The 127,484-nt window shown below is 41.7% G+C and overlaps 3 protein-coding genes and 1 long non-coding RNA gene across 5 annotated transcripts; 2 read left to right on the top strand and 2 right to left on the bottom strand.

Annotated features, from left to right (window-relative positions):
* Nucleotides 1-13,906: 13,906 nt before the first annotated feature.
* On the bottom strand, nt 13,907-27,405 carry LOC116907327. Its single transcript, XR_004388817.1, has 3 exons — nt 26,871-27,405; nt 22,445-22,571; nt 13,907-13,989 (listed from the first exon to the last, which is right to left on the bottom strand). It is a non-coding gene; the product is annotated as an uncharacterized LOC116907327 (long non-coding RNA).
* Bcl2a1 (BCL2 related protein A1) lies at nt 13,946-23,012 on the top strand. The gene is made up of 2 exons (XM_032910270.1): nt 13,946-14,417; nt 22,753-23,012. Exons 1-2 carry the CDS (start codon nt 13,998-14,000, stop codon nt 22,858-22,860), a joined length of 528 nt encoding a protein of 175 aa, XP_032766161.1. The 5' UTR covers nt 13,946-13,997; the 3' UTR covers nt 22,861-23,012.
* On the top strand, nt 27,235-67,569 carry Mthfs (methenyltetrahydrofolate synthetase). The gene is made up of 3 exons (XM_032910269.1): nt 27,235-27,694; nt 31,499-31,760; nt 65,872-67,569. The coding sequence occupies exons 1-3, from the start codon at nt 27,578-27,580 to the stop codon at nt 66,102-66,104; spliced, it is 612 nt and encodes a 203-aa protein (XP_032766160.1). The 5' UTR covers nt 27,235-27,577; the 3' UTR covers nt 66,105-67,569.
* Nucleotides 33,118-33,629, bottom strand: LOC116907326 (40S ribosomal protein S16-like). Of its 2 annotated transcripts, XM_032910272.1 has the most exons (2): nt 33,510-33,629; nt 33,118-33,458 (listed from the first exon to the last, which is right to left on the bottom strand). In XM_032910272.1, exons 1-2 carry the CDS (start codon nt 33,606-33,608, stop codon nt 33,168-33,170), a joined length of 390 nt encoding a protein of 129 aa, XP_032766163.1. In that variant the 5' UTR covers nt 33,609-33,629; the 3' UTR covers nt 33,118-33,167. The 2 variants fall into 2 exon arrangements, with proteins under 2 accessions (XP_032766163.1, XP_032766162.1); XM_032910271.1 differs by having other exon boundaries at nt 33,118-33,629.
* Nucleotides 67,570-127,484: the final 59,915 nt, after the last annotated feature.

Below are 127,484 nucleotides of genomic sequence, written 5' to 3'. Positions count from 1 at the left end.
CAACCAGAGCTTCCAGGGACTAAGCCACTACCTAAAGACTATACATGGACTGACCCTGGACTCTGACCTCATAGGTAGCAATGAATATCCTAGTAAGATCACCAGTGGAAGGGGAAGCCCTGGGTCCTGCTAAGACTGAACCCCCAGTGAACTAGACTGTTGGGGGGAGGGCGGCAATGGGGGGAGGGTTGGGAGGGGAACACCCATAAAGAAGGGGAGGGGGGAGGGGGATGTTTGCCCGGAAACCAGGAAAGGGAATAACATTTGAAATGTAAATAAGAAATAGTCAAGTTAATTAAAAGAAAGAAAGAAAGAAAGAAAGCGCAGGTAGATCCTGCTAAAATAATATTGGATGACTTCAATACCCTACTCTCATTTCAAAATAGGTTATCCAAACTAAAAGTCAACCAAAACATTCAGAGTTAAACTATACTATAGAGTAAATGGACTTAACAGTGTACACAGAACATTTCATCCAACAGAAATAGTATAAACATCCTTCTCAGGAGATCAACAACCTTTTCTACCACAGACCATATTTTAGATGACAAATCAAATCTTAGCAAGTATAAACTTACCAAAATAACATCTTGTATCATATGAGGCCAGTGTTAAACCTGTAGGTGGCAAGGACAACAGAAATGGCAGAAATACACAGAAATGGAACAACACATTCTTTTTTAATTAAATTTTTTATTAGATTTATTTCATTACTTACATTTCAAATGTTAATCCCCTTCCTGGTTTCCTGTCCATAAAAACCATTACCTCCCCTCCTCCTCCCCCATATGTGTATTCCCCCTATACATTCCCCTTATAGTCCCCTCCATATTCCGCTGCAGGACCAAGGGCTTCCCCTTCCCCTGGTGCCTCAATAAGGCTATTCTCTGCTACATATGCAGTTGGAGCCCTGGGTCAGTCCATAGTATAGTCTTTCAGTAGTGGTTTAGTCCCTGGAAGCTCTGGTTGGTTGGCATTGTTGTTTTTATGGGGTTGCAAGCTCCTTCAATTCTTTCAGTACTTCCTTTAATTTCCCCCAAGGGGGTACTAGTCTCAGTTCGGTGTTTAGCATTGACCTCTGTATTGGACATGGTTTGGATGTGTCTCTCAGACAAGATCTATATAAGGTCCATTTCAGCATACAATTTCTAGCTTCCTCAATCTTGTCTAGTTTTGGTGGCTGTACATATATGGGCCACATGTGGGTCAGGCTCTGAATGGCCATTCCTTGAGCCGCTGCTCTTAACTTTGCTTCCATATCCCCTCCTATGGATATTTTTTCCTCTTTTGAGAAGGAGTGGGAACATCCGAATTTTAGTCATTTTTCTTCTTAAGCTTCCTGTGGTCTGTGGATTGCATCTTGAGTAGTTCCAGCTTTTGGGCTAATATCAACTTATCAGTGAGTGCATACTAAGTGTGTTTTTCTGTGATTGAGTTACCTCACTCAGGATGATATTTTCTAGTTCATTTCATTTGCCTATGAATTTCATGAAGTCATTGTTTTTGATAGCTGAATAGTACTCCATTGTGTAGATGTACCACATTTTTTGAATCCCTTCCTCTGTTGAAGGGCATCAGGGTTCTTTCCAGCTTCTGGCTATTATAAATAAGGCTACTATGAACATAGTGGAGCATGTGTCTTTGTTGTATGTTGGGTCATCTATTGGGTATATGCCCAAGAGAGGAAGAGCTGGGTCCCCAGGTAGTTCAATGTCCAACTTTCTAAGGAACCTCCAGACTGATTTCCAGAATGGTAGTACCAGTCTGCAATCCCACCAACAATGGAGTAGTGTTCCTCTTTCTCCACATCCTTGCCAGCATCTGCTGTCACCTGAGTTTTTGATCTTAGCCATTCTGACTGGTGTGAGGTGGAATCTCAGGGTTGTTTTGATTTGCCTTTCCCTGATGACTAAGGCTGTTGAACATTTCTTTAGGTGCTTTTTGGCCATTCGATAATCCTCAGCTGACAATGTTTTATTTAGCTCTGTACCCCCTTTTTAATAGGGTTATTTCTCTCCCTGCGGTCTAACTTCTTGAGTTCTTTGTATATTTTGGATATAAGCCCTCTATCAGATGTAGGATTGGTAAAGATGTTTTCCCAATCTGTTGGTTGCTGTTTTGTCCTAGTGACAGTGTCTTTTGCTTTACAAAAGCTTTGCAGTTTTATGAGGTCCCATTTGTCGATTCTTGATCTTAGAGCATGAGCCATTGGTGTTTTGTTCAGGAAATTTTCCTCAGTGCCCATGTGTTCGAGACTCTTCCCCACTTTTTCTTCTATCAGTTTGAGTGTATCTGGTTTGATGTGGAGGTCCTTAATCCACTTGGACTTAAGCTTTGTACAGGGTGATAAGCATGGATCCATTTGCATTCTTCTACGTGTTGACCTCCAGTTGAACCAGCACCATTTGCTGAAAATGCTATCTTTTTTCCATTGGATGGTTTTGGCTCCTTTGTCAAAAATCAAGTGACCATAGGTGTGTGGGTTCATTTCTGGGTCTTCAATTCTGTTCCGCTGGTCTATCTGCCTGTCTCTGTGCCAATACCATACAGTTTTTATGACTACTGCTCTGTAATACTGCTTGAAGTCAGGGATGGTGATTCCACCAGAAGTTCTTTTACTGTTGAGTATAGTTTTCTCTATCCTGGGTTTTTCTGTTAATCCAAATGAATTTGCAAATTGCTCTTTCTATCTCTATAAAGAATAAAGTAGGAATTTTGATGGGGATTGCATTGAATCTGTAGATTGCTTTTGGCAAAATGGCCATCTTTACTATATTAATCCTGCCAATCCATGAGCATGGAAGATCTTTCCATCTTCTGAGATCTTCCTCAATTTCTTTCTTCAGAGACTTGAAGTTCTTGAAATACAGATCTTTCACTTGCTTGGTTAAAGTCACACCAAGATATTTTATATTATTTGGGATTATTGTGAAGGGTGTCATTTCCTTAATTTCTTTCTCAGCCTGTTTATCCTTTGAGAAGAGGGAGGCTACCTTGAATAAATTTTATACCCCGACACTTTGCTGAAGTTGTTTATCAGGTTAAGTAGTTCTCTGGTGGAACTGTTGGGGTCACTTAAGTATACTATCATATCATCTGCAAGTAGTGATATTTCGACTTCTTCCCTTTTAATTTGTATTCCTTTGACCTCCTTTCCCTGTCTGATTGTTCTGGCTAGGACTTCCAGTACTTTATTGAATAAGTTGGGAGAGAGTGGGTAGCCTTGTCTAGTCCCTGATTTTAGTGGGATTGCTTCAAGTTTCTCTACATGTAGTTTGATGCTAGCTACTGGTTTATTGTATATTGCTTTTACTATGTTTAGATATGGGCCTTGAATTCCTCATCTTTGCAGGACTTTTATCATGAAATGGGGAACAACACATTTTTTTAATGCCCAGTGGGGTTGTTGAAGATTTAAAAATTCTAGAGCCCAACCAAAATAAGAACACATTATATCAGAACCTTTGGGATATAACTAGGTAGTTCTATGAGGGAAAAATAGAATTTTGAGTACTGGACAAAATCAGAACTAGGTAGAGTAAATAACTTGTGTCTACCTCAATGTCTTATAAAAATGGTCTGAACTCTGAAACAATAGAATGGTAATGAAAATCAAGGCAGAAGTTAAAGAAATAAAGATAAAAGAATAATACATAGAACCAAAAATAACATTAACATTGACATAGCCCTGTGAAACTTGCCAAAAGAAAAAGACCCATACTAATAAACCAGAGATTAAAAAAAGGTTTTGATAAATTCCAATATCCCCTCATGATAAAACCCCAAAGAAACTAGGAAGAGAAGAAAAGATAGTCTCAAAACAATAATGGCAGTATACAACAAGTATTAGTATTATACTAATTGGTGAAAGTGGGAGCATTTCTTTTAAAATTTACAATATAAAAAGAATTTATATTCCCTCCATTGTTATTAAATATAGCACTCGAATTCTTAGCTAAAGTATTAAGACAAGAGAATTAAAGGGGATACAAATAGGAAGGAAAGAAGGCAGATAGCGGAATATAAAAATCACCATACAAAAAGAATGTCCTTTCTATATATCAATAGTAAACTCAGTGGAAAAAAAGTTAGAGGGAAATCCATTTGTTATAGTTTTTTTTAAATAGTTGTGAATAACCTTACCCATGGAGATAAATGACCTCTACAATGAAAATTTAAGAAATTGAAAAAAGAAATTGAGAAAGACATGAGAAAATAGAACTGCTTCTTGTTTTTTACGATAGGCAGAATATTGTGTTTATTGCTATGTCACCGAGAGCAATCTACATATTTAAAGCAATTCCCATCAAAATAACAAGGACATTCCTCACAGAACAAGAAAAGGAAATCTTAACCTCATATGGAAGCTCAATGCTCCTAACAACCTATGCAGTCCTTAGTAGAGAGAACAGTGTGGGATATGACACACTTTCCACTTCAAATTGTATTACATAGTTATTGTGATAAAAACAGCATGGTACTGTAATAACCAATTAGGCTAGAATAGATGACTCCGAAATAAAACCATTTAGTTACAGTCATCTTGTTTTTGGAAAACACTACCCAAAATATAAATTGGAGACAAAATAGTCTCCTTTACAAATAAGATTTACATTTAAAGAACCACAACCAGATTTCTAGTTCTCACCCTCAATTCAAAATGAACTAAAGACATTAAAGTCTTTGACAAGAAACTTTGTAACTGTTAGAAGGAAATCTAAGTAAAACACTTGAAGATAAAGGCACAGGCAAGCATTTTAGAAAAGGACTCTAATACAACAGGAAATAGTCCTAAAAACTGACAATGAGAGATGATGTGAAATGAAAAAATGTTCAGCACAGCAGAGGAAGAGAATGAAGAGACATCTACTAATGGGAAAACCCTCCTACTATACATAAGACCATCTAGGATATATAAGGACCTGAAAAAATGAAACCCATTAGAACAAAGCACCTAATAAGTAAATGGGACAGCAAGCTGAATGGGGCATTCTCAAATGAAGAAGTACAAATAGATGATAAGCATGTGGAAAAGTGTTCAGTATCATCAGGGAGACACAAAATCAGTTTTGAAGTTCTATTTTCTCCTTGTCAGGATGGCTGTGATCAAGAAAACAAATGAGGACAAATGCAGGAGAGGAGGCGGGGAATGGAGAACCCTATTCACTGCTGGTAGGAAAGCAAACCTGTGCAGCCACTATGGAAATTAGTATGCAGGCTCCTCAGAAATCAAATAGAAAGTCCATATCAACCTCCTATGTAACTCCTATGTATATATTTGAAGGAAACTAAGTCAACATAGCACAGAAACACCTACATGTCACATTTATTGTTACAATACTTAAAATTGACTAAACTAGACCTAGCCTAGATGTTCATCAACAATAAAATGGATAAAAAAAACATGATACATAGTCACAGTGGAATGTTATGGACCTGTAAATAAAAAGTGAAATTATGACATTTGTTAGGGAAATAGATGCAACTGGAATCAATATGTGAAATGAAATAAGGTAGAAAGTATATCCTATACTTTTTCTCATATGCAGGGTTTATATAAATCTGTTTCTCATAACACCAGTTTTCCTAGGGTCCAACCTACTAAAAGTAGTGTTGTGCAAATAGCAGTTCTAAAATACAGACTTAACCATGTTGCAATCCTATTTTAGACTTTTCAAATGTCCTTCTTATTTTGAACTTACAACCCAGCACTCAGAGCTTATAACCTGGTACTCATGGCTACTGTGATTTGGATTCTCTTCTCCTAACACATCCATATAACACAGTCCACTTTTTTTTTTTTTTTTTTTTAGCTCATCACAAAACATACTTGAAGCACACTGGTGCACCTCACAAGGCTACACTTTCTCACTGGTGACATCTTATTTATCTGTAAAAGCCAATGCTTGTGTCAGCCTTCTCAGAAAAGACCATTTTTTTTTCTTTTGTTGGTTTACACTCTGAGAGATGTGTTAATGACTCAAGACTCCAGTATTTAGGACCTGGCTGTGACAAGTATTTAGTAGAGCTTGCTGAACTATTGGCTTGGTGTATAGATATCAATTCTCTATTCTTTGCTCCTTGGTGAATGGTTAGGCCTTGACACTTGTAGAAAATTGCTCTTTGGAGACCCAATTTCACTTGCTGTCATAATTACTTCTGCTTGGTTTAGGTATGCCTTTTGCCATTTCATTCTGGGCAGTAGAAATCCCAAAGTCCTCTACCACAATGACTTAAAGGTCCTATTTAAACAGGCCTCCCCCTTGTACCTCCCCTGAGATGACATTTAAAGGAAAAGAATATTTTCCTTTTATTATGTTGAGCTAAACTTAACAGAAAATCTAATGCAGTTTTGGATACAATATTAACCTGATTATGTATTAGGATATATATGAAATGATTAACAAAATTATAGAATCCAGCAAACATTTATCATGTTCTTTATACATACCTATTGCTATTCCAGAAAAATAAGAGGTGAGATAGTATCACTCTTACTTAGAGAGCTATGAGCTTGCGGCTGAGTTCAAAAGCACAGTAGCTATAGCACAAGATTTGGCATGACACTTGCTATTTGCACACATACAGAAGTTGTTATGAGAATCATTCTTTGTCTAGCACATGCAAAGAAGTTTACTGACCAGAGTGATAGAGAAAGTTTTATCTGAGGAAATTAAACATGAAAAAAAGAGGTGGAGACACACAAATGAAGAAGGGCCATTTTCTTATTAGTCAGAGAAAATAGGAGGAATATATTTCTAGAACAAACTAAGTGCCAAGGGTAAAGCAGATGGTCCATGGAACTGTAGTGGGCTGATTCTTTTAGGTAGACTAGGAGAGGGATGAGTTGCAGCTCAAGAAGTCTTTTCAGATTTTGGGTTCCTCTTAACTGGCAATGGGAAGCCCCTGGAAGATATTTGACTATGAGTGAAAAGTGGATATGAAAGACTGATACATATGAATTCACAAAGACTGTAACAGCATGCACTGGACCTGCACAGGTTCAAAGACCCTACACAGAATAGGAGAGGAAGACTCCAAGTTTTCTTGCTTTTACTTTTTTGGCTTTTTTTATTTATTTATTTATTTATTTATTTATTTTTTGGTTTGATTGGTTTTGTTTTCATTTTAAGAGAAACAGAACATGAAGTTGGGTGGGGAGGGAGGTGGGGAGGATCTTGGAGTAGGTGGAAAAAAAAAGAAAAGAACGTTATCAACTATATTGTATAGAAAAAATAAATAATTAAACAAAAGAAGGTATATGGACAAAAAATAAAGAAAAATCTTTCTCACTAAACCTACAGGCACAAGTGTATAGGAGGATTCAATAAAGAGTTAATTAAAACATCAAATACTGTGCTGGGAGCGTTCCTGCCTGGGGCAAGTTGGAATGAGACACGAGTTGGACTCAGGTGTGGCTTTAAAGACTGATGGTCTGCAGATGGTCTATCTCTCTAACTATACTAAATGCTTGTTAATAATTTCTAAAAAGGTCCTAAAAATGTCTTGCTTTTTCTGAGGGTTAAAAGCCGACAGTTTAGGCGACTAACACCTACAGCCTAAAGGCAGGGGATTAGGTAAAGTAGCCTTTGTTCTCTCTCTCTAGGAAGTGCTCAGCTTCCAGCCTACTAGTTGAAGTCTCAGGAAGAAGAAGAGACACTTTGGCAAGTTGTTTTAGCTTTTATTTCCAAGTTGTAAAAAAGCTCTCTAAGAAAAATGGGACCAGGGCCTAAGAAAAAGGGGGATAAGATAAGGAGTGCTAAGAAAAAGGGATAAGGAGAATGTTAAGAAAAGGGGGATAAAGAGAATACAAGAAAAGGGGATAAAGAGAATGCTCTTCTCTCTTTGTCCTCAGCACTTATACATCTTTCAGAAAATATGAACACATGGTAAAAAGTTCATCATACATTTACACATAAATTCAAATCATAAATCGAATAAAAAGTTTACAACAGGGAATGTTTACATGCATGCCAGTAGGAGTAATTATCTGGCTAAACATTCATTACTTATCACTAGCTTTGCAGGTTCATGGAAAGTTAAAACCCTTAACTTTGGTGACCAAGATATGATTAAAGTTTGGTATAGATAAAAATCAGTCAATATTTTATCTTCAGTCTTAGCACTTAGAGTAAATCATTAGTTTCCTTTTATGACCTTTGATTAATGGTTTTACAACCTCTTGGAATGTGCTCTGAGTAGTAGATGTCTGCTTGCTATCTCAGAAGCAATTAACTCATGACACTAAATAAAGACTGGCAGAGTTCTTAATGCAGTTTTGGTTATCAGAGAGAATGTATAGCAGTTCCACTATAAAAGAGCTTAATAATTGCTAATATAATTTTAGGAATTCTTATAAGATCATCATTGAGGATTAAGAAATCATCTATTTGTTTATATAGCATCATTATATGACAATACATCTTGTTTTGCAGAGAGCTGCTCAAAAGGGTGGGCTAATACCTAGTGGTTGTTATATATTTTTAATAAGAGCAGGAAAAGCATATCATTGTCAGGAATCTTTCCTAAAATATATTTCTCCTGGGCCTTGCCGATGGAGCAAATCTTGGGTTATAATCCGAGGTGGCCCCATCTCAGGAGGATCACCTGCTGGTTTTTAACTTCTTCCTGAATGGATGCTGACACTGTAGCATGCATGGGCTCTCCTTAAGGATAATCTCTCCCCTGGATTCCTAGTCCCTGTTCACTTCCACCATCCTTTCCTCTTTCATCCCCTTGGACCTCTCTATCCTTAGACCAACCCCTTGCCAGGTTTTGTGGCACTTCTCTGCTTTGTCAGGTGAGTTCACAACTAGTGGGTTTCTCTAGAATCCTCTGGAGCTTTCCTCCTGAACATAAGAAGAAAATTAGGGGAACTTCTTGCATTTGGTTCATAGGATAGCCTGGAGCTTAGCCTCCTTCCTGAGAAATGCTGCTCCTACCAGGAACCTCGTCACACTGAGCCTCTAGGTTTTGTTTGTTTTTTAAGCAAAAAGAAAACAAACAAATAGGACACTGGGAGAATTGGTTTGTCTCTAGTGGATTTTTTTGACCATGGAGGCCCCACAAGACTGAAAGAAGTCATAGAGGACACATATTGTGCTCCAACTGTGTTAATATGTCAAGTTCAAAAGAAACTGAGGACAAATGGCTAACCACGGCACCTCTTAGCATACCCAAGAGCAATCTGGCCTCCAGTCTCTCTCAGCATTGCAAGTGTTTGTTACAGAGTCTATGGCTCATACCATGACTCTCAGTTCTTCTCACCTCCACTCTTACCCTTAACTACTCTGGCTCACTGGCTCCCCTCCCCACAGCTTCTCACTCCTATACCATGCCATTTCATTTCATCCATGTACCCTCTTTTTGTTCTCTTGGTTCTTTCTTTCTTTCTTTTTAAGATTTATTTATTATATATATATGAGTACACTGTTGCCATCTTCAGACACACCAGAAGAGGGCATCAGATCTCATTACTGATGGTTGTGAGACACCATGTGGTTGCTGGGAGTTGAACTCAGGACCTCTGGAAGAGCAGCCAGTGCTCTTAACCACTGAGCCATCTCTCCAGCCCTGTTCTCTTGGCTCTTGTTCCCTTTCCTTGGTCCTCTCTTGTCTTTGTTCTGTCTTCTTTTTCTCTCTTGATCTCCCTTTTCCCATGGTACAGTTCTGTCTACTGATCCTGTTTAGTGTACTACTTTCTCTCCCTGCTCTGGACTCTTCCTGATACCTCTGGCTGTACTCTCCCTTGAATTTACAATTGCAAACTTCTCAACCATATCTTGGAGTAGTCATTCACTCATTTTATCTAAGTAAAGATTATTCTTCTCAACAGACAATTTGCCTTGGTTAGGGCTTCAGAATGGGGAAGTAGCTATGCTAAAATCAGAAGAGTGAAATAGCCAAGCAGGGTGAGAGCTCTCCCTCCCACTCCCTGCACGCTATGCACCTCTGAGGAAGCAGCAGAAAGCCCAGCAAATTTTCAGGTTCCTCCTTTGGGGAAAAGAGAAGTTAACCTCAGTAGTTTCTCTTGAAAGTTACTTACGTTGTGCTGCAGCTTGCATCACTCTGGACACCCATCAGCTGGGATGGAGTTCTGTCTTGTAGTTCTTTTGTTCTCTTTTTTTCTACCACATCTATTGTTTCTTCTTGTTCAGAATACAAAAGAGCCAAACTGAGTCATTTCATTCAAATCCTAGACATTAAGGAACAGATAGCAGTTAGCTCTACTGAATCCTGTCAAATGTCAGGGTCATGAAAAATGCACATGTACACACAGACACAAAGACACACAGACATTCACACACACACACACACACACACACAATTACTATTTTAAACCTTGAGTATTGAGAAGGTGGCTTATTATAAGTATAGATAACTGAACAAAGGAGTACTTTTGCAAGTGCAATGAATTTACACAAGGATTTACACACTAATAAAACATTGACAGCAGAAAAAAATCATTATTCAGATAGCAAAAATTATTCTTGTTCTCATGGCAGTCACAAGCAGTTCCTTCAGCCTTGGCTAGGCTATCATATTTCTTCAATAGAAGCCTCTGGATAAAACCACCACAAAGGGGCTGGAGAAATGGCTCAGAGGTTAAGAGCACTGACTGCTCTTCCAGATGTCCTTAGTTCAAATCCCAGCAACCACATGGTGGCTCACAACCATCTGTAATGGTGACAGTGTACTCATATAAATAAAATTAAAAAAAAAAACACCACAAAGAAAGTCTTGGTCAGGACACAGTTGTTTTTATTCTGTATTTGTGTTGCTGAGATTGACCCCAGGCAAGCATGCTAACCAGCTGGACTACTACTATAATAAATCCCAGACCCTAGGCCAAAGGACTTTTTAAATACTGAAATACTGGCAATTCTTCTTCTGTCATCTCTACCCAATCAGCCTGCCTCACTTAATTCACAATGGACACAACTCAGAGCTTCAGAACTGTTGCATTGCTTCAGTCTAGGACCATCATAGTTTGTAGAGTGACCTCTTCTAATTATTTCATTCAGCAAATCTTTGGACTATTTATAACATGCTATAGTTTTTTCTGGACTGAAAACTATTTGTAAAATGAATGGTTTTTTGGTGTTGGTGGTAGAGATAGGTAGTATCTATCTATCTATCTAGTATACAACACAGGCTAGGTACATTGTTCTTTAGTATGCAATTATGGAGTGATATAATATATGGTTTTCAGTTTCCACATATTATTGTGGACCTGATCAGAGTATATTGGTATAGGTTCTATTTTATACAAAATTATACATATCAACTTAGACAGGAGGGGTTGGGGATTTAGCTCAGTGGTAGAGCGTTTGCCTAGCAAAGCGCAAGGCCCTGGGTTCAGTCCCCAGCTCAAAAAAAAAAAAAAAAAAAAAAAAGAAAAAAAAAACCTTAGGCAGGAATGAAGATCAATGGCCACTTGACTATAGGCATAGTGGGTGATATTTTCCATGTCTTCAGACATGCTTCCTGGTCAGCTACTTGCTTGTTATTCACATGCCCTCTGTATACTATTCTGCCCTAGACCTTTTGCACTTTATTGATATATAAACTTCCTTTTTAAAATGTTACTATGTGTGTGAGATTTTTTTTTCTCTTTCATCTAGCCTTAAAACATAATTATTTGGAAACTCTCCAAAATAAATAAATCCACAATTGTTTTAAAAATTAAAGTTAGCTCCTTTTTGGACAAATATTTCAGAAATATAAAATTGAAATAGAGTTGGACCTCATTTTGACTTAAGTGTATTTCCACTATTCAACAAAGACCAGCTATTGCCTTTCCTGGGTCTAGACTTAAGGCAAAAGGTGGTTTGATAAGGCGATATGGAAAAGGTACTCTTGACCACAGAAGGCTGTTGAAATTCTTAAGCCACATTCTTTGATTACTTTTTCAGAAATTCTGAGCATCATGGGACTGTGAGAGCGGGGAGACAGTCCTTTCATTGGGGGTGGTTTCTTAGGATGTTCAAATACCATTAGAGACCAGAAAGGAGTTCTTGTGATCTGTGAGCTAACAGAAATAGTCACAGAGGATGTTTGCATGGCAAAATATTAGAGAACTATGTGGTTCTATAACCATGAACTGTCTGTTTTGTGTGGATACTCCAAAAAGAAAATTTTGTGTTAAGTAGATGTGAGGAGATAAGCTGAGGGGAGTGCTGTGAGAGGAGGGTGATGAAGGGAAGAAACTGGCAAGCTGCAAGAGAATAACTCAGGACTGACCCTTGTGAGGAAGAAAGAAGAGCGTGGGAAGTGGGGTTGGAGGGTTCTCAGGAAGCAGGTTAATCTACCTGTTGCAGAAAGTTGTATAACCAGTTTCCTTCTGAGAACATTGGTTTGTATGGGAGTGTGGCTTCACAGTCCTGCCTTGCTGTCACTGGGTGGAAACAGACCATGGGGCCTGTGGCCTCTTGTGCAAAGTTGCTGGTAGGTGTAAGACATATCAGCTGGCTTTGAATCAATAACCCTTGTGTGTTTCCACATCTACTACAAGTTTCTATTTCCTAGCACCCGAAGCAGTCTCTCTCCCTCTCTTCTCAACTTTATAGTAACTGTTCATATATACAAGTTGTAAATGAATTTCTTTTCTGCTGTTGCTTATAAGATGTGGTTGCAAAGAATCGAAGTCATCGCATGTGTGGAAGGAGGGAAACGGAAGGAGGGAACATTTGATGTCCAAGGATATGAATTTTTTTCTATTTCTCTACCACCGGCTCTTCAGTTTGAAGCTGTCAGGCAAACACAGCTCCTCATCTCCACGCATTCAGCAGCCGCTTTCACTGATACATACTTAGGTGAGGAAACTTAAGGTTCAATTCAAAGAATGGATGTTGCCTTAACCACTGATTTCACGATCTCCACTAAGCTCTCAGAGTTGCTCATCACAGCTCAACAAAATGATATATTTTCTCTTAACTTCAAATTGCGGACTCAGGAAGTTCTGTACTCACTGGGTCGGCGGGGGTTGGTGGAGGACTGAGAAGCCAAATCATCATTCATTCATGACAGAATGAAGAGGAGTGTCATAAAGCATCTCACCAGACACAGTAACAGGAGCCGTATTTAGGTCTTTCCGTTAAGCTTCACCCCAAGCTTTTAAAGTTAGACTAGATCTAGATGGCTTCCCTTTTCAAGTTCAGGCCAAAGCCACAAAAAAAAAAAAAAAAAAAAAAAAAGGAAGAAGGAAGAAGGAAGAAGGAAGAAGGATTTGTCTACAACTGAGACAAGGCACTATGACTCTAAGGTCAGTACTCCTAATTTCTCCCATGATTTCTAACCCAGATAATGAATAATGTATGTGATATAAGAAGATGTTTTATGAGCTAGAGAGGTGACCCAGGAGTTAAGAACACTTGCTGCTGTTTCTGGGGATCTCAGGTTCCATCCCAGCACTTGCACCAGGCTGCCTATAACTCATGTTCTAAGGGATTCAATGCCCTCTTCTAGCTTCTGTGGGGGTATTCAAGCATGTGATACACATACACACACTGAGGCAAATACAAAGGAAAAAAAAAATAAATGAATACTTAGAAAGGAGTTGAGTTTAAAGCCGGATTGTTTTCTATCAGAAATTATAAATCGATGAAGGGAGCTAACTTTTTCTCCTCTCAACCTAGTATATCTACTCAAGTGTACCATTGCCAGAGTGATTTTGAAGGGTCTCTAGTTCCCAGCTACTTACAAGGATCTTGTTTCTCCACATCCTCTCATTTTTGACTTTTAAACTGAATCAGAAGAGGAAGAGGAAGTGGTGTGTTGCTCTGAAACATTTTCCTCCTTCACGGTTTGAACTTTGGCTTTCACACACAGCCCACGCACAAAAGTGACGAGAAGGGAGAACACTGTGACATGATGCAAACAGAAATTCCAGCAACCTCCAGATATGACTAGGGCTCCTCCCCTGCCAAGCCTTGTCTTTGCAGCCTTTGCCTCCTCGGCCTCTAGGTGGACAGCTTCAGTCAGCTCTGCCTGGGAAGATGACAGACTATGAGTTCATGTATATCCACTCCCTGGCTGAGAACTATCTTCAGTATGTCCTGCAGGTACCTGCCTTTGAATCGGCTCCAAGCAAAACGTCCAGAGTGCTACAGAGAGTTGCTTTCTCTGTACAAAAGGAAGTTGAAAAGAATCTGAAGCCATACTTGGATGACTTTCACGTGGAATCCATAGATACTGCCAGAATAATATTCAACCAAGTGATGGAAAAAGAATTTGAAGATGGCATCATTAACTGGGGAAGGATTGTGACTATATTTGCCTTTGGGGGTGTTCTCCTGAAAAAGCTTCCACAAGAGCAGATTGCCCTGGATGTGGATACTTACAAGCAAGTTTCCAGTTTTGTGGCGGAATTCATAATGAATAACACAGGAGAATGGATACGGCAGAATGGAGGCTGGGTATGTGCCATGAGTTTTTTTTTTTTTTTTTTAAACATTTCTCTACTGTATAATAGGAATGAAGAGTTTCCTTACTAATAAAACAAGCAAGAAAATAACAATCAGAGGACCTCAGTCTGTTTATATGCCTTATATTTAGATGCTCTTAAGTAAAATTAAACAAAATAAAAATACCCTGGATCATTTCCAGTGGCTCCTACTGAATTTTTTTTAAGATTTATATATTTATATGTATGTGAGTACACTGTAGCTGTCTTCAGACACACCAGAAGAGGTCATCAGATTCCTTTACAGATGGTTATGAGCCACCATGTGGTTGCTGGGATTTGAACTCAGGACCTCTGGAAGAGCAGTCAGTGCTCTTAACCACTGAGCCATCTCTCCAGCTCCCCTCCTTTCTTAATATTTGGAGAACATTTGTGTCTCCAGCTTTACTTCTAGCTGTGAGGTCTAGGCTTGAGAACAGCACCATTTTTTTAAAACCGTATGTTCAGAATCAGCAGTGCTGATCCCCAACTGCTTGCCTTTTGCCAAGGTTTCTCATGACGATCGAGAACTAGTACAGAAAGAGCTGGTGTTCAATATTGTCATATGTACTACATTGTGTTGTAATAGTCAACTATACAGACAGTTATATGCATTCATTACTTACACACTTTCTCCATTTGCTTATATAGAAATTATGTGCTGTTAAAGTTTTGTGATAAAAATAAACAATGTACTATATCCCTGCAAGGAACCCTTTTAAAATTATATTCAAATATTAAAAAATCCCCTTTTTAATTAGTGTTTTAAAAAGCCAGGCCTGCACAGAGAACTGTTGGAGCCTACATTTGTCAGAAGCCCTCCCTAGTTAGATTTAGATGCTTCACTTTGTGTCCCAATATGTTTAATACTGAATTGAAAATATCCTCATGTAGGGCCTCTCCAATTCAGTTCCCCAGCTTTTCTCTCTCTCAAGCAGTACCCATGGTTATCATTTTAGACACAAAGCATGTTTATTGAACACTCCGAAAGAAAATCCTCATCACCTCCCACCCCTATTTCCAGATGAGATCTTACTATGTTGCCCTGGTTGGCTTCCAGTTCCCAGAGTATAGGGATTCTATCAAGCTCAGTCTTCCACATATCCAAGGCTCCAGCAGCACACTATTATATGTGGCTACCCAGATTCCCCCACAGCCCTTTGTCACCAGGGACCAAACCTAGAGCCTAATGCAGTCTGAGCACAAGTTCTATCAGTGTACTGTATCCTTAGCTTCATGGTAGTCTTTCTGAGAAAAATTTTACAAATTGGTATCTGGGCTATACGTGGAGTGCCCATTCTGGAACTGATGAAACAAAGATAAGAGGACCAAAACTTCATGGTCATTTTTAACTACATAGTACATTAGTAGAAGGCCACCTCTGGTCACATGAAGGACTCTTTCACCCACCCACCCCAACCCATTAGTACATAGATTTATTCTATAACTGATTTTTGTCAATCCAGAGTACTTAAAACAACATTTTAAAGAATATTATATGGCCTAATGAAGTACATTAATTGTGGAGTCCCTGTATTGTGTGAACAAGATCTCTAATTCAACTCCTAGTAGCATAAATAAAAATTAAAGATGTTCTTAATGTGTTTTGTTGTATGTACATGTTGTTGAAAAGCTGGTCTCTTCCAGCTGGAGTATATTTATTTGACTTATTTCCAGACCTTTCTGTCACAAGTAATGTTTCATTGAATACATTGCATAGGTATATTTTCTCCTGTGTGTAGGTAGGTATTTTTCTAGGGTGGACATTTGTTTGTAGGGTTATTTGCTCATGTTGTATACACACTTTGAAATTACAAGAGTTTTCTGTTCCACAGTGGTTCTACAAATTATAAACCTTCCAGAAGCACGTTAAGAGTATCCAGTATTTCCTTGGTATGAGTAGACTAATATGAGGTCCTAGTAATCTATTAAAGTTTTCCACTTTGTTACACTAAAGGCATATACTTAGTTATCTTGTGTTAATTCATTTTCCACTTGGTTGTAAGTACAGCTCCTCTTCATGTTGGGCACATACTCATGTTTATCCACTAATTTTTAGTATTGTCTGTTTATATCTTTTGTCCAGTTTTCAATGACTTTATTAACTTATAGGAACTCTGGAAATTTTTATATGTGGCAGATTTTCTTTTAGTTTCTTATCTTTTAAAATCGTTTATGTCTTCATTAATTATAAGTGTTTAAAAGTTTGGTGTAATTGACTGTATTGAACACTGTTCCATTTCTGTTTTCTTGCAAGTCTGCTTGCTTAGTGCTGTCTTACTGTAAACCAGTCCTCCTTTTCAATGTTTTCAACTACTCTTTTTTCTGACTTGGCCTGATTTGGGTCTAGGTGAAACATGTCAGATATTGACTATGTTTCTTCTGGTTGGCTCTGGGAAGGACTCAGGAAATTTTCTACTGCACTGTGTAGACCTTAAGTGAAAGCAAGTGTCTACTAGCCCAGAGGCCACAAATGAGCCTGTAGCAAAGATATTTACAAGGTCTATAGGTTTACACTATGTTCTCATTGTCTAGCACAGCATGTGGAAGACACAGAATATATGTTACTCAAAAGTCAAACTCCTTCCTAACATATTGCATGAATTCTTAAAATTCAAATGAATGAAGGGTTTGGAATGGTCTCTTAGAATCTCTAGAAATGTGTTCATCATCTGGGAGACACAGAGATTAGCATATACACAGTAGGGAAATTCTACCTTAATAGAGATTTAAAAGAACATCTGTGTGTGTGTGTGTGTGTGTGTGTGTGTGTGTCTTTCTCTGTCTCTGTCTCTCTCTGTCTCTCTGTCTCTGTCTCTCTCTCTCTTTCACACACACACACACACACACACACACACACACACACACACAGCACAAAGTTCCTATTCAGGTTCTCAGATCTTTTCTTTTACAGCTGAGACCTTATGTTGTCAAGATGATAGAAGAGGTGTTTGAGGTCATCTTAAAGCAATCTCAATACTGTACTCCAGCTCACGGAAATCACTTATTCTGCCAGTGGTAAGCAGTGCTACATAGTGAGCAGTAGACAGAGACATGGGAACTGGTACCTTTCTTTTTCTCACAGTGCCATTGACAAAACTGCTCTGATGATTTAGTTTACTTGGAATGGTTCATTTTGTAGAAAAACACAGCCACGTGTTTATGCCAACGGTCAGGTGGCCCAGTAGGAAGGAGAAATGGATATTTTACAAATTTCTCCCTTTTCCTTTTCTGAAAGGGAAACCTCTAAACTGATCATAAAACATGAAACCTATGGTCTCATTACACCGGAACTATGCCTGGAAACATTACAAGAATTTCAGAGCAAGATGTGGGACAGAAGCACAGCAGAGAAAGGAAGAACAATAACTCCAATTAAAACAGGGCTGGCTTCATTTCAGGGTTCGGTGCTTACCATCCCTGTGACTGGAACAACTTATGTAACTTCTCTATACTTTGTTTCCTTGTCATTGGTAAAAATGGGCCATATTGTAGTCTATCTATGGGGTTGGCAAAGGATCCCATATGTGACTTACACACAGGATCCAGAGTAATTCCTACAGATGAGCACTCAGCACAACTTTAAGACTGTCGTTATTACTAACAAGTGCTAACATTGATACTAACACTAATACGAATACTGCCTAACTACCACTTAGCAAATCTAAGTATATTTAGACTCCAAAAGTTGTATGGTCCACTTGAGTTATCTATTAGTCAGCATAGACCTCAGGTGTACTATGGGGAAAACATGAGATTAATTATCAGTAATTGGATGGGTAATCTCACTCCTCCCATCGCTCCCCCTCCTCATTCTTCCATTGCTTCCTTTTCTTCCCTTTCCCCCTTCCTCTGTTCTTTCTTTCTATTATATATCCCCTTTAGTTTCCAACCTGTCATCTCTGCTTTTCTTCATCTTCTACATTTACTATTATTTTCTCCAGTCCCCTCTACCAGTTTGAAGTGCATGGTTGGACTTCTAATATCTGGTAGAAGATTTTATGATTTTTTTTTTTGGCTGTCATCAGCATTTGGGAGAAAAAGATAGTTCCTAAAGCCACTGGACTACATTTTAGTAGCTGGTGTCTACAGTCTCAGCTACTGAAAGGCAAAGGCTAGAGGAACATTGCTTGAGCACAGGGCAACTTCAAGGCCAAGTGCAGGTAAGATCCTATCTCAAAAACTCAGGATGTGCTTAGGATGAAACTCAGTGTCTCCCCCTTTGGAAATCATGCTTTAGTTTGATTCAACTGACTTTCCTACTTCCATATTCTGTAATGAAGTGCTTTTCTGTGTCCAGGCTTAGGGAATAAAGAGTTCTTGGTCATTACCTCCACAGGGGATTGAGGAACTATAATTTTATATACAACACTGTATCCTTTATGCTTAACGTAGGCCCTAACTGTGCAGAAAGTACCTGACACATAGCTATTGCTCTCAGGAACTGACATTGAAATTTGAGGCTTGAACTCTGAATTTTCCTACTTATTAGAGGCATACCTAAGGTAAATTACATAGGAAGTCCTCTAAGATTCACCTTTCCTATGTAATATGTATAACATAATATAGCATAATATAAAATATAGTATGAACACAATAAAATGAAGGCAATAATACCTGTAGTACAAGAACTAGAAAGTTTTCTGGTAAAAGTAGTTTGTGAATATGTAAATAGAATTATGTGAGTATGGGGAATCACATGGGAAATTCCAAGAAGTTTAAATATGTTTTCTAAAACTACTCTAAATACAAAAAGAAATCCCTTTTGGAAGAGGATACACCAATATGGTCCCTTGTAAGTAACCAGAATACTAAGAGTTGTAAGAGTTAAGCTAAGAAGTAGTATCTTCTTTTCCTTCCCTTCCTCCCCTCATATTTTTTCTCTTCTTGCATTAAATAATGGTGTGGTTAGTTTGGTGACAAAGTGAATGGGCAGAGTGAATATACAGAGGCGTACAGATGACTGATTAACCAACCATCTCGGTGAAGGTATTTCTAAAAGTATAGTCAGGACCTGTGAATGCTAAGCACATGCTCCACCATTGAGTGATAGCTCCAGATCCCCAAAAACAGCTCTTGAATGAATTATCCCCAGAGATGTGACTGTATATCTGCTTATATCTTTCAAAAATTCAGAGGTTTTAAAATTTTTTGCATTATTGGTGAACCATGGGTTAATCTGTTTTGTAAGGCTATAATATCTCACACAGTAAATTATAAGAAAAAAGAAAGTTGTTTAGGGAGTGTGCCAGCATCCAAGGGGGCCAGCAATGATGGGCTGCATCTGGTAAAAGCCTTCTTGCTGAAATACGGGAGAAGGACCCAGGAAGTAAGGTAGGGACAGAGATGGAGGGAATGAGGGAGAAAGGGTAAATAGGGGGCTGACCACACATTTCATAACAAATCTGCTTTTCAGATAATAGACTTGATCTGGCCATGGAGGGGGTAGTCCCATGACCAAAGCATCTCTTAAAGATTCCAACTCAATATTATCAAAATAGCAATTAAGACTCAATATGAGTTTTGGAAGGTAGTCAAACCATGGCAGCTTGGTATGTTATTTTAGGTTTTATGCTTTCTCAAAAACAGATTAGCCCAATTTGACAAATTATCACTACTACCAGAAACAATCAGACCTGAGCATTTCTTATTATTACACTACTAAAGTGATAATGAATCCTTGTTTGTATATTTATTTTTATATAATAGCATTGCTAAAGAAAATGGTTTTAGAAGAACCCATTTGAAAAATATTTTTACATCCATGATCATACTGAAATGTAAAATTCCTCATTTGCTGTTTCCTCATCTACTTAGTGATTCAAGCTTCAGTCAACTTTTCTTTGAACTATTAAGACCTGATTATTTTTTCTTACATTTGAATGAATAAACTGTTTTCTGATAAAGCTATTTTTCCTGGCTTGCAGTTCTTTTAATTGTATATGTATATGTATATATTTCAACCATTTTTATCTTCATTTAGATATTTCTTTTCCTTTACCTTAGACGTTGACTGCATGTAACAAGTTAGCATGTTAACTGCCCAGACAATGATTAGTTCTCCTGTTAATAAAATATTGTTTTAGAGGCTCCCACTGTACCTATCTGATATAAGATTGTGAATACTCCTGGAAGGGGAAAAAGAAATGTCTAAATACCATGAGACTGTGAGAAATACGTGAGGATATAAGGTTAGGAGAAGAGGAAACGGGGGAATGAGCAATGTCTTCTTTCTGTTGGGACACGACATCACATGTGTCACAGCTGACCCTACACATAGCACGCAGACACTTTCTTGGTCAATTATTCACATGGGAAATTCCCCTGACTGGTGATGATTCCCCTGGTTTGCTGATGATTCCACAACTATTAATTTCAAGAACTGCAGAGATTTCCAGAGTTCTTTGACTCTCAAGGAGCTGAGTATGATTCACTGTTTCTGTATTAGTCACATTAGGCATAGACATTTGGGGACCTTTTAAGTCTGAAACTTACCAGATGCAGAGCAAATGTTTGTTAGATAAACAAAAAATATCAGGGGTGGTAATGCAGAGAATATGCAAGCACAGTCTGGGAATATACTTCAGTTTTGGTAGAGTACTTGCTTATCATGTACAAGGTCCTGGGGTCTATCCCCAGCACTGCCTGAACCCAGCATGATGGGACATGTCTGTAATCCTGGGGCTAGAAGGTAGAGAAAGAAGATTCAAAAGTTCAAGGTCATTTCTGGCTACTTGGTGAGTTCTAGGCTGGCCTGAGCTACATGTGATCCTGTCTTAAAACAACAAAAATTAAAAAAAGTGTTTGTGGTCTTTCTCATGTGTGTTCTGAAATATAGGGACTGCAAAGGGGTATAATGTTTGTTTGTATCCCATACTCCATCCAGGCAAAGAATTGTTATCTTTTATTAATTTGTGGCACAATGTTTTGCTTTGGAGCCCAGGCTGGCTTGGAACTCACTGTGTGGGCAAGACTTGCTTAAAGTAATCCCCCTGTCTCTGTTTCACAAGTACCAAAACCACAGTGTGCTACCTACCACACAATGAATTCTGTTATCTTAGGTAACTTTGAGCCCCCTGAGCCTTGGTGTACTCATTAGATAAAATAGAAATTAGCATAAGGATGGAAGTAATTTCCAATCAACATAGAGTTATAGATTTTAAGTTGTAAAACTGTTGTTGTGTGTTACAATTCATTGGTGTGTGTGTGTGTGTGTGTGTGTGTGTGTGTGTGTGTGTGTGTGTGTGTGTGTGTGTGTTTGGAGGCTTGAATCATTTCTACCAGCCTGGGTTTTCCTAGTTAAAAGAAAAGGGCTAGTCTCAAAAGGAACTATAGTGGGGATAATTAACATTTTCTTAGGCTCAAGTACATTGGTTTAATTTGGATTTACTATGAGTTTTATAATTCTCAGGGCAATATAGTTTATAAGTGTAAATGCATTTTTCAGTGCTAAGTAATTGAAAGATAAAGAGAAGAAAAAGAGAAAATTCCTTTTCCTAGAGCTTATAGTCAATAAGCATCTGAAACAAAGCTACTTTGAGTGAAGAGGAGAGTATTACTCTTTGGATTTTGAATGTCTGATAGGGAAAACAGAATATAACAGCTAAAACATGATTTCATACTGTCTACATGCTGAAAGAATATTCCAATACTTATTATACATTGAATTATATATGTTCTCAAACTATTTTTACTGTTTTTCTTTTTCACGTCTGGTGGTTTGAATAAGGATGGTCCCCATGGACTCACATATTTGAATGCTTCGACTTCAGGGAGTGGCAGTATTTAAAAGGATGAAAAAGATTAGGAGGTGTGGCCTTGTTGGAGGAAGTGTGTCAGTAAGGGGTAGGCTTTGAGGTTTCAAAAGCCCAGGCCAATTCCAAAGTCTCTATCTCTCTCTCCCTCCCTCCCTCCCTCTCTCTCTCCCTATGGATCAGATCAGGATGGAGCTCTTAGCAGCTACTGCTGCAGCGCCTTCCTGTGTGCCAACAAGCAACATACCATGGTAATAATGGACTAAGCCTCTGAGACCATAATCGAACCCTTGATTAAATGCTTTCTTTGATGAGAGTTGCTTTGGTCATGGTGTCTCTTTATAGCAATAGAAGATGGACTTCTTAATACATGGCTGCAAAACAAAAGAAGTAAAATTAACATATGTAGCTGAAACTACATTTCTATCCGGCAGTGTTTCTAAAGGAGTTTAACCTTGGAGTAGAGAACAATGTTGAGATTGTAATGACTACAGATAATGAGAGTAGAGAGATTATTATCCCACCGATTTTTAAATGTTTAATTTGTTCTCATAGGAAGATGGCTTCACAAAGAAGTTTGAACCTAAATCTGGCTGGCTGACTTTTCTGCAGATGACAGGGAAGATCTGGGAAATGCTCTTTCTCCTCAAGCAACACTACTGACCAGAGAGAACCCTGGCTCCCTTGAGAATGGTGATCAGCACTTGGTGTTTCCATTTACAAACAGATAACATGGACGATGAAACTTGACTTTCCAGAGTTGCAGATATTTTGTTTCTACTTTAATGAATAAACTACTAATATTTGTTTCTGTATGTGTTTCATGATTTCAGTTTTTGAGTCTGCCAGGAATTTCAACATCATTCAATACAGGGAATAAGTATTAAAGTAAGGACTGGTGATGACCTGGAAGGGTCCTTTTTCACCTCTACCATGAGGTGTGCTCAAGATCTAAAAGGCTGTGTTCCTAGGCTAAACTTTAGGGAGACTAGAATCTGTTTCCTACCTTTTCCTTATATATATATATCCCCAGAACCCCTGGTTTTTTACAGTTTCTCATTGATGCCCTCTCCTCATCTTTACTCTTTGGCCTTTCATTTGGGGTTCATGGATAGGACAGTCAGATAGGCAGTGTTGGGATTAAAAGGAAGGCCTCAAATTATTGTCCTCTCTGACCTTCTCTTGCCTTCTTTCTCTCACCAACCTACATTTTCTTCCAAGGCAAGTGGGATTCATTTTCCCCAAGTCAAGCCATAGTCAATAGTCAGGTTATATGTGACCAGTTTGACTTTCTAATAGTCAAGAAGGAATCACAGCTTTCTGCCCCTACAAAAAGAAACTGGAGTGGTTTGAACAAAAGCAGCTAAATGGAAGAATATCAAGCCATTATTAAACTTGATCTCTCTCTCTCTCTTCTCTCTCTCTCTCTCTCTCTCTCTCTCTCTCTCAGAGAGACAGACAGACAGACAGACAGACACACACACACAGACACACAGACACAGAGAGAGAGAGAGAGAGAGAGAGAGAGAGAGAGAGAGAGAGAGAGAGAGAGAGAACTATCTTTTGTTAGACCATGTTCTGATTTTTAGATCAAGTTTGATGGCAATATAGAAATCCTTTATTTTGGTCACTTGCATTATATTTCCCTTGAGGCTATTGGTAGATCCTGTAAAGCAAGATCCCCTCTTTCCAAGGCAGGTCCACCTTTACAAGTAATTTCAGTTATGGACAGTACCTCAGAGTTAAATCCTAAGTGAGGGAATGAAGACACTGGGCAAGTCATTCTGAGGGCTAGGATTACGATATGTTATTGCCACATTCAGTTTGTATGGTGGTGGTGGTGGTCGGGTCTCCAGGCTTTGTGCATAGCAATGGCACCATATCCTAAACATGATGGTCTTCTATTTTATTGCCACCTTTAAACTGGAGAAGTGGAAGGGAATAAGTAAGAAGACCAGGTAGGAAGTTACTTAGAATCCTACTGAGGTGAGTCAGAACCAGTTAACACTTTTGAGCTCTGCTGCCCACAGTGAGCCACTTGTTCTACAACACCCCGAAACAGTGCTGCAAGATGGGGGACTAAGTATTCAGACACATGCGACTGTGGGTGGGGGAATTTCATCTTCAAACCTTGAAACTGTGTTTGTTTTAAGATACACGTCACTGTGTAGCTTAGCCTGATCCTATCAACACAGTCCTCCGGCCTCAGTCTTCTGAATGCTGAGAGCAGAGGTGTGTGCCAGCACGTTCAAGATACTTTATGTGAGGTTTATTTGTTTTGAGTCAGGGTCTTGATTTGTACTCATGTAGCTTAGAATGGCCTAGAACCTTCAAGGTTCAGACATTACCCTGTGAGACCTTTAACAACCTGCCTTCTAATGACCATGTGATCTCTTCTTTTGCTTCAGTTACCCTTCAGTATCAAGTACAGCTTCCCTGAGTATCTTAGACTTTTTATACTATGAATCTTCCTATGATTTTGATTTCTACTGGAAATAATGGTTCCAGATGATCAAAAACATGGAGGAAATAGAGATATCAGTGATCCTTTCACAGTGCCTTACAAGTTAGTATGTTAGCATTCTTTCTAAGCTCCACCCAACAGTTACCTAGCAACAGCCAGGTAGGAGACTGGCTTGCTATAAAAGGACTGTTTGGCCTCTGGAGGCTCTCTCTGACCCTCTTCTCTTCTCTTCTCTTCTCTTCTCTTCTCTTCTCTTCTCTTCTCTTCTCTTCTCTTTTCTCTTTTCTCTTCTCTTTCTCTCTTCTCTTCTCTTCTCTTCTCTTCTCTTTCTCCTCCTCTTCCTCCTCCTCCTCCCCTCCTCCTCCTCCTCCTCCTCCTCCTTCTTCTTCTCTCTCTCTCTCTCTCTCTCTCTCTCTCTCTCTCTCTCTCTCTCTCTCTCTCTCTCCTCTCTCCTCTCCTCCTCTCTCCCTGATCTCCCAACCCCCTCTCTCTGGCCTGTCTCTTTTTCCCTCCCCGCTCTCTCCATGTACTCCTGGCTAGTTTCTTCTTTCTCCTCTCCCCTCCTCCCTCTCCCTCTCCCTCTCCCTTTCCCCTCCTCTCCCTCTCCTCCCTCCCTCTTCTCTCTGTCTCTACTTCTCAACACTCCTTCTCATGCCCCCAAATAGTCTTCATTTTATACTAGACCTGTCTTGTGAGGTACCTGGGTGGATTACCTCAGCATGGGCTCACTAAGGCACACCCTTATGGCTGCACCATACCGTATTTTACAAAATATATCATTACCTGTGATAGACCATGCAGAACCCTCTGGAAGATTCATGGCCCTAGAGAGCTTTACACACTAAGATTGTGTTGGGCCCTACCTTGGTGTTTCCCTCCCCCCTCGCTGAGCCTTTTAGCCTGCTATAGCAAGAAATTATTTACACCCTTGGGAGCTGCTCTTAGCCCGATTTGGGGCTGGGATTTTCCATGGCACCCTTCCTCCCCACTGACCCTTCCTGCTTGTTGTTGTTAAGTTGTTTATGCCCGATTGGGCCGGAACTTTCACAATACAGACTTTTCCTATTTTCCTGGTTGGGGATTTTTCACCTTCCTTGTTGTTTTTCCACGGCTTTTGCCTCGGGTATATAAGGAGATCTCAGTAAAGCCTTGGTGGCACTCGCTGAAAACGGGTGACCGGTGTATGTATTTTCTTTCAATCCCGAAGACCTACGCCCGATATTCACACACTGGCGGTGCAGGCACCGACAAGATTGCATGCAGTTATAGGTACAAATATATATGCTTGAAGGAAATGTACGTATGGAACTCATATTTTTTTCAAAGATTGTGAGTGAGGAGAATACTTTCCTCCATGCCAAGCTGGACAAAGCTATCATTATTTTTGCAGCACTGGTGACGGAGCCAAGAGCCTCGTACATGCTAGGCAGGCAATTTACCCCTGGATTATGCTGTCAGGCTACTTATTTATTGTTGAAGGGATGTCTATGAGAAGGAGCCATGCACACTAGCCATGGATATCCAGGAAAGCCTGCCTTCAGAATTTAACAGTAACAATTTATCAATGCTAAGATGTACAGTTATTTTTCTGTAGTACTGATGCTAAAACCCAGGACTACATGCATGCTAGATTCTGTTTCTTCCTGCAAATTAATAGTTGAGGAATACATTGATTTATGGCAGAGATTCTCAAATATGATTATGGATAGGGATCACCTGAGGACAATGTTAAGATAGCCATTTGGACTCCTAGGTCTGAGGATGGCTCAGGATTCTCCATGTCTAATGTGCTTTCAAGGGAAACTGATTCATGGACCACATTCATGTTCAAGCATTGGTAAGTGGTTATTACATTGACACACTGACATGAATTATTAGGTCTATAGGCATAAGGATGCAATCCCGGATGTAGGTGAATTCGATGTTTGTTTTCCTGTCCATGATAAGAATTCTAGTCATCTTTGTTCTCTCTCTTCCACCTTGCTTTGTCTCTGGGCACTTAGATCTTACAGGACTGAACGACATATCCCTTTACAAGGGTGCCATAGATCCGAACTCAGCCCCTCGAGCTTGTGTACCAAACGTTTTACCGACTAAACTATCTCCCCAGCTCTGGAAAAATTAACTCTCAAAAATCAATCCTCGGCTACTGCATGGTAACATAGGGTGGTCATATAAATCTGAGTCAGCGCTCCTCAAATCTACTTACTTTATTCTCTGCTCCCCACTCAGTCCAACGTCCTGTTAGAGAAAGGCATTATCTGTCTCTGAACAGTAGATTCCAACAGCGGCAACAGCGGTTAAATACTTTTATAATAAGGAACAGGGTGACTGAGTCCTGAGTTCTCCAGAGAGGGGACATCCACCTCCAGAAAGAGCCTGCCAAGCAGGCCTGTTTGATATAACAGCGGCCCCCAAATCTATCAGGAATGAACCAACTGACTGAAAAAGAGAGAGGAAGGCACTTTGGGGGTAAAGGAGAGAATGTTTTATCCATTGACCAGAAGGAACCAAGAGTCTACCGGCATGATGTACCCTTGCTTGCTTTGCCCTTCCGAGGCCTCTCCAGTTCTGTACTCAACAACGTGATGGCGATTAGATGAATATTGAGTCTTGGAGTTGACAGCCTTCGTTAGACCCTCTGCAGAAACACTACTACCTTTTGTGGGCTGTGGGAGAGGGTAAGCGTCCTGGGGTACGTGCACAATCTCCAGCTATCAAGCACGAAAGGTCAAGGACGCTACAGCACAATGTTATCTGCTGCCACACAACCGGAGTCCGCTCAGTTGCACCTCAGCCGGTTTACAGAGGCGGGGGGCGTGATCAGGGGTTTGGCGTCCGGCCCCTGGAGCTCCGACCTTTGGACCCCGCGCGGCCGAGGGTGATAGGCGTGGCCGGGGCGGTGCTTGCGAGGAAATGGCGGCGGTCACCGTAAACAGCGCCAAGCGGGGCCTGCGGGCCGAGCTGAAGCAGCGCTTGCGAGCTCTGGGCGCCGAGGAACGGCTGCGCCAGTCTCACCTCCTCACACAGAAGGTGCGGGAAGATTGCCGGGAGTTAAACGCCAGGAAGGTTGAGCTCGCGTATCTGCGCAGGCGCACCTCGCCGGGTCGCGTGCGCGTTCTGTTGGGCGCGCGCTCCGCGGGCAGGGGCGGGCTCTGTGGATAGCTCCGGAATTTCCGAGGGAGCATGTTTCCGGGCAGGTTTAATCATTCAAACCGAGTTATTTTGTGATTGCGAGGAAAGGCCAGGAAGCCAGCTTTAGTAGATGTAGAGACTGTTGTGCCACGCCCACACTTTCCGGTTTAAATGTAAGCCATTCGCTTATGTTGAACACTAGTAAGCCATTTTTCTATTGTATTGGGTGATAGACATGACAAGATTGTTGCCCCTACGGATCGGAGGATCTAACAGAGGAAGGAAACAAATGAAAAATTGTAGGGCTGGGAGTATGGCTCAGTGATACAACTGTTCAAAAAATGCGCTATATTTTATTTGTCCAAACTTAGAACATACATTTGAATTTGGATCTGTTTTTTTGGCAAAACTGGACTCCGAGTTTTATGGGTAGATTACTGTTCACGTGATTTAACTGCATTCACTGCACAGCCACTTACACCTTGGGTTGCTGCTTCTGAGTTCGGGTTGTTTCTGGAACTCGTTGCTTTGTTTTGTCTCCTTTCTTACTTAGTTTCTTTCTCAGCTTTTCTAGAGTATATCCTCAAAGGAATTACTTTAAAGAAAGTACCTATACAATTGGCATTATTTGTAGTTGACTAGATAAAGTTAAAGAAGGTTGTAAGTCCCTATGTGGGTGCTAGAAATTGAACTCAGGTTGTCTGCTCTTAAACTGCTGAGCCATCTCTCTAGACCCAACTCTTAAATTTATTATACGCCAGAATATTTTCAACTCCAATTTGACTGACCCATTTATTTCAAGTTTTTATTTTATTTTTTCTCATTCTGTTCAATACCTATGGGTTCCAATCTAGAGACTAATGCTTTTATTTATGTATTATGTCTTGTGGCTTAACTATTGTTCTTTTGCTGTGAAGAGACACAATGACCAAAGCAATTTATAAAAGGAAGCATTTAATTTGGGCTTGCTTACAGTTTTAGAAGGCTGGTCTGTGATCATGGTGGGAAGCAGTCAGATAGACAGACAACAGACAGACAGCCGGCAGGCAGGCAGCAGGCAGCAGGCAGGGAGGGTGCTGGAGAAGTAGCGAGCACTTACATCTTATGCACAAAGGAGGTACTGAGAGACCTGGCCTGCCAGAGGCTGTGGATTTTTGGAACCTCAAAACCTACCTTGGTGGTCTCTGTGACCACATGTCATCAGCATGAGACAAGAAGGAAGCGTGGCTCACCACCGTGACTCAGTAGCTAGTGTTGGTTCAAACTTGTAGAGTCTTAACACCAGGCAGTTTTATTTTAGGCATACTTAATTAAGCACAGCACATTTTGGGGGAAAAAAATCTCCTGATTATAATTAACTCAATCCAGTGTGAACAAAGCTTAAGCCGTAATTACATCGAAACGCCATGTGTCTTCTCCCATAGAGACAGAGGCTGTAGATTAACTACATGTGACAAGGTAAGGGTCCTGGTGTGGTCTCAGTCATACAGAGTGCCAAGGTCACCAGGTTATCGACCACGTCTGCTCCCATTTGTAAAGGACACGTGACGTCTCCCATAAGGATGGCTTCTATTGGCTGGGAAACAGTGCTGGAGATGAAGGTCTAGGGAGGATGACTAGGGGGACAAACATAAGAATCTGGGGGAGCCTTGTGTGACTTGGCCATGCAGATAGTTCAGAGGCCACCAGGCTATTAACTAAGTTCGTTCCCAGCCTCCAGGCTTTATATCTCTCCCTTTGAAGAGACAACAAAACATTGGCGTGTACGAGCCTATGGTGTTCATTCTCATTCAAACCGTTACACCTTGATTACTGGCTTTCCTTTGTATCTTTCAAAAATTATTTTTAGTTAGATAACAAAAGGTCTAGATTAATCTTCTGTGTCTCTTAACTACTTTTCTTTTCTTTTCTTTTCTTTTTTTTAATCTTTCTCCCCCACAGGACCTCCTCCTAGATCGTGTTCATTTGGCCGATCACAGTTTTAACGTCCAATGAGTATTCCTTAGGTCTCTTACTGATTCCTTTCCCTAGCAGTCTGTTAGTGTTTTATAGACTAAGTTATTGTTTTCAGTTTGTCTGAGAAAACTAATTAGAATTTAAAAATCATCTCCATTCTTTGAATTAACTGTTTGGCACTAAACATTTTTTCCATTCTATTTTTTATGTTTACAAATCTTTGTATTTTGTATTTTTGCTTTTCAAAATGGTTGAGAATCATTTATTACCTATGCATATTTATGTCTTTTGTAGGTAGTGAGCCTCAACTGAGGATCTCTTATTCACCAGTGGTAGAGGAAACCCCTGGCCCTTGTCTCTGTATATGTATGAATGAAAGTGTGTTAGCTACAAGCTTTCCTGTGTTTGTGCAGATATTGTTTGGGATTCTAAGGGAAGAATGGATTCTGCCTACCTCCTGTGTCCGCATATCAGTGCTGCTTTGTCTATCAATGCTGTCATCTTCCCTCTGTTGTACAGGCGTTATTGTCTTCATCCTCCCTTTCTAACAGTGTGTAAATGGCTTGAGGAAGGAAGGCATATGTGGAGTCTCACACTGAATTTTAGCTGTGTGTCTTACTGTTTATTCAGCTTTTTTTTTCCACTCTGCTTTAAAGAGAATGAGAAAAATACTTTCTGATAGAGTAAGTGGTGTCAAAGGCCCCAGGCCTGCTCCAAATCTGGGTTTTGCCTTTCCCTTTGCTTTCCTTACACCAACAGCTCCTGATAGCTCTACAGGGTTGACTTCCTTCCATAGCCCTGGTTTGCCATGCTTTGCTCAACTTCTCTCTTTCCTTGGTATTGGATGCAACTTGGCTTTCTTCCCTTATATCTTTCTGCCAGTCATATTTGTAAGCTGCCCTTGCTTTATCCTTCTTTTCTTAGCTTGGAGGACAGGGGAGAACAGAAAAGGAATGGACACAGAAAGTGAGTAAGGGGCCGACTTCTGAGCCTGGGTAAGTGCCTAGGGCTTCATGAGCAGAACTTAGCTCCACTGCCTGATGAAGTGATTTCCACTGAATGTGGATCCTTGCACTAGGAGCTCTTGTCACTAGGAGCTCTTTGACCCCATTTTAATGAGCTCTGTGAGCACCTAATTGAATGGAATGGCACTGGTAGAGCTGAGAGACTGTTCCCAGCATGTTCTCTGTGGGAGCTTGTGGACAGATTAAGAATTCTTCCTTTGGGATACATAAGCAGTGATTGACTCAGGACCTACCACATAGTGTTGAGTTGTGTGCCCCTGCGTATGTAGCAAAGGTTCTGCAGTAAGGTTAGGTCTCAGAGGAACTTGAATGGGTAAAATCAATGGAAGAAATGTCCAATGATCCAAGCACTGGAAATTTTGTGAGATTCAATTCCAAAGAAAAAATAACCCCCAAATCCTTGGGTAAGTCCCTGAGATGCACTGTCAGGAACTAGAAACTAGAATCGCATCTGGGAATCTGAAAATAGACAGCTTTTTCCTTCCCTTTCCTCTTAAGGAATTTCCATAGGGCCAAGGATAAGCCCAGCAGAGATAAAGGAACCAAGGGTACAAATCTTGAGGCTTGAAATTAAAGCCTCAGGTATCAGGATGTAGCACCAACTCCCTGCATCTCTTTTCTTGAAGACTGCTGAGACTAAAGGGAGAAATTAGTAAGAGAAGTTACTAGTTTATGAAGAATCCAGTCTTAAAAATTAAAATTGCCATCATTTCCCACTTAGGTGATTGCCCACAGTCAGTATCAAAATTCCAAAAGAATTTCCATCTTTCTGAGCATGCAAGATGAAATTGAGACGGAAGAAATCATCAAGGACATTTTCAAACAAGGCAAAATCTGCTTCATCCCTCGGTACCAGTTTCACAGCAATCACATGGACATGGTGAGGCTAACATCACCTGAAGAAGTCGCTTTACTTCCCAAGACATCTTGGAATATTCATCAGCCTGGTGAGGGAGATGTTCGGGAGGAGGCCTTATCCACTGGTAAGGCACCTTTTCTCACATCAAAACACTTACCTTGGTGTAGCCTATCTCATCTGATCTTGGAATCGAGGCATGGGCATTCTTGGTCAGTTTGGGAGACTTGATATCTTTGCATGTTTTGATAATTTCATCAGATTTCTTTTTCTTATAAAAAAATCTTTTCTCTCCCTGCCTCTTTGTGCGTTCTGTGAGACAGGGTCTCACTGTGTAGCCAAGGCTGGTCTCAGACTCTCAAAGTCCTGCCGCCGCAGTGCTGCACTCATGGGCATGCAGCACCTCTCTGGCTTCTGTCAGCCATCTTTATCTGTATTTTGGTCAGGATTCACTCTGTAGCTGGGGAGACAGAAGTTTTATATTAATAAAAGTATATCAACTTATACTATACACCAAATATAAGTGTCAGATAAAAAGATATTCAATCTTGAGAACACTGTCGTTCAGGGGTTGGTCTGGGTCGGTCTTGCAAATGTGCATCCCCAACCTGGGTTTCTTCATCTCCATCCTCTTCTCTATCCATGCCATGCTTGTGTCAGCAGTGGCTTTTGCTCCAGGGATACTCATAACCCAAGTTGCAGTGGAATAGAGTATGATGCATCAGATTCTTTCAGTTGTGGTATGAGGCAGACACACCCCTTGTTCCCCCTCCCCCCACTGTTGTTTGCAGAAATGTCTGAGCAGGCAGGCTCACTGCTCACATCCCACTCAGTGTGCAGTTTTACCTGCATTAGCAGTTTAGAGTGTGGCAAAGTCAGTGCTCAATCCTAAGTCAAGCTTCATAACGTTCGAGCCAATGGGAGCTCAGGTTGTCTTCGATGCAGCCTGTGCTGTCTGTTCGTCTTCCTGGTTTGCCTTTGTTATCTCAGCTTAGAAAAGGGTGAGCTTGTGTAGCCAGATTGCAATTACAAGTCTCAAGCAAAATTACTCTCAAGTAAGGTATTCTCGTATTAGGTTTACAGGATATTAAACCAGCTGGTAAGTGAAACAGAGGGACTGTGGCTTTACTGGATTTATCCTTAAAGTGAGGGCTGCTTAGACAATTCGATTAGCTGGAATCTTTCCATTGAGAATGTGTAATGTGATTCAACCTTAATCAACTTGGCATACGCACAAGGGGGATATATTGATACAGAAACTGTAGATTACACAGAAGAGGCTGCTTCAGTGTCTCTGGATCAGTGTCCTTAGGAGGCAGTTGGTCTTTGTATCCATGTTGGTTTTGTGTTCACTGTGGCCCATGGCAGCTTGGACTTGGATCATCTTTAGAGCTAGAATTCCCAGCACAGAAGATCAAGTCTGGTTTCCTAACAGCCCCAATAATATTCCGGTCAGAACTCTTTTTTTTTTTTTTTTTTTTTTTAAGTCCTAGGATGTTTATTACAAAGGTAAACCCTGATCCTTGAGACTGGCTTATTGGTAGGATTTCTGGTACCGAGCACGGGTACCGGGACCACCAAACTTTTTGGATTCATAGCAACGGGGGTCAGCTACAAGCAGGGTCCGATCGTACTGGATGAGGATATCTTTGTTCTCCTTCTTAGAGGCTTCATCCACATATTTTTGGTAATAAGCCACCAGAGCTTTTGAGATGGACTGCCGGATAGCATAAATTTGGGCCACATGACCACCACCCTTCACACGGACCCGGATATCCACACCAGCAAATCTCTCCTTGCCCAGAAGCAAAACAGGCTCCAGTAACTTGTACTGAAGGGTGCGCGGCTCGATCATCTCCAGGGGACGTCCATTCACCTTGATGAGCCCATTTCCTCGTTTGCAGTGGTCCACAGCCGTGGCTGTTTTCCTGCGTCCGAAGACTTGCACGGACTGCAGCGGACCCTTGGACGGCATAGCTACAAGTATGAACACGAGCTCTTCCCTGGTCAGAACTCTTATTGCCCAAAGTGTCATCCCTGAATTAATCACTACAGGTAGACACAGAATTAGTTTACTGGCTCAAGCCTGGGTTGTATGCAGCCATTCCTGACTGGTTTGCTGTGACTGGGAAAAGGACCTATAGCTACTTCTTCAGTCTTCCTCAACCACTGAGCCGAATTGTAGGGGTGAGGCGAGAGTGACATGTGCTGTTCTAGAATGGATGTGGCCCTGTCAAAAGTTATTTCTGAGGTCCTATAAAGAGGCTCCTGAATATAACTTTTAGATGCTGTTACTGTCAGTTTTTTGGACTTCTTAAGAATTCATGTCTGTGTGCAAATACCCAAGATACAACTAGGTGACTGCCGTGATTTGCTAGTGCTTCACAGTGCTAGTGCTTTTATAGTGATTAAAGGGACGCTGTGCAGGGCAAGGCCATGGGTATACCTCTCTAGGTTGGTCAGTAAGTACTCTTAGTCAGGTTAGGATTTGCTCAGTGAGAGTAATTCACATTCAGTTGTCCTGTTTCCTTCTTTACTAGGGCTTTGTGGTTCCTGTAGAACTATAGTGGACAGTGGGCATGGGATTCATCGAGATCTTTCACAAAATCTTTATATATATGTATATATATATTTTTAATGAAAGCTTTATTATAGAGAACTTGCAAATAAAAATTACCACAGAGTCATGATATCCTTAAGAGTAGGCCAAAGACATTTTAATTGTGTCACAAATTTGAAAATGTTTTATTTTGATTTTTTTGAGGTGTGATCTCAGTACGAAGCCCACACTGGTCTTGAACTCACAATCCATATGCCTCAGCCTCCAAGGCTTATAGACCTACACAGCCATGTGACTGGTAAATATTTATTAAGCACTTAGTCCAGTAGTTCTCAATCTTCCTAATGCTGTGTGACTCTTTAATATAGTTCCTCATTCTGTGGTGACCCATAAAATTATTTTTGTCGTTACTACTTTATAACTAATTTTGCTACTGTTTTGAATTGTAGTCTAATATCTAATATTGCAGAATACCTGATATGTAACCCATGTGAAAGGGTCATTCAACCCCAAAAGGGATGGGGAAACCGCTGACTGTCTATGAGAAGTGTGATGGGGACCTGGTTCCCACAGTAGTAGAATTAACTAGCTGCTGTTCCCATAGACATGCTCTTCTGCTATCATGACACAGGTTTTCTCCTTTGAGCTGTCCTATTCAGCTCTATGTTAAACATCAAGATGTTCCACTACTGCTTGATTTCATATTCATAAACTTATTCTTTCTATATAGTTCTGTTTGTAGCTAGCACGTGCCCACAAATTATCCTTGTCTCTCTTTTCTAACCATTCAGTTATCAATGTTTCTTTACAACATATTTTGGTGCACTGTATGTGTGTGGTCTATGTATGTGTGTGCAGAGCTGTGTGTAGAAGCCAAAGGAGGGTGTTGGGTGTCCTGCTCTATTACCCTCCACCTTATTGCTTTGAACTAGGGTCTCTTACTGAGCCTGGAGCTAGGCTGGCAGTGACCAAGCCCCAATGGATCCTTTATATCCACTTTATAATGCTGGGTTACAGACACAACTGTGCCTGGCTTTTTATGGGTACTGGGGTTTGAAATAAGATCCTCATGCTTCTGCAGCAAGTATTCTTAGCCACTCAGATATTTCCCCAGCCCCTCTTTGTATAATTTTCATTGCCTGCGTCAGATCCCAGCAATCTTTTATCTCTTGTTGACTCTTCACGTTGACTGTTCCCCTAGAATGACTTTCAAACTCGTTTCCTGATCATGTTGGTTTCCCTCAGATGCTTTTTGTACACAGCTCACCCATCTGTCAGGTCTTTTCCTGGATACTATTATCATCTTGGTCTCTGACCAACAGTACTTTGCTGATCCGTTGTGGACAAAAGCTGGGACTTCGGATACCTGAAAAGTCCAGGCCACTGAATGAACCTGTCTTTCCCCTTGCTTCCTGCTCCTCCCCAGTGTGGTTCCTCTCCTTCTCCTGCAGTGCTCTGTTGGAGGACTGTGGTGAACCACAGTTGTCAATGAGATCCAGGACTGATCTCTAGTTTTATTACTTTCTAACTACGACCTCAGTCCCTGAACTCTTGTGAAATTCTCACCAAGAGGTGGAGCTCATAGCCTACCCATAGGCTACTACAGAGATTCGGTGAGGTAATGCCTGCAAGGTAGTGGGCACATAGCAGTTGCTCAGGGAAGGTACCCTTGCTGCTGTGCCTGTTGTTTAGCCAGGGTTGTGCTGTAATGCACATGGCCTTCCGTGAAAATCAGGCTTGCTGTTTGCTAGGATAGAATGTGTCATGCGTTTCTTCAGGATAGAATATTGCAGTCCAGTGTCTGAGATCACTGGCCCTCAAATTGTAATCTGGGCTCAATTCCTTACCAATTTGGCAAATGACTTAAAAGCTGAAAGGAGCTGAGAGTTGGGACTAATAAAGACATTTTGCAGTGGGGGTAAAATAGGATGGCATATAATTAAATGCCACGTGGTGTGTTGTCATAAGGAATCAGTAAAACACCACTGTCATCACTGAGTACTGAGTATTTTCCCTGGCTATGCTCAACATCCTAGTCCTTTTCTTCTGTGATTCTTAAATCCTTGGCACTCAGCATTGGTTCTGTTTTATTCTTCTTGAGAGTATATTTCTTTCTATGCTAATAGACTTAGTCTCTACAGGGGCCAAGATTTTGGTCTAAGATACAGTATCCCTGGTACCTCCTATCATGTGGCTTTCAGTATGTATAGCGAAGGAGAGAGACACTCAAGCAGTGGTTCCAAGGAATTGAATTTCCCCAAAAATTCCATGCCAAGAGATGGAAAAAGCTGAAAGCTGATGTCACTCAGGGGAGGAATTTGTCTTCCAAGGAGAGATTCACACAATTCTGACACCTTTCCAGACTACCTTGCAGGAGAAACTAGAGCAGACACAGTGATGGGCAGCAACCACACTGTGAGTGGAACTACATTTTATATACAACCCCTGCCTGATATTTAAACAACTCTTGCCTGCCACTTAAATGTAAACCTTGGGACTGGCAAGATGGTTCAGTAGGTAAAGGTTCCTCCTCACTAAGCTGAGAGCTTGATTTTGATCCCGGAACCTATATGGTAGGAGGAAACTGACTCCTGCAACTCGACTTCTGACTTCCTACATGTTTGGTAACATGTGCTTCCTTCACCAATAGCTAACAGAATAACTAACTAAACGAGTAAATAAAGGCATTCTCAAAGAGTATGTCATGGTCAGACCAGCAGAGGGTTGGTTAGGGCTGCGTTCATTGAACCTCTTTATTGATTCCTCCTTCCAATGTGGCCACATTGGATTAATCTCCTTCCTCTCTTTTGTACTATTGACCTTTTGAGGTCAGCGCATGAGCCTGGCTTGTTCTAGTTGCCAGGGTCTATGCTCTCACCCTAATAACGATGGCAGCATGTTGATTCATCCTGAAGTTTCTCAAAGTAAATCTGAATTTATTATAAGTTCAGACAGTGCCAATATAGAATAGATGATCAGTCCTTCATAGCCTGAATTTAAAAAGTTACAAAGATACATGGGAATTATTTTATAGATGTTGTTTTTTCTTATTCATATCATATGCAAGTTGCCAACATTAGCTCTGGCTTGGTCAGGGCCTTCCTGAGAGATGGTCCTGGAGTTTTTCTTCTCTCAGGGCTGATTTTGGGAAAGACATTGAGTTCTGAGAAATGCTGCCTGGCTGCAGATGTTGCCACACCTGCATTGGAGGTTGAGGATCGACCTGGAGGCCTTGTGTATTTGTGATGGGTATTGTTTTATAGGTTGGTAAGAAACAGAAATCGCAGCTTTTGTTAATTTAGGGTCAAAAGCTTGAGTTCTAGAAGGCTCAACAAGCCAGGCTTGGCCCTTCATCCCCCATTTCTTTATGTGAAAAGCAGAAAAGAGGTTTTTCTCGGACTGGCACCAGGCTTTAGCCTTTCCCTCCTTGCAGCATGATATGACTAGGGAAATTCTAATTCCCTGGCTGTAAGTGTTTGAGTGTCCTAATAGCCAGGGGGGTGACCACAGCTGTCACTTTGGGATATCATCACTCCTGCCAGATGCTTATGTCTTCATCTACTCCACCATGGTTCTTTCTGTGCCCTAGGGTATATTGAGGTAGTTATTGGCCTTCAGATCAGATGAAGATAATGTGTCTGTTATATCTTCTCTTTTGTAGGACAAACAACTGTGTTAATTGTTAGACTGAAGGCCAGGGATGCTGGTAGGCCTGGGGTCCAGGCCACATTGTCACAGCTACTTGCTGAAACTCAGCCAGCTTGCAGAAACTCACTGCCAGACAGATGACTGTCATATCCTCAGGAGAACTCTTAGTTTTGGTTTAGTTTATACTAAGCAATGACTCAGGGACACTGTCACACAGATGACTGTCATATGCTCAGGAGAGAACCCTTGGTTTTGTTATAGTTTATACTAAGCAAAGAAGCAGGTTGCTAAAGATCCCGCATGATTTGGTGTTTCAGTGTGTGATTTGTAGCAGCTCTTGTCTTACAGGAAGTGTTTTAGCAAACCTATAACCACATCTCCTTTACACAATAGAACATTTGTTGGTTTTACTTGAAGTTTTGAAATGGCTTGTTTTAGCTGAAAGTAAATTAAAACAGTTGTCATTTTCACATGTGCTTTTGCACATTTATCTGTTGTGATGGCTGTTGGAGTGGCTTCCTTCTTTATATCATAGAGAAAATTTCCTTCAGATATAGGTACTGCAGAAAGCAGAACAAATCCTTACTGTCCTTGTACAGTCTCCCCCATACACTAATGAGTTAGCCGTAGCCCAGAGAGGTCAAGTGACTCTTTAGAGGACACACAGGCAATTAACAAGAGTGGGAGGCCATCCAGTTCTCTAGTTTTCCACTCTAGTGCCATCCCCACCTCCTTTGTCATGAGGTCTCATAGCCCAGGCTGTCGTGAGCTCACTTTGTAGCTTAGGAGTACTTTGACCAATACTATCCAGATACATGGTGGCATCTGCCACCTTGCCTAGTTTATGCCGTGCTAAGTCTAACTGGGACTTACTGTGTACTGAGTAAGCACTTTACCAACAGTTATATTCCCAGCCCACTCCCTGCCTGACTCAGTGCTTCTTAGCAAGAAAGAAGAAAAGAGGTGTTTGATAATTTTTCCCCTTCTGTTTTTCAGAAGATCTCTGCCTTAGTCCATCTGCTCACCTTAACTGCCTGTCACCTCCTCCTGAGTGCTGCAGTCTTTTGTCTTTCTTTTGTGGGGAGCAGGAAACAGAGTCAATATAACCTACTCTAGTTTTGTACTTACCTATCACTCAGTCTGGCTTATACTTGATGTTCTGCCCCATCAGCTTCCAGGCTGTTGAGACTGAAGTTGTAAACCATTGTGGCCCGCTCCTGCTGAAGCATCCTTAAGGCGTAGATAGAGTGCTGCCTCCTCCAGAAGACTCCTTAGTGTCCTTGGTCAGATGGAAACCTTTCTTCATAATTTTCCCGGTATCAGAACACTTTGCTATGCTTTGTTACTGAAATATTTTTCTTTTTAACTTTAACACTTACAGGAATTAGGAACCTATCCCTTCTGTGTCTCATGGTTCATATTAGACAGGTGGCGGTGTGCATACACAAATGAGATGCACAGTTATCCTGTACTCAAAGGGAGTCAAAGATACCTATGAGGTAGACAAGGCACAGCCTGAAAGCTGTCATTTCACACAATGTACAAACACAGAACAGCACAGCTGATAGACCACTGCAGTATTATTGAATGAAGTGGGTAACAAGCTATGAGATGCAGAGGAAAGTGAAATATATCTTGTGATTACCTGTCTCATTACTTCGGGCTAAGCAGTGAAGTTCACTGTGTGAAATGAAGAATTCTGAGTATAATGGCTCAGCTAGCCAGGATCATTTACTGAAACTCTAGTATGAAGCCATTTATCAGATTATATAGGGCAGAGTTTTGTAACTTCAATCCATGACTCATTAATGGCTTTGTTTGATTTTGAGACAGTCTCATGTAGCCATGCTGGCCTTATTTACTACATCACTGAGCTGAGGTCACAATGCATGCCACTCTACCCCGGTATTTAATGCTGGAGATCAAACCCAGGGCATTATGCATGCTTGACAAGCATAATACTAACAGCTACATCTTCACTCACCACATTTGTTTTTGAGACAGAGTCTTTCTAGGTTACCCAGAGTGTCCTTGAATTTATGACCCTTTATCCTCAGCCTTTGGAGTGTTGGGATTACAGGATGTGCTATACCTGGCATCAGTGGGTTTTAATCTCCTTAAGAAGCACTAGAAACAAAACCAGAAAGAAATTGGGAAGAAATGTTTATTTTAGGTACGTGTGCTGATCATGAAATGCATCTGGTGTTTTTCTTTCAGTAAATTCTACAACACTATAAAGCTATTGGTTTAGGTGTTTTTCTCAAAAGGGCATTCGTTATCTGGTGACCCTATAAAGCTTTAAGATCAACAGGTACATTTTCTTCATTTGTTAATTTTGATGTAGACCTAGCAAAACAAAACACACAAACAGAAACCCGCATGACTTTGTATATAAATCAACACAGTCACAAATGGAACACATGGTAGAAGATGGAGGCAGTTCATGGGCCATAAGGAGTCTAGGGTCATGGGAAACCAAAAACTTTCTAAACAGAAGCAGCTCAGTATCCTGTGCAGGGCAGGTCTCACACCTGCCATGGGTTTCAGCCTTCTCTGCACTCACACTAATAGATCTGTTTGGAAACGACTGGTTGTTTAAAAAGCATTGCCTACAAAGCGAGGGAGGTCGTGTGTGTTAAATCTCTCTTCTTTAAATCTTTTAATTAATTAATTAAGTTTTGCACTCCAGATTTTATTCCTTTCCTGGTCCACCCTCTCCCCATACCCCCGTGTCTCTACAAGGATGCCCCACTCCCCACCCCACCAGACCTCTAAACTTACTGAGGCCTCCAGTCTCTTGAGGGTTTAGGGGCATCTTCTCTGACTGAACCCTGACCTGGTAGTACCCTGCTGTGTATATGTGTTGATGAGGCCTCATCATAGCTGGTGTATGCTGCCTGGTTGGTGATCCAGTGTCTGAGAGATCTCAGGGGTCCAGGTTAATGGAGACCTACAGGGTGGCCCTCCTCCTCAGCTTCCTCCAGCTTTTCCCTAGTTCAACCACAGGGGTCAGCAGCTTCTGTTCATTGGTTGGGTGCAGATATCTGCATCTGACTCTTTCAGCTGCTTGTTGGGTCTTTTGGAGAGCAGACATGATAGATCCCTTTTTGTGAAGGCCCCATAGCTTCAGTAATGGTGTCAAGTCTTGGGGCCTCCCCTTGAGCTGGATCCCACTTTGGGTCTGTCACTGGACCTTCTTTTCCTCAGGCTCTTCTCCATTTCCATCCCTGCAGTTCTTTTAGATAGGAACAATTATGGGTTAGAGCTTTGGCTGTGGGATAGCAACCCCATCCCTCACTTGATACCCTGTCTTTCTGCTGGAGGTGGGTTCAGTAAGTTCCCTTTCCCCACTGTATGGACTTTCATCTAGGGTTCCCCCTTCGAGTCCTGAGAGATTCTCACTTTCTCTGGTACATTCTAGAGCATCCTCCCAACTTCCTTCCTCCCAAGGTTGCCTGTTTGCATTCTTTCTGCTGGCCCTCAGGGCTTCAGTCCTTTTCCCCCACCCAATTCCAGATCATGTTCCCTCTCCCCCAACCCCATCCCCATCCCTTTCCGGTTTCGGGCAAACATCCCCCTCCCCTCTCCCCTTCCTTATGGGTGTTCCCCTCCCAACCCCCCCCCCATTGCTGCCCCTCTCCCCAACAGTCTAGTTCACTGGGGTTCAGTCTTAGCAGGACCCAGGGCTTCCCCTTCCACTGGTGCTCTTACTAGGATATTCATTGCTACCTATGAGGTCAGAGTCCAGGGTCAGTCCATACATAGCCTTTGGGTAGTGGCTTAGTCCCTGGAAGCTCTGGTTGCTTGTCATTGTTGTTTATATGGGGTCTCAAGCCCCTTCAAGCTCTTCCAGTCCTTTCTCTGATTCCTTCAATGGGGGTCCTATTCTCAGTTCAGTGGTTTGCTGCTGGCATTCGCCTCTGTATTTGCTGTATTCTGGCTGTGTCTCTCAGGAGAGATCTACATCCAGGTTCCTGTCGGCCTGCACTTCTTTGCTTCATCTAGGATGGACATTTTTACTGTGTTAATTCTACCAATCCATGAGCATGGGAAATCTTTCCATTTTCTGAGATCTTCAATTTCTCTTTCTTTCTTTCTTTCTTTCTTTCTTTCTTTCTTTCTTTCTTTCTTTCTTTCTTTTGCTGTTTAACTTTTTTTTTAACTTTATTTTATTAGATATATTTCTTTACTTACATTTCAAATGTTATTCGCTTTCCTGGTTGTTTCCTGTCTGTAAGCCCCCATCTCCTCCCCCTCCCCAATAGGGGTATTCCTCCCATCCATCCCCCTTAGTGTCCTCTCCCGTATGCCCCTGCCTGGGGGTCTAACCTTGGCAGGACCAAGGGCTTCCCCTTCTACTGGTGCCCCAACAAGGCTATTTGCTGCTATATATGCAGTTGGAGCCCTGAGTCAGTCCATGTATAGTCTTTGGGTAGTGGTTTAGTCCCTGGAAGCTCTGGTTGGTTGGCATTGTTGTTCTTATGGGGTTGCAAGCTCCTTCAACTCTTTCAATCCTTCCTCTAATTCCCCCCAAGGGGGTCCTGTTCTCAGTTCAGTGGTTTGCTGCTAGCATTGACCTCTATATTGGCGGTGCTCTGGGTATGTCTCTCAGGAGAGATCTATGTCCAGTCCCTTTGAGCATGCATCTTTTTTTTTTTTTTTTAAAGATTTATTCATTTATTATATATAAGTACACTGTAGCTGCCTTCAGATACACCAGAAGAGGGCATCGGATCTCTTTACAGATGGTTGTGAGCCACCTTGTGGTTGCTGGGAATTGAACTCAGGACCTCTGGAAGAGTAGTCGGGTGCTCTTAACCGCTGAGCCATCTCTCCAGCCCAAGCATGCACTTTTTAGCTTCATCAATCTTATCTAGTTTTGGTGGCTATATATATATATGGGTCACATGTGGAGCAGACTCTGAATGTCCATTCCTAACTTCTCTAAACTTTGCTTCCATATCCCCTCCTATGGATATTATTTAAGAAGGAGTGAGAGCATCCACATTTTGGTCATCCTTCTTCTTGAGCTTCCTGTGGTCTCTGGATTGCATCTTGGGTAGTTCCAGCTTTTGGGCTAATATCCAATTATTAATGAGTGCATACCAAGTGTGTTTTTCTGTGATTGGGTTACCTCACTCAGGATGATATTTTCTAGTTCATTCCATTTGCCTACGAATTTCATAAAGTCATTGTTTTTGATAGCGGAGTAGTATTCCCTTGTGTAGATGTACATTTTCTGTATCCATTCCTCTGTTGAAGGGCATCTTTCCAGCTTCTGGCTATTATAAATAAGGCTGATATGAACATAGTGGAGCATGTGTCTTTGTTATATGTTGGGGCATCTCTTGGATATATGCCCAAGAGAGGTATAGCTGGGTCCTCAGGCAGTTCAATGTCCAATTTTCTGAGGAACCGCTAGTCTGATTTCCAGAGTGGTTGTACCAGTTTGCAATCCCACCAACAATGGAGTAATGTTCCTCTTTCTCCACATCCTTGCCAGCATCTGCTGTCACCTGAGTTTTTTATCTTAGCCATTCTGACTGGTGTGAGGTGGAATCTCAGGGTTGTTTTGATTTGCCTTTCCCTGATGACTAAGGATGTTGAACATTTCTTTAGGTGCTTTTTAGCCACTCGATAATCCTCAGCTGACAATGTTTTATTTAGCTATGTACCCCCTTTTTAATAGGGTTATTTTGCTCTCTGGAGTCTAACTTCTTGAGGTCTTTGTATATTTTGGATATTATCCCTCTATCAGATGTAAGATTGGTAAAGATGTTTTCCCAATCTGTTGGTTGCTGTTTTGTCCTAGTGACAGTGTCTTTTGCTTTACAAAAGCTTTGCAGTTTTATGAGGTCCCATTTGTTGATTCTTGATCTTAGAGCATAAGCCATTGGTGTTTTGTTCAGGAAATTTTCCCCAGTGCCCATGTGTTCGAGACTCTTCCCCACTTTTTCTTCTGTTAGTTTGAGTATATCTGGTTTGATGTGGAGGTCCTTGATCCACTTGGACTTAAGCTTTGTACAGGGTAATAAGAATGGATTGATCTGCATTCTTCTACATGCTGACCTTCAGTTGAACCAGCACCATTTGTTAATACTGTTGTTTTTTTTCCACTGGATGGTTTTAGCTCCTTTGTGAAAGATCAAGTGACCATAGGTGTGTGGGTTCATTTGTGGGTCTTCAATTCTGTTCTGCTGGTCTATCTGCCTGTCTCTGTGCCAATACCATATAGTTTTTATGACTACTACTCTGTAATACTGCTTGAAGTCAGGGATGGTGATTCCACCAGAAGTTATTTTACTGTTGAGTATAATTTTCACTATTCTGGGTTTTTTGTTATTCCAAACGAATTTGCAAATTGCTCTTTCTATCTCTATAAAGAATTGAGTAGGAATTTTGATGGGAATTGTATTGAATCTGTAGATTGCTTTTGGCAAAATGGCCATCTTTACTATATTAATCCTGCCAATCCATGAACATGGAAGATCTTTCCATCTTCTGAGATCTTCCTCAACTTCTTTCTTCAGAGACTTGAAGTTCTTGTCATACAGATCTTTCACTTGCTTGGTTAAAGTCACACCGAGGCATTTTATATTATTTGGGACTATTGTGAAGGGTGTCATTTCCCTAATTTCTTTCTCAGCTTGTTTATCCTTTGAGTAGAGGAAGGCTACTGATTTGTTTGAGTTAATTTTATATAGATCCACTTTGCTGAAGCTGTTTATCAGCTGTAGGAGTTTTCTGGTAGAATTTTTGAGGTCACATAAGAATACTATCATATCTTCTACAGATAGTGATATTTTGATATTTTCCCTTCTAATTTGTATCCTTTTGATCTCCTTTCCCTGCCTGATTGTTCTGGCTAGGACTTCGAGTACTATATTGAGTAAGTAGAGAGAGAGTGGGCAGCCTTGTCTAGTTTCTGATTTTAGTGGGATTGCTCAAGTTTCTCTCCATTTAGTTTGATGTTAGCGACTGGTTTGCTGTATATGGCTTTTACTATGTTTAGATATGGGCCTTGAATTCCTGATCTTCCCAGGACTTTTATCATGAAGGGGTGTTGAATTTTGTCAAATGCTTTCTCAGCATCATGTGCTTCTCATCTTTGAGTTCATTTATATAGTGGATTACACTGATGGATTTTTTGCATATTAAACCATCCCTGCATCCCTGGGATGAAGCCCACTTAATCATGGTGGATGATTGTTTTGATGTGTTCTTGGATTCTGTTTGCAAGAATTGCATTGAGTATTTTTGCGTCGATATTCATGAGAAATTGGTCTGAAGTTCTCTTTGTTGGGTCTTTGTGGTTTCGGTATAAGAATAATTGTGGCTTCATAGAAGGAATTTGGTAGTGCTCCATCTGTTTCTATTTTGTGGGATAGTTTGGAGAGTATTGGTATGAGGTCTTCTATGAAGGTCTGATAGAATTCTGCACTAAACCCATCTGGTCCTGAGCTATTTTTGGTTGGGAGACTTTTTTTCTTTTAAAGACTTATTTGTTTGTTTATTTATTATAAGTACACTGTAGCTGTCTTCAGACACACCAGAAGAGTGCATCAGCTCTCATTACAGATGGTTGTGAGCCACCATGTGGTTGCTGGGATTTGAACTCAGGACCTCTGGAAAAGCATTCAGTGCTCCCAATCACTGAGCCATCTTTCCAGCCCGGTTGGGAGACTTTTAACAACTGCTTCTATTTCTTTAGGAGTTATGGGGTTGTTTAGATGGCTTATTTGTTCCTGATTTAACTTTGGTACCTGGTATCTATCTAGGAAATTGTTCATTTCCTCCAGATTTTCCAGTTTTGTTGAATATAGGTTTTTGTAGTAGAATCTGATGTTTTTTTAATATCTTCAGATTCTGTTTTTACGTCTCCCTTTTCATTTCTGATTTTCTTAATTTGGATACATTTTCTGTGACCTCTGGTTAGTCTGGCTAAGGGCTTATCTATCTTGTTGATTTTCTCAAAGAACCACCTCCTGGTTTTGTTGATTCTTTGTAAAGTCCTTTTTGTTTCTACTTGGTTGATTTCTGCCCTGAGTTTGATTATTTCCTGCCTTCTACTCGGCTTGAGTTTATTTATTTCCTTTATCTGGAGCTTTTAGGTGTGCTGTCACCTGTTTGTTTTTGCAGGCACTCAGAGCTATGAGTTTTCCTCTTAGCACCGCTTTCATTGTGTCCCATAAGTTTGGGAATGTTGTACCTTCATTTTCATTAAATTCTAAGAAGTCTTTAATTTCTTTCCTTATTTCTTCCTTGACCAAGTTGTCATTCAGTAGAGCATTGTTCAACTTCCATGTATATGTGGCCTTTCTCTCATTATTGTTGTTATTGAAGACCAGTCTTAGTGTGTGGTGATCTGGTAGGATGCATGGGATTATTTCTATCTTCCTGTATCTGTTGAGACCTGTTTTGTGACCGATTAATATATGGTCAATTTTGGAGAAGGTACCATGAAGTGCTGAGAAGAAGGTATATTCTTTTGATTTAGGATGGAATGTTCTGTAAATATCTGTTAAATCCCTGTAGTTCATACCTTCTGTTAGTTTCTCTATGTCTCTGTTTAATTTCCATTTCCATGATCTGTCCATTGATGAGAATGGGGTGTTGAAATCTCCTACTATTTTCGTGTGAGGTACAATGTGTTCTTTGAGCCTAGTATGGTTTCTTTAATGAATGTAGGTGCCCTTGCATTTGGAGTATAGATATTTAGGATTGAGAGTTCATCTTGGTCGATTTTTCCTTTGATAAATATGAAGTGTCCTTCCTTATCTTTTTTAATGACTTTTGGTTGAATAGATACTGTTTGAATTTGGCTTTGTCCTGGAATATTTTGGTTTCTCCATCTATGTTGATTGAGAGTTTTGCTAGGCATGCCTCTGTTGATTCTTAAATTCTATCTAAAAGAAACTTAGTGTTTCTTTAAAGAATGTAATGCAGCTTACAATGTAGCTCAATCTGTTTCAGATCCATATTTACCAAATTCCAATAAAATACAGTAAGTTTGCTTCTGTATGAGTCCCTTTTTCTTTTGTATTACATCTATATGTACTATACATCCAATAGTACAGTATAATTATGGCTTTAAATATTTTTATGTTTTAGGAAAGAGTTAAGAGAGGAAAAGAAGCTGAGTTTATGGGACATGTCTGTAATTGCCTGTTTTTCTAGCATTGTGGAAACTAAGGCAGGAGTATTCTTGTGAGTTTGTGGCCAGCCTAGGTTACATAGTGAGATTGTATGTCTCCTCTAAAACAAAGAAAACAGCTTTTTAAAATACATAGACGAATCAAGAAGAAAGGTTAAGGTGGACAGATTTAGAATGATTTCATTTTTATATTTTTCTAACTTTTAGGTATTTTTCAGTTTCTTTTTTTTTTCTATTTTATTTACTTTAGTGGGCTGTTTTGTTTTTGAGGTGGAATCTCTTATAGTCTTATGCTGGCGTGAAATTTACTAAGTAGCTAAAGATGACTTTGACCTTATGAGCTTCTGATTATTTATTTATTTATTTCTGATCCTAGCAAGTAAGTACTTTGATTTTTAGGTGTGTAAAACAGTTCCTTGTTTATGCTATACTGGGGATTGAATTCAGGTCTTTAAGCATGCTAGGCAAGCATTTGTGTAACTGGGTTACCAGTTTAAAACTTTTTTTTTAAAGAAAGGGTATTAGTTGTTGTCATAAAGTACTAACCATATGTGGTGTTTATTGAATAACCTCTTCTGGTAGACTTACAGCTAGGTTTTATTCCTAGCATAGTATAATAGGCAAGTAACCTGGTCCAGTGATGTCTAACTCAAAAGAACATTGAAACATCTGTGCTTCATTCAGTAGATTCATTTTCTTAACTTTCTGCAGTGGTCAGCATGCTGAGGAGCTAAGGATGTGGAGGGACAAGGGTCCAGTGGGTAGGTGGGATGGGGTGTGTCAGTGTTGGGAAGGGTGATTGGTTGAGGAAGAAAGGGCTGCTCAGGGACTGGCTGCCTGAAACACTGAGGCTCTCACACTCAGAGCTAGGGCCAGGGAGCTATGAAGAACGTCTCCCATGGACAGGGATGTAGAAGGTCACAGAGGGGATTCTCAGAACTGCTTCTCCTCCCCAGGGACCTTCCTTTCCCTTCCCATTCCTTTCTCCTACGCTCTCTGTTCTCCCAGTGTTTCCCCAGCTTTCTACTTCATCTCATTATCTGCCCCTTACCTACTCTGTTTTAATCATCAAGCAATCAATATTGTCCTTGTTCAGCTTGCTATTAGACTGCAACATCTTTTGGCTCCTTACTCCTTTATTTCTATTCCTCCCCATATATTAGTACAAATATAAAAATAATATTTTAATATAAAATGTTTTGGTCTCATTGTCATGTGTTTTATCTTAATGGTATTAAATGCTTCCAAGAAATAGTTAAAGTCAGTAAATGTTTTTAAACATCCTAACCATTTTCTTATCTCTTGCCCTAGAGAAGCAGTTCCCAACCTGTGTGTCACAACTCCTTTGGGGATTAAATGACCCAGGGGCCACCTAAGGTCACTGGAAAACACAGATATTTACATTGCAATTTGTAACAGCAAAATTACAGTTATGAAATTGCAGCAGAACTAATTTATGACTATGGGTCATCACAACATGAGGAACTGAATTAAAGGGTCACAGAAGGTTGACCACAAATACTTTAGAACTTTTAGAATTAAAAGTTTCTTTGTAGTTAATATATTTGATTATTGCAGTATTGTTGTTAATGACATTTCACCAACAGACAGAAATCTTGTGTAGTCCAATTTGAAAGAGGAGGGGGCTTATTTATTACTTATTTTCATGCAACAGGATTAGAATTTCAATGGCGTATGATTGTTGACATTGGCCCTCTCAGTTTAAGATGAGAGTGTGGACTACCATTTTCTTGGCATTTGCTTTCTATTTGTGAAATGACTTCTGTAGATCCAACCATCTGTAGTAAATAAGAAGGAAAATGGAGCTGATGGCAGTGGTTGAGTGTTAGCTGTCCCTACTGCAAGAAACTTCTGGAAACCCTTACCTTTCATTGGCTCTAACAGTAACAAAACCTATGTATAAGGGAAATCTGGAATTTTCCTTCATTTATTTATATCTATGCAGATTATAGGGTGGTGTTGGGTCAGTTAAGGGTGGTATTGGGTCAGTTCCTGTTCGTCAGAGTTCTGTAGACTTGCAAAATACTCTATGGTTTTTTTTGTTTGTTTTGTTTTGTTTTGTTTGTTTGAATGTTTGCTGTCTAAGGGACAAGTAAGCTCAGTGGCTGTATATTCAGGTGAATTTTCTTCCCGGGCTTGTAAATGATATCACCTAATCGGGCAGCAACCACAGGAAGAAGAGAAAGCTCTGTTCTGGCTCAGTCTGTGGCTTCCTTCTCATGGGTCCCCCTCCACAGAAGTCAGTATGCTTGGCTTCACCACAGAAAAGAGTTGTAGGATGAACAATTTGAAACAGAGTTGGAGTTTATTAAGAAAAATTTTAATATACATTTAAGCACTAGTATTGAAGGAGTAGGGTAGAGTGGGAGAAGTGGAGAGGGAGACAGGGACAGATTCACTTAGGATAAAGACAGTGTATACCAGGTGTAGGCATGAGCATCCCAATAGAGAGTTGCTTTTAAATGTCTCAGCATAGCTGTGTAAACATTCTGGGGGCTTTCAAATTGGCCTAGCAGTTAAGAGAAAGTACAGTTCCTATAGAAGAGCTGAACTCAGTTTCCAGTACCTGCACCAGGCAGCTCTAGCTCCAGAGGGCCTGGCCCCACCTTCTGGCCTTCACCGGCATCTGTATGCTGTGCACGTGCCTAATATAACTAAAGATAACAATTACTTTTACATTTTCAGTGTAAACATCTTTATATTTTCATTTTCAAAGATTTCAAAGAATTAGTAAGGATATTTTGGTACTTTGACTCTCCTTTCAGAAACGCTTTTAGTTTTATCTTTATTGTAAATGAGATGGTACATTGAAGAGTATTACTGGATGATAAGATAGAAGCAGGTCCAAAGGGTTAGCAGGATCCTTAGCATAGTGTCCTCCATGTGTCCATGTGCCTCTAACCTTGCTTCTACACACTCCCTTTAGTGTATCGTTGAGTGCATGTTAGCCAGCTTATACTAATTATTATATGTGGATTTCTCCTTCTTCTATAATAGATATATAAGAGAATCTTAATTTTTTGCTAGGTAGCTCTAATTAGCTTGGAAGTCATCATTCTCTTTAAACTGTGCCCCTCAGAGCTGTAGTTAAAAACATGTGCCACCATAGCTGGTTACTTCATTATATTTTAAAGTGCTCCCCTCCTCCCCCATATTGTATAGAAAAACATACCAACATGGACTCAAGTTTTAAAATAGAATGAGGAGTCTCTGAAAGAATTCCAGAATTATTACAATCTTAAATTATTTCTTAAATTTCATGAAAACAAACATTGAAGCTTTGGTTTTATAAAAAGCGTTTATCCTTGATCACCTGTTTTCAAAATGAGGTGTGCACCCTGGATTTCTCAAGGCTGTGTTAGATGAATTGCATACCTTTCTTCAAGTCCAGCAGATGTCAGTGTTTCACAGATCTATTAGATCAATGCAGTGCCTTTGTCCACAGCCCCCACACGTGTGTAATAGTGCGATGTGGATCACTTCAGGGAGGGCCAACTGGAGACCATCCAAGTCAGTCTTTTACCTGTTGGTAAGGGACTGGGCCTCTGTGGGAAATGATTCATCAAAGTCACACAGTAAATGGTGAAGCTAAGCCAAGTGTTTTTGTTTCTAAGATTTTCCATTTTCAGAGACTGATTAAAAATAGGTACCAAAATCATGGAGAACAAGAGAAGGATAATCCAGAGTGGATGCCCCACTTTTGGAGGAAAAAGAGGCAAATGCTGGTCCATTTGTTTGGGTGAATAGACAGCAGTTCTATATAATAGTATCTAATAGATAGTCGTGATGAGTAACATGCTAGATTCTGCAACTGTATAATTAGCTGGACGTATCTGAAAGCAGCTAGCTGGATATGGAATTACTACATGTGAAAGTGACCCTTGAAAACCACTTTGTGCTTCCTTTGACCATAGGGCTCACGTGACACCAGTGTCAGTACTTGTGTGATACGAGTAGAATAACTCCCACATTCTGTCTGCTCATAGCCTTATCCACTATATTGGAGAAAAATCCCACAAACGATTAGTTCTACCTGTGTTGAAAAGTAGGATCAAGGAATCTATTATCTTTTAAAATAAATGCATGAAGTAATAGACAAACTATGTTCTTTTTCTTCTCTATTATGGCCAGAGAAAAACCAGGGAAAATAAGGGAACACTTAGACAAAGTCATAGAGAGGTTAATATCTATTTTAAGAAAATATCTTATCTTTAGCCAGCCCACTCCATCTTCTCAAAACCTGTAAAGGAATGTAAGACCTGTAATTGCTAGGCTCGGGAAGGAAGGTTCTCCTTCCTTATCAGGCACCTGCTGCACCCCTGCTGGCACCCAACTTCCCTGCTGGGCAACTCTTTTAAACTTCTGCTTCTAAAGTCTTGGAAAGACTGGCTGGACACATTGGATTCAAGTTCCTGGGGTCTTTCAAACCAGTAACCAGCAGTGAGTCCGTTCTCTTGAGCCTTCCTTTATAGTGCTCCAGGGAATGTGGGAATCCTGGGTAGTTTGCATTTTCGTAGGAGTGAGGTTGCTTATGTGGGGAGATGATAATGTAGTGTTTTTAAATGTAAGGAAAGAGTTTAGACTTTTTCTGTAGTCTCAAAGATGCTTCTCACCTCCCTGCTTTCTCCACCTCTCAGTGGAGTTTATTTTCTTTAGAGATTCAGTCCGGCCTACCATAGCCACTGGGATTCCCCTGATTTTCCTGCTAGGCTGCCGAGGGCTTACTGATTTTCTCTATGGAACTTGGTGGGTTTCTCTCCACCAGAGGCCCTTTTCAACATGATCCATATGCAGGCCCTTGCTATCTTGTTTTTGAGAGGCAGCCATCACTATGCTTTTGTTTATTTCATTTTGATGCCACAGACCGTGGCTGCCCCTCCTCTAGATCCCTGGAAATTCTGTTCTTTCAGCACCCACTTCCTTAAGGTCATTTTCCTGGACTTGACCCCTTGCTAATGGGGTACAGTGATCTCCTTTCTGTTTATGCCTTGGCAGGTACACTACTCATCTATTACAGTTGCAGTGTTTCCTGACACTCAACTTCTTGGGTGTGGTGTTAGCTAAGCAAGTTGTTAGTTCTTGTCCCATGTTCTTGTAGGTACTTGGGTGGCACTAGCGTGTTTGTAGAGTTATTAATAATGGCTAGTTATTGACTTGATGGCATTGAATTTTTGATAAACCCTAAAGCTTTGTGAATTTTTTTTCTTTCCTCTTTCTTGTCAGCTGCTTTTATGGTTTCTTATGCTTTTATACATTAAGGGTTTTAAGATGAAGTTTTTTACCCACCAGAAGGCTAGCTGGGGCGACAGTAACACATGTGAGTCCATGGGAAAGGATGGTACAGACCTAGGAGATACTATGGCAAAGCACTGACTTACTTTATCTTAGGTTTACAGCAGTTGGATTGTTCTGATGGCTCACAGCTCATGTCAGTGAGCTCTCAGGCCTCTTATACATGCTAGAGGAGGGCAAGCAGAAGAAACAGACTGAGTTTAGTTACATTTGCTAACCTAGAGAGACTGCCTGGCTTTCAAGTGTCTGTTAAACATTTGGGTAAAAGAAGTGGTGGAAGGCAGCGAGCAGTTTCTGTTTTGCTTAATTCTTGGGGCTGAGGAAATGGGCAGCATTGTAACGGATTAGGATGAGGAGTTTGAGTTTGAGAGTTCCTGTGTACAAAGTAGGATAGATAGCAAGAGCTCCAAAGGCCCCCTTCCCTGTACCTACAAAAGATGCTCTTCAGTACTCTACAGCAGTGGTTCTCAACCTTCCTAATGCTGTGACCCTTTAATTCAGTTCCTCGTGTTGTGCTGACCCCCAACCATAACATTATTTTGTTGCTACTTTGTAACTGTAATTTTGCTACTGTTATGAATTGTAATATGAATATCTGTGTTTTCCAATGGTCTTAGGTGACCCTTGTGAAAGAGTCATTCCATCCATCCCAAGGGGTTGCAACCGAGAACCACTGCTCTAGAGTAAGCCACATTTTAATGAATTTATTCCTAATGCCTGTGGCTGATGCTGTGGTTTTATACCTGCCAGGGAACCACTCACCCTGCCAGACCCCAAGTCCATCTCTTCCTCTCCTATTGTATTTCTTTCTTTTATTGTAAAAAAACCACGTAGTATAAAATCCACATCATTGTCCTTCCGAAATACTCAGTTCAGCTGTGTTAAGTTCATTCTGTTGTGCAATAGCTCTCTTAAGAGTTTCATTTGGGGACCTGAAACTGTGTAGGGAGAGATGACACCCCTTCCCCCAACCCTGAGGCAACCACAGTTCTTCTTTCCTTTCTGAGTCTGACTGCTTTCCATATGTATAAGTGGAGTTGAGCAGAACCTGTCTTTCTGTGGTTCTCTGTTTATTTCTTGATTGTGTCACACAGAAAGAGTTAACCTTAAAGTTTTAAGAATTTTTAACTTAGATTTCAAATACATCTGAGACATTGAAATTTCTATTTTTTTTTTCCCCTTTTTCCCCTCTTTTTCTCTCTCTCTCTCTCTCTCTCTCTCTCTCTCTCTCTCTCTCTCTCTCTCTTAGATTATATAACCAGAGGTAGAGAAAAAGCTTAGGAAAAAAATCTTTCACTTCTTCCCACTTTTCTTGTCCTGTTTGGACCCATCTGACTATGAACTTGGTGCAGAGATAACACTTAGGAATGCCATTTGGATTAAGATAATAACACCTCTAAACTTTTTTTGTACTGAAAACAATTTAATTTCTCCCTTCCTTAACATTAATTTTGGTCAGTATCTTCTAAGATAGGATGAACTGAAGGATTGATTTTTCTCTGCCCTTAAGCCCTAAGGGAGATGTCCAAGGCAAGGGCTGGCACCCTTCTCTGTGAAGGAGCAGGCAGTAAATATCTGGGGCTTAGTGGCTGGTACTGCATTCTCAGGGACTGGCTATTCCATTTTAGTGGCCAAAGTAAAGGTGGCTGGGTTCCAGTGAAACTTGATAGCCACATTTAGCAGGGAGACTGTGGGTTGCAGACCCGTGTAGTTTAAGAATCTGAGGCTGTGAAGATGGCTCAGTAGGAAAAGAGTGCTTGCTTCACAAGCCTGAGGACCTGAGTTTAAACTGCCAGCACCCAAGCAAAAAGACAGGCCTGCTATTCTAGTGCTGTGGGAATGTGGAGATCCAGAGGATACCTCAAGAGAATCAAACAGAGAGTGATAGAACTCTAGATGTCCTTCTCTGGCACACCTACACACACAATCAAACATAAAATGTACCTGTATGGGTACATACTTATACACATGCACATACATACATACATACATACATTTACTAAAAGAAAATAGCTGTGCTCTGTTTTTGTCCCATACCCGCACAGAATTGGTTCACCTCTTCCCATTTTGGTTCTTGGCAACTTTGTATCTTTCATATATAGTTATGATTGTTGTTCATAGGGATAGGAGTGATGGTCAGACTGTCTAATCAAATAACATCAGTTTATTGTTACTTGTTATCTTAATGTCTGCATCGTATTTTCAGATAAAGTGTTAGCCAAGTTGTAATTACATTTTGCTTAAGAAAATAACTAGCATGCTTTGGAGTTTGTCTCCTGGTAAAGACTAGAATTTCAGAGTATCCCTACACACATATATTACATACATGCATACTATACATACATACATACATACACACATTTACTAAAAGGAAATAGCTGTGTTCTGTTTTTGTGTTAACTTTCCATGGGAAATAGCAGTTACTTTACCCAAATTTAGCCCTAACAACAAATTCACTCTAGACCAACATGGTAAACCAATGAGTTTGTTTATAGAAACATGGGTGAGGGGTTTACTTTCAGTAGTGTGGGTAGCCCCCAAACACAATGGCTGCGTTACTTCAATGTCCTACCCTATCATGGATGATGATGTGCAAATTCTGTCACTTTCAGTTAACCTCCTCTCTTGTTATATAGTGTAGCATCCCCTAAGAGCACTCAGCCAATCTGTGGGAGGGAGTAATGGCTGGAATCCCGGATGAGGAACCTGTGGTCCTCCTTCAACTACTTCTGTGAGGGAAGGGAGTAGCTCTGTTACCATTACTATAACTTAGCTTTCATTGGAATTTTGTTATTTTGCTACCTTGGTTATGGACCAAAGTCATCTCCATTATAGCCCTGGGACAGTCATTTTGTCCAGATAAAACAAACTAACACATCAGGAGTGTTTGATCATAAAGATGAGACATGAAGTAAAAGCTAAAAACAACTGGTCTCCATGCCCAGAAGTAACCATGAACAATAACCACGTCCAAACATTGCTGGATCTGTTTGTTAGCGTCTACTGGCCTCAGTCTTTTTCACTTTACACTGCTACAAGCCCACAAAGGGTGACACATTAGACCAAGGGATGATGTCGAGTGAGCTGGAGGGTTAACACTTTGTACCCCAGTGCAATGCCCACACACCTGTCCAGCAGCCCTTCCAGCTCCATCCCACTGGTACCATAGGCATACTCTCCCTACTCCCACCCCCTGAAGATGTTGGATGGCCAGTGTTCCCAGAAGTTCTACTCACAAGCTGCCAGTCTTTTTACTGGCCCCTTTGTTGAATTTCTTTTCTCAGTTTGAGTGCCATCTGTCCACACTATGGCCCAAGCCTGACTAGTATAGATGCTGTATTCCATGTGACTGAGCCTGTTTCCATGACAGATTTAGTAAATATTCTTTGTCTGCCTTACCTCCAGCAAAAGGCACTCATCTTCCCCAGCACTGGCTATATGGCTTTATCAAATTACATTCTCTCTTTGAATCTTGATTTTCCCATTTGGAGAAAGCAGATGATAAGTGTCTTGTGGGGTTTGTGTGCAGGTGACATGAGGATGTGTTTGTGAAGTGGGCGGCATAACTGACAGAGCATCAAGTATCAATGCCATTGTTCCTGATTGTCTTATAAACAGACACTCAGAGGATCCTCTGTAAAGGAAAGGTGCTTTGTAACAACAATGCTTTCCCATCACACTTGTCTAGAGCCAGCATTTCAGAGAGCTTGCATGGCTCACACTGCTCCTGGCTAGAACAGCTCCTGTCAATGACTCCTGCTTGCACATTTTTGGCAGACAGCAGGTGGTGGTAGAGAGTAGGCTTGCTTGGATGGGGTTTGTGCTAAAGAAAAAGTCTAAACAACTCTTTTAAGAAAAACCTCAAGAGTCAACAAAGAATAGGCATTTTTCATATCTGTAAGTATAAAAGAAGCCTTCGTCTATTGAACACTTTATGAGTTTTGACATACTTCCTTATGTATTTACTTAGTCACTCTGTAAGTTGGTATTTCTCCAGTCTTAAGAAGAAGCTGGGTTTGAAGGAGAGCTTCAATTACTTAGAAGTTTCTAGCTACCTATGGTTGTTATGGGGAGGTCTACACCCAGTGGTCCATCTGGAGGCCAGTGGTCTTGACTGGTTTCTAGGTCTTCCAGGCTCTTGTCTTCACATAGAAGGTTGATAAGTAAGAGACTTTCGCATTTCTGAATCTGTGCACCATGTGATAAAAACTCACAGGTGCTGTGAAGATGTACAGTCCCCTTTTCACCCAGGCCCTGTGTTCTCCAGTTCTTCATCTCAGAGGCTGCCACTTTTCTGTGTGTCCTTCGTGGGGTAGACTCACAGGAATGCACAGATATCACAGAGAGAGGAGTGACTTTTCACCGGCCATCTTAGTTCACAGGAATGCACAGATATCACAGAGAGGAGTGACTGTTCTCACCGGCCATCTTAGTTCGACTTTCAGCCTAGGGACTTAGGCTTCTTTGCGAGGGTAGAGGCTGCTGTGCAGAGACTTCTAGTTCTTCTGTGTTTCAGTGTTGCCCAGAAGAATCAAAATTCCTGTCTTCATTGATTGTAGAAGAAAGTTAGGGCACAGAGAGTCTTCAGGGTTTACATAAGAGAAATTGGCAAAAACATAGAAATTCTTCCCATGGAGACTGCTTGTAAGGGACAAATGTACCAAAGTGGGAGAAGACAGGTGCTCTCTGGCCTTAAGACCTGGTCTCCATTTCTACGACTATACACATTTCCTGATCTAATTCTTTCTTCAGGGATACCCTGAAAATCTCAGTGGTACCCTCCGGATTCCAACCCATGTCTGTAACTACTTCCTTCATTTTAGCATATAGTGTTCATGGGATTAAATAAAACCTTGCACTCATAATGTACTTAGGTTTTCATGGAAGGCATAGAGAGACTGTCTCATGCCGTTATCCACATGATATCAGCAGGATACCCAGGAATACATTTTACCTGTATTCCTGTACATTTACCTGTGTTGTGTGGTTGGCCTAGTGCCCTGGCGATGAATATTGAGTCTGTATTTTGATAGAAGCATTGGTGCCTGTGTCAGAAAAGCAAAAATGTTATTATTAACAATGCCAAAGTGAACACTCAGGGGTCATTCTGTCTTCTGATGTATATGATTCTGCACTAAGATTCCCAGTGGCTAGTACATGTTGAAACCCAATAAAAATGTATTTATGATGTAAATATTTTTAATTACCTGCTTCCAGTAGATGATTTAGTGGATTAGTTCTTCATAAATTTACGAGTTTTGTCAGGAGCCATAATAGGACAAGGTAATAACTAGCAGGTGATCTTCCTGAAATGGTTTGCTTAGGATTCTAATATAATCTGTGACACATTCACTCTTATTTGGTGAGGCCATAAGAGAATTCATTTTAGGAAAGATTCTTGCTATTAATATGCTTTTCTTGTTATTATTAAACATATATAACAAAAATTAGGTATTAGCCCACCCCTTTTGAGCAGATCTCTGCAGATCTATGAAGATGTATAGTGATGCTATATAGACAAATAGATAACTTCTTAAGTCTTAATGATGATACCATAAGAATTCCTAAAATTATATGAGTGATTACTAAGCTCTTTTATAGTGGGACTACTATTAGGTCCTTTTTTGATAGTCAAAACTGCAATGAGAACTCTGTCAGTCTCCCATGTGTCACCAGTTAATTGCCCTTATATGGTAACCAGACTTTCTCCTACTCCAAGCACATTCTAAGAGGCTGTAAAATAATTAACCACAGGTCATAAAAAGGGAACTAATAGGTGCTAGGACAGAAGATAAAATATTGACTTGGTTTATCTACACAAAAGCTCACTAATACTTAGTTATGGTTTTTAACTTACAATGAACCTGTGGAGGTGTGGCAGGTGATGGATGTTTAGCCGGATAATTACTCCTAATGGATATGCATGTAAACATTCTCTGTTGTTAACTTCTATTTCAATTTATGATTTGATTTTGTGTGGAAACTTTTGATGAACTTTTTAACGTGTGATCATATATTTGGAAAGATGTTTAAGTGCTGAAGCAAAGAGTCAGAACTGAGCTGAGAAGAATTGAGCTGTGAGAGGGAACTTAGCAGAGGAGGAGTTTTTAGACAGAACTGAAAGAAGGGGAAAAAAGAAGAAGCTGCAGAGAGCTGGAGGAGCAGGCAGTCTTTTTGTTACTATGGGACAGAACAGGTCCTTTGTTTATAACAAGGCAGGCTTAGTCTTATTAAGAAGAACAAACCTTTCTTCTTACAAACTTGAGTTTAATTCATTTAGCATTAAAAGGGCGGAAGCTTTTTCTTTTTCTATGCAATAAAATTGGAGCTCATTTTTCATCCAGAATGAGTGATGGTGCTGGTGCTTGGTCTTTTGCTCCATATGCATATGTTTAGAACTTCAATTCTTTGTGCCATGAAAGTGTGCTTGATGGACATGTGTGAGGCTCTGCAGTCACTTGCATGGCTTCAAGAGTAGGCATGCAGCTGTTAAGTTGACATTTGATGTTACTAGATCAGGGACACTTTACATCATAATTTGTTTATTCATCATTTTAGGTGAAGGTGGTTTTGATTGATGTTTCATAGTTAATATGTGATAGCCTGTCTAGAAGCCTGCACACCCCATCTCTTAGTAAAATGGTGTGAACTGAAATCCTTTTTCTACAAAAAAGCCTCACTTGTTTTAAGAATTCTACAAAGTTTAGAGTTTATGTGATTGTGGAAAGTTGGAATGTTGCAGATTTGTAACTAAATTATTATGAGCTATCTTTAGCCCTCCAATAGCTATTCATTGCCCAGCAAAATCCTTTTGTAATAATGTTCCAACAAATTACTAGCATGCATCAACCCAAAGGCTAAGAATGCCATCAGATACCACCTGAAGCCTATAACTAATCCCCCTGCTTTTTTGTCACTGGCCAATATGATGCTCCCACCATGTATTTGGAAAATGCCCTGATCTATTAACTTTCTTTTTTCTGTAACTATAAATACTTCACAAAACTGTTACCCCCACCTCCCAGAACATGGCATTTGGCATAGCCTGAATCCATGTTCCTGGCTCAGGACCATTAATACTTGGCTTTAGAGTAATTTATCCCTCATTCCCTTTGAGGTGAGAGCTGTGATTTTGTACTAATCAGGCCTCTAAAGTAGTTGTCCTATGGCTGTGTTTCGTCCATCTCTTTGTTCAGTCACACTTGTACTTGTCAGCAGTGGACACAGCATAGATGTTGAATTAATCTTAGCCTTCCTCTTTGAATTGAGTGACTCTAAAGAATCCTTTGAGCTCTCTGAATTGTCTTTCATGTGTGAAGAGCAGTTTGCACCCTCCTCCCTGCCTATAGATGTAGCATTTTGCTCACCTCTTTTATTCCTAGGGGAGAGTAGAGTGTTGGGCATTGGTGGACATTGTGCCAGTGTTGGCTCCTGAACTCTCTTTCCTTGGCCCTCCTCTATGGTTCAGAGTCAGGTGTCTCCTGAGTGATCTATGCAGGTGACTCTGTGGATATGGTCAGAAGCCACAGGCTGCTCAGTAGGTCCTTCACTCCATTCTTCCATTATAAGAGAGCTGATCTATAAGGAATCCTAGAAGGAGGGGAGGATTCCTGCTGCTTACTGAACCCCAGGTCAAGAGCTGTTTACAGCATAGTGATTTGACCAAAGAACTGCATGCAAGCTTAAGTAAGGCTTGCTATATGACCATTGCAATATTAGATGAGGTGGCCTTGGGATTGGAACACAAATACCCAGGCAGAAAATTACAAGTGGGTTTGTGCAACATGGATCCATTGATGTAACTGATGTCACAGGAATACAAGGGAAATGATATGGAGGGTAATAGCTAGGAGACTAGGGGAGGTTTTTGCATAGCCAAGTAAAGACACCAAATTCTTTCTTTTCTTTTCTTTTTTTTTTCCTTTTTTAAATAATTATTAATGATTCTTGAGACAGGATCTCATGTAACCCTGGATGGCCTTACAGCCAACGATGAGGGACTTTGCATTCCTGATTCTCCTGCTAAAATTATAGGCTGGGATTACATATATGGTTTACCTTGCCTGTTTTTAGACAGTGCTGAAGATTAAACAGGGTAAACATTCTGCAACTGAGCTATATTCCCAGTCCTGCTAAATGCTTTTGAACAGGGAGAGACAGGAAAAAGCCTTCATTTTAGGAAGTGAGATAATCAATTGAGCTTTCTGGAGGAATGGTACATTCAGAACCACAAGATGAGGATTCTGGCCTTAGTGCAGAGGAGTGACTGCACTAAATCATATTCATGAAGCTCCTAAACGAAAGTGTGTAGCAGGGAATACTAAAAAAAAATGCACCATCCCACAATAGACAGGGCACCAGTGGACCACATGACACCGGTGGGCTGTTCTCATCTTGTAGACTCTCTGGCCCGGAGTTCCTGAAATCTCTTCGCCAGACTCACTATGTCCCCATGGTGGGTTGCTGCCATGCCAGTCCCATGCATCCAAATTCCATGGCTGGCTGGGGTGCCCTGCTAATGTACCTTTCTCTGGAACTCAGTTGAGTTGCTGTGTGAAGGAAAACACCACACAGTCTTAGTTTAGAATCAACAGGTAACACAATTGCTGGGCGCAACAACTGCCATCCTAATTAGTAAGTCACACTAAATTAATCCTCTGGTGACAGACCCTGGTGGATCTGCCATCTAACTGGGGGCCTCTAGTTCATTACATCTTGTACCCCCAAATCTTTCCCTCCAAAAAACTGCAAGTCCTTTTTCTCCTCCTCTCTTCCCACCTCCAACCTGGAAGTCCCACCTACTTCTTGCCCAGTGATTGGTCCCCTGAAATCTTTATTCATTAGGGGGAAGGTCCTTGCCACCAGAGTGTATAGAAAATGTGATCAGGAAATGCAAGATAAAAAGAATTAAAGGGAGGAGAAAAATGCTAAGACCTGTGCCTGTTGATCCAGAGCAGAAGGCTATGCATATCTCTTGGGCTCCATCGCTTACTTATTCTCAGGGTGAGGGCAGAGACAGTTCAGTGGCTGAACAGGCTCCATCCTGAAGACTTCTGTCCCAGGAGTCTTTGTTCAGGATGTTGTCAGAGACATTCGCTGTCATCTTACTGAAAATGATGTTCCCAAGGGTGAGCTAAATCCTCAGAACTAGGGTGAATAGATGCATGCATAAAATCCCTTTATTTTCTCCAAAAGCCTATTTCCTAGGGTTCCTTTTGCTGATGAAGAGTCCACATCTCTGCTTGTTCTCATCCCCTGTATGTCCCTTACTGTGACAGTTATCTTCTTACCACCTCTAAGAGATGTTGTTCTTATCCTTTCCACCTTTGACCTCTGTCTTATTTCAGAAACTCTTCCTATACTGCACAACAGGGTGGCAACTGTAGCCTGCGGATCAAGTCTGGTCCTCTACCTGTTTAAGTAAATAAGCATAGCTAGTTATTCATATATATACTGCTTATGGCTGCTTTCACAGTACAGAACTGATCTGTGGTTCACCGTGTCTCATAGTCTAAATTATTTACCCCTTGGCCCTTTATAGAAAACGAAATTTAACACACCTCACTCTGGCTCTTCACCTACACTTTCCTGGTTCTTTGTTCTCTCTTTGGCTGAGGTCTGAGGCAGGAAGAATACGTGCACCTATCAGTCCTAAGGGGAGAACGAAGTAAGATGCTCTGTTAAGCTCGCCAGCTCTAGAGGAGCTTCATCCCTTTCCTCACCAGTTCAAGAAATGGCGCCTTAGACTTCTTAATTCAGAGGGGGAAAGTCTCATGATAAATGCTATTATCTTGGACTGCACTAAGAGTAGAGCTCAGGAGCACTATCTGATTTAATGTTTGGGACTGCAGATGAAAAGCAGGTTTGCAGGTGATCATGTTGAAAGCGCAGACTGGAAGGCTACTCACCCTTGATTCCACAGCTAGGAAACTGGAAGTCTACTCACCCTTGATTCCACAGCTAGGAAGTTGCATGGTCCTTGCTCCTTATCAGCTGCCTTCAGAGGAGGCTGCTCTTTCAGAGCAGTACCAAATAATGGGAAAAGAAAGGTTTCAGACAGACTGGGGTATAAGGCTGGTGCAGGTTTTCAAAGGGTTAGCTTTGCAGTTTTGAATGCAAGAGAGCTATAAAACTACACTTCCCCCAGCAAGAACAAACGAACAATAAAGTATGACTGTGCAGAAGAACTGACGGACCCCAGAGACTACTGCCTGAAGGTCTTCTTGCAATCCCGATGAGTGGAGCTCTTTAGCTCTCCTGGTTACATTTTACTCCAGCCGGACCTGTGGGGCAAGAGCTCAAGGGGCTAACTGAAGAGGATTATGGTGGACCCTACGCTAATGTCTTCTGTCAATGAGCCTTTGCTGATTATAAATAGAGTCATGTAGGAAGAAAATGCACGAAGAAAGAAGGCTTTTCTGTTTTCCCTACTGAATTTTGACTTTGTGGTACATTAGAGTGTGTCTAGGCTCATAATCTGTGGATGGAAAGATAGTTGAGCCCTTATCTGATCCACTTGTCCCACTGATTTCTTCACGGGGGAAAGGTGGCATTCAGAAGTAGTGATACAGAAGTGTGAAGAGTGACTGTGTGTGTGTGTGTGTGTGTGTGTGTGTGTGTGTGTGTGTGTCAGCAGAAGAGGGGAGAAAGGAAGAAAGGATGGTGCAAGCCACAGAAAGAACTTCAGGGGCAACAGCTAATGAATGAAGTCAAGTAGGAATGCAGTATATATTCAGAAACACTAATATTCACCCAGCAGCAGAATGGGAACATACCAGGAAGGACTTCTAAGTAAAGACTGGAACCAGGGCCACAGTCAAGTGCACAAATAGTAGAAGGGATTTGGGTGGAAGCAGTTCTATGGGCAGGAACTCAAAAGCCAGCATGCCAGGTAGAATGGCAGGACCTCTGAAGGGCAGTTTCAGATCCCTGAGTTACCCAATGGCCTAAAGGCCATTCTCACTTCTGCTTAACAGTTATAGGCTAGAGAGTTTCACATCTAACTAGTGGCCATGTAGGGATAGACTTATTCATTTTGTCATCACTTCTTTAATATATATATATATAATATATATATTAATATATATAATATATATATAATTATATAATTATATATTTAATATATAATATATATATATTAAAGAAGTGGGTGCCATGCCAGGATTGATCTGTCTGAAGATAATGTACTCATCTTTCAGGAGCTTTGTGCTCTAGAAGTCTATTAAAATTCAAGCGTGAAGGATGACTTGGAAAAAATTATGGCCTGCAAGGAAAATTGCTGTCCAGCCGAGTTGACAGAGACATATACACTCAGCTCTCCAAGATAGACTCCAGGAAGAGCAGCAGACCAAGCACAGGGAGGAACAGGAGCTGCAGCAGTAAACTTGATTCCAGCTCGAGGGCTGAGAGTGGCTTTCCTTGACTGGTTCTCTTCTCTATTCTCTTCCTCCACCAACATAAATGTGGTGGCTTCAAAATTCTACTGTATTCTCCTTCTTTCCATATGAGTTGACACTGGTGGATATCCCAGCTGTTATGTTGCTATCCCTTTTTGTTGCTTTACTTTTATAGTTTATTTTTTATTATGCTAATTAGTAACCCATATGTGATGTAACCTCTTAAAATTTAGAAAATTTTAGAAAGAATATATTTATTTTGGTTATAAACATAGTGTCATAATAGACCTCTAAAACTTTTCCATCTCGCATGACTGAGATGCTGTACTTTTCAAATAGCATCTTCCCCTGATCCCTGGCAAACGGCATTCTACTTTCTGTTTATAAATGTTTTACTATTCTAGATACCTAATATAAGTGGAGTCATGCAGTGCATGTGTTTATATTTTTTTCATTTTACATAGTGTCCTCACTGTTCATCCATGTCCAGTATTACGAATTTTTCTTCAATTGTGTGGCAGATTGATACGTTGCCATATGCATGTACCATGGTCTTGGTTATCGTTTGTTCGTTTTGCTCAGCTGTTACTCTGTTGGACATTTCGGCTGTCTACCTTTTGGCTATTGAGTATAGGTCTACATGAAAATGGAAGTGTAAAGATCTGCTGAGATCCTGATTCTAATTCTTTGCGATAAATGCCAAGAGTAGGGCTTTTAGACCTTATGGTGGTTCTGCTTTTAATGTTTTGAGAATCTTGGTGCCATTGTCTTGACATTTGTTCTTCCACTGCTAGAGAGAACTACACACCTGTCTTCTTACTTCTTACCCCAGGCTTTCTCACGTATGAGACTGCTGCTTGCGCCTTTCCCAGTGCACCACTCCTGCTGCCCCTCTTTTGGCTTCCAGGATATAACCTGACTCTTGACACATTCTGAATAAGCCCATGTCAAGTCAAAAGTAGCCCCCAGCCAGGACTTACCCCCCAGTTAGACTTACTGTCTGCTGGAGTCTCCTGAGTCTTTGCTTCTGCAGCTTTGGGACAGAGATGGAGATGTTGTCTTGGCCTGATGGTACAAGTTATTTTAACTGAACTGCCGTCTCTTGAAGGCAGGGACTCTGTGTCCTCTCTGAAGATTTTACAAAGCACCTTTTCACATGTGGAGAGGCAGAAATCATAGTACATATATGTGTGTTACAGGTTTAGAAGACAGGAACTTTAAGTTAGTTGCTCTGGAAACATAAAGAAGACCCTTGGGAGCAGGGTCCAAATGTATAGGACACTGTGCATTCCTATAGAGATAAATTTATGGGACAGGGATAGAGAGGAGAGATCAGTGACATCAGCTTTTTAAACTTCTTTTATGCAAGCAGGCCTTGGAATAGACAAGCAGGCTTAGAGGGTTGGATCTGACTGCACCTAAGTTCTTCAGTATGGGATGTTAGCAGGTAAGGTGTACACAGCAGGAATAGGAAGTGGGGTTCACCGCATAGGAAGTCACCAGCTGTTTGAAGCCAGGATGAATCTATCTGAACAGCCTCCTCCTAGCACCCCGAGCTGGAGAGTCCTTGGCTTCCACCCGTGGTCTGCTGTGCCAGCAGTGCTGTCTACATGCTTAGCCCACACCCAAGCTTTAAGTCTGAGCCCACCCTTGCCTTTTAGTGGGAGGGAAAGGAAGAGGAGCGGGCCTGGTGGACTGCGTGGTATTTTTAACAGCTGTGAAATGGCTCCATCCTTTCTGTCTTCCCTTGCCTCCTCACATCCCTCCATCTGTTATCATCCCAGGGCTGGCTCTCAAGCCAGACAGGTGCGAAGAATCAGCCGCATGCTGGAGTTAAAGGAAGGTCTGCCTGCAGAGAGTCCTCTAGCTAGGGTGAGGCTAGACGCTGCTGTTTCTACAGAGCACACAAAGGACTGCAGAGGGATGGATGCAGGCCTAACAACATTGCTGAAGAATTAGTTCCTTTGTCCAACTTGGTGTTTTGGGTTTTTTTTTTATGATTTCACAAGATATATATATATATATATATATATATATATATATAGAGAGAGAGAGAGAGAGAGAGAGAGAGAGAGAGAGATGGTTGATGTTATTAGAAATAACATGCTATCTGGAAGCAGTCTTGAAGTAACCATTAATACTCTAAGTAAATTTCTGTTTTCCACAGGTGGACTTGACCTCATCTTCCTTCCTGGCCTCGGGTTTGACAAAGATGGCAACCGGCTGGGTCGGGGCAAGGGGTACTATGACACCTACCTGAAGCGCTGTGTACAGCATCAGAAAGTGAAGCCCTACACCTTGGCTTTGGCTTTTAGAGAGCAGATCTGTCCACAGATCCCAGTGGATGAGCACGACATGAAGGTAGATGAAGTCCTTTACGAAGACTCCCCAACATCTTAAATTACACCACGACGGCCACACTTACTGCTTTGTACTGGCGTAAAGAAAATATGTATATTTTTCTCTTGTCACAGATGAATCAAAATGACACATTAAAGTGAATATGGATTGTCATTTTTAGTGTAAATATAAAATAATATAAAATCTTTTTTAGAAATCAATAGAAATGTTACTATTAGAATATTAATGCAAATGGAGTGGAAACTGCATGGTTTTCAGCTTAGCTTTCTGGTGTTAAGATGTTACGGTGACCTTTCTGTCTCTAGTTTAAATTAAGCATTTATGAGTATTAGAGAAAGATAGAAATTGGGTGTGAGTGAAGACACTGTTTTTTAATATCCAGTCATAGGCCTGATTGCTCTGGCATATGGAGACTCAGCTGTTATTAATTGGTTTGGCAGTACTTGGTATGGATAAAATATTCCCCAAGACTATTATTATACCACTTGATATATCATGGCTTCATTTACTCACCTTGAAGTTTTGTGTGTGACATTTTATAGCTTCATGTGGTGAGTAGATGGGAATCTTTTGTGGTTTACATACTTTGATTCAGTTGATTGGTCTCTGGCCTTAGGACTTACATAAGGAATCATTTCTGTTAAGTCGTGGGTTCCACTTGGAATGGAAGCTGCCATGGATTGGACATTGCCAGATGGCCTCACAGTCGGGAGAGGTACTTTTGTTGAGGGGAAAGATTTGGTTATCACAAGACACTCAGGGGTCTTCCTGGACATGACTGCTTGCTTGGTTCCACCTGCAGCCTGTCACTAGCTCCTGCTGGCATTGCCTCTGGGATGCCGTCTACATCTGCTCTCTCCTTCCTGTCTTCCTGCTTCCATTTTCTTCAGCTCTCAGCATTTCTCAGCTCAAGTAGGCAGTCTCCATGCTCAGCTTTTTTTGCCTCCAATTTATTTCAGGGATGATCTGGTAAGATATAAATCTAGTGTGGACACTCTGCATCAAAGTATTTTGGAGACATACATTTTAACAAGTAGATGCCTTCCCCTGTAGAAGAAATCCCTTGTAAGCCCCTCCCTCTTCTGTCGTCTCTTCCCTCTCCCCCGTATGTCTTTCTGTGCATGCCGTAAGTGCCACAGGCTCTCTGCCCAGTGCACGCTGCTTTCCTGCATCTCAGTGCTGGCTCCTGTATCTTCAGGACGCTGCCCTTGCTTTGTTTCTCCAGGACCTGTTCCATGGCTTCCCTCCTGCCAGTTCTAGATCCTCTTCCTTCCCTTGCTGTGGCCATTGCCCATTTATCACATCATCCTATGGAGCAGTTACTAGTGTCCATGTCTGTCTCTTCATGAGGCTGTACGTTTGAAAGAACTTCTTGTCTGTGGTAGTTGACTGATGGAGAGTATTCGATAACATTTTTTAAAATCATAAACAGAATATATGTATAATTATTTCATTGTAAACACAGATCTACTATTTTTTTACATAATAATATACAGTTTGATATTTTGTGCGTAAAAAGTAAATATATATATATATATATATATATATATATATATGCATGCTTTAAAAATGCCAATTCAGGTAAGAGTGGATCTGTACAATTTAGAATATGCAATGAGAAATGAGAGAGAAATGGAATTAGTACAAGCTATGATGGCATTAGTATACTGATTAATCTTGTTCAGTGTTACTTCAGTGGCAAGGATAAGGTAAATGTTATTATAACTGACATGACTGTTGGGGTGAAATAGTTAAATCATAAACTTACTGAGCTGTTGCAGGTCGAGAAAGCTTTGCTTTCTTACCTATGTTATTCTGTATTAACAGAGAGCATGCAAGAGCCCGGTATAGTTAGAACAGACAAACGACTTCCAGAAACTGCTGGCCGCTTAAGGTTCAGGAAAATCAAAAGCCACATGATCTCTTTCTATAATGGCTAATCTTGTAAACTTGATGGGGTTTAGAATTACCATAGAAACACGTCCCTGGGTATGTTTATGAGGGTGTTTCCTGAAAGGTTTAATCAAACAGTGAAGACTTAATATGTGATAACTCTGTCTCATGGGATGGGGCTGAATGAGAAGGGGAAAATGAGTTGAGCACTAATGATCATTGATCTCTGCTTCCTGACTGTGGGTGCCTCTGGATGCTATCATGGATTATATACTGCCAAAATAAATAACTTCCTTAAGTTGTTTTTATAAATATTTTGGTAATAATAAACATATCAATTAATACACACCCCTAAAAAGACAGCCATTTCTGTGTGACCAACCTTGTACCGTGGAATTCCTGTTGAAGGTATTGTATTGGAAGGGTGACACCTCTCCCTCCCCCCAATGATATAGGGTATGATAACACTGTAGGTAGATTAGGACATCTGTGACCTAGGGAGTGAGCACCACAGTGTAGGGCATCATGTGTTATGGTTTGAATCTGAAATGTTCCCACAGGTTTATGTTCTGAATAGTTTCCCCAGTGATGGCATTGTTTTGCCTTAGAACGCAGAGCCTCGTTGGCAGAAGTAGGTCACTGGAGGTAGATCTGTCCGGTTCCTCCCTGACTTTCTGCTTCCTAATCTGCTGTGATGAAGCCTCCACTGCTGTGAGTGGAACTTCTATAACATGTCTTCCTTGCCTTCAGAGCTGAAACCCTCGAACTCTGTGATCCCAACTAAGCCATTCCTCTCTGTTTTGATAGATATTCTGTCATGGCAATGCAAAAGTAACTAGTACACTTTCAGAATGAAGGGGTTATCAGGAGAAGGAGCCATCTAGACAGAGGATAACTAGTTATCAGGTACTAGCTGAACCCATTAACCAGAGGTGGATCTACTCCCAGGGGCCTACTTCTGCCAGCTAGGCTCCACCCACTGAGACACCACTTAGTCTTGAAGAGCTGAAAACATCAGAACCACAAAGAGATGCATGGTACATATTTTATAGAGTTGTGCTTAATTGAACTAAAACCATATGAAATTGTAGTCAGTGGTTAAGAATAAATTACATTTAATCCCAATATTCCCCTACCTAAAGGACAGGTTAAATATACCGAGACATGGGTAGCTTCATACAGAAACTCAGTTCCTGACCCTAGATTTTAAAAATTTGTATGTATATAAGGATAGAGTGGGGAATGAAGGCATATATGTATTTCTTGTAGAGACTTCTGAAGTCCAGTTACTTATATTGTATTTACATAGGTATGTGTTTAATTCTTCCCCTAGCCTATAGCTCCCGAAAGTACATTCTCTGGCAAGCTCATAATCATTTCAAGACTCACTACAGACCCTACCAGAAAAAAATTAATAGTTCCTGATGAGGGAATGAACCTGCTTCAATGCTGCCTTGTGTCCATTGGGAGAGTATAGAGGGGAAAGGAAAGGAGACATGTTGAAATTAAATTACAGTATCAAAAATAAAAACAAGAAAGAAACTGACTCTTCTTCCCTCATTAGCTACCAACTGTCCATAGCTCCTTAATTAGGGGTAGAGGCTTACCAATCCCTTCTCCATGTTAGAGTGCCAACTGGCTTCATCTTGTGCAGTTGACCACTGCTGTGAGTACATGAGTGCAGCTGCCTGTCATGTCCAGGAGACCCTGCTCTGGTCTTCTCCGACTTCTGGCTCTTAAATCTTTCTTCCTTTCCTTCTGCAGTGGTACCTGGACCTTGGGGAGCAAGTGTGATATAGAAACATGCTGAGCATCCCATTGACACTCATTCTACTTTGAGCAGTTGGGAATCACTGTTAGTCATATCTACTACAGCAACTTCTCTGATGAGGTCTTGGGTGTGTGTGTGTGTGTGTGTGTGTGTGTGTGTGTGTGTGTGTGTGTGTATACTATATATATGTGTGTATAAGTTTACCATATTTGTGTGTGTTTACCATGTGTTTACTGTGTGTGTGTATGTGTGTGTGTGTAGGTGCACACGTGGGTGCGCACGTGCGGGAATGTAGCTAAAGACCCCAAAAGAGGCCACAGATCCCTGGGGTTGGCTTTGTGTGGTTATGAGATTGTGAGCTGCATTGAAGTTGGCTCCTCTGTGAGAGCGGGAACAGCTCTTAAATCATCTCCCTGGCTTTGAATTTTTAAGACAAACTACTTTCTACTGTGCAGAAATTCTCCATTTTAGACCAGATGGCCACCAGTTTCTAATAGTTTTCCCATCTCTGCAGATATGTACCACAGCAACCTTCTTAAACTATGGGAGTTGTGTAACTTGAGTTTAGGGATCACAAACACACACACATACATACAAATTGGCAAAGGTTAAAGTGTTTTGAATATGCAAGGACTGAAAATTGATTCAAAATCAAATGTAGTTTTGGATTCAAGCCCTTTTTGGCAGTACTTGCCCATGTTGTATATCATAGGACGACCATGACAACTACTACTACCACCACCACCCACCACCACCACCAACCACCACCACCACCACCACCAACCACCACCACCCACCACCACCACCACCACCACCACCACCACCACCATCACCTCTACCTCAACCACTACTACTACCACCTCTACTACTATTACTACTACCTCTACTACTACTACTACCACTACTACTACTACTCTTCTTCCTCTAGCTCCTCCTCTTCTGTCTCTTCCTCCTCTAGCTCCTCCTCTTCTGTCTCTTCCTCCTCTCGCTCCTCCTCTTCCAGCTCCATCTCCTCCACCTCTTCCTTCTCCTCTTTGACAGGGTCTCGCTATGGAGCCCAGGCTGGCCTAGAACTCACTGTGTAGACGAGGTTGGCTTTGAAGTTACACAGATCCACCTGCTTCTGCCTGCTGGAATTGAAGGTGAACCATTTACATTGTTAATAATTAAGTTCACAGATTATTGACATTTTAAAAAAACATGTTAAGACAATTTAGACAACACATGCTTCCAACAGTACTCGTGTAAATACGGGAGTGTATATGCATCACATGTGCTTTGTAGTTCAATTGCTCAATACAAAGTCATGGCACAAAGTCATTTTCAGTATACCCTGTTGCTCCTGCCTCCCTTCTTCCCTCCTTCTTCCTCTCATTTCCCTCTGTGCCTCACGCCTTGCCTCCCGTTGTTCCTCTCCCTTCCTTTTTCTACCTGCCATGGAGCAACTCGAGGCTTCACACATGCTAGACGAGCGTTTTATCTAGGTATCACACCTCTTTGGAAAGTAGTTTTCACCTCTGTCTTTGATGGAACATGGCCATTTACCTGGAAGATTCAAAATGTATATATTTATACATTGAAAATATTTGCTTAGGTAGTAATTGAACAGTTACCGTTATTGCTTATAAGGGTCAGAAATTTTTCAACATATCACGAAGAATTGTAAATATTATTTTAAAATGTGATTTTGTAAAATCCACATCAGTGAAACCTGCCTCATGTGTTAGTTCTTCATGTGAATGAATACCACTGTCTGAGTTCAGTCAAAGAAGCCACTCTATTAGAAATTGGAAACAGTTACGGTATTTTGAGAAATATTTATTCTCTCTTTCTCTGTTTTGGTCACATGGGTACACTTACTTGCATATGTTTGAACATGTATGTAGAGGTCAGAGGTCAACTTCGGATGGTTGTTGTTCCTCAGAAACCATCCACCCATTTTATCCAGACACGGTCGCTCACTGACCAGGAGCTTACAAAAAGGCTAGGCTGGTTAACCTGAAGCACCAGGTATCTGCCTGTCTCTACCTCCCCAGTTCCTCAATTACAAAAAGGCTGCTGTTGTGCAGCAAACACTTTACACACTGAGCTAGTCCCCAGCTCTGCCTACCTCAGCCTTAACTTCCTGATAGCCACACTGCAAGAGGAAGCATTTGTCCTTTCAGTCAAACCTCTCACCCTGTACCCTTTATGCTTTCATGGAGGTTTTCAGCCTGTCAAAGGAGTTTTCTGTGTGTGCTCCTGTGATGCTTCCTGACAAAAGGACATGGCTGTCTCTCCCCCCGTTGCTTTGTTTCTATTGCATTCACATTTCTTTGGCACAAAGAATCTGAGGTTTTTAAACAGCATGCTACTTTATGTCTTTTTCTACTAAGTGAGAACACTTTAAAACGTATAAATATTTGCCACTGTATTTAGTGAGCCATGTTTCCCAGCCCTTAAAGTTGGCATCTCAGGATGCTGTCCATTTCTAAACAGGTGAGTTTGCCTTCGTTGTCTTCCTCTGTAGCTTCCCAGTGATGTAGACGTCACAGGCATCACTGTGGGTGTCAGATGTGAAAGCCCTTGTGAACCACAGAGGCACAAATCCTCACGTGGGAAAAATCTTTGTGATCATTTCTAATTTTTGAGCTGACTTCTTGGCAAAACGAGTTTTTCCTTGTGAAGCTTGTGAACAGCTTGCTCCAGAAAAAAAGGCATCAGCAACTGTTGCTCAGCCATGACTTTGTGATTGATGACTTATGTTTGGTCTGCTGTTGTCTCGTAGGAATCTTTGGAGGCATTTGTCTATTTTGGGAAGGTTGATCTAGTAGAGACTCTATAGTACAGTGGGTGAGTCCTTGTTCTTGGGAATCCATGTAGAAACGATTGTGTCTCAATGGGATGAAAGTGGCCAAACCCTCCTCCCACATCCGTATCCCTCAAGCACAGACCCTACATGGTACCAGATATGCAACCTTCAAAAAGGCAGAGTGAGTAGCTGATGGCGATCTTAATTTAACACCCAGGACAACTTACTTGAATTAAATCCTGAAGTCTATCAAAGGATTCTCGGGACTAGAGTAATAAAAACTGGAATTTCTTTTAAATTTCCCACTTTTTCTCTGTGCTTTCTTCTCAGTCTTCCTACCACCAGTCACAAGTATTTTCTGTTTTAACATTTTGTCCTATTATGACAACAGACTACCCCAATGCAAGGGGACAAAATATGCTCATGTCCTGGCTATATGCTTTTAAAAAACCATTACATGGTTAAAAAGCACGCTTTCGAAGCTTTCAATCGTGAATGAAAGTGCAAGGACCATACTGTAAATGATGACTACTTGGTTGATCACAGAAAAATACTCTTTAGAATTACAATTCAAGGATGTGTCTTACCCCCTCAAGCCTAGAGATAAAGAATACTGAATTGTTCTGAAGATCTGGGTTGATATCCCCATGGATGCTCACTGTAGAATAAATGCACCACTGTAGTTCCGAAATATTTGCTCTCCTTCAAATCTGGAATAAGAGGAGATAAACCACATAAATGGTTTCCAGTAGATACACATAGGTAGAGCCAGTGGACTGTAGAGATTACTTATCAGTGCTACCATCTCCTGTAACTTTCTTCTGTGCTTGCAAGCATTACACCCATAAAACATCCCCTGTCTGCTTAACAGCCTTTCATACTGCTCTGTTGACTACAGAATATATAGCCCAAACCTGGCTCTCATTCAGAAAGGGTGTTTTCCAACCAGGTTGCAGTTTTCCCACCCTCAACTCCTGACCAGTGATGCTAGTTACATTCACATCTAGTATGTGTGGTAAAAACTGTAAGAGCTCTGGGGCTGGGAGATGGCTTAGTGGTTAAGAGCACTGACTGCTCTCCCAGAGGTCCTGGGTTCAATTCCCAGCAACCACATGGTGGCTCACAGCTATCTGTAATGGGATCCAGTCCCCTCTTCTGGTGTGTCTGAAGACAACTCCAGTGTACTCATATAAATAAATCTTTAAAAAAAAAAAAAGGAACTGTAAGAGCTCGTTTTTCTACAACAGAACAGAAAAGTTGACAGAGGCAGCTCGATATTCCAGAAGTAGATCGTGACTTTATTGGTGTGGGAATCAGGTTTAAGTGGGAATGCTGGTCTAGCTTTTGTCTCAAGGTGTGACCTGAAAGTCTGCATTTTGCACGTTTGGTTTGCAGCTGACTAGCTAGATTCCAAGACATAATCACTAGAATGGTGGTTCCAATCCCAAATGGTAGTTTAAATTTAAACAAAATTAATTTCGTAAATTTTATATTTAAAACCATCTTACTTGGCCCCATTATCCACATGATAGCTGTGACTATGTGAGGATCAGAGTTTGCATTCAGTTTCAAGGATAAGTCTCATTCATAGAAAGAACAACCAAGACCTTCATCCTTCTTTAAACCTTTGGGAACCTCTTTTCTTTCCTTGAGTCCTACTCTGGGATGAAGCTCCATTTGGTGGTTTGAATGAAAACGGCACCCACAAGCCATAGACAGTGGTGCTTTTAGGGAGGTGGACTTGTTGGAGTAGATGTGGCTTTTTTGGAGGAACTGTGTCATTAGGGCTGGGCTTTGAGGTTTCAGCTGCTCAAGCCAGCCCCATGTCACTCTCTCCACTGCCTGCTGATCCAGAAGTAGAACTCTCAGCTCCTCTCCAGCACCATGTCATCTGCATGCCACCATGCTTCCCACCATTATGGTACAGACTAAACCTCTGAACCGTATGTCAGTCGCCTGTTAAATGTTTTTCTTTATGAGAGTTGCCATGCTCATGGTGTCTTTTGACAGCAATAGAAACCCTAGTTAAAATACTACTTTGATTATTATCTTTCACTTCTAGAAGTGGAAAAACAAAACAAACAAACAAAAGACCCCACAAAGTTCTATTTTCGTTAAAACATGTTTAAAAGTTCATTTCTGTTTTTATCGGAATTTCATCCTCATCTCTCTAGGTTTGTATTTGTTTGTTTCTGTCCCCATCTCATAGCATCTCAGCAGAGGGAATGGTTTTCAGTGAAGTATTTGATTTTGCTCTCTTGTGGCTTTTCTCCTGGTTCTCAGGTTTCTACCAGAAAACAGCCGAAGTCATTGCTGTTGACACCTGGCCATTGGGGCCTTCTACATCGCACACAGCCAGCTGATGTTCATAGAGCTGCTGTGTGAGTCTTAGAGTAAGCTCTGCAGAGACTGATGCCGTGCCACTCTCTGACTGAGCTCATGTAATCCTGACTACTGTTCGCCCTGTAGACAGACCCCTCCCAAGTCCCTCATTCAGTCTGGCAGTTCTCTTGATCAAGCCTCTTTGATGCTGGCTTGAGTATGGTCTCCACATAGGTGACCATTTAGCTAAATGCTCACCAAGCTGCAAGTGTCCCTAGCTCCTCGTTTGATCTGCTCTTGATGGCTTTTCCAGACAGAGCACAACTTTCAGATATCTGCCATCTTCACAAATGCATATAATCATGCATTTCTCAGGATCTCTTGAATCCAGAATCACTGGACTTGTGATTCTGCCTGGAGACAACTGCCTCTTTTGTTAAACGCTTCCAGTTGAAAGGAACCTCTCCTTGGTTTGGAATACTGGCAAGGTATCATGGTGAGGGAAAGGACAATGACATAGCACTTTCTACCCTTCCTTCAGAGACTCTGATCCTGGCTTCCTTTTTAAATTGATCCTGAGGCTGAGTCAGTGGAGGGAACTGGTCAAAAAAATGTTGGCTAACTATTGTCAAATCTGTATGAATGTGTGTTATGGCCCCCTCTCCTTATTCTGTGATAGGTATATTATTTCTTACCTGCATTGCTCTCTACTCTGGGATGCCACATTTAAGTAAGACCCATGCAAGAGCCATCTTCATAACTCATACACATCATGTATGTAGACCAGAAAGTGTGAAGGAGTCAATTCCTCAAGGAGCCATGCTTGATCAAGGTAGGCTAGGAGGCAGCTGATGAAACCTGCTCTCTTCTCATCCTGACATGAATCCCAGGTATGGAACTTCTGTGCCAATGGTGGTCATCAGCTAGTTAAGCCACTCTCAAGGTGGCCTTGTCTCTACTGTTCCTCTCTTCCCATTCCCAACTCCTGTTTTCTTGATACTGAGTTGCACAATTCCTTGTCCTGGGTGCCTGTTTTTCTGATGATCCAGGATAAAACAATGTGTCCATCATTTTAGAAGGTGTTGATGTTTGTTATGTGTTGTTCCCACTTTGGAGACTACAAGAGGGAAAGTGTCATCTGGCATCCTTCTATACGTTATTATTTTAAACAGAAGGATAACAGTCACAGTCACTGTCAAGCAGAAGCTCTGACTAGGTAGCAGCAGATGCATGTTCCTGGTCATAAGGGTTCATGTTCTTGTTCTGGTTTAGTGATGGGAGTGACATAAGTACACAGATAAACTTTGATGTGGTTAAGGAATGTTCTCCATGAGCAGGGGGAGATTGGAGCCTAGGGCCTGACATACCTTTATATATGATTCAGCTATTGTTTTGTCCTTCAAGCAGGGACAAAATTTAAATAAGAAAAAAGAACTGTTGGACAGAACCATAGCTACTATAGCATGATTCTCATTCTCCCTAGAGACAGGGCTATGCTTTCCTCAGTGAGCAGGATGTTGGCTACTGACTACTCAGAGCTGAGGTCCTATCTATACCAGTTGTCCATGAACAGAGTGGCATCTTGCCCAAGGTTTCAGCTACTATTTGATGGCAGCCTGCTCCTGAGGCCTGAATAGTGTAGAGGTACAAGGGGCTTGTACCCCTTAGGTCCTTCTAAGCACAGTGGGATTCAAACACTTTACCATGTCAGCCATATTCAAGAGCTTACCTTGTGGGGTAATAAGAGTCTGTCAAAGGCATTTATTTCTAATTCCATTTTGAACATGGGCATCTTCATCCTTGTTTTCCAAATGGAGAAATGGAGGGCCACTGAAGGGAAGGTCATGGGTAAAAATCACAGCATAAAGTGGCTCGGCCAGGAAATGATAGGCCCTGTTGCTCTACAGGCTGCCATACCTTCTGCCAGGCAGATGCTGCAGAGGGCATCATTTACTAGTGAGGGGCCAGGCATGGGTATTGGGTGCAGCACAACTTAGAAGCTCTGTGTATCCTAAGGGTGGCATATGCAGTTTCAGATCTTGTTTGCTACTTATGGCCTCTTTGTCTGTAGAAATAATTCACTTTCTTTTTGCCTCTAAAAATGAGAAATAATCATAGTATCTACCTCTTAGATTTGTGGTGAAGGATGAAAAAGAAAATGGATAAAGAACAAAATATAATAGCTGATCTGTAGAAAATTGGAAAAGCTACATAGACTTTGGCCCAGTTTTCTTATCAAATGAAATTATTCCAAGTGTCTGTTAACTGGAATTTTCCTCCAAATTGCGACATTTACTTCAAATGCAGTATTCCCTCAAGAGAGGAAAGGGAGGTTCTTGGGCTTCAGAAGGGAAACAAAAGTTCACATGTCTCTGAACACAGAAGCTGGAAGATTCTTGAGGACCCCTATTCAGCCATATAAAAAGACGTAAACAATGCTAAGGTTGGAGACTCTGACCAGTGAAATTGGAATTTGCATCTGAGCGCAAGTTGCATAAAGAGCCTCTCAGCTTTGCAGTTTTTTTTTTTGACATTTCAAAATAAAGAATGTATTTAAAATTATAAATTCAGTAAACAGCTTTGCAGTTTTTAGAGAGCCTTATGGGGTTACAGTTTTGGGAGTCACCTATGTTGAGGTAGGTTTTGGGGTGATACAGCTGCTTTTAAGTTATCTGGGATCTTTGTACATAAATCCTCCCGCAGAATCCTGTTAGTGACCTCAATAAAATCCTCAGTGGTTAGCCATATTGGATGTTACAGTGTAGATGTTGCTTTGGTCTGTCACAGGTTCACTTTCTGAGAGAGTAGACACTTGCTGTGTTCCCAGGAAAAGTCACACAATAGTTTCACAGTGTCTGTCTTACCCAGTAATTTTGGTAGAAGACCCTCATTGTCTGGTCTAGTGGGCTAATGGAAGTTATGCTTCCTGTGGAAAGAGTTGAAAACTTTGTTGAAGTATTCTCCAGAGTAGAACTGTTGGACCTTAGAAGAAACAAATTGACAGACAGGTTAAAACTTGAGAAACCAAATACAAGGAATCAAATGGCCATGTGTACTTCTAGAAATGGAAGCAAACAGGATGGTCACAAACAGACATTGGGTTTAAGGTCCCACCAATTCATCTTGTTATTCTTTGCTCACCCACATCATTGGCACCTTCAGTATTTTAGTTTTTGCTTTATTCATCTGGATTTGTTGATGTAAAAGCAACAGGTTCTGCCTTGAGCGCAGGTCAGCAGATGTAGGGCTTAATGGTGTTGAAATTCAACAGCTCTGGGTGCATCTCACTGTTTCTGTATTAGTGAAATCTCTTGGGCTAATATAGTTACTTGGCTCAATGGTTCTGGGATAGTCTTTGAGCAGTAAAAATGGATTTCCTATATCTACAGTGAGGGTGAGGGCAAGAACCTCACAATAAGCCAGTGCTGTTCTCGTTTAGGTCAGAGAGGAAATTATTGCAAGGGTATAGAGTCCTGATGAAATGTGGTTTGGAAGGGATAGAGGCTAATGTACCTGTTCCTGTCCAGGTAGCTGCAAGGCAGACATAGGTTCAGGCGAATATGATTCGTGGGGTTAAGAAACTGACCTAGGGAGGTTTCCAGTAGTGCCCAGAACACTGGAGTCCATAGGCACAACTGTAATGGCATTAAGCTACCCTGTAGTTACCTCAGGGTTCCTGTTGCTGCAGTAGGACACCATGAGCAAGGTGAACTTGGGGGAGGAAAGGGTTTATTTCATCCTAAACTTTGTAGTACATCATCCAGACAAGTCAAGGAAGGCATTGAAGGCAGGAACCTGGAGGCAGGAACTGGTGCACAGGTCAAGGAAGAATGCTGTTTACCTGCTTGCTTCTCATAGTTTGATGAGCCTGCTTTCTTCCAATGCCTAGGACCAGTAGCCCAGCACCACTGCTCCAAGGGTGCTGGGCCCTCCTGCATGAATCACCAATTAAGAAAGTGAACCACAGACTTGCCCACAGGCCAATCTGGTGGAGGTCATTTTCTCGATTGAGGTTCCCTCTTTCCAAGTGACTGTAGCTTGTGCCAACTTGAAAAAACAAGCACCATGGGAGTGTAGAGGGGTTTGGACTTAGGTAAGCAGGGTTTTTGTGGAGTTCCAGATTAGCTCTCCACTGAATAATATTCTATATATAATTTTAGCCCAAAATTTATATCAGAGGCCATGAACTTCAGTGGACTTTGGACAAATTGAGCTGTCTGTGAGACTTTTGAGGAGTAATGGGCCTGTGTAGTTTCCAGAGTCAAGGAGACTAATTTGGTCAGCTCTTATGCTTGCAATGGAGACTAGGTTAGAATAGGTTTAGGTGTAAGAGAGACTTGGAATGAAGAAGAGGATGTTATTTTAATTATATTTAGAGAGAACTCTCTTTCTAAACAAAATCTTCAGATTTTGTTTAATTGAAAGTAGATTCTTTTAAAAACCACTCCCAGGATGCAGTGAAAGTAGCTTGGGAGATGTAAGATTATTTCTTTCTCTCACCTGCTGGTGTGACTGAGTGTTTCTCAGACATAGGGTGAAGTTGTGCGAAGAAAGCGGGGAAGGCTGGAAGCACCAGGTAGCCTCTGTTAGTGTCACATTTGTGAGGATACAGCAGTTGACAAGTAATGTACTGGACAGGATAATGTCCGTCAAAGTCTAGTAAACACTGTCTGGGGTCTGGACAGAGAGCTAAACAGCATATAATTCTTTTGCATATGATGAGTTCTGTTCCCAGCATCCCTATTGAGTGGGTCACAACTGCCCATCATTCTAACTCTAGGGGAATCAGATGTTTCTGGCCTCTAGATTGCCTGTACTCACATGCACAAACCTGCATACACATAATTTACAATTCTGAAAAAAAAAAAAAAGATTTGTCCGCCAAAATGGCCTTCCATATAGGATCTCAAATGATCTGAGATGAGTCTCAGTTCAGAGAGTGAGATGGGACCTTAGGAGTGCCACTGGGGACAATGTTGGCAATGAGGGATGGATTTCCTCAGTGATCCAGTAAGGAGCCTCTTTAATGTCTGTTTGGCTCTCTCTAACTTTCCTGATGATTGCCAGTGTTGGGCAGCATGTTGGTAACACTTCGTTTGTAGAGGTTCACTGAATGTTTTGAGTTACACATAAGGTAAAAGTTGGTCATTGGCTTGACCAGGATGGCTTTGGACTTGACGTGGAGACTTGACCCTGCATGACTGGGACTATGGGAATGAAGAAATGACAAAGATACGTAATGCAATGCTGGTATTGTGTGGACCATGCACTGGGTTGGAGATGCAGCAGTGGTAGCCTAGAAACCTCAGCACATCTATTGATACAGCAGAAATGAGGGGGTAGGGTAGCTAATCTCTTTTGGGGGTCTCTGTAGGGGAGCAGTGTCAGACTGCCATCATCCTCATGAGAATGCTGAGATTGGAACTTCCTGGGTTTCAGGGAAGGGCTTGCTATTCCTGTGGATCTGAGGCACTTGTGGTCCTTAAGATAACCATGCTCAGGTCAACAGTGCGCATTCATTTAGGACTTCATCCACCTTCCACAGGCCATCATCTAACTGTAGTAAGAAAGGGAAACCAAGTGAATGGACTTTTAGAAGTTCTTCATGACCTCTGTGGCCCTTTTATTCAGAGTAGGAAAGAGAGATAAGTATAAAGATAAGTATCTAAGCCCCTTGCAATGGGCATATTGGGGAAATTTACCTGGAAATACAGTGTTAGCCTAGGTTCTTAAGCAAGTGACTGAAGCCCAAATTCAAATACATTGGTGTCAGCTTTGAGTCACTGAGTCAGAGGTTTGTGACAGGTTAGCTACTAGATGAATGAGCCATTTCCATATTTGTGCAAGGACCCCAAAACAATTCCCCCTTCTTTCATGAGCATATAGATAGGTTTTTCTTAGGTGCAATAAGATCAAGGTAGGGGTGGTAGGTACGTCTTTTTACATATCAAAAGTCCAGCTTTTGGTCTCCACAAGACCTGTGAAGTCACTTAGCTCTGAGTCAAAAATAGGGGGGATCCAGAAATGACAGTATCTTGCCAGTCCTAGAAAAAGAGTGAAATTATCGTTGGTAGGGGCGTCCATGTCTAAGACCAATTCTTGAGATTGCTGGTCAAGAGTGATATCCTCGAAATATACTACCTAGCCTTAGAATTGTACCTTTTGGGGATATACTTGTGCTATGAATAGGGGAGATTTTGTAACCACAGGGAAACCATTCTTTGCAGCGTTCATCATATTTGAGTTGACAGCTTTTTTCCCCACTGGGATGAAGATGAGCAAGCAATCCACATAAGAAGGTTATTGGGAAGGCTCTCTAATGGAGAAAGACTCTTAACTAAGCCATGAGTAGCTAGCTATCTTGGAAACCCTAGAATGGGACAGTCCAAGTACATTTGTTGATGAACCCAGAAGTTAGGGTCTCATTACGCAAAGACTGAAAATCAGACATACTAGGGAATAGCAGATGGCATCATATAGGTCTAGAGGTGTGAACTAGAAGGTTTGCATGAAGTGACTCAAAGAACAGCCATTCAGAGCCTGCCCCACATGTGTATATATGCCCCACACATGTATATATACAGCCACCAAATCTAGACAAGATTGATGAAGCTAAAAAGTGCATGCTGAAAGAGACCAGATATAGATCTCTCCTGAGACACACATCCAGAGCATGTCCAATACAGAGGTCAATGCTAGCCGCAAACCACTGAACTGAGAACAGGACCCCCTTTGGGGAAATCAGAGGAAGGTTTGAAAGAGCTGAAGGAGCTTGCAACCCCATAAGAACAAAAATGCCAACCAACCAGAGCTTCCAGGGACTAAACCACTACCCAAAGAGTATACATGGACTGACCCTGGGCTCCAACTGCAAAGGTAACAGAGAATAGCCTTGTTGGGGCACCAGTGGAATGGAAGCCCTTGGTCCTGCCAAGGTTGGAGCCCCCAGTGCAGGGGAATATGGGGGGGGCAGTAAGGGGGGTGTATGGGGGAATACCCATATGGGGGTTGGGGAGAGGAGGGAATGGGGCCTTATGGACAGGAAAAGGAAGTAACATTTGAAATGTAAGTAAAGAAATATATCTAATAAAAATTAAAAAACAAAGAGTCGTGAAGATTTAAAAAAAAAAGGTTTGCATGAGAATTATGTCTTAGTAGAATACAAAGGTACCATCAAGAATTTTGATTGCCACCACAGGCCTGTTGCAAGTAGAGTATTAAGAACAGAGTCAGATGGTGACCAAAAACTTACACATGAGAGGTCTTCCTCTCTTTGCTTCAGGACTGAGGGCATATTGAGAGTACCTGGGAAAGAATTGGGAGTTTTTGAGAAAATAAATTATGGGACTTGTAGGTAGTGATGGTTTAGTTGAGTGAGTTATCTCAGATGCCAACTAGAATGGATTGAGCAGTGTGGGGACTTAGGTTTGGAAGTCAAGGAATGCTGAAATGGGTGCTTGGAGTTGACTTTTGATAAGCTGTCTCTTCCTAGCAGTGGGATGTGAAACCAGCTGATACTAGGAGTGGGTGAACAGTTCTAATGCCCATGCTAGAGGAAGTGTGAATTGGTCCTGCTGTATTTGCCTATCAATTCCAGTGAGGATTGTGGGCTGCAGGTCTGAGGAAATACATGCAATATAAGCTACTGATATTGGCTAAACCTTCTAGCTGCTGTTATGCAGAGCCAGAAAATAGGAGACTAAACAGCTTATAGGCCCCCATAAATCAAACTGGGGAAGGTGCCCCACATATGTGAGCTCCTCTGATTCTAGAAACAGAGTCAAAGGTAACCATTGATCCTCTTTGACAGTCTTCCTCAGACTTTTGTAAAAAAGATGATTCTCCCTTTTGGAAAAGAAGTGGGCCAGTCATATTTCCATTGTCTTTTTTGTTTATAACATGGGCACTAAAGTGTCCTTCCTGGCCACACTTGTAGCAGCTCTATGAGGGTCCTCAAAGAAGTAGGAGAGGATGTCATTAAACTTCAGCCCCTCTCCCCACAAAGATGTTAAGCTACCTATGGTAGCTCTTGGGCATTGGCCTGTTGTTTGTCATGTTTCTATTCTTTTATTTCCCTCTCTTTGAGGTTTCTTCCAGTTTGCTGAAAACCTTCTAGGCCATGTATAATAAAGTGGGGCAAAGGGCTTGGGGTTATTGATTTTCTGTTTGGGAGACACTTTGCACTGAGAACTTATTCCCTGCCTGGTTTTTCCCAGTTGTGGGCTTCCTGCCATAGAACATCTAGGATTGAGTACTGTTGGTAACTTTGTAAGAACAGGGAGAAATACCAGAAAGTACATGCATATGCTCTTTCCACATGCATATGTGTCCCATGTCTCTTTCTGTGTGATCATTTGAGCCGAGAAGGCTAGATATAGCCCTTGACATTGAACTAGAACTGTGGGCCAAAATGAACCTCTCTTCCTTTTAATTTTCCCAGTTTGAGGCATTGTGCTGTTAGCAGCAGAAAACAGAGGAGTACAGTGGTCCAGAATGCATTGGTAGAAAGCACACCCCAGCTGCCCACACGATGGATCTAGCTTAGCTCCGGGAGAGTCTCATGCAGCTAATCAGTAATGGGAAGAAGTTAATGACAAACCAGTGAGCGAAATTTTGAATGTGTCTTCAGCTTTAGTTTTAAATTTTAAAAATTGAAAGAAGTAAAGGTTCCCAACTGCCTTTAAAATTAAAAGTAGCTTTACTACTGTGGTTAAAAATGATTTTCTTTGTATTTATTATTTGAAGTTTATAATGCTTCTGGAAACTGTGGTGACATATTTTGTTAGTTTCAGGAAATTCTATCATTCTATAAAAATGACTACCTCCCCAGAGCCCTTTTCTTTAGAAGTCCAATCACATGTGTGTTGGCCTTCATCCAATGCATGGGGTCTCATGTGTTGCCATGTTCTACTCCAGTACTTCCTATGCATGATTTTCTTTCCATTTATTCAATACAAGTATTCTGATGCTTCTCCTGAATTCACTCATTCTTTCTCCAACTGTGTCTACTTTACCATTAGGTTTAATGAGTTCTTTGCTTTATTATATTTTCACATCACGATTTTTCATTGGGATTTATTTCTTTTCTGAAATTTATTTGTGTGGATGTATTAATTACATTTATTTTGGGGTTTCTTATGTTATAAGGCCAGTATCAGGACCTCTTTGGATATCTCTCTGTGTTTATCTTCTTGAATTCTGGGGGTGTCTATCTTTAATTTGTTTCATTGGTTTTTGTAGCTTGTTTATTAGCGAGTAGATATTGTGTGAGCAATTTTGAAGATAATATGAGGGTCTAGACGAGATCCACTTTTGCCTTTGGAAATCAGAGTACGGGCAGATGGGAATATATCCAGTCAAAATTACCATATTTCTTATTGGTAACACTGCTAGAATTCAGGAATTCTTCTAAAAATCTGTTTGCATACCAGAGTCCCTCCTTTTGGAGTAACCGTGAACTCTACTTTTGATTCTCACAGGCAGAGAGATACCTTGCTATACCCTAGCCTCAGAGGCTTCCAGTTTTTACTTCATTTCTCCCTTTAGCTTCTCCTGATAAAAAGTGCAGCTCCTCAGCTTGGTGGCTTAGCCTCAGGTTCAGCAAAGATTCTGAGCCAAATGCTCGGCCATCACTAAATTCACTTCAGTGCATTTTTTCTCAGAGATCTTGATTCCTGAAGAGTTCACTGCATCTGATAGCTCTCTGATGCTTCTGAATTTAATGAGTTCTTCTAAAATATCATTTATTTCATTTTCTCTTCATTAGAAGAGCTGGTCTGGATGGCCTATCGCTGTCTTGATCCTCAGTTTTAAATCTTGCTGGGTGATTCTAAAGTGAGAGCTACTGAACAAAATCAATTCCTTGCCAGGTAACAAAAACTACCCAGGGCTCTTGTTTACAAACGTGGGTTTCCTTGTCCTATCCTAGACATACTACATCTGAATTTCTAGGGAAAAAAAAGAATTGCAAGTTCTACAGTATGCAGAAACGTTAGCAATGGCCAATGAGTGCTAGATAGACCAGCTGGAGACAGTGTGGAAAATCAAACTCAGTAGAGTAAATCAAGCAGTTTACTCCCTGTTCACTAACAAATGAAAGCCTAAACTTTAAAACTGAAGACATTACATCAAAGCTTCTCAGTGGTCTCAGCCCTGGCTGATATGGGAAATCTTCTGTATGAGCACTTTCCCCTAACAGGTAACAGCCTTCCTGCCCAAAGGAGGGACATTGGTTTCTTTCTTCTTCTTCTTTTTTTTTTAAATCATTTTTATTATTATCACCAGCACCAGCACCAGCACCACCACCCGTGTGTGTGTGTGTGTGTGTGTGTGTGTGTGTGTGTGTGTGTGTAATAGAACCCATGGTGCATATCAGGGGATTCATCATGCATTTCACACATGTTGATCGTCTTCTTGCACCATATGGATCCCAGGGACTGAACTCACATTCTCAGGGGTAGCAAGTGAGATGCTTTACCCATTGAGCCACTTCTGTCCTAAAGGTCAGTATTTGATTTCTAGTCTCCTCCAAGCTGAATTTCTGTTTGGAAACAGGATCAAACTGAACGGCAGATTGACTCTTTTACCACAGTCCTTTTAATTACTGTAACTAATTTTATTATCTAATTATGGGTAAGATTGAAGTTCATCCAGCAATGCATTTTATGTGAAATTCCTTCATTTCCAAAAGATCAGTGGGACATTAAAGAACAATGGAAATAGTCAGTGGGAAATTACAGAGTGTAGTTTATCATTGATCATTCACCAACAGCAACAATGGCCCTGTTACCCCAGCATAATTGGTCTATAGATGTAATGTATGGTATGTGTTTACATTTTAGTCTTGAAAAAGTAACAGGATACATTCCAAGTGGGAGTCATAATCTCACTGGCTTCACAGTGCTGAGGGCTGCAAAGCACCTAGCTGGTTTGTTACAGCAAATGGCTAAGAGCCCACAGTTAGAGGAGATTCCTTTTGCATATTTGCAGGATTGTAACCCAGTGCAGTGGGTTCAGGTCTTGAATGCAGATCTGAAATAAATACTGTGAAGACATTAAAAAGGCAGGAGAAGATTTGTTACCTGTAGCAAGCACAGAGAGCACAGTCATCATTGCACTTCTCAAGCCATGTCCTACTAGAACAAGTGAAGCATGAGGTTTTTATGTATGGATATAATAAATACTCAGTTAGGGGTTGGCTGATTCTTGACTTGCTCAGGTAATAAATCCCTGAGCATACTCAGTTTAAAGTCATAATTTTCAGTGTAAACAAAAATTATGTTCAAAGCCATGGAACACATATGTAACAGATTAGAGCGATGGACGGAAACGCCCCTGGGCATGCTTAGCTGGTAGTGTAAGTTTTCAGCAGGAGGGAAAGAAAGGATACTTTGAACGTACATTAACACAGGTATCTTCCCCTGAAGGTGCCTGCCTTGCTTAGTAGCTGAGAGAAAGACCTTTTCCGACCCTATTTTACCAATGCACCTTCCAGGTGAGGTGAGAAACTGCTACACTTACCTGTGTTCCTGCAAGGTCCAGTAGAAACAGCACAGCCTTCAGTATTGTTACCAGAGCCTTTAGGGCAAAACCTCTCATTTCTACTAGTCCCAACAGGCTAGGTCCAGCTATCCGTCAAATAAAGGTCAAATAATGGTGAAAACAGAGAAAGGACAGAAGTAATCACAAATCAACTTTGGGACACTGACGTCAGCTTTGATTTAGGAAAGGAAGAACTAGGGCAGTGGGCACAGAGGTATGCATGAGTATGCAACCCAGCCTTGGTCGAATAGTGGTCTGGTTATCCTTCTCTTGGTTCTGGTTCTGCAAGATGAACCAAAGATCTCTTCAGCACTGTCATCACTTGAGAGTATCACTTGGTTCTTACATAATTACAATGTATGACTTCACTATCAGGGATAATTGCCCTCATCTGGGCAAAGAGCTGTCCTATGAGATTTTGCTGTGCCAGAGAACTAAGGTGACTCAAGAGGACAGGTTAAGGACAGTGGCATCTTTGTCCTTTCAGCCAAAGTTAAAAAAGCCAGACAAAAAATGAAGGGAAAAGATGTCAGGTTTTCATCTTGTGTTTAATTACCTTGTGGGCCAAGTGAATAGGAGTAAGATGCCACTAGCTGACATTGCCAAGGTCACATACCTGCTAGGCAGTAGAGTCAAGATTATATTGGCTATCCACAAAGCCTTTGTAATTCCTACCTCCTCCCCAAGCACAGCGTTTGTTTCCTTCTTTTTATCCTGTTTCTCTTCTATTTCAATAATCTGAGCCTCCTTTCCTTCCACTGTAGTGTGAGGCCCTCGAGACTCCTTCTGTCCATCATCTACTACTGTGATATAGAAATTAGAGTTCACAGAGAGGCGGAGCCACAGAGGGATCCCACCATTCTATATCTGGTCCTGTTCAGCAAATGTTAGACTCCCGGATGCTAGAGGTGCTTATGGATGGAAGACGGATGTGAGATGGATGTGCAAATTGAGCTGGAGGGCAGAGGATAGCTTGGACCCCAGACCCTGAAAGTTATGCAGGAGCCAGGGACGTTCATCCTGGAGTCATTTGTCCATACCCAGCCTAGGAGTAAAAGAAGCTGAGGCAGGACTGAGGGAACACATCAGGCTTGGCTATGGTCAAATCAGTGACAAAATACAGGGGAAAATGACCAGTGTTTGCACCCTGCTTTTCAGATCTATCATGAAGATCCCAACAGAACATAGAATTCTGGGGAATGTAGCTCAGCTCAACCAAGTTACCACATCACAAAATCACTGTAGATAGCTTCTGTCAAGCTGGAACCTACTTGTGTTATCTTAAGCCATATGCACATAAAAACAGTGAGAAGCCAAATCTCTGCTTATGGACTGTGTACAATCAAACAAATTTTTTTTCCCAGGAGAGAGTACAAAAGCTTCCTTGGGTTTTGGGGCAATACTTACACTTTTCCTGGCTGGCCATCCATCCATCCATCCATCCATCCATCCATCCATCCATCCATCCATCCATCCATCTATAGATATTTAATATATATATAATATATATAAAATGATTAAATGTTATTAATTCTTCCTATGTAAATGGTATGAGGGTCACAATTCATATACATAAACATTTATGGGTTTTGTCGTTAATTTTTGCTTTTTAAGATAAACTCCCATGCAGCTCTTACTCGTCTCAAATTCATTAAGGCGCTGAGGATGACTTTGAGTTGATTTTCAGACCTCTACCTTCTCAGTGCCATGATTACAGGTATATACTACAGTGGCAGATTATGCTTTGCTGGGGACTGAATCCAAGGCTTTGTGCATGTTAGGCAGGCATTCTACTGACTGAGCTATATTCCTATTATATAAACATTCCCAATATATAAATATTTACATCAAAACAATATAAGCATTATGAGTCTCCTTTATGTAACTGGTCATATAGTCATAGCTAGCATTGACTATTTATTTGGTATCACCTTTGCTTTCTACAAGTACCCAGTAGTAAGTAGGTAGGTCTAGACCAGGAGTCATCTAATCTTCCTCAGTAAAGGGTCTAGGAAGTTAAGCAAATATTATAAGACCTAGAGATTCTGTCTCAACTACTCAATTGGATGTTGCAATGTCACAATAAGATGCTGTATGCTGTAGTTTGCTGATCAGACTATTCACAGTCATGTATGAATTGAAGGTAAGTATCTGTCAATTTTGTGCACTTTTTTATTATCCCATGCATTTATTATGTGTATATGGGGGCCTGAACATACTCACCATGGCTCCTGTTTGGAGGTCAGAATAGAACTTTCAGGACTAAGTTTTTTTCTAATACCATGTGGATTCGAGAGGTCAAACTTGGATCATCTTCGGGTTTGGCTGCAAACACCTTTGCCAGTTGAAGCATCTAGCTAACTATCAGTTTTAATCACAACATGAACCATACACCACATCAGATCTCTTGCATTCCAGGGCCTCGCCTGCTATGCAGGGCCAATCCTTTTCTCTCTGATAACCAGGATCCATCATTGTCTAGCACAGCAAGGTGTCCTTGTCATCCTTTTGGCAATAGTAGAGTAGGTAGCCTCATTCCTCACTGGGAAACTAACAGCTCTAGAGACATAGCCTAGAGTGATTGGGGAGAAAAGCATATTCCCCAGTGGCTAACAACAGCTTTTCCATTTGCTCCATCTTCCATAACTTTCCAAATACCATTTCACTTTCTAACTGTGGGTTTGACTAGTCTAGGTGCTTTGTGTACAGTTTCTGTCCTTTGATGATTGCTTTATTTCACTTAGCACAATATCTTCAAGTTTATTCCATTTTTAACATAAGTCTGAGTTCCCTTTCTTCTGGGGCTGTGACGTACCTCAAGGTGAAGTTCTTGCCTTGTGGGCCCATGGACAGTCCTGGTTTCCATGCTTCAGCACTGCAGATGGTTTCCTTCCATTGCTGGGCTAAATAGTATTCCGTGTGTGTCTGTGGCTCAGCTTGCTCTTGTAGTCATGTGGTGCTGTGCAATCGCTGTTCCCACCTGTTGATTATGGGTTTGTTGAGAGCAGTGCTGTTCAGAGAAGAGCTCTGTGCATTGGAGTCTCTGCATTTAGCCTTTGAAATCCATACTCGGAGCAGAATTTCCAGATCAATGAGGATTCTGTTTATTTTTACTGTAGAAACTACTGTATTTTCATTTCACAGAGAGACCACAACATTTTAAGTTCCCACTGAGAATATGCATGTCCCAGTGTTTTAACTCTATTTTTACAGTTTGGCCAACATTTGTTATTTTTGCTTTCTGAAACTAGCCATTTTTAAATGTGTGTGAAATGAAATGGTATCTGCTTCTTGGTTTTAATAAAATAAAAATTGAAGTTTCAGCATGTTCAGCTGAAGACTCTTAGGGAATCATCCAAGTGGGATGTCAGGCTGACCTGACAGACATCAGAGGCTTGAGTCTGAAGGAAGGAAGAAAGTTCATTAATTCACCAACACATAGAAAGCTGTGTCATTACTCTGTGCTGGGAAGAGGTCATCAAGAGCTGGGCAGGGGATGGGAGGATGGGATACAGAAGTGTCTGTGGAAGTTGGCCAAAGAGAGATAGTGCAGGAGAGGTAGTGAGCACTTGCAGCGGAAGAGCCAGTCCAGAAAGCTGGAGAGTGACAGTGATGCCTAGGTAGGGCAGGAGGCTGTACTGAGAAGTGTACATTGTCCCTTGCACCAGAAGAGATCTGAGGTCATGTGAGTGCAGGTATCAGTATTGCACTGATATTGTTGGGGACGAAGGGATTTGAGCATCTGAAGTCCAGCAAGTATGTTATGAGGCCATCCCAGTAGCAGAAGGCACAGTTAAAACTGTGCTCCTGGAAACTGGGCTGTGGCTTCTAGATATTGTGCCCAGTTTCTTGTTTCCAGCATGTAGGTGGGTGCATCTGTAGAAGTACCCGTTGTCTTAAATTGTTATCAAACAGCAGAGAACTATCTTGTTATGATGTTCCATCTCAGACTGCATTGAATTTTCCAGGCAAGAGAGTCAGAAAAACCTCTGGATCTAAAGCAGGGGAGCTCCTGTAGATTGGGCTAATGTGAGTATCTTCAGAAATGTAGTTCCTTTACAGCTAACATGAGTCCCACAGAGCCTGTTGTAGGTTGGTGTAGTTGCTAAGGGAGGAGCTAGGTTCGAGGTTTCCTTTGACTCTCTGCTTGTCCATTCTATTCATGTGGGATTTATCAGCATAGCTATAAGACTTCTGCTTGTCCTCTGGTTCCCTCCAGAGCCAACTTTCCAGGCAGGAATAAGGTAGAAGGTACAAACTTGGACCAGTGGAGTCAGTTTTGTTTTCCATCATTTTCTGTTGACATCTGTCATGAGTAGGCCATGGCAGAAATATAAATGGCCATATTTGTGTCTTTCTACTATGTCAAAATCTACTGAATGACCAATAAATTCACAAACTGTGTCAGTTCTGTTAGCTATGATTTGCTAAGTAATATGATTTCTCTTGATCGCTGGCCATTGGTAGACACAGATTATTTTTTATTTAAATTTCTATTTATTTTGTCTCTCTTTGTATATGCATTCCAGGCTACATCTGTAGAAGTCATAGGATTTAGAGAAATTGGTGGGTGAGTCACGGAGGGAAAACCCAGAATGGTTATCTGTTGAGCCATCTAACCAGCCACACAGATTATTTTATTTTAATCTAATTTACAAATACTAACTCTCATTCCACTTCTAAGACATTAAATGGCAATTTGCACACTTGCAGCTTATAAAACAATCAAGAAAGTACTACAGAGTCTGCAGTATTGAGAGGCTATCATAAACTCCAAGCAGAGATATGATACGGGCACAGAAAAAGAATCCATGGGAGGCTTAGGACCTTCTAGCACAGAGCTGTTCAGGCTTACAGATGCCAAATCCATGTCTTGGTGACAGGTCACTCCAGGTTCCATTGGAAGTAGTCTCAAGGTCATGGGCAGGAAAAGACTTGAGCTGGAGCCTGGAAACAAGAGTCCGACCCATCTCTAACAGTCTGTCTGATACATATCTGTTTTGGGGCTCTCATTTTATAGCTTCAGTTGAGGCGATTGCATTTTATCAATTTGTACCTCCAGGTGTGCTGGCAGGTACAGTTGTTGACCACCATTGTGTAGTTATAAACAAGATATATAGAGTCATTTTTCTTGGCATTTTATACTCAAGATGGAGTAACTAGGATCAAGGTTGCTGATGTCTAAAGGCAATTTGTTCTGGGCTACTCATTGCATACGTCACTGAATAGGGTAGGTCTAGCCTGTGCTCATATCTCACTGGCCAGATGGTTCAACTGTGCATCTCTAGCTAGAACAGAGTCAGGGAGGCATTTCTAATGGAGCATACTGATATGTTTAACAAGTTCAGGATTCTATAGTCACTATAGAATATTGAGAGAAGATGATGCTGGTATTAGCTAAGCTACTAGAGTGCCTTTTATAGGACAGGTTAGGTGAGGAGGGGGAAGACATGAATCCAGCAGACCCAAGCGTAGGAGGCAGAAAGGAGAGGGTACACAGGAAGGAGAGATGGAGGGAGGGGGGAAAAAGGGAGAGGGACAGGGAGAGGGAGGAGAGGAAGAGGGAGAGGGAGAGGGGGGAGAGAGAGACAGAGAGAGAGAGAGAGAGAGAGAGAGAGAGAGAGAGAGAGAGAGAGAGCAACACAAGAGCACTTCTCAAGGCCATGGACACCCCAGTGGTGCTCATTATAAAACTGAAATGTCAGGAGTTTCTAAATGTCACGTGAATTATTTCCACCTCTTTCTAAATAGGACTACATGACCACATCCAGCTGAATGGGTATTTTTTTGGCTCAACAAATACCCACACAGTTTCTTGCTTCTCTAATTTGTACTCGAATCGAATAGTCAGCTTTCAAATCTCTAACTCATGAGACGCTCACACTCCCCTTTATTTATACACAGTGCTTTGAGAAGAAAAGGAAGGGTAATTAAAAAAATACAAAATTATTCAAAGATTACATTCATTCTACCTTGGTGTCCCAACAGGGAACTTCTGGAGAACTCATGAAAGCCTGACCTAAGAATAATAATGGCAAAAATGTCACAGGAGAGCAGCATTTTGAATTATTGATCAGACAGGGAGTTTCCAGGTTCCGCTCCCTTCTTAATTCTTTTAGTACACTAAAGGAGATAAAGGAGAAACACGAGATGTAGAGGTTTAAAAGAGCTGGAAGGCCCCAGGACTACTGCACTTTACTTCCTGTTCCAAGCAGCTGCAGAAGGGCAGAGTAGGTGGTGGTTTCTCTCCAAGTGGGAGCTTGGACGAGGAACTCGGAGCGGACGCTTGGCACCTCTGCTGCTCTTCTAACTAGGAGATTTATAGGTCTGAATATTGTGCTCCATTCTTGGCTGAGCAGGCAGGGCAGGTGCTATGTAAAGGGTGTCTCTCCCTGGCTGGCCCCTCCTGAGAAGGCTGATCTTAATGCAGATCTGAGGACCTCGGCTTCCCGTGGGAAACAAGGGCCTCTTGGTATTTGGGACTAATGATGGCCCTCTTGCTGCTCATTTGCCTGTAATGCTGAGCCTTCTTCTCTATGGCTAACACAGCCCTCGGAGGCTCTCACAGCATCCTCTCTGCCCAGCAGCACCCTGTAGCCCATGCCTATTTTCTGCCCTCTGTCCTTCCATCTGCACTGTAGCATACACCCCTCTCTCCACTCCCCATGCCTCCCTCCCAGTGGATGCTCTCCTGATCCATCAGAACTGCCCATTGTTCTTCAGGAAAATCCAGCTACCTTCTTTCCCTGCACTGCCTAAAGGCTCCTCAGTACTCTCCATGTTTCAGTGCTTTTCATTCCTAATGAAATTTTTATTGTGATAAAAACGAGTTGCTGAATGTCACTCTCTCCCATTAGGTTACGATCCCCATGTAGTCAGGAACCATGCTTGGACTTTCTTAGTATTATATCCCCAGAGTATTGCATACAGACTCTTCAAATAAACCTTCCCTTCTACTGGCTGAGGCAGGATTTCCAGTTTCCACTTTATCTATGTAAAAATATCTATCAGAGAAATAACTCAAGTTACCAGAGGACACACAGAAGCAAGGGTAGAGCTGCAGTCCACACCCACATTTCCCCAGTTAGATCTTGCTTTTTCCAGATGGGTCTCAGGACTGAGGGCTTTGTCACAGTTGTTCAGCCCAGTGGGCTCCCACACACTCCCTTTGCTCCTTACCTGGGTGTTATGTTACTTTACTAGGGAGAAGTGAGTTAACATCTTGACTGACAACAGACTACAACATGATTTTACTCCCGTTTAGTTTGGTAAACCCTTGAAGTTATTGGGGTTACTTACAGGAACATAGTGTTTCAAAGCCAGTGTACCAGAGGAAGCCCACTCCAGTGAAGGTGTGGGCTCATGAGAACTCCATCCCTGGAGTCCCTCAGAAAGCAGTCTCCTCTCTTTGAGGAACTGTTTCTTCCTATAAGGATCTCGTGACTCATAATTTTCATGAACTTTCTAAGTCTGCCTGAGTCTGAAACTACCCTCTTCCCTTCACAGTGTTTTAACTTGGAGACCCATTAGTGGGTGATATTCTCTGCATCCTCTTGTGCTGACTTAGATCTGTGGTTCCTACCCTGGTAGTTTTATATGGACATACAGCAGGGTACTTTTCTGTAGCCTGGCTGGGCTGGATATTGAATCAGATTTCTTACCTTGTCTTCGCCACACTTTCCTGGTTTCTAGAAATTACCTGACATGGCGGTTTCGTCTCTTCCTGACAGCAGAATTATAAGCACAGTAAAAGAATGGAGAAGGTGTATGTCCTGAAACAGGAAAGGAGGTGTGGTAGCTATCTTAAAAGCAGCATTTTCCCTGAGTAAAGGAAGAAAGGGGGTTTTATTCTGGGAGCCTGTACAGTTTTTACTGTAAAGTAGCTTGCCCAGTATAAAATGTATGCTATTGAGAATGTTCAACTTAAGGGTAGATTTCAAAAAGGAAAAATAGCAGATACATTCTCTGACATGCTTAGCTGAAGGTTGTGAAAACAGACAGGAATATTTCTGGGCATGCTCAGCTGAAGTGGAAACTTCTTATTCTTTGGAAAGTCAGTTGTGTCGGATGATATTTTGTTGGGGTAAACATGGGAAGGAGTATATCGCTGAAGTGGACTCAGGTGAAAGGACATTTTGCTAAGGCAGACTCATGAAGAAACATTTCACTGAAGCAGACATAGATGAAAGGATCTTCTGTTAGAGCAAGCACATGAAAGGACATATGATAAAGGATTCTTCTTGAAGGACATGCGTGTATCGGTCTGCTGTACATTGTGTAGTTAGGCTCTTTTTGTTGGAACTCCATAGAGAGAGTGATGGAGTGCTGCGGCTGCTTGCTGCTTCCATGGACTCAGGCCAACAGGCAAAATGATGTCTGCTAAGACAGACCCACATGCTAAGACAAGACACATGGAGAGCACGAGATGTTTGGAGGGAGTGTGAATAGGAGTCAGTGGACTGTGAGAGGAGCTTATTTGTAGAGCTGGCCGTACAAACCACTTCTTGGTCTTTCGTCTTTGCTGATCTTCACTTCGTTGAGAAAGGCACAATAGAGAACTTCTCCTGGTATCCTTACTGGTCTAAAAATCCCTCCTGCTGACTCATACCGATTCTGCTGAGGCCTGGCTTTTCCAGTGAGACTGTGCCACTGCGCTGCTATCCCAAGTCTACCAAGCTAGACTACTGATATATTCATAAAGTGTTTGCAAGTAGATTGGGCTGCCACCGCTGACCCATAAATGAACTACTAAATGAAATTTGCTCCGAAGAACCATTTCGAAACAAATCCACTTCCCACATATCTTTTCCACTACCTCTGAGGGATGATGGGCTAAAAAAAATAGGTTAAAACATTTAAGAACCATCATTAAAAATAGGTCTTTAAAAAATTAAAATTGCACTCCGTTTACATTTTAAAGATGGAAGACAAGAATATATCTGGGCACGTTTAGCTTCCCCCCAAATTCTTTTACCAAAACTGGAAGAAAGAACATGTTGAGCATGGGTTAATATAGAAGTTTTTCACTGAGGACCCTGCTTCTCTTAGCTGCCAACAAGGAAACCCCCAGTGTCAATAGAACACCGTCCTCCTTACTCTGGGAAAATACTGAAATAGGGCAGATTTACCCAGGGTTACCTGTTCAACACTTGCATGGAGACCGCCTCTTTCTCCTCTTCCTCAAGTCCTTAGTAGGATCCAGCGTTTGAGACAGTGTTTCTGTCCCAGAGCACTGTGCCTGGATCTGCCCACACAGAGAAGGGTGCTGGCTCCACAGTAGCCAAGGGACCCTGGATGTCACCAGGAACCCTCTAGGCAGAGGAGACCAGCATGCGGTATACAAGCAGACAGACTTGGAATGTTGTGAGGCAGGCTCAGGCAGAGAAGAGACAGAGGGATGGACACATGGTCTGTTTCTCTGGACACAGGAGGTGTACTCTTAGAGCTCCAGCAGAGTGACTGCAGGCCAGCCAGATGGGACCCAGGGCCCCTGGGGTGGATTTGTGTGTCCTGACTGGGGATAGACAGAGGGAGTAGAGTCAACATGGGGATCTAGTCATGCTCTCTCTTCCTTGGCTGTTACTCTCCTTCTAGTGTCTTCCTTTCTGAACTGTTACTATGTGTTCCATTTCAGGAGCTCAGCTCGGGGGCTTGGGTTTCTGCCACACTGGAATTTCCATTTAATAGGAGATTCGCTAGAGAGGAGACAAGCTATTCATTTGGCAGATGTGAATTTAAGGACTCAGTGTCATGTAGGTCTCACCGAGAAAGCTTAGACCAGTCAGAAACCGTAAGCAGACTAAAACCAAAGGAGGACAAAGGATTTTGTCTCTGCAGTGCCTGCCCCACTTTGCTGTTCGTAAAGGCACCCCCAGTTCATCTCCCCACTTCCTGATGTGCTGCTGATGGGGCACAGCATCTTGAGAAAAATATGGGGTACCAGGGAGAAGAGGAGGAAAAGGGTGTCCAGGTTGGGAATGAAGAGGTCCCACCATGTGACAGTATCTAGAAGGCCAGGGGATATTGTGAGGCAGGAGATTCCACAGAGGAGACCTCCAATGTGAAATACATGATGGGCATGGGGAGGTGTCTCCTGGTCTGGGCTGAGAGGATACTCATTTTAGACATAAATGGGGAGGAGAATGAATGGTCTATCACCATTTGTCACTGACACATAGAGCTCTCAGAGACTAGACCACCAACCAAAGAGTATACATGGAGGGATCCGTGGTTCCAGATACCACGTTGCAGAGGACAGCCTTATCTGACATCAATGGGAGGGGGTGGTCTTTGGTCCTCTGAAGGCTCGATGCCCCAGTGTAAGGGGATGCTAGAGCAGTGAGGAGGAGTGGGTGAGTGGGTGGAGGAGCACCCTCATAGAGGCAAAGGGGAGGGGGAAGGGGGGGTGGAATTGGGAGGGGTTGTGGAGGGGTAACTGGGAAGGAGGATATCATTTGAAATGTAAATGAATGAACTGATAAACAACACACAAAAATTAAAAAACACACACAGACACACACACACACACACACACACACAGGGGTCACACATAAGGAATGACACACACACACACACACAGCACCAGACACACACACAGACACACACACACACACACACACACACACACACACACACACACACACACACACACACACACACCACACACACACACACACACACACACACACACGCACACACACACACACACCTCACTCACTCCTTGGATCTGAGTGCTTAGAATAAAGCATATCATAACAGGATAAGAAGGGAGGCCCTGGAAGAGGAGTGCACGCACATACAGGCCTCCCACAGATACATTCTGCTCATCATATGGTGGACAAAAAAGCTGAAATAATTTAAGAAGATAAAAAAGCGAAGGTGAATAGACTATTTCTTCTTATGTACATTTTTAAAATATGCTGGAAGCCCCAAAAAATTTGAGCAAATTAAATCACTTATGTTTGGCTTTTCGAGCCGTCACAATAGACAATGGGTTTAGAACGGACATCTTCAGAGATTCACTGCTTGCTTTATTAGAGAGCAGAGAATTAGGAAAGAAGTCGCTTCACACCCTGTCAGCTGTGCACGGCGCTCTCCTTCTCCAGGGTGGACTGTGCATTTTCTTCATGGGGCACACAGACATCAGAAGAAAGCTGATTTTATTTCAGAGTCAGTTTTCATTGAAAATTCTGGAAGATCTCTCCAGGACATAAATAGACTTTTTGCTCTTCCTCGTGACCTCGAGGAAAGGGAAAGATCTCTGTCCTTCAGGAGTTGAGAAATGATTTTGATTCTAGAAACAATGAGCACTGGGAACTCATGCAGGCATCTTGTCCACAGTCCACTAAGGAAACTGTCTAAATGTATGAGCTCTGTGTCTGTGAAAGGAGACGACACTGTTCTCAGGGATGCTGCAGAGATGCCGAGGACACAGAGCACAGTGCAGCACATGGGTGCCTGGGGCCTGAGGTCATTTATATGCAGATCAATGTGGGGATGAACTCATAGTCTCTCCAGGTGTATAGTCACATTGACATATATATATATATATATATGTGTATGTATATATATATGTGTGTGTGTGTGTGTGTACACACATGGGGGGGAGGGAGGGAGGGAGAGGGAGAAGGAGAGGCTGAGATTCTCTAACAGAAAACCAGTTTGAGCGAGTTTTCATTTGCATTGGATTTGCATGGAACCAGGGTAAGTTAAGCTAGAGGGTACATGACTCCTTCCCTCAGAATACCCAACGAATGTTGAGCTCTGCTCTTTGGTAGCCGGCTGATGACTCTTTTGATTCCCAACCACATCACATCATTTTCTCAGGGCTCTAGATTGCCTGCTTGAAGACACTGCTCTCTGCTCATTTCTCTGTGTGCCTCTTCTCTCCAGGCTCCAGACACATTCACCTATGCATGGAGAGTACCAAGCTCACTTTTGCCTCAGTGCCCTGGCACATACTAAGCAAACTTCTAAGAATTTCCTCTTCATCTCATTCCTGCTACTCGGCGTTCAGATCTGCACCTAAATGCCATGAAGAGGAGTCTACCGTGGCATCTGCTCCCCCTCGTTTACTTTCGGAGGAGGTTCTGATTAATCTTTGCAACTGCCTCACTATCTTATGGTGGTCCGAGTAGGTATCTGTGCCAGCCCACCACGTTGGCATGACCAGTGTGTCTGGTTACCACCATACTTCAGCATCCAATAGGAGGTCTGCATAGAACACTCCAACAGAATAGCGTTCGTGACTGAAGCAGAGGGAGGTGGGTGCCGTGCAGCTAGACTTTGGGATTACTTTCCTCCTGAACTTACCCTTTTTACACTTCCCATTTTGGAATCTGAGGCCACCCTGCCAGAATTTAGGTCCATGTGTGTGAAGCATAGCTTTGCAGTGTTGCCCATCTGTTCCTGAAGCAGATGCTGCCAGCTCCCTGTCCCCAAGTCTATAGGAATGGACCACATGTCAAAACCCAGCTAAGGCTGCACTCAGCCCCTTGTTCCCAGCAGGCTGCCAGTGTCTCACAGTCCTCACTGATGGCTGATAGACTTGGTGTCACTCTATCAGCTCTCTTGCACCCCTGAGGCATAGCCTCTTTACCCTTTCCTAGATGCCCTCAAAGGGACAATTCTTGTCATCTATATCAGCATCCAGTTTTATAATGTAGCCTTCACTGTCTGGCTTCTCTTCCCTGACTTCTTTTCCCACTCTCTTTCTCATACACATGAATGGTTTTTTCTTATCTCCTCCTGGAGACTACTACTAGGGGGCTGAAGTACCATTGCTAAAGAGAGCAGGAAGTGCTAATCAAAGGATCACATGGGCACAATGGTCCTATAAGGTTATAAGGGAGCTGGAAATTCCCAGCAGTCATCTTGATGGCAGTGTGCTTCATCATTCACCACTTCTGGTGACAGTCTGTGAACAAGCCTACTTAGCTACTAGTCTCATGAAAGCATAGCAGCTCTATTATGTACAGCACAAGGGTAGTACAGGACTGTTACTAGTTTATGTATTTATTATAATAGGCTCCCCCCCTTTAGCACGACTTATTAAATTTAGTTTACTGTGCAGCAGTGAGCCAGGTTATGTCAGCAGCAGTCTCAATACCCCTTGGGTTTGCCATGCTTCCTGATTATCATTTCTCTGACTTGAGCTCTTGTTTTGTTCAGCATGAACAATAATGCTGTGCTCCTGGGAAACCTCGGTGTGTCCTAGGCTATACCATTGAGGCCTGAGTAAGTACACAGTGGCACATTTTGGTGAACATTTCTTACTGTTAAGTGGCTTGAACTGTTTTATACCATTTCAGGATTATTTGTAGTATATAATGAACATTCATTCACAAGGCACCTCTGCATAGCTTTACTCATCAGTTTCTCCCATGATCTGTGAATTAAACATCCCTGACTTTTTACAGAGAAAAAAGAAGAGGTTCACCAAAGAGGTAAAGCAATTTACCTAATTCAGAACAGCTAATCTGCTAGAGGTCTGTCATTAGTTCAGGGTACTGTTCATTCCAGGACCAACAGGGCTCGACAAACATCAAACAGATGATGATGATGATGACGACGACGACGACGACGACGACGACAGACAATGATACAGACAGACAGACAGACAGAAGAGCTACGAAGACCAGGCTGTGAAGGACACATTCAGACAATACATCTACACTTAGAATGAAGTATCCAGATGATTAGAACATCAGTCATGCCCGTATCCCATAAACACACAGACCCACAAATGCTGGTGTACACATACTCATATAACACACGCTAAGACATGCATACTCAGGCCCATACATGTTAATGTTTACATATCAGTCAGTGCATGCGCCCATATGTGCCTGTGTGCACATGCTCGGATAACCATGCCAGTGTGTGCACACTTACACCCACATGAGCAGGAAGATATATACCTATTATTAGCACTTGCAATTCCTACTTCCAATAGTACAGAAGGTGTATCCTGCCTAGTATTATGTCCCCGGGCTTATTGAACTGAAAGGTCCCTTAGGTCATTGAGCTGGTATCCTACACCTCCACTCTTTAGTCGCTGGGCCAGCACAGTGAGGCCCTGTCAGCTAAGAAGGGCCACTTGACCAGCCATAGAATTGACTCTTGGGATCCTGGGATGATGACAGGTTTCTCAAATGGGAAGATGAAGAGGATGTTGGAGAGACATTTTAAGGTTTAAAATTACATGGTAGAACTAATATGCTCCTTCTTTCTTGACTTACATTTGTCATGATACGAACACTCAGATGCTTGGCTGCTGTATTCTCAGATGATGCTGCCAGTACAGAATAGAATTGCAGTACTCCATAGAGTATGGTGTCTGGTGATGGCCTCTGGGTGGTACCTGCTGCACAGACACACAGGGGAACTCATATATGCAGCATAGGCCGGTGATCACGGAGAAGGTTGTACTCTCCATGGAGCTGTCACAGGCTAAGACCCAGGTTTCTGTAGAAACCTCTTCAGGAATTCCAAGTGTTAATGCTCCTTTGGACTCTGATGTCACCCATGTAAGGACCACATACACACCTGTCAGAATTCTACAGTTCCAAGGAGTGACCTAAGGAAATGAACTTCTAACTGTGTAATCTCAGAGTAAGGACCACTGAGGCCACTGTGCCAGGCCATCGTGATTGAGGAACAGCCACAGGTTAATGAGCTTAGTCCTCAGATGGAATTGGTGGAACTCAGTTCACCAAAATACTCATTTGGGGAGAGAAAAGCAGGGACTGGAAATTATCATTCCAGAAAGGAGAAAGCTACACGAACAGAGAATGCCATGAACAAAACAATCAGATTCTGTTAACATTCCTAAGTATTTGGATTACCTGATTTATTTCAGAATTTTCATTGTTGCAGAATTCTTTTGATCACAAGAAAGAACAGTCTAGGTAGGCTTAGATCAAGAGGAATGTTATAGATCAGACAGGATGACCTGATAGAGAAATGAGGTATGGGTTGCAGACATAGCTAAGCTGGTAGGGACCATGCCTTGCACACATGGGTCTGGGGTTCAATCCCCAACAACACTCAAAAAGAATGAAAACAAAATGAGACCTAAGGCATCTTCCCTAAAGGGCTAGAAAGAGGTTAGCATCTCTATTTTGGAGGCAGGATATTACAAGAAAGGGGTGGGGGACTCCAAAACTAATTTTATTGGAATAGTCCATGTATGATAAAATGCATCAAATTACATTCAGTGAGCTTTAATAAAGATATGTAGGCACATGGTCTTTGCCATGATCTTAGCACAGACCATTCCTGTCACTGCCTCCTGGTCTCATGTCCCCACAACCTCCGGGTAATTTGAATGTCATTAATTTGAGTGCTGCTGTTTTGCCCCAACCCCCTCCTATTCTGGCTTCACAGAAAAGTATTCTGTAGTATCTGTTGGCTTTGTTCACTTAGCACTATGCTTCTGAGAGCAACAGGCAGTCAGGTTGAGACAGTGTGTTCCTCCATATACAGACAGCTGAATTGACAGGACAAATGTACTTCCTGCCAACTTACACCGTACTGTAACCCATGCCCGACCAACCAATGACTGCCGGAAATCAGCGTCCTTCTCTGAAGACACAGCCTTGACTGCAATGAGAATATTCAAAAGCCCATGTCTCCTGTTTATCAACACCCCCCACACACACCCATACACACACATACAGAATTGCTGGGATTCTGAACACATCACCACTCCTGGGTTATGTGGTGCTGGGAATTGAATCTAGGACATCCTTCATGCAAGGCTAGCATTCTACCGACTAAGCTACATCCCTAGCCTTTGCCAAGTTATTTCTAAGAAAGAATATTTTGTGATCTTCAAAAAGCATATTCAGATGGAGCAAACACCATCTGCATATTTAAACTCTGATATTTCCATTGTAAATATTGCCTTTTTTGTAGTTAAAAGGAAGATCTGACTTTAATATTTGGTTTCTGCTGTGTGCCAGAGCGGAGACTTTTGGGATTTGGAGGGGTTTTTTAGCCCCCATTTGTGGAGTGGGAATAGTTATACCTTCCTAGAGATGATAGAGAGGCTTTAAAAGGACGATCTATGTAAAACCTAGCACCGTGTAAATAAAGCATGTGAAGCCTAACACAGTTGCTCAAAACGGATTGTTATATTTGTCTTGTTCTAAATATATACGGGTTTGAAACTGCTTGTGAAAGTCACACTGAATTGGAGTGGGGTCGAGCTGTTAAAGTTCTGTATTTTAGCTCATGCGTTAATGTGCACAGACCAGTAGTACTTAGTGTACCATATGTTACTTGTATATATGCACATATATTCCTATGAACACAAATGTCAATGCGAAGAATGCTAACATCCCTTCCACCCCCTCCAATGCCTGTTCCCTTCTGTTTTCCGTGTTCACCTGTTACATAGAATCTGAGCAACCCAGAAGATGAGACGCCTCAACCCATCACAGGCCTCCAGCTCAAGGCAGTCACCCTGACAGCTTCATGCCTTCCCAGGGGAATGTGCTGTGACATGTGTAGCCCCACCATGGCCGCACTCTGAAACATGCCAGGGTTCTCTGTCCTGCTTGTCCTCAGCCAGCCCTCCTCTTCCTGGGTTGCCCCTTCACTTCAGCTATGTGTGTGTGGGGTGGGGGGAGTGGTTATAGGGAAACCTTGGGTGTCATTTTCAGGCACTGCCAACCCTGCCTCACGTCCCCCCAACCCCCTTAATTGAGACAGGTCTTTCTCTGGTCAGGAACTGAGCTAACCGGTGAGTCCCAGAGATCCCGAGTCTCCACCTCCCCACACACCGGGATTGTAAGTGTCCATCACCAGACCCAGCTTTTCTTTCTTTAAAAAAAAAATCAAGTAAGTGTAACCAGTTCCACCCCCCCCTGAGTGTGTGTGTGTGTGTGTGTGTGTGTGTGTGTGTGTGCGTACGCATATGCAGGCACTCACATCTAGGTACACATGTACCTCAGTGTTCATGTGGAGTTCATTCTCTTCTGCCACCTTATAGGGTCTGAGACTGGAACTCAAGTCTACAGGCCTGGGCACTGATACCCACAGAGCCATCTCACCGACCTCAGCTTTTTACACATGGGGCCTGGGGATCAAACTCATCTTTGTTCTTGAAAAGCAAGCAGGTGACTGAATGAGCTCTCTTTGCAGTTCTACATCAGCTCTGACACTTCTGGCTACCCACCTTAATGGCTCCTGACTTATTACCTAGAGGACCAGCTTTCTTCTGCTACCCCAGTCTTAGCAGTCTCTGGGGTGAACTCCCAGGCATCCAGGTATGTCCTGAATTAGGCCTCTCTTTGGTCCTCTTGCTGGAGGGCTGGCTGAGATGCTACCAACCAACCCTCTGGGTCCTAGATTTAGGCAGACTGGGCTGTTCAAAATGAACCCACAGAACTGGAGAAGGCCACAGAGGCTTGCGAAGATTCTACAGGAAAGAAAACCCAAGTCAAGAAAGATGAGGAAGCAGGTAGGACCCAGGGAAAGCATGGTCCAGAAATGCTTCTTTTCCATCAGGATTGCTGACTCCTGCAGCAGAGGCTTGCCCTTTGTTTCTTCCTCTGGGTTCCTGGTGGCTTGAGAAACCCCCTACTCCAGCTGCTGGGAGTGCTGGCCGCTAATGGTCAAGCTGGACCCTCTGGAAAACTGCTCCGTGTAACTGTGTTGAAGGGTTCTGCATTTCCCTTAAGAGGCTCATAGTCAATGACTGACTTGTAAGGAGAACAGTACAGAACATTCCCCTATTTGGAGGAAGTAACTGTTATATATAATTCACACACTACAGTTCACCATGGAAGCTTGCTCCCACGGAGGCAGAAAACACTCCCTTAGTAAATCTCAGATGGCTCTTTCTCCAGATTTTCCTTTAGGGAAAGGGCCCAAGACACTCAGAGTTACTATGTTTCCTTCTGCTAAATGGGTTTGTCAAGGTCTTTTTCCTCCATCACAGATCACATTGAGAGTAATGGAAGCTGGAACTGAACCTCAGATAGGGTGAGGGCAGTGCAGTGGGAAACTGCCGTGTGCAGACTGCCTTTCTATACCCAAGCCAAGGTGTGCTCTACAGAAGTGGGCTTTTGTGGAGTGTGGAACTCTTCTTTTGCTGCCTGCCATTTCCCTCATGCCTTCCTGGGGAGCCAATGATGTCTGCATTCCCAGGGGATGCCGGGTCTCCTCAGAGTTGTGCTACCTAGCACCTCCCCTTTGCTAGTGCTGTGACAACCCACTGCGGGTGAAGAAACAGAGGTGAACTTAGCCCCAAGCTCAGTGGGGACACTTGCTCAGAACATAGGCTCTGGAGACACACCAATGCCCCGTGTATCCGATTAAGGTGAGTAGAGTCCAGTACCTCGTCCCCAGGGATGCCAGTGCCCCTGGCAAGGACACAGCTAGAGTCTAGATGGTCACCCAGGGTGGAAGCCAAGTGAAAGTTCATGTACACTTGTTGTTAAACATTTCACAAAACTTTGTTTTATTCTCACTATATGATCTTGGAAGTCGCCAGACATATATGTTTTCATTGATTTAGCCTGATTGGCCTTCAGAATTATGAACCTCATAGGTTATCTAGCCCAGCATCTCCTGCATATCATGCAAAAATATCCTGTGCATGCCTTCCTCCTCTGAATCATTCCTTAGTGACAGGGACCTCCCCATTTCTGTGACAGTGTCATCTTTGTACATCTCTTTAGCTGATGTATATGCCAAGTCTATTTTTAAAAAATAGATATCACTTCTTATTTTCAAAAAAGTCCTTTTTCCTCCTATTTCCTTTTGCACAGTTTTCTGTTGTAGTGGCAGGTGATAGGCAGAAAGCAATACAGAGTTGAAGAGTTCTACAGATGGGAATTGATGACCAATCCCAAGGCCAAAGGCCTATTACATTGACTGGGAGAGAGGACCCTTTCCTAGCACAGACTTTATTCTGCCAACTGAGCACCATGAAGCAGAGGGTAAGTTGATCTCACATCTGACAGAGGATCATATCAGAGAGCAAACCAAGACCTAGAACAGAGGGCGGGGTCAAAGCCTCCTGACCTCTACCAGTCATAAGCCACCCTCGTCATCCCTGTCTGAGTGATGAGCTACCATGCCCTCTAGCATTACCCAGCACCAGGCTTGTCTGTGACATTGCTTCATATACCTTCTGTGCCACTTATAGCTCTTGGCTCTCCGGTGCTGCATGTGACGCCTGGAGCGGGAAGTCTGCAGCATGTCCCTAATTTCAGGTGATTACTGTGGAAAGTATGGCATAGTTCTAGTCTGAAGAAGAGCCAAGGCATTCCGTGCATGCTTTCCCTTAAACTATCTATAGCATCACTGTCCACTTCAACTTCACCAAGGAGGAAAGACAAGTGTATTTCAAGCAAAATCAGTTCTCTATTAGGACCAGATGGGAGAACGCCTTTCTACCCAGTGCACTTGTTCACACTGGCGATTAATTCACTAAGGGACAGTTGAGGCCTATGTAAATAATTAAACTTAACTATAGACCCACTACCATGATGTGCTTGGAAGAGAGAAGTTAAGAGCTGCTTTTATATATATAATTTACATGTGTAAAACTTACCTGTAATACAGTCTTTGTTCATAATATTTTTATGCCCATTCTGAAGCCAGTCTTTTGTTGTCTAAACATTTGTGATTATTAGCGTATTTATATCATTCAGGCATGTTGTTTTCTTCTTAAATTACATAGCCAGATGAAGATGAAAGGGTCCACATCAAAACCATAGCACAAGAGCACTCCATTGCACAGGATGTATTATTATATGTAATATATATGTATATATGTATATGTATATATATGAAACATTTAACACATTGTCCCTTTAAGAGCATGATGATAACTGAACCAAAAGATGCCAAATGTCTTCCTAAACTGATAAGCAGATAAGTAAGAATCTACAGTATGAGTTTGGGTTTTATGAATCAAATTCAAATAAATTAGGTAGTTGTCACTGAGATGCAAACAAAGCTTGATTTTTGTTTTTAATCTTGTGCTTATTTGATGACTATAGGAGCAAATTACACTATAATTTAAAATTGGGATCATAACTTGGGTAGCTAGTCCAAACTGAATACAGTCTCAAATTTCCTTCGTACTCTGTATTTAAATAGAAGAGAAAAGGAAAGTACTAGCCTTTCCTGAGGTTAATTTCAACATAAATTAATATTTCAGTGTTCTACACCTACAGTTTTGGGGAGCTATCCTCACACGTTTAATGTAGAAGTTGCAAAATCTAACTGCTATGACACGGTAAAAGGAGTTACATCAATGAAGATTCTTAGTTAAAATCATGTTGGCTAACATAGTGTCTGCTAACCTTCCGAATACAGACATTTAGATGGCTGACTCCAATGATCTCATGTGCTATGTCAATGTCATTTGTAGAGCTCCTTCATTTTGGTTAATTGATGACTATTTTCTCAAACCACAGTAATTAGCATCCCAAGATCTAAAGTAACTTGTTTTCCTAGGTCCTTGCTGACCCCTGGTGATGCTGGCCCTGAGACATGTTTACCTGTTTCCCAAAGTTCTATATTCACTTTGTAATGCTCTCTGGTTATTCCCAGCAACAGCCAATCTTAGGCTGAAAGGGAACCTTTTTAACCCCTGTCTCCTACCCTTTCTTCCTATTCTATCTGTGCAACTATTCTTAGTCTAAAAGCAGACGACAGCTCTATATATTCCTGAGATAGAGCTCTCCCATCTGCAGGATTTCTGGAATTAAATTAAATTTGTTCTGTTGTAGAAGTTGTTCCTTTGCCCATCTTTCCTTTCACCTTGTGGCAACTACACCTGGTCACTCTTCACTTTGTTAAATGCAAAATTCTTTGTTTACTGATCAAGACTTCAGAGTTTCAGTTGCAGCTCTACAACTTTTGTAATTACAGATTTTAATATAACATCACGATGTACAGGGTGTAGACCAATAAAACGTATCAGTTACCTCTATGAGAAGATAAACACAGCAATAATTCATTTGATCCAAAATGGGCAAAAACAAAAGAACTTCCCCTCAAGTGTAACAATTTCAGACCTACAAAATAGATGACAAGACAAAATAAAAAAACACCTGTGCTTGGAATTCAGAATGTCAACCAACAGCTGGGACTTATTTTTGCGACTGCAAAGAGGTATTGGGAACATTAATAGAACAACATTTATTTTCTGTTAGCTTCACCGAGGACAAAGGAAGACAAAAAAACATCATTTTCCTTTAGCATATGTCTCCTTCCTGTCTGAGCACTCTGGAGAAAATTCCTGTGCATTGACTGAAGCATCTGAGTGCTGCTTCCGGTGCCCCTTTGGGTAAATGTTCACAGATAGTACACGTGACATTTTGCCTCTTGGCTTCTTAGGATCTCCTTTGCCTATGGCTAGTTCTTTTCTGTTTTCAAATGCCTGGCACTCGTTATGTTCTAAGTTGCCTTGACACTATTCAATCTTTTCCTCCCTGACGTGTGTGTGTGTGTGTGTGTGTGTGTGTGTGTGTGTGTCTGTCTCAAAGGAATATTCTGTCTTTCAGTATCCTAAGTCCATATCACTGTCATCAGAATAAGCTGCTCCAGGGAAGCAAAGCTGCCCAGGTTAAAAGATTAGGACCATCTCAGGACCCAATCTTAAAATAACTGCTTAGATCAGTTTATAAGGTGCTATTGCAAATTTACCCTTCATCTTGACCTTGTCAATCTCCACAGCAGGCAACTACCTGCTTCCCCTAAGGTTGGCCTATGATGAGATCAAGAGAAGCCTTCAACAATGGAACAAAAATCTAAACTTAGGTAAACTAAACTTGATCCTGGTTGAATGTCTATTCTGACAGAAAGGAGGTCATGGAGATGAAGATGAAAAAGCCTTTATTTTCCACCCTACTTGGTGAGTTCCAGACTTGTGTGAAATCTTGTCTCAAAAAAGGTGAACAGTGACACTCAAGATCGACCTCTGACCTCCATATGATAGACATGCACATGCACACGTGTACCTGCATGTATATGTATAGACAGACAGACAAACAGACAGACAGACAGACAGGCAGACACACACACACACACACACACACACACACACACACGTGGAAACACACACAGTACTTGGCTTGGGCAAGTGTCAACCAGAGGTCCCTGTGTTAGATGCATGGTCCTACTGGCAGCACTGTTGTGGACCCTCAGGAAGTGGAGCCTAGTAGGAGGTCATTAGTAACTGAAGACATACTTCTGAAGAGAATGTTGGGTCTGCTGCCTTTCTCTTTCTCTCCTGTACTCTGGCTTATGAGAAGTGGTTTTGCTTTGCCACACAGTGTCACAATGATTCACCACTTCACTACTAGCCACAAATGGTAAGATCACTCAATCATGAGCTGTCATGGCTTGACAATATGCTTGAGTGGCTTTATGTGCGGTTATGCTTGCACCATTTTGGCCATCAGAAACTCCAGGCAAAAGATAAATCTTGTCTCTTTCTTCATTAACATACTCAGGTACTTTGTTACAGGGACAGCTATCTGCATGCTCCCTCTGCCATACTGTTCTTCCCAAGCAAACTCTGAAACTGACCCAAAAGAAATCCCTCCCTTAAGTCATCCTCTCGGGTACTTTGGTTAAGTATTTTGAGCCAATTTTATATAAGTCTCAACCTATAAGGTAACCTCATAGGACAGGACTCTGAACAACTTTGGAATGAGCTGATTTACCACTTTCTCATGTATAGTCCCTGCACCCCTTCTAAAAACTAGAAACTGCTGAGAATGCAGTGTCTTGTGATAAAAGAAACCCAACTAAAACAGCCCAGGTCTGCTCGCAGGGCTGGCTCCCATGAATTCTAGATTTCCATTGTTCTTTACTTGTCTATCTGTAGTAAGCTCACTTAATTGAACTTGATGCATAAGGAGTGTGTCTAATCTCACTGAATTTAGACAAATTGGTAGCCTGTGCACCATGTGGCTGCTTCACCATGAAGTTATGCATGCAGGGGAAGATTTTAACAGAATGGGATCAAAACAAGTATTTCTTCTAGTGTCCCTTACCCCTGAAGGAAGGACCCATCACTCTTTAGCCATCTCTCACCAAAACTAGAAAACTTCTTCACAGTGGCCAGGATGTTTGCTAAGTAGTTCAGTCACAATTGAATAAAGCAAGAGCGCTTTAAAACCAGCTCAGGGATTTCCTTATGGCAACTGTGTAACTATGTAGATGGTTCGCTGTTGTCCAGGTTGGGAAATTCTTAGTGTTCCGGCAACATATTTGCAAAGATTTTCCTTAAAAAGAAGCCTTCCTTGCCTAAGCCCATGGGGTTCAATCAAGAGGACCCATGATTCATAAGGGAGGTTTGGCAATATCTTGATACATTCTTGGTTGCTACAACTTGGTTGGAGGGGGCCTAGAAGTGCTACATAGTGAGTAGGTAAAGACCTGAGTTTCTAAGAAGCATCATATAGATCTTAAAACTAAGAATTACTGTCTGAATTACGATTTCCATTGCTGTAAAGAGACACCATGACCAAGGCAACTCTTATAAAGGACAACATTTAATTGAGAATGGCTTACTGGTTCAGTTCATTATCATCATGGTGGGAAGCATGGCAGCGTCCAGGCAGGGATAGTGCTGGAGATGCTGAGAGTTCTACATCTTGTTCTGAAGGCAAACAGGAGGAGACTATTTTCCAGGCAGCTAGGAGGAGGATCTCAAAGCCTAGCCCCACAGTGACATACTTCCTCCAACAAGGCCACACCTACTCCAAGGCCACATCTCCTCATAGTGCCACTTCTTGGGGCAAACATATTCAAGCACATGTGTTTATGGGGGGCCAAACCTATTCAAAGGACTGTAATTATTTAGCCATAAATATAAATAATGTTGCTGTTAATAAAGTGCTCTAGCCTTCATGCTGAGTGATCACGAACAGAAGTCTTACCTATCTAGTTTTATAAGCTTCAAATGTTAGTGTCCAGCTGGTACTAGTAAATATTGATTTTGTAATAAGACAGATGGGGAATTAAAGGGAGAATATGAACTTCTCAGGTCAATGTGAAAGGTTTCTCTCCTTAGTTGAAGCAAAGCACTATATGTGAAATGTGGAAAATAGCACTTACAGAGACTTTAGGGCCAGTCTGTGTAGAAAAGCAAAACCAAGAGAAAAGAGGAAAAGAAAAACAACAACAACAACAACCAATATAGAAGCCTGTCCAATTCATTGATCTCTTGCTTTGACAAAGCGTTCTTTGACTTGAAAGATGTCTGAGTGGTTTTATGTGCGTTATACATTTGATATTTTGGCTATTAATTATTCTCAGGGGACTGTGCTCATCTCTAAGTGGACTGTGTTGAAAACTTGGTTATTTACTCTTACTGAACAGGTCTTGCAAGCATCCTCCGTGATGCTATTGCTGACAGTGCTCACAAGCTGCATAGCAGATGGCCATGCCGAAGGCCGTCTTCCCAGCACTTGGATGCACTTGAGCACTTGCTGTAGTGGGAAATATGTTAGTTTCAGCCTCACACACACAGACTACCTTCAGGAGTTTGGCCAGACTCCTCAGTTTTTTTTTTCATTTTTAAAATTTAATTTTATTATTATTTTTAATGTTTATGAGTATTTTGCCTATGTGTATGTCTGTGTACCATGCACACTCGGTGCTGACAGAGCCCCAGACGATATCACATCTACCTGCTACTGGATGTATAGACAGTTGGGAGTCATCATTCCGGTTCTGGGACTCAAACCCAAATCCTCTGGAAGAGCAGCCAGTGTTAGTAACTGCTGAGTCATGGCTCCTGTCTTCAGATTCCTAAATTTATGATTACTTGTGATAAGAATAGTTGCATTTGATCCCAAAAGTTTCCATCCAGCTGAAGGGCAGGCCTGCAAACTCACTCATTCCCATGTGCAAAGGGTGCTTCTGCTCATTCCTGGAGGCAGAGAAAAATGGACACCAAGCACCTAAGAATAAAGTGGTATAGCCACCAGAGTGGAACAAGCAAGATAATAAGGAAAAATACGTGGTAAAGAACTGCCTGTCTTGAGGCATCTAGGGGATGCCTAGGGCAGAGACGACTGCCTTTCTGCTTAGACTGCAGGGGATGACTCCAGAGAACAAATATGGCCCTGTTAAGTGGTTTCCTCCACTGGAGGAAAGGTCTTTGGTCATAAACCTGTGATGACAAGCATAGCTGTGCCAGCATTTTCCAATATTGGGACAAGTGAGAGCTTTTCTGACTTCTAAAGATTGTTTTCTGTCTACTCAAAGGGAGAGTGAATCTCTTCTTGCCTGTTTTCTGACAGTGGCAATGCCAGCCTGGGTGAACCTGGGCCTAGTATCTTATAAACCAAACCTTCCCTGGCCTAATGCCTTAAGGTGTGAGGATGGCCATGGTTGAAGGTGATCCTGTGGTTACATTGTGTATATCTCATTTATAACCTGAAATATTGAGCCACAGAGAGATTCAACCACTCAGAAAATGCCAGCCCCACACCATAAGCTTCTGGAAGCTTTTCTACACGCCTATTTCATCTGTTTCTTTTGGACTTTTTAAAATTGTAAGGAAAACTCGGAATGATGTCTGGGGTTTATATCTGTAGCTGGCATGGTCTCTGTGGGATAGAGTGGATCAAGGTCCTTTTGTTTAGGTGGACTAGACAGGGATCTGGGAGGCCAGTCCTTACCATTCTCTGCCTTCCATCTCTACTCCTGTAAAGCAAAGGTAGTTTCAGTGCCTGGTTCCAAATCCATCTTTCACGGTTTCCACAGAAGCCCAGCCAGTTGTACAGGGCTCCTCTAAAGGGGTATTAGAATAGTTAATATGTGTGCTGATCTCATTAGCACTTGGCCATGACAGCCGCACTGTATTAGCAGCAATTCCACCAACCCATCTGGAAATCTTGTAGATGACAAATGAAAGAGAGGGCTTAAGTAGATGAACTAAACGGAAGGAGCACACATGCTCATTTCTGTGTTGGCCGAACCCATTTTTTAAAACCTCCATAACTGAACTGTATCACTGCAATTAGAGGATGAGTCAAGCCCAACCAACATCCAGAAGAACTCTTTAATATCACACAGGAGGAGGATGGTACACTGATAGGCCAGGTCCTGCACCCTAACCGCTGACCCTACCAGTGTAAATGTGATACCCAGCATCAGTTATGAAAACAGCAATCTAAGTGACTTGAGTTTTCTTCATCAGACTTCAACATGGGCTCATCGAAGTGGAAACATAGTTTGTATAAAATTATTTACAGTTTGTTGGTTCTCTCTGTCTTTTTTAAAGGAGTTTCAAGAAGACGTATAATGGGTTCAGCTGAGCAGGTCTGCAAATGGAATCCTTCATTCGTTTCATTTCATAAACTCTGTGCTAATGGGTACTGCTGTCTTTACTGCTCCCTTTCCCCAGCCCTGCCCGCTCTCCTAGTGTTAGACGTACGTCCCACCAGTGGGCACTGTTTATTCTTCCACCTGGCATCTTACATGGGAAAGGGAGCCCACTTCCTCTTGTAAGAGCCGGCACATCCTGACTTTCGCTGTCTCATGTCCTGGAAGCTGGGACAGTCATGAGATCCGGGCTTGAACCATTTGTTACCACCCGAGGCTGTGCAGCTGGTGGTAGTGATGAGAAGAAGTAGGGGACGGAGATTCCTCCAGCCATGATACCCTCTGCCTGTCGGGAGCAGTGCTCTCAGTGGCTGGCAGTGGGTCAGTGGCTGGCAGTGGGCAGCAGGTGTGTATGGCCAGGAGTGATGTCTCCGCTGAATTTAATGAAGACTTACAACCCTTTCCCCTGTCACTCAAATTCTTTATCTTTCCCTACTTTTTTTTTTTTTTTTGAGACAAGTTCAAATTATGTACCATAGAAAGGCCTTGTGGTCATTTGGGAGGCTAATCCTTCCAGAATGAGCAGAGGAATCTGCTTTTTGTATTTGCCACATTGTAGCATATTATTTTGTTTATTTCATGCATTTTTGCAGTTCTAAAATATTTATTTATTTAGTGCTTATGAATGTTCCTGAGTGTGATCTGCATGTACAATAGCCAGGAGAGGGTTGGATCTCCTGGAAATGGACTTGGAGGTGGTTGGTGGTTGTAAGGTACCCATTGTGGGTACCAGGAACCCAACCCGAGTCCTGGTCAAGAGCAGTAAGTGCTCCTAATTGCCGATCCATCTCTCCAGTCTGTACTGTGTGTTCTTTTGAACAATAACATAAACTTTATGTTTATATTATTGATGAGTATCTTGGTTTGCCAATATATCCCAAATACATTGCACACACTAGGCACTCATACAATATCTGTTTTTGGTTTTGTTTTTCTTTTTTAATATGGAAAAGTCATCTATTTCCCTTTGATTTGTTAAAATATACATGACTTCTTTTCAAGTCATATCTATTTTTACATTTAGGGTATATCTCTTAACAGATTTACCCATTCAGATGTTCAATATATAATTACTTATTTAAGCATCAGAATGTATAATTGATGACTTTGTTTATTAATTGATTTGATTGTCTTGATTTTCTGCTTGCCAGTCTGCTTTGGTGTAAGTATTGATTTTATTTTAATTTATTTTTTACTTTATCCATATTTTTTCTTTTCTTTTTTTAATTATGATTAGTCAATTATTTTATTTATTTACATCCCAAATATTCCCAGCCCTCCCGCCCCCCCAACCCCCTGCCACTTCTCATCTGCAAGGGTGCCCCGCCCCAGCATCCCTGCTCCCTGTGGTGTCAAGTCTCTACAGGATTAGGCCATCCTCTCCACTGAGGACATGCATGATATATACTCACTAATAAATGGCTATTAACCAAAAAATACAGAACACCCATGATATACCCCACAGAGCCTAAGGATGTTAAACAAGAAGGAGGCCTAAATGAGGATGCTTCAGTTCCGCTTAGAAGGGAGAAAAAAATAATCATGGGAGGCAGAGGGAAGGAAGATCCTGAGTGGGAGGTGGAAAAAGGGGCAGGACTAGGCATGGGGTGAAACAGGAGAGAAGCCCAGAGGGCCAAGGAAATGAATGGATATATGCAGCTGCCCAGAGTCGGGGTGGGTGAACCTTTAGAAGGTCCAAGAGTCCTGGAATGGGGAAGGCTCCCAGGACTCAATGTAGGTGACCTTAGCCAAGATGCACAACAGTGGGGAGAAGGAACCTGAAGAGACCACCTCTAGTAGACAGACAAGGTACCCAGAAGAGGGATGCGGACACCAACCCAGTTTCAAAATTTTCAACCCAAAATTGTTCCTGTCTAAAAGAAATTCAGGGACAAAAATGGAGCAGAGACTGACTGAATGGCTGATCAGTGACCAGCCCAACTTGGGATCTATCCCATGGGCTGGCCCCAAATCCTGATTCTATTACAGATGCTATGTTATGCTTGCAGACAGGAGCCTAGCATGGCTGTCCTCTGAGAGGCTCTACCAGAAGCTGACAGATGCAGATACTCACAGCCAAGCATTGGACTGAGGTCAGGGACCCCTATTAGGGAAAGAACTGAAGGAGCTGAAGGGGATGCAACCCCATAGGAAGAACAACGGTGTCAAGTAATCTGGACCCTGGTAACTCCCAGAGATTAAGCCACCAGCCAAAGAGCATACACAGGCTGGTTCTAGGTCCCTAAAACAATATCTGTCAAACTAAAAATTTATTTGAAGAAAGAATACCATTTTCTTGTAGAGCAATTTAGGCAGCCTGTCCTTTGCCCACCAAAATATTACCTCCCAGAATCTCTATAGACATTTATTTATATTCAGCACTTCCATTCCATCTTAAGCTAACCAGAATCTGTTACAGTAGCATTCAAGGAAGATCTGAGTCTGGAATGGGCAAGCAGCCCAGAGATGATTTTGTCCCCAGGGTTATTGGTAATTTCTAGAGATAACTTCAGCTCTCAAAATAGGGAGGTACTATAGACATCTGCTGGATAGAGGCCAGAGATGCCAGTGTACAAGCTGCTGAACAAAATGATATGTCAGCAGTGCAAAGGAAGAGCGCGATTTCAGCCCAGGTAGGGTCCCCGGTGAGTCTGGGTAGTCCTGTTTGCTCGAGCTTGCTGATCTGTATACCCATCCATTGCATCTCATCATTCCCCTGGCCTTAGGTTTCCTTATCTTTAAAAATCAGGATGCTAATACCATGAGGTTTTAATTACTATTGCTATGTAGTACAGCTTAAAATCAGGGATGATGATACCTCCAGAAGTTCTTTACTGTACAAGATCATTTTGGGATCCTGGGTTTTTTGTTTGTTTGTCTATAGGAAGTTGAGTTTTGTTCTTTCAAGGTCTTTAAGAATTGTGTTGGAAATTTTATGGGAATTGCATTTAATCTGTAGATTGCTTTGGGTAGGATGGCCATTTTTACTATGTTAATTCTACAGATTCACAAGCATAGTGGATCTTTCCATCATCTGATATCTTCTTCAATTTCTTTCTTCAAAGCCTTGAAATTCTTGTCATACAGGTCTTTCACTTGCATGGTAATAGTTACACCAAGATAATTGATATTATTTTTGGCTATTATTATAGGTGTTGTTTCCCTAATTCATTGTTTCTTTTCATCCTGTTTATCATTTGTATACGAGGGGGGCTATTGATGTTATTTTAGTTAATTTTGTATTCATCCATTTTGCTAAAGGTATTTATCAGCTCTAGGAGTTCCCTAGTAGAATTTTTGGGGTCACTTTATGTACAGTATCAGATCATCTGTGAATACTGACACTTTGACTTCTTCCTTTCCAATTTGTATCCCCTTGATCTCCTTTAGTCACATTATTCTAGCTAAAACTTAAGTAATATATTGAGTAGATATAGAGAGAGCAAATAGCCTTGTTTTGTCCTGGACTTGTGGAATTGTAAACCACATGGTACTGGTATAAAAAACAAACAAACAAATCCAGGTTGATTAATGAAATCACATTGAAGAACCAGAAGTAAATAAGTTCACACACTTAATCAAACCAAACCAAACAAACAAAAAACCAAAAAATTCCAACTCCTACACAATGGAATAAAGAGAGCATCTTCAACAAATGTTCTTGGTCTAACTGAATGTCTGTATGTAGAAGAATGCAAATAGATCCATATTATCACTTTGTACAAAACTCAAGTCCAAGTGAATCAAAGACCTCAACATAAAACCTTGTACACTAAATCTGATAGAAGAGAACGTGGGGAATAGCCTTGAGAGCATTGGCACAGGAGAGAACTTCCTGTACAGAAAACCAACATCTCAGGCACTTAGAGCTACAATTGATAAAAGGGAACTCATGAAACAGAAAAGCTTCTGTGAGGCAAAGGACACAGTCAAAAGGACAAAACAGCAACCTACAGAATGGGAAAAGATTTTTACCAACTTCACGTCTGACAAAGACTGACATCCAAAATATATAAAGAACTTAAGAAACTAAACACCAACAAACCAAATAACCCTATTTTAAAAATCGGGTACAGATCTAGACAGAGTTATTGATAGAAGACTCTCTAAAGGCCAAGAAAGCACTTAAAGAAATGTTCACCATCCTTAGCCATCAGGGAAATGCCAATCAAAACGACCCTGAGATTCCATGTTACGACAGTTAAAATGGCTCAGATCAAAAACTCAGGTGACAGCAGATGCTGGCAAGGATGTGGAGAAAGAGGATCACTCTTCCATTGCTGGTGGGAATGCAAACTTGTATACCTAGTTTGGAAACCAATTTGGAAGTTTCTCAGATCTACCTTCAGAGCCAGATATACCTCCTGGGCATATACCCAAAAGATGGTCGGCCATACTGCAAAGGCACATGCTCAACTATACCTGTAGCAGCTTTATTTATAATAGCCAGAGAGTGGAAACAACCTAGATGTCTCTCAACCAGGGAATGTATTTTTAAAAATGTGATACATTTACACAATGGCATAGTATTCAGCCATTAAAAACAATGACATCATGAAATTTGCCGGCAAATAGACGGAACTAGAAAAGATCATCCTGAGGTAACCCAGGCCCAGAAAGACAAACTGGTATTTACTCACTGTAAGTGGATATTAATCATAAAGTAGAGGCTACAATCCACAGACCCAAATAAGGTACGTAACAAGGAGGCCCGGACGGGGGAGGGTTGACTCTGAGAAGGGGAAATAAATTAGAAGTAGAGGGTGGATGGAGGGAGGGGACTGGGTGGGGGATGGGAACAGTAGGGTAGAGGTGGGAGGAGGGCAGAGAAAGAAAGTACTGGGATAGACCACTAGATTCAGGGGGCTGGGGGTGGGCTGGGGGAGGGCATCTCTGTGATAAGCTAGAAGCCTAGGACAATGGAAACTCCCAGGAATCTAGTAATGTGACTTTAGCTAAGACTTCTAGCAATGAGGGATATGGAGTGTGGAATGGCCATCCACTGTCACCATGCAAGACTTTCAGTGGAGGGGTTGAGATGTTAACCTAGCCATAAAAACCCTAGACCCATAATTTGTCCTGCCTAAAAATGTGCAGGACTTAAAGATGGAACAAGATTTGAGGGAAAGGCAAACCAACGACTGGCCCAACTGAGTCCCACGCCATGAGACGGACCTCACCCCTCACACGATTAATGATATTCTGCTGTACTTGTAGACAGGAACCTAACATAACTGTTGTAGAGGCTTCTCCCCAGCAACTGTGGAAACAGATGTAGAGACCCAGCCAAACATGAAGTGTAGTTTGAGGAATCCTGTAGGAAGGATTGAAGGAGCCAGGGAGGTCAAGGACCCACAAGAAAACCCACAGAATCAACTATCCTGGGCCCACGGGCCCGCAGAGACTGACCTGCCAGTCAGAAAGCATGCATGGGGCAGACCTAGGCCCCCACACGTATGTAATGTTTCTGCAGCTGGGCGTTTATGTGGGGCTCCTAAAGCAGGAGCAGGGGCTCTCTCTGACAACATTGCCTGCCTTTGGATCCCTTTCCCCTAGCTGGGCTGCCTTGTCTATTCTCAATAGAATATGATTGGTCTAATCTTACTGCAGCTTGATATGTCAAAGGCTCTTGATATCTATGGGAGACTTCCTCTTTTCTGAAGAGAAGGGGAGGGAGGATGGAGGAGGAGAAAGGGAGGGACTGGGAGGAGAGGAAGGAGGAGAAGCTGCAACCAGCAAGTAAACAAATAACTTAATTTAAAAAAAAGCAGAATTTGGATGTCTCCATTGGAATCTAATTTTGAAGGTTAAGAGATAAGGTTTATGAGGCATTAAAGCAGTGGTTCTCAATCTGTGGATCTTGAGCCCTTTGGCAAGCCTCTATCTCCAAAAAATTCACAGTATGATTCATAATAGTAGCAAACTTATAGTTAGGAAGTATCAACAAAAATAATCTTATGGTTGGCAGGGGGGTCACCACAACATGAACTGTATTAAAGGCTTGCAGCGCTAGGAAGGTTGAGAACCACTGCTCTAAAAGAATGTGGTAGATGTTATTCTCATTCCTGGAGAGAAACTGTGTGTTTAAGTCTGGATGTTGCTGGCAATTTTGAACACCAAGATAAACCTATCACCAGATGTGTCTCACAGTGAAGGGAACGGACATCAGGAGCGCTCCATCCTGTAGACAGAGCCCAGGGAACAGGACAGCAGGGAAGCAGGGAAACAAAGCACCAGCTGCTGCAGAATCAGTCACCTCAGGGCTGACTGTGCAAAGCCAGCTCTCAGTATGGCACCACTGAGATCGGGATAGTGTCACCTGGTAAGCGTAGCTTCGACCACATGACTACAAGGTCATACTTATTATAGTAGATAGAAATAGCTACATCAGGAAATAAGTGCTCTGGTTAAACCCTATCTTTTATCTCCTAGGAGAGTAAGATTTATTAATTTAACACAGGGGGCCTGATATCGTGCATGGGTGATCTTAAGAAACGAAGATATAGAGGACAGTGTTTATCTGTGTCCTCAAAGTACCAGGATCCTAAAAGAGAAAAACGATTTGTCAACAGTAACTAATATTAGACAACAATATAAGGCAACAGTTGATTGTATGCATAATGGCTAGTGGGTAAAGCAGTGACTGCCCTCAATCTGGGGAGAAATTAATGGAGGGAGTGATGCTGGGGCTAAATTTTATATATGGTGTGATTGTTAATCTCGGCTCTCAACTTGATGAAAGCTAGACTCACCTTGAGATGGGCCTTTCGGACATGCCTGCTTTGAGTTTTCATCTTCTAGGTTAATTGAAGTGGGAAGATCCACCCACAGTGGGTAGCTCCATTCCCTGGAGCGAGCTCTTGGACAATAGAAAAAAAGGAGAAATGGAGCCAGTTGGATGGCTGAGTGGGTAAACTCATGGAAGGGAAGGATGGCTTCTGCAAGTTGTCCTCTGATCTCTGACATTCATGCCGTGGCCCCTCATATAAATGCTAAGAACTGTTACTTAAAGGAGGAAGCAACGTTAGCGCAAGTATTCACAGCTCTCTTATTCTTGATTGTGGGTACAGTGCCAACAGCTGCTGCCTTGATATGGTCACCACGCTGGTACCCTTGACTGTGACCCAGAGAAACTTTTCTCCCCTAAGTCACCCTTGTCAAGGTACTTTACTACAGCAACAGAAAACTTAACTGAGACAGGTGGGCATTAAGAAACTCTTCTTCTCTAGTCCCCAGCCCCATTCATGAGTTTTCCCTTCTTTTATAAATTTATTCTTCTCTCAACCATCCTGACCTTAGTTCCCCTCCTTCCACTCCTTCCAGTCCCCTCCCCCTACCTCTCCTCTCCCCCAGATTCATTCCTCTTCCCTTTAGGAAAGAGCAGGCTTCCTGGGCTCGGGTTAAGAACACCAGGTGGTATTCATGTGCTATGAGTGAACGGCTAAAGCCTCTGCATCTGAGTTTCCTTAGTTAACAAGGCGGAATGATAAGACATCTAAAAGGATTTATGAGATTAAATCCTTACTATTTATGCAACATCACCCCAGCAAAGTGTCTAGCAATGGTAGAATTTCAGCAACTCTTAGCTCCTTGCCTACTTCCCCGGATATGTATTTTGTTTATTGAGGAGTTAAGCATTGTTTTCTTAGTGAGAAATCTACCAAAAGATGACTACTTAACATTATTGGATGTGCTTGTGCCTGAAAATGCAAACAGTTTGCCAGAAGGGTCTATCAGACTACACCCGGGCCTCAGCTACATAGTAAGGCCCTGTCTCACTCACATGGAGGCAGCACTCCTTAAGCACCAGGCACGCATGTGCAGAACAGATCTACATGCAGGCAAAACACTCATACACACAAAATAAAATAAATCTAAAATGGTTCAAAAAACGGCAGAAGCAAAAAACGAACAAACAAGCAAACAAACAAAAAGAACAGCCAAAAAGTTGGGAGAGAGTCACCTCCTGGTGACCTGTACACAGCTGTGAATGACTCTGAAACTCTGCCTGCATTAAGCAGTAGCCGTGACGAACAGCCCCCTACCAAGCTATTCACTATGGCCTTGTGCAATCAATTTTAGCTACTACAAGAGAGTCATAAAAAATAATTAAGAACAAAATCAAGAGTAGTCTTATTCGTTAGAGCTGGAAACAACAGCTCTCTCCTTTAGCCACACCAATCTGAAAGAAAACATTGCTCCCCGACTTGAAGAAGAGCTGAGACCCTTGGGTGGCAGGGGAGGACCGTAGTGAACAGCAGTCAGTGAAAGATTAGGAAAAATAAAAATGAAAATGGATGATCAGATTTAACTTAAACCACAGACTGGATCCTAAAAAGTACAGAAGAAACACAGTTGGGGAAGGAAGAATTTTTAAAATTCTCTTTAAATTGAATTAAATTCCTTAAATGCTCTAGGTCTCTTAAAAACAAAAAGAAAAGAAAAGAAAGGGGGTAAATCTACAGAAATAAAGGAGCCAAACCAAAGTTTTGGATGAGAGAGCACAAAGTATATGAAGCCAAAGTCTCCCTCTGCCTCAGACCTGAGTTGTCACCTTCTCAAGGACAGGGAGGAAGCAGAGACTGGGAGAAATTCTGTGGTCAGATCACTCTGCCAGGAAAAGTAGAAAACTCTTTACAACCTTGCCTCCAAATTTCAAAGCAGCCCTTAGGAACTGACAGGAAAAAAAGAAGCTCTGAATCACCCCTCCCCCGACTAAGAGCCCAAGATGGAGAATCTCAGAACCACAAACTACAAACCTTGTGGACCCTCCCCAGGAGCTGACCAGAAACAACCTGGTAGAGCTGGAATGCTTAAGCTCAGACCACAGCTCAAGCTGGAGAAGATGCCTTATGCTGAAAGCTAGGGAAGGCTGATCTGTGCCACATCTAAACAGAAACTCCGCTCTACTGGAAGCTGTTTGAACTCCCCTGAATCACCGCTTGGCAGTCTGGTCAAAGGAGTTTGACCTGGAGGTGGGCAGTTCTCATACCAGCAGAGTTAAATACATAAGCAACACGGTGAATTAACAAGGTTATTGATTTGTGCTACATATTTTTAATTTTTTTCTTTTAATGGATATTTTTATTTACATTTCAAATGATATCTCCTTTCCCAATTTCTCCTCCAAAATTCCATATCTCTCCCTGCTTCTATGAGGGTGCTCCCTCACCTACCCACTCCCTCCCACCTCCCTGCCCTGACATTCCCCTACACTTGGGCATCAAGCCTTGACAGAACCAAGGGCCTCTCCTCCCATTGATGACCATGTCCTCTGCTACATATGCAGCCATAGATCCATCCCTGTGTATTCTTGGGATGGTGGTTTAGTTCCTGGGAGCTCAGGGGGGTCTGGTTGGTAGATATTGTTGTTATTCTTACAGGGTTGCAAACCCCTTCAGCTCCTTCAGTCCTTTCTCTAACTCCTACACTGGGGACCCCATTCTCAGTAAAATGGTTTGCTGCAAGCATCTGCTTCTGTATTTGTCATGATCTGGCTGAGCGTCTCAGGAGACAGCTATATCAGGCTACTGTCAGCTTGCACTTCTTGGCATCCACAATATTGTCTGGGTTTGGTGGCTGAATATGAAATGGATCCCCAGATGGGGCAGTCTCTGCATGGCCTTTCCTTCAGTCTCTGAAATCCTGTTTCCCCCTTATAAGAAGGACTGAAGCATCCACACTTTGGTCTTCCTTTTTCTTGAGCTTCATGTGGTCTGTGAATTGTATCTTGTGTAATTTGAGCTTTTAGGCTAAAATCTGCTTATCAGTGAGTGCATACTATGTGTGTTCTTTTATGATTGGGTTACCTCACTCAGGATGGTATTTTCTAGTTCCATCCATTTGCCTATGAATTTCATGAAGTTATTGTAATTGTATTCCATTGTGTAGATGTACCACATTTTCTGTATCCATTCCTCTGTTGAAGAACATCTGGGATCTTTCTAGCTTCTGGCTATTATAAATAAGGCTGCTATGAACATAGTGGAGCATGTATCTTTGTTATATGTTGAAGCATCTTTTGGGTATATGCCCAGGAGTGGTATAGCTGGGTCCTCAGGTAATACTATGTCCATTTTCTGAGGAACCTCCAGACTGATTTCCTGAGTGGTTGAACCAGCTTGAAATCTCACCAGCAATTGAGGAGTGTTCCTTTTCCTCTGCATCCTCACCAGCATCTATTGTCACCTGAGTGTTTGATCTTAGCCATTCTGACTGGTGTGAGGTGGAATCTCAGGGTTGTTTTTATTTGCATTTCCCTGATGATGACTTAGGATGTTGAACATTTCTTTAAGTGCTTCTCAGCCATTTGGTATTCCTTAATTGAGAATTCTTTGTTTAGCTCTGTACCCCATTTTTAAAAAGTGTTATTTGGAGTCTTACTTCTTGAGTTCTTTGTATATATGAGATATTAGCCCTCTATCAGATGTAGGATTGGTAAAGACCTTTTCCCAATCTGTTGGTTGCCATTTTGTTCTAGTGAAAGTGTCCTTTGCCATACAGAAGCTTTGCAATTTTATGAGGTCCCATTTGTTGATTCTTGATCTTAGAGCATAAGCGATTGGTGTTCTGTTCAGGAAACTTCCAGTGTGTTGGTATCCAGGACTTGTGCTGTGAGAACTGGGTTCTGATGACATCAAGTGTCCTTGGTATCTATTGCTTAGGTTCTCACACTTGCCTCTCACAATCTGGTTATCTCTGTCACCATCTGGTTAGCTGGTCTTGTTGTCTCTGGCAGTGGTTTGACTGTCCTTTAAGCCTGTGTGCCAGCACTCCCAGGAGACCATCTCTTTTCCAGTATGACTTGGGTACTGAGAATTGGGGCACAGGGTCAGCTCCAGGTTCAGATAGAAACTGGGAGGATACTGCCCCATACTGCCTTTCAGTTCTTGTGTGCTGAGGGCTCTGGGTGGATCCCTCTGAGCAGAAGTGGTGGTCTTACATGTGTCAGCACTCCTGGGAGTCTAGCTCTCTCAAGCCAGGATCTGGACACAAAGAGCTATGGCACAGGGTCAGCTCTGGGCACAGACAAAAACTGGAAGGATTCTGTTCCAGACTTCTCCTTGGTTCCTGTGTCTTGAGGGCTCCGGGCTGGTTTTTCTGAGCATTGGTGGTCTTACCTGTTCTCTAGGGTGTGTCAGCACCCCTGGGAGACCAGCTCTTTCCCAGCAGGTTCCTGGCACAGGCAGCTGTAGCATAGGGTCAGCTCTGGGTGCAGATGGAAACTGCTGTTTTTTTAATTTTTATTTCACTGTCTTTGATATTTACTTTTAAAATCTCACTTTTACAAATTTATCATTGTTTTCTTTTTAAATTTTATTTTTTATTTTACTACTTATTTTAAATTTAATGTTTAATTTTTTTAAATTTTAAGTTAGCAGGTTAGAGAGATAGTTCACTTGTTAAAAACACTTATCTCTCTTTCAGAGAACCAGGATTCAGTTTCTGACACCAACAAGGAAGCTCATGACAGTCTGTAACCCCAGTTCCAGGGCTACAGTGCCCTCTTCTGGCTTCTTTGGGCTCTGCATGCATGTGGTGCTCTTACACGAAGGCAAACACATAAAAATAATATTATACTTCATTCTAATTTGCCCCCTCCGGCAATGTCTGCCTTCATTATCTCCAGTATTCCTGTTGGTTTACATCTTTGCCTCAGTCTTCCCTTCCCCCTTTTCTAAATAATTTACTTTATGTTTATAATTTTTCCTGCATATATGTATGTGTACTGCATGCATGCCTAGTGCTTTTGGAGGTCCAAAGAGGGAGTCAAATACTCTAAAATGGGAATTACAGGTGGTTATTAGCAGCTTTGCGGTGCCAGGAATTGAATTCATTTTCTCAGCAGCAAACGTTTTAAACCACTGCTAAGTCATCTCTTTATCCCCTATCTTTTCTTTTTTTTTCAAGGCACATGTAGCTTCTCTTTAATATCTCTTCCTCAACCCCTTAAGAACAACAATGCCAACCAACCAGAGCTCCCAGGGACTAAGCCACTACCCAAAGAGTACACATGGATAGACTCATGGCTCCAGCTGCATATGTAGCAGAGAATGGCCTTATTGGGCACCAATGGAAGGAGAAGCCCTTGGTCCTCCAAGGCTTGATCCCCCAGTGTAGGGGAATGTCAGGGCTGGGAGGCAGGAAGGGGTGAGTGGATGGGGAGGGGAACACCCTCATAGAAGAAGGGGGAGGGGAATGGGTTGGGGGCTTATGGACAGGAGTCTGGGAAAGGGGATAACATCTGAAATGTAAATAAAGAAAATATCCAAAAAAAGAAAAAAAATCTCTTCCTCATCTCTAAAATGCTCTCCAACCCTTTAGGTTGTTTAAATGAGAGAAAACATTTTTTGTTTTTCTGACCCTTGCCTGTTTTTCTTAATCATCTACTGACTTCTAATGCCATCCATTTTCTTGTAAGTGTTGTGATTTAAGTTTCATATAGACGCATAAATTCTATGGATCTGTCTATGAACATCTAAGCTAATTCTACTTCCTGGCTATTATGGAGAGGAGAGCAGTGACTGAGATTCTGCAGTGGGTTAACATAGTCTCGGGAGTGCTGTACCTGTCTCATACGCACTGTTTAGTATTTTGGAAACTGCCACACGGAATTCCACAGTGGCTGCTTGAGTTTACATTCCCCTGAGCCTTGAATAAGTATTCCTCTCCCCTCACCTCTTCTCCAGCATTTGTTGTCACTTGGCTTTTTGTATGCAGTTATTTTGATTGGGTGAGATGGAATCTCCAAGCATCTTTATTTGCATTTCCCCTCCCCAGCTAAGGATGGGGAACACTTTTTTCAAGTATTTATTGGCCACTTTTATGTGTTAATTGTCTGTTCAGTTAATGAATCCATTTATTGATGTCATAGACAGGTATCAAGATCTGTGGACACTAGATAGTTTTTGCAGATTCTTGTGTCCTGGAACAAGGAATTGAACAGAGACACGTGAACAATCCAGAAACACAGATGCTTTATTAAGAGAGAAAAGCACTTTGAGAGTGGCGTGGGCCAGAGCTGGGCACAGGGCAAAGGCTCTATGGCATCTGTTCCTAGTGGACTGAGTGACTTTGTAGGCCCCTTGGGTGGTGGACACTTTCTACTGCATGTGCCCTACCTGTTAGATCACAGCCTCTGTGGAAGGAGTTTCCATTTCTCTTCCACTGGGTTCTGTGTGTGTGCTACTATTGATCTCCTAGCACAACTGGATGATATGATTTTTATTGCTTTTTATCATTTACATTTCTTTTCAATATTAGTGCCAGTGGTGTGTAGCTGGCCATGCTTTTTCCCACTCTATGGGCTGTCTTTTTGCTATCTGTGGTCTTTCTCTTTGGTGGTTGTTTCCCTTGCTGTTCAGGACCTTCTTAATTTCATGTGTACCTTTCTGTTATTTCCTGTGATTGTTTCCTGCTTTATTAGAGTCTGATTTAGAAAACTCTCGCCAATGTCTACACTTTTAAAGTGTTTCCTTCTGAAAGTCTTAAGCTTATATTAACACTATTGATCCACTAGAAACTGATTTTTTATAAAGGGCAAGAGTGTGGATCTAGTTCCAGTCTTCTGCATTTGGAAATCCAGTTTTCTCAGCAGAAAAGAGGCTACCTCTTTTCCAATGCATGTTTTTGAAACCTTGTCAAAAATTAGGTGGCTGTAATTGTGTGAGTTATTTCCTGGTCTTTCATAGTATTTCTTTTTAAAAATTATTATGGCTTCATAATATAATTTGAGATCTAGAATTGTGGTAACCCTAGCTTTGCTCATTCTGCAACAGTTCATTGCTTTGTCTGTCTACGGTCTTTTTCTGCTTCTATATAAAAAATGTCTTTATAAATTTATCAGTATGAATAAATACCAAAATTTATGTAGAATACAGCAAAATTATGAAGAAAATTTTATGTGTAATAACATCAAAATGAACAAATTTAGAAATAAAGTCATAACAGAATATATAATTTATAAAAATATGTTACATATGTTTCATAATTAAAGATAGTATAATTTTCAAATAAACTTAATAATGAAAAAAGTGTAAAAATTATAAAATGTTCCTAAAGGAGGTTGAAAATCCAAACAAAGAATGACAGTCCATGTTTATGCATTGGAAGAGTTTGTATTATTGTAAGCAATTGTCTTTCAGCTGAGGTCCAGATCCAGACCCAGTGGAATCTTCACCAATGTGTCTGTGGCCTTTTTGTTGTAGTTGTAAAAAATATATGAGTTCTAACATTGGTATGGATGAATAAAATATTTAGCACAGCCAAAACAAAACAAAACAAAAATAAAGTTATAGAACTATGAAAGAAAATGGAGTTGTAAAACATTCACTTCCTGGGTTTAAAACTTACCATAAAGACACAGTTATAAAGGCAGTCACAAGATCACAAAGAGACATGGAATGGAACTAGGAGTGCAGACAAAACTTGGAAGAAAATAAGTTTATTTATTAAAATTAACACTAAGGTATTAGATATCATCATATCATCATGGTATCTTCAAACAAAGTAAGGTTTAGTAGATTCTTCTTTCTCCTCATCTCCTACGCTCCTGCTGTTGCCATGCCCCCTCCCCCACCCCGGAGAACCTCAGTATAACGAGTGACGCTATGTAAACCCTGCTCCACAATTACAGTTAGTTGGTTAATAAAAGACTAGAGCTGATTTATTGATTGGTCAGTAAAGCGAGAAAGGTGGGACTTGAGAACTGAGCGAGGGGGTCTCAACTGAG

The sequence above is a fragment of the Rattus rattus genome, chromosome 8 (genome assembly GCF_011064425.1).
Source record: "Rattus rattus isolate New Zealand chromosome 8, Rrattus_CSIRO_v1, whole genome shotgun sequence".
Taxonomy (NCBI): domain Eukaryota; kingdom Metazoa; phylum Chordata; class Mammalia; order Rodentia; family Muridae; genus Rattus; species Rattus rattus.
The sequence above is the reverse complement of the archived record's forward strand: the minus strand, read 5'-3'. Positions and strand labels throughout refer to the sequence as shown.

Coding starts and splice junctions, on each gene's coding strand:
- Bcl2a1 (XM_032910270.1), top strand. CDS start 13,998: ATGACAGACTATGAGTTCATGTATATCCACTCCCTGGCTGAGAACTAT. Junction 14,418..22,752: donor TACGGCAGAATGGAGGCTGG/GTATGTGCCATG, acceptor TTGTTCTCATAG/GAAGATGGCTTCACAAAGAA.
- Mthfs (XM_032910269.1), top strand. CDS start 27,578: ATGGCGGCGGTCACCGTAAACAGCGCCAAGCGGGGCCTGCGGGCCGAG. Junction 27,695..31,498: donor CTCACCTCCTCACACAGAAG/GTGCGGGAAGAT, acceptor TTTCCCACTTAG/GTGATTGCCCACAGTCAGTA. Junction 31,761..65,871: donor GGAGGAGGCCTTATCCACTG/GTAAGGCACCTT, acceptor TGTTTTCCACAG/GTGGACTTGACCTCATCTTC.
- LOC116907326 (XM_032910271.1), bottom strand. CDS start 33,608: ATGCCGTCCAAGGGTCCGCTGCAGTCCGTGCAAGTCTTCGGACGCAGG.